Below are 144,179 nucleotides of genomic sequence, written 5' to 3'. Positions count from 1 at the left end.
TGAACTATTGAGAAAAGTCTTTTTTTTTTCTAATAGAGTTTCTGAGAGTACAGATGTGGAACACCTCATAATCTTACCATGAGTGTAGAAAGCCTGATTGAAAATGGAACCAACACAAAAAGAAGCAGAGGCAACAGACAAGCAGAAGAAGGCAATTCTCATAATAGAATTCCAATTGTAGAATTCACCCATTTCCAAACTTTTTTATGGTCTTTGATTTGATTCATTTTATATTATTGCCTTTTACATTTATTTAAATAATATAATGAATATTTGTAAGCTTACTACTATCCCAAGTTGGTCTCTACCTACCATTACCAATAATTAAATCAATTTTTAACCTTTTCCATATCCTGCACCCTGGCTCACCCTAAAGATAGCCAATATCCTGATTTTTTAATTGTACAATTATCTTGCTTCCTAAAAACAGAATATCTTTATCACATATGTATTTTTTTAGTTTTTTCCTGGTTCTGAACTTAGCATACTATCTGCAGACTTCTAAGAGTTGTTTTTATTTTTCATCCACATTAAGTCTACTAATTTGTATATCAGTTATTGAATATAGTTGTAGATTCATTTTCACTTCAATACACACTCTATTGCATGATAATTTCAAAATTTTTTCATCCATTATCCTCTCAATTAATATTTCATTACTATGAATAGTATTTAGGAACATTTTTAAACATGTCCTCTAGAAATGTAATTGATATGTTGCAGGATGTGGCAATATTCAACTTTACAAGATAATGTAATATATTTCCACAAGGAGTCCAGGAATTGCAGTCTAAACCAAAAAAGGAGAGGACTGGAATATTTACAAACAGATCAAAAAACTATACATGATGAGTGAAGGATTAAGTACATGAATGTTCTGTACTGTTACTGTGTTAATTAAGAATACGAATAAATTTGTAATACACAAAACAGCCTGGGATTATATTTTTTAACATAAATTTTAAAATGTCAATTCTCAGCCTCTTTGCCTGTGTCACACTAGGAATAAAATTTTTGTACGCTAAAATAGACTCACGTCCTGTGAAAGGAAGAGAGTTTCTTTGAGGCAGGAAGACGTACCTTTGTTTATCAATTATCATTAAGATATGTGATCTAGAAAGTTAGATATGAGGTTTATGATTATGCTTATATTAATGAGAAGCATATTTATAAAAAGATTTCCATCTACTCCTACATACCTACATTAATTGAAGATAAGTTGCAGGGGTCAAGAGTGGCATGGCAATGAAGGTGTTAAGAGTATTGCATGACATTATAAAATTCTTTGTTCCATAGAATATAGCCTGGGCTCAAAAATCGAGCCAAGTAGAATAAGATCTTCTGTTTGGAAAATGATAATGCCATGTTATCATGTTTGTTCCCTTATTGATTTGTTAAAGAGTTCCAAAAATAGATGAACTTTCAGAACCTTGTGTTCCAAGTGGACCCAGTTCCTTCTAATGGCATATTTTGCCTGCAGATAATTTAGCCTATAGGGAATCTCTTAAAAGCAAAGAATTTAAGAAGATGGCCTAATTAAAGATAGATTTATCTTCATCTGATTTCATAATTTAAAAACCCAATATGAAGAGATGGGGGAAGATGAATGCGTGAGGCACAAAAGATTTTTAGGGCAGTGAAACTCTGCATGATACTGTAAGGATGGATACCTGACATTATACATTTGTCCAAAAACATAGAACGTACACTAAGAGAGAACCCTAAAGCAAACTAGGGAGCTTGGGTGCATATGGTGTGTCAATGTAAGTTCATCAGTTGTAACAAGTGTATCACACTGGTGGGGGATGTTGATAATAGGGGAGGTTATGCAAGTGTTGGGGCAGGGGGTATATGGGAAATCTCTGTATCTTCCTCTCAATTTTGCTGTGAACCTAAAACTGCTCTGAAAAATAAAAAGTGATTAATAAAAAAATCCAATATGATTTATTAGCTAATGTATAGACTTTTATAGACATATCCCAAGTGTTTCTCCAAAGTGTAATTTTTGGAGGTCATAAGCTATATTGAGGCAATGACAATGAAGTAGTCTTCAGATTAGCCTTACTTATAGAGATTCCTTGGAATCACAGTACTTGCCTTTGGCTCATGAAGGAGGGAAGGACAAAGTGTATTCCTTGAGGTACATGCCAATTGTGGTAAATATCTCCTGCCACCGTGGACTCTTGGTCTCCAAGACTGATGCAATGCTTTAATTACTCAGAATGCTTGGTGTCAAAATCACTTCCACACTAATAGGCACTGTTGTTTATCAACTCCCCAGTGATAACTTCTTCTAGCAACAGTTTCTTTTCAAGAGGCTTCAGAACTGAATCCTACTACTGAGCTACTGAAAATGGCTCTTACTAGCAGGTCCCAATGTCCACAACATAATAAAAGATCCTCTGAAGATATTACAACAGCCACCTTGAAAGGTGTCTCTGTCTCCAGTGCCCTGCCCATTAAAGAAGTGTGACAGGCCTCTTTCCTTTATCTCCAATCCACAAGTTCATGACAACTCTCTGCCTTTACACAGAACCTCTTCCTGAGATCATTCTTCTCCCTATTCTCATCATTCAGAACATGGGCACAGCATCAATTTCACATTCAAGACTTGTGTGTCTCTTAGAACTAAATTTCCATTGTTTATATACATGGTACCTAAGTGTACCTTTTTTACTGTGTACACCGTTTCTCAAATTTGAGTATCTTGCAGAATACTTGTAAATAAGGATGCTCTGAAGGTCAGCTTCAGCCTTGGTATTCAGCCCAAATCATTCATCAGTTAGACTTCAGAATTTGAAAGACTGAAGAGCTAACAGCCTACATAAGTGTCATTTCTGACATCTCTGCCCTTTAGAGATATGACTGATGGGTTACCACCAGGCAGGATGGTACTATTACAAACTAGTCATGATATGCATATTCATTTTCAATAAGTGAATATTTACTCTCAAATATTGGTGAACATTCTATATATGGCTTGGAGACAATATCTCCTTATTTGTTTTATTTTTCATTTTTATTTTCTTTTGGACATTAAACATTAAGCAGAGTGACATTCTTACAATATTAATAATTATAATATTAAGCACTTTTCCAAAATGTGAACATAGACATGATAACCACAGCTGCAACTGACAGTAAATCACATCTCAACCAGCAAATAGGATCACAAAGAAAAATAAAATTGCACAAATTTTTTCTTCCTTTATTATTCTTAATCTAACATCTCACTGATAAAGAATGGAATCCTATTTTTTTCTTCTTGCTTCAAATTAATAAAATTATCTGATAAGGCTTGAACACTTCTGAAATATTTAAATTGTGATATTTAATTCTGCAGTATTTAAATTGATAACTATATAAAATTTATTTTTTGAAAATATTTTTACTTTGACTATTGGAAAGAGACTTGGAAATTCCTCCATTGAGGTGTTGAAGAAATTTTCCAGGATAGGACAGAAAAAAGAGGAAGAGGAGAAATAAAAGTTAAGAAACAGGACACTGAGTCAAGTTAAAAATGCAGAGTCTTTGGAGGGAAGGAAAATAAACTCTTCTTGAAATCCATGGGAATGGTGCATGCTGTAGGTACCTCTTCTTGTACCCACAAAGATTTCCAAAATGCTCTCTTGAGTATGCACCTCAGAAGGGCATACTACAACAGAAATTAACCTATGGCTCCCAGATACTGGAATAAGACTGAGAACTATCAATTGCCAAGATTTCTCTCCTTACTGTGTGGCATCAGAGAAGGATGCTAGCACACCTGAGTATGTAGTGAGGTCTCTGTGATATCAGTGGTCTTTAGTAAAATTAACTCATCATGGTGATATCTGGTATCATCTCTGTGGGGCACATCGTGTGGGGACCTAAGCTGGTGAGAACATTGCATCAGAACTCCCCACATTAGTCCGAAGAATACATAATGAAATGTGCTCTCAGATTGGAGTGCACTTTGGTGGAATTTATACTCATCATTTGTTTGCTTTTGGTCATCTTTGGTATTGGTGTTAACAAATTCTAACCTCAGGGCACATAGGTTCTTGGAATGGAAAAAAAATACATTCAAACTTCAAATGACCATTTCTGCTCCCATCCACGTTGTCAAAACCAACTGGCTGCCTGGGTGTAAGCTTGGCCAATGACCTGAGCTAACATTTTTTCTAAGATCTTTTTATTTTTACTCTTTGTATTATTTATTATGTCTGATTTTTTGTTGTAAATATGCTGTTGTACATTTTGGGAATTTTACTCTTGCTGAGATTTTGAGATGGCACACTGGACACTCTATTTCTTTTTTTTAATTTATCATTATCTAGTGTGAAGAATTTCCAGAGTGCTTTTTCTTGAAAGATCCCTGACCTAAATGAATTAAATATTAAGGAATAAAATAAAGTTCTTAAAAGTAATTTTTGCTACTGTTATAAATGCTGAAAATCAAACTTTGTTATGAAGATTAAAATTTTGAGATATTCTAGCTATTATTAATCTCCTTGATTTAATTTTTTAAAAAATATTTGGAAATATTTCTTAGCTAGAACAGGCTACAGCATTCTTCCCAAAATTGTATGTAGCCAACATATTCTTTTAATATTTACATTAACTGTCAATCTGTTTTCCTATTTAATTATTTGAAATCTCTTAATTGTCTTTGAGCTATTTAATGCTACAACTGTTATGACCATTGCTAATATTGGAGCATTGTACTCTTTCAAAAATAAATATATACACCTCTACTTGATTATAGAATGTCAACATGTAAAACATACATAGAGGTTCAGATTCTCAGAACTTCCCAACTGAAATCTTTCTCTGCCTCCTGAACCCAATAAACTTATTGGAGCCCCATCCCAGAGCAGCAGCTGCCATACAGGCCTGCTTCCCCAATCACAACCCTGCACCATCCTAGATGGGGCAAAAGTCCTAGGGTTTTGATAACCCTTGGACATAAAAGGAATCACCGAACAGTTAAATTTTCAAACATAAACATTTTGGATCATAGGAGCCTATGATCTTCTGAGAACATGATGCTGGACTTTCTCAATCATTCATGTCTTTCCTCAAATACTCATATGACCAGAAGAGAGTCCCAAATTATAAAGCACATGTCCTCATCCTTGCTATAATTTCAAGAAAATCACCACTTTTACTTTCTTTTTTCCCTCTCATTTATCCTCAGTCCTTAATTTTTCCATCTGCTGAATTTTGTTATAAAACCCTCTCTCAATTCCAACTGTGCTTGCATCATTATTAGAAAAGACAAAGTTGTGAAACAATTTTTTCATAACTTCGCGAACTACATTGACAGATATTTTCGATTTCAATTTTTGTCTATATATATTTACCATATTATAATGAATATTTTTCCAGATAGCTCTATGGTTCCCCACCAACTTTTTGAATGATTTATTTTTTCCAGTAACTTGAGACCCCACCTTAACTTTATTCCAAAATGTCATACACATTATGTTCTACTTCAAGTTTTGTGTTCATTTTCACTATGTTTATTCTATGGCTAATACCACAATTTTGTAAGTATTGTAGCTGAGTGTCATATTTTAATATCAGGGAACACTTTTCTCCCATATTTTTGTTCAAATTTGCCTTCCCATGTTTTTTATATTTATTTTTCAATGTGAAAAAATTTTTCTAATTAAAAAGTGTCCTATTAGTAATTTTACTTGGGAATTCTTTAATGTATAGCTCAACTTGTGGAGAGTTGAGATTTTTAAAATGTTGAGCATCTTTAACATATCAAGTAGGATTAGTGACATTAGAGGAAGCAAGGCTGTGACTCACATAGGACCTGGAATAGTTTGGGTCTCTCACCCATTGGAATAAAAAATCTCACAATTCACAGGACACCAACTAGATTATTCAGAAATGCATTACCTCAGTAGTGAAGAAAAGTTAACCATAAACTTACCATAAACTAAATATTGCTCTAGTCTCACTTAACAAAGTTCAAGAATAATTATATGAATGCAAAATATCCAGGAACAAAGGTATAATTCATAATGTTTATCATCCAAACAAAAATTACCAAGTATGGAGGGCAGGACCAAGATGGCAGAGTGAGTAGTCTTCTTTGCCTCTCCCCCATCAAATATACAAGTAATTGGACATTAATTGGTTAATAAAGGATATCCAAATAGCATCTCAAGATGCCTGAGAGACCCGTGCTGCTATACATTGGAAGGCGGACAGACTTCCCCCTGGGAGGAGGTGGAGATAGGTGAAAACTCTCTGACCGTCAACCCCCAGACAGCCTAGTACCTGCAAGAGGCTCTCCTCCAGTGTACTCCCCCATAGCATCGTCACACACCAAGGGCAGGGGTATGCATGCACTGGTGGAGAAACCGTAGAAACAGGTGACTACAGCCCTACCTAAGCCCCCTACAATTACACCTAAGGCAAGGGGAAACTCCAGGGTCCCGCACCACCAGCAGGGAAAGCATTTGCTCGCCATTAGCAGAGGCCCCACCCAGAATTCAGAACACTGGGAAGCTCCCAAAGAGCAGAATTCCTGACAAGGCAGCAGCCCACCAGCCGCTGCCAGGCCCACAGATGCCAGCTGTGCCCCAGACAGTGCAAGAGGCATCCAGAGATCCCCTGGGTGTGCTTGGGGGCTGGGTGGAGCTCCAGGGTCTGGCTCCGTGGCCCAGGGGGGAACTCCAGGGTCCAACACTGCTGGCAGGGAAAGCCTCTGCTCGCCTTTAGCAGAGAGGCTATGCCCAGCATTCAGAATGCCAGGAAGCTCACAAACAGCAGAATTCCCAGCAAGGCAGCAGCCCGCCAGTCGCTGCCAGACTCAGGACTCTGGCTGTGCCTCAGATGGTGCAAGAGGCACTCAGAGTTGCCATGGGCATGGTCAGGGGCTGGGTGGAGCTCCAACAGCCCAGCTCCACAGGCCAGGGGGAAACTCCAGTGTCCCACACTGGCAGCAGGGACAGCCTCTACTTGCCATTAGCAGAGAGGCCCCACCCATCATCAAAGCCCCCAGAGGCTCCTGAAGAGCAGGATCCCGGGCAGGGCAGCCTGCCAGCTGCCACCAGACTCACAGAATCTGGCTGTGTCCCAGATGGGGCAAGTGGCTCCCAGAGATTCCATGGGAGTGGTCTTGGGCTAGTTGGAGCTCAAGTGGCCAGGCTCCATAGCACAGGGGGGAACTCCAGGTTCCCACAGCAGCATCAGCAAAAGCCTCTGCACAGAAGTAGTGGAGAGGCCCTGACTGGCAATCACAAGGCTGCAAGGCCCTGGGGAAAAAGTAGCACAGCTAGGTGAGCTAACCCCAGACTGCAGAAGATACCTATAGCTCTGCTGGGATACATAGTGGACAGGTGAGATCTTGTGGACTCTGATAGTGACAGAGCTGTGATTATAGGTGACCTTGCTGACAGCTGCTGGGAAAGCCCATAACACTCCTGCAGACCCCAAGGAGGGACTGTGTGTAGGTGGTCTGCAACAGTAGGCACCAGCAGAATGAGGCCCCCTTGTGATTGCCCCCACAACTGAGGAGGGACCCCACAGGACCACTGTGACTATGAGGAGGGGCCCAGGTCCAGTCAGTAACAGCTGACAGGGTTCCTGGTCAGTGCAGTCTAAACAGATGCTCCCCACCCACACCAGTTGAAACAAGTGGAAACAGTAACTAAACTCTATCTCTATGCAGAGGCACAAATCCACACCATCGAGAAGTGTGAAAAAATATATTAAATCTCCTGAACAAAAGGAAAATGACAAGTACCCAGAAAACAATCCCAAAGACAATGAAATCTATAACCTAAATGATGATGAATTCAAAACTGCCATTATTTAAAAACTCAATGAGTTAAAAGAGAATTCAGATAGTCAACTCAATGAGTTCAGGAGCTATGTCACAAAAGAGCTTGATACTATAAAGAAGCTATTAGAAATACTGGAGATGAAGAACACAATGGAGGAGATTAAGAAAAATCTGGACGCTCTGAACAGTAGGGTTAATAATATATAGGACAGAATTAGCAATTTGGAGGATAGGAATATAGAAATGCTGCAGACAGAGGAGGAGAGAGAACTAAGACTAGAAAGAAATGAAGAAACTCTCCAAGAATTATCTGACTCAATTAGGAGATGCAACATAAGGATTATAGGTATACCAGAGGTAGAAGAGAAGGGGAAGGGGGCAGAAGGCCTGATTAAATGAGCAATGGCTGAGAACTTTCCAATCTTGGGAAGATATATGGAACTTCATATGACAGAAGCCAATAGATCTCCAAAATTTATCAATGTAAGAAGACCAACCTCAAGGCATATAGTAGTGAAGCTAGCAAAAGTCAACGACAAAGAGAAAATACTAAGGGCAGCCAGGCAGAAGAAAATAACCTACAAAGGAAGACCCATAAGGCCCTCAGCAGATTTCTCAGGAGATACCTTACAGGTTAGAAGAGAATGGAATGAAATATTCCAAACTCTGAAGACAAAAATCCGCAGCCAAGAATACTCTACCCAGTGAAAATATCCTTCAAATACAATGGAGAAATAAAATCTTTCCCAGATAGACGAAAGTTAAGGGAGTTCATTGCCACAAGACCTCCTCTTCAAGAAATGCTCAGGAAGAACCTCATACCTGAAAAATCAAAAAAAGGAAAGGGGTTGCAAAATCCAGAGCAAAGGAGATAAGTAGAAGGACAATAACGGAAAGTAGAATTTCTCCATCAGAACAGGTTAGCAAAAGTTAAATAAAACATTAAAGATAAAAGGAAGGGAAACACCAAGAAAAAATATAACCTTGTCATTTTACCCACAAACTCACAACACAAGAAGGAAGAGAAAAAAAATCTGACAATAAAAGCTTAGAAGGGGAAGAGAGAAGGGATGAAATGTTTTAATTTAAGGAAATAAGAGGCTATCAGAAAAAGTACTATCTCGTCTATGAGAAGTGTTATATAAACCACCTGGTAACCACTAAACAAATAACAAGAATGAAGACACAAATTACAAATAAGAAGAAAGCCAATACAGAAATTTGCCTACCTGAATTAGATATCCAAAAATCATGTGACGAGAAACAAAAGAAATGCAAAAGAACCGGAAAACAAGAGATAAATTCTCAGTGGTAGGCCCCCATGTTTCAGTAATCGCTCTAAATATAAATGTATTGAACTCTCCAATCAAAAGACACAGAGTGGCAGGATGGATCAAAGAATAAGGTCCAACAATATGCTGCCTCCAGGAAACACACCTCAGCCCCAAAGAAAAACACAGACTCAGAGTGAAGGAATAGAAGACAATACTCTAAGCTAATAAGGAACAGAAGAAAGCAGGTGTTGCCATACTTATATCAGACAAAGTAGACTTCAAACCAAAACATATAAGGAAAGACAAAGAGGGTCAGCATATAATGATAAAAGGGACACTCCACCAAGATGACATAACACATAAATATATATGTACCCAACACAGGAGCACCAAAATTTGTAAAGCAACTATTAACAAAACTAAAAGGACACAACAACAACAATACAATAATACTAGGGGACCTTGGCACCCCATTAACACCAAAGGATATTTCATCCAGACAGAAAATCAACAAGGAAATTATAGAATTAAATTTAAAATTAGACCAGATGGACTTAACAGATATATATAGAACACTTCATCCAAAAACAGCAGTTTACACAGTCTTCTCAAGTGCACATGGAACATTCTCAAGGTTAGACCATATCTTGGGAAACAAAGCAAGCATCAATAAATTCAAGAGGGTTGAAATAATATCAAGCATCTTTTAGGATGATAATGCTATGAAACTAGAAATCAACTACAAGAAGAAAACTGGGAAAGGGGCATAAATGTGGAGACTAAACAACATGCTGCTGAACAAAAAATGGATTATTGAAGAAATAAAAGAAGAAATCAAATATTATCTGGAGACAAATGAAAATGAACATATGACATACCAACTTATTTGGGACACAGCAAAAGCAGTCCTAAGAGGGAAATTCATTGCAATACAGGCTCACCTCAATAAGCAAGAAAAATCTTACATAAACAACCTCAAACAATAAGTAACAGAATAAGAAAAAGAAGAACAAATAAATCCTAAAGTCAGTTGAGGGAGGGAAATAATAAAACTTAGAGCAGAAATAAACGATATTGAAACATAAAAGACAGTAGAAAGGATCAATGAAACAAAGAGTTCTTTTTTCTAAAAAATTAAAAAAATCGATAAACCCTTAGCCAGACTCATTAAGAAAAAAAGAGAGAAGTCTCAAATAAATAAAATTGGAAATGAGAGAGTAGAAACCACAACAGATACTGAAGAAATACAAAGGATCATAAGAGAATACTATGAAAAAGTATATGCCAGCAAACTGGAGAACCTGGAAGAAATGGATAAATTCCTAGGCTCTTGAAACCTCCCCAAACTTAATCAGGAAGAAATAGAGAATCTGAATAGACCAATCACAAGTGAAGAAATATAAACAGTAATCAAAAACCTCCCCAAAAGTAAGAGTACAGGACCAGACGGCTTCTCTGGAGAATTCTACCAAACATTCAAAGGAGGTTTAATACCTATCCTTCTCAAACTTTTCCAGAAAATAGAGGAAGATGGAGCACTCCCTAAGACATTCTATGAAGCCAATATCACCCTGATCCCCAAACCTGACAAGGACAACACAAAGAAGGAAAACTACAGGCCAATATCACCAATGAACATAGATGCAAAAATCCTCAACAAAATTTTGGCAAACCTAATACAGCAATGTATCAAAAAGATTATACACCATGATCAAGTGGGATTTATACCAGGGACACAGGGATGGTTCAACAACCGCAAGTCAATCAACATGATTCACTACATTAACCAAATGAGAAACAAAAACCATATGATCATCTCAATAGATGCAGAGAGAGTATTTGACAAGATCCAAAATCCATTTGTGATAATAACCCTCAATAAAATAGGTATAGAAGGAAAGTACCTCAACATAATAAAGGCCGTATATGAGAAACCCACAGCCAACATCATACTCAACGGAAAAAAACTGAAACACATCCCTCTGAGAACAGGAACAAGACAAGGCTGCCCACTTTCACCACTCCTATTCAACATAATACTGGAGGTGTTGGCCAGAGCAATTAGGCAGGAAAAAGGAATGTAAGGAATCCAAGTAGGCAAGGAAGAATTAGAATTCTCTTTCTTTGCAGAAGACAAGATCTTATATATAGAAAACACCAAAGAATCCATAGGAAAACTGTTAGAAACAATCAACAGCTACAGCAAATTTGCAGGGTATAAAATCAACATACATAAATCAGTAGCATATCTATATGCTAACAATGAAGTAACAGAAAAAGAACTCAAGAAGGCAATCCCATTCACAATTGCAACAAGAAGAATAAAATACCTTGGGATAAATTTAACCAAGGAAGTGAAAGATCTATACAATGAAAACTAGAAGACTTTCTTAAAAGAAATCGATGAGGACATAAACAGATGGAAAAACATTCCATGCACATGGACTGGAAGAATAAACATAGTTAAAATGTCCATATTACCTAAAGCAATCTACAGATTCAATGCTATCCAAATCAGAATCCCAATGACATTCTTTACAGAAATTGAACAAACAATCCTAAAATTCATATGGGGAAACAAAAGACCCCGAATTGTTAAAGCAATCCTGAGAAAGAAGAACAAAGCTAGAGGCATCACAATCCCTGACTTCAAAGCATACTACAAAGCTACAGTAATCAAAACAGCATGGTACTGGTACAAAAACAGATGCACAGATCAATGGAACAGAACTGAAAGCCCAGAAATAAAACCACACATCTATGGACAGCTAATGTTTGACAAAGGAGCTGAGGGCCTGCAATGGAGAAAAGAAAGTCTCTTCCACAAATGGTGCTGGGAAAACTGGACAGCCACATGGAAAAGAATGAAAATCTACCATTCTTTTTCACCATTCACAAAAATAAACTCAAAATGGATCAAAGACCTAAGGATTAGGCCTGAAACAATAAGTCTTCTAGGGGAGAATATAGACAGTACACTCTTTGACATCAGTTTCAAAAGAATCTTTTTGGACACCATAACCCCTCAGATGAGGGAAACAATAGAAAGAAAAAACAAATTGGACTTTATCAGACTAAAGAGCTTCTTCAAGGAAAGGAAAACAGGATTGAAACAAAAATACAGCCCACTAATTGGGAAAAAATATTTACAGGTTATTTATCCAACAAAGGGTTAATCTCTGTAATATATAAAGAACTCACACAGTTCAACAAAAAAAAAAATCAAACAACACGATAAAAAAATGGGCAAGAGACATGAACAGTCATTTCTCCAAAGAAGAAATAGGGATGGCCAATAGACACATGAAAAGTTGCTCATCATCACTAATCACCAGCGAAATGCAAATCATAACTAGACTAAGATATCACCTTACGTCTGTTAGAATGGCAAAAATATCCAACACCAAGCGTGACAAATGTTGGAGAGGCTGTGGAGAAAAAGGAACCCTCATACACTGTTGGTGGGAATGCAAACTGGTGCAGCCACTATGGAAAACAGTATGGAGATTTCTCAAAAAGTTAAAAATAGAGGGGCTGGCCCCGTGGGCGAGTGGTTAAGTTCACGCGCTCCGCTGCAAGCGGCCCAGTGTTTCGTTGGTTCGAATCCTGGGCGTGGACATGGCACTGCTCATCAAGCCACGCTGAGGCAGCGTCCCACATGCCACAACTAGAAGGACCCACAACAAAGAATATACAACTATGTACTGGGGGGCTTTGGGGAGAAAAAGGAAAGAATAAAATCTTTTAAAAAAAATTTAAAAAAAAAGTTAAAAATAGAAATACCTTGTGACCCAGCCATCCCACTACTGGGTATCCTAAGAACCTGAAATCAGCAATTCCAAAAGTCCCATGCACCCCTGTGTTCATCACAGCATTATTCACAATAGCCAAGACATGGAACCAAACTAAGTGTCCAGCAACTGATGATTGGATAAAGAAGACATGGTGTATATATATACAATGGAATACTACTCAGCCATAAAAAGGACAAAGTCTTCCCATTCACCACAACATGGATGGAACTTGAGGGTATTATGTTGAGTTAAATAAACCAGATAGAGAAAGACAATCCCTGTATGACTCCACTCATAGGTGGAAGTTAACATATGGACAAAGAGAACTGATCAGTTGCTACCAGGGGAAAGGGGGTTTGGGGGGAGGGCAGAAAGGGTGAAGTGGTGTACCTATAACATTAATAATAATGTACAACTGTAATTTCACAAGGTTGTTAACTACCATACTCTTAATAAAAAAAAATTAACAAGTATGCAAAGATAAAGAGATACATAATCTACAATATGTGGGAAAAAACAACCAATGTAAACAAACCAAAAAATTACAGTTACTATAAAATTAGTAAGTTGGCATACGAAAACAATTACTATAACTATATTAAGTATTTTCAAGAAAGTAGAGGCAAGATTGGTAAGTAGAGACATAGGAAATATAAAGAAGATTCAGTTGAAATTCTAGTGATGAAAATACAATAACTGAAATGCAAAAGGTTTCAGTTATGGCAGATTAACTGAAAATTGATGGCAGATTTACAGAAAACTGGATACTGCGGAAGATTGGACACTGCAGCAGAAAAGGTTAGTAACTCTAAGAAACAGCAATAGAAACTATCTAAAATGAAAAACAAATAACAAAGGGACTGAAAAACAAATACAAAGAGTACCAGTGGGCTATGGGAAAACTTTAGACAGCCTAACATGAGTAACTGGAATCCTCGAAGAATAGATTAACAGAAGACATGGGAAAAAATATTTACAAAACTAATGGCCAAATTTTTTTTCCAAATTTAATGAAAACTATAAATCCATGGATCCAATAATCCAACAAACCACAAGCACGAAAAATCAGTGAAGAAAAACACAGTAAAAATACATCATAATAAATCTGTAAAAAGCAGTGATAAAGAGAAAACTTTAAATGCAGCCAACGAGAAAAGACGCTTTACGTACAGAGAAATAATGATAAAAATTCTGACCAGAAACAATGTAAACCAGAAGACACTGGAGCAACATCTTTAAAGTACTCAAAGATTCCCCATCTAGAATTCAATGCATCAAAAACATCTTTCAAAAACAAAGATGAAGTTAATACTTTCAGATGTACAATGTCAAGGATTTCACCAACACTAGACTTCACAATAACGAAGCTCATCAGTGAGAGACAAAGAATGCCAAACGGAACTTTGGGTCCACTGAAAGGAAGGAAGGCCATCAGGAGTGGTAAATGTATTTGCAAGTATAAATAATATGATTTGTATGTCAGCAAAAATCAATGTTAGCTCATTCTTGCTTATTGTAAAATGAGAGTTTTGTCAAAAGAGAATTTCCATCTTAATGCTTTCTCTTCTGTGTACCAAATAGTCAAAACCCAAATTTAAATATCCACTTGATATAGCTACAACCTCCCTCTTAAATCCCCTGAAAGTTGTGCATGCTGCCTCTATAAAACAGCCAGAAATAGGCTAAAAGCTGAATGTACTGTAATTTTTAAAACCTTTTGGACTATAAGAAATATCAAAATGTATCAAAACATGTCCTCCTCTTAGGGAAAGACCCAGCAGATTTTAAGGACTAGATCTATAATGTAATAATTCTGCTTTGTCAGATGTCTGTCAACTTAGGTAACTGTCCTGCCCTCTAAGACTGGAAATGGTCAGCAGAGGCAAAGTGAGCCAGCCCTGGGGTCCTAGGATTGTAACATGCTCTATGCAGAAAATGAAACTCTGTAAGAAAGTGACTTTAACAATCCATCCCATGAAAACTGATTTGAACCACATTTACAATTATAGGCACAATAAAGTGGAAGAATCCTGTTAATTATAGGAAATGTTGGCACAAATCTTTGGGATAAAATCAGGAATAAATGGTACTCTGGTGATGGCTCCTGAGGCACCACTAGCAGCTTTCACAGCTGGCTGGCTGGTTGCCAGATTTAAGATGTTTTGAGATTTGTTTGCAGAAGGTGCCAAATACACATTTTACAGAAGTTTTAGCTGAAGCACAGCACTGTTCAGACCTTTCAGAGAGAACTAAAAGTACAAAGACTCAATCGGGAGGGAAAAGGAAAAGCTTATTAGTGAGGAGAGCTAACAATGCATGTTTTTAAAAATGGAAAATTTGTCACACCTGTGGACAAATAAGCTAAGCCAATGCTATGATAAATGCTCAGATGAAGACAAATTCCCAGGGTGATTTCCTAAGCAGGCAGAGGAACAAGCCAAACAACCTGGTCTTTACTCAGATTAGGCAGCCTGCTTAACGGTCGTTTCTGTAGCTCTACAACACTTTGATTAATTTGGCCCTTGTGCGATCTTCTGAGGTGGCACTAACATCGTCACTCCTTCAATTTAATCTGGTACTAGAGGATTTTGTAGATTCTCCTGTCTTCAGAAAATGCTAATGGATTGTGTGAATTTTTAACTAGGTTGTACCTCATCGTCTGCATTGTATTTTGCGACCACACTAGCTGGTTTCATGTTAAATTCATGACCTGGATCTCAGGTGAGCCCTTGGTGCTGCTAGACCAACACTCTTGTCGTGCACAGTCCATGTATTCTCTCACTGTCCTAAAGTGACTAAAGGGCTATTAGGATTTTAAGGATAAAGGAGTGTACAGCCTAAAGTGCTATCTCTTCTGCTCTCTCTCTTTAAAATCCACATAACTTTTTCTCTTTCCTCAGTCTCCACAATGACTTTACTTTCTACTTTACAGAGAAATCTTGAAACAATCAGAAAAAATTTCACTACCATAAAAATGAATATAAACGTAATCTATAAAGCTGTATGTCATCTTGACCCACCACACTGTCTCTGACCTCATCTCTTCCTACTCTCTAAGTTTCCACTTCACTGGCCAGCTTACTGTTCCTCAAACCCACCAGACACACTTGTTCGAGCAGATATTCACATGGTTGACCCCCTCACCTTCTTCAAATATTTATGCAAATGTATGCCCTTCATGAAGACTACCCTGACCATCTATTTAAAAGTACAGACTGCCCCTGGCCCTGATGATCCTTATTAATGTCCTCTGTGTTTTATTTTTCCACAGTACATGTAAACTTCTAATGAAATATGCAATCTACTCTGTGTTAGTTTATTATTTTCTCTCTCCCTCACTAGAGTCTAAGCTCAGGAGGTCAAGAATCTTTCTGTATTCTGTTCACTGATTTATCTCAAACCCCTAAAATATGCTTGGCATATAACACTTATTCAATAATTATTTGTGGAAAGAATAAGTGAACTTATAACGTGTAGAACCAAAGTATGAAAAACCTTGGTAGACCCAGATTTTTGTTAATATATTGTGACAATAAATTAAACTAAAATTAAACAATCTGGACTAGACTTTGAGTCACCAAAACACTTGCAGAACTTTTTGAAATTTTTTCAAAATAACATATTGTGTATAAATTACTATAAACCATATGAATATTATTACGTATTTTAAAATATTGCTCTCTTAGTATATTCAGAAAATTGACCATTAGATAAAATGCTCACTTTATTACCACATCTTTAGCAAAATGGCTTATAATTCAGTGCTAGGAACTAAGGAGAGAAAGTAGTCCGGTTTCCAAGGAATTTATATTCTGTTCCTTTTTTACCTTTATCACCTTAATAAAGCCTTTGAACATCTCCTTCTATGAAATATTTGATTCTTTCTTGTGAGCAGCTATAGTTCATAATTTAAACTTAATACAGGTTGGCTCCTTTGACCTCTATTCCACCTATCTTCACTTTGGAAGGTGCTGGAATGCTAAAAGCCATGTTTCCCACACTCTCTACATCTTGCACTTTGGATGTACATTAGGATCCTCCATTAGTTGCATTCCTGAGGTACTTGGAAGGTGATACTGCAGAAGCAATCTTCTTCCAGCTCTTGGCAACAAATGAACAAATAAGACTAAGAGAAGATTAGCAACTTCCTTATACTCAAGAGTTCCACAGCTGTAAGTAGCAGATAAAGTACTACAATTTGCATCTCTAAACTCCAATTCAGTGTTCTGTGTACTAGAATATGGCTTTATTTGGTGTGTAAGTTCCTGTAGATCATTTTTGTTAATCTGACTTCAATTACACTTTGTCATTTAAAAACAATTTGACTAACAAGTTGGAAAATGGCATTTCATCTACTGTAACTTTTAGCAATAAAGTTCCCCCATGAAAATGCAAAATGATATAGTTGACAGAGAAACATGGGTCTCTGAATGTGATATTTTATGTCAAGTTCTAACAATAACTTCCTTGTCCTAAAATCTCTGTGTGTCTCTCAACTACCCTTGAGTCTGTTGAATGTGTTAATGCTGGAGCATGACATTCCCACCGCTGGCTGACTGCAGCATTAGCAATTACACTTTCTTCAAGAAGTTCTAATTCCTGAAGAATATTGCAAGCACTGCTTCAACTGTTAAAAGTGAGAAAAGTTTCACTCGTTGCTGAAAATTTGAAGTAGCAGAAATTAGAATAAGAATAAACCATTTGTGGCTTCTTTCTTCACCATCTGATAGTCATGTCCTGAGTGGGAGCCTGCAATACAACAAAGGAGAAGTCAAGGGTCAGTACTGGAGAAGTATTGAAGAGATGCCATTTAGTCCAGGGCACAAGCAAGTATTTAAATAATATAAAGATTGTGAATGAGAATCTGATTGAAAGACACCAGGACCTCATTGGGGGAGGTGCTACAATAATTATTTATGAGACACAAAAATTAAAAATTGACAACAGGAAATAACAGGACTACGGGAGGTAATATAGTCAGCTTGACTGTCTCAGGGTAGAGAATCTGGATAGGTTCAGAATTCTTCTAGGAAACAAGTCTTGCTTTCCACAATATTGCAGAACTGCTGGAGGATACCAATTGTCATCAAGTAACTTCTTGATCTTTAAAAAGAATTTATTCCAAAGGGAGAAAAAGCAAATTAGTGCATGTCAAGAAGCATATGGCTCTGCTGAATGGTGACAGGATTGGCCATTCTGTAAGGGACGTACAGATCAGAGTGCAGGAACAAATGACTAAATGGCTAATACTGTGATCTAGATTTCTGCTTGTGCGGCTGCTTGTTTGGCTTGATGATGTTCTTGCCAATGGAAAAAACTTATTATTCAGGCAAGTGGGTGGAAATTCACTGCATTAGGGATTAATACCTCCATCAGTGGAGATTCAGCCTCAGGGAATGCAACTAGAATGGTGCGAGTCCTTGCCATCACAATTGCTTAAACAGACACTCTGACTTCTTAAGGTCTATCTTATAGGTCCAGCACACAAAGGAGAGACTTATATTCATAATATATGTTCTATGAAGCTGAACAAATTTTTTTTCAACTTTCACCCAAGAATATAGTTAACTCGGATTCAAAAAGGGACCTAAGGGATTTGGTAATCACTGTACTTGGACACCTTTTAACAACCATCCTTAACTGGAGAGAAGATAAATCACTTTGTAAACTGGAAAGTTTATTTCTTCACTAGGATAATCTTCAATACTTAAGACATCTCTTTTAAATCTCTCTTTGAAGGCAATAAAAGTCCTTGTTCTACAAATTTGAACAAGACATAATAATTGATGACTTATCTCTCATTTGTATTCAAGGTGTCTTGCCTCCACAGTTAGAAAAAACAAGCTGGAATAATTCCACTTGGTTCTTGGACTCTCTGAAGTTACTTTGTGTGAATGAGTCTTGAGTTTGGTAAGATCTTAAGTCTGTCTTGAGATGATCTTAGAAATGTTATCTATACAATATTCAATTTTTGACCAATTGTGAAATTTAAGCTCTAAGAATGATCTTTATGCTTTGGTTAAATACTTGATATGTAGATTTTAGTTATTGCATAGAATTACAGCATAGAAATTCTTTCCAAAATATGTCAATTATTAATTTAATTAATTATATTGAATTAGCATATAGACATCTATTGCTCTTAAAAATGTCAATAATTCATACTCCATACCTATTTTCTTTATTTGTGAGCAATATATATTCTCTGGATAAGGAAACTTGAGTTATGAATTTGAGGGTATAGTTGAGTTTTAACCTGAGTTAGGACAAGTTATTTTGCTTTATCTATTTGTGTGCCCTTTTGAGAAATATTTAAAATTAAATGAATGCATCTCTATCTTAGAAAATTGGTAAATAAAATAAAATGCGTAGGTTTCCAAAATGTGCTCATAGCCAGCAAGAAGAGAATGGATAACGTATCTGGAAATAGTTACTAGGAGATTCTCTGATGCTTTTTTTCCCAATTTCACTTCTCTCTCTCCATCTCTCTGGCTGTGAGTATGTTTCTGTGTACCCCACTTTATTTCCATTTCATTCCTCTCTTTCTCTCTCCTCTTTCCTAGACTCCACAGCTCTTTCTCTCTTTCCTTTCCTATTATTGACATCTGATCTCTGCTTAAGGAAAAAAAGAACCTGAGATATTATTTTTCTTAAAATTTTAATAGTCAATAATAATTTAGATTGATAGTTTAGTTTAAGGAGTTGAATTTTTATATTTTTGTATATGTCAAAACATAAGTATTAAATGTACTTGCAAGTAGATCTAGCCATAGGAAACCATACTAACACTGAAAATGATGGTAACAGTGGCACTGGTTTAGTGTGTTGACTATAAAATAAATGTGGGAACACCCTGAGAAAACAAAAAAAGTTATTGTAGAACTTAATTTTTTAAATTGTTACATTATTGTCACTTCCTGCAAAATTCCACTGGATTTTGTAGCACTCCCACTAACTAGTCCTTAGTTTTATGAAATGAGAAAGGAACTGGGAACATATTTGTATGAAGGTGTTCTTCTGAAGTGCTTCAGTGATAAGTCGAGTTGTCTAGATGAATACTCACAGAGTAATAAGCATCTTGAAAGAACTTACCAATACCTATTCCAATTTAAAATGCTCATACTCTTTGATTACGTGATTCTTTTGTAAAAATTTCTTACAGAAATATATATGCATCTTTATACACACAAACACAAAGATTTTCACTGCAGCATTGCTGAAATATCAGAAAATTGAACTAAGATAGATCTCCTTAGCTGAAGACTACAGCTAGTAAATGGCATCATTGTGCCTGGTTGACAGAGAAATAGCAACTAGACTCTGATAATGGATCTGCTCTCAACCTTGGAGGATGAGCTGGCACCATGCCCTACAACACATTACAGTTTCCTCCTGGTTGATGAAATGTCTTGAAATGTATTGATGCCCACTGTGTCCTTACTAATTTGTTAGGAACTTTGAGAAATGTGAAAGAAGGAGCAATCCTTGAGCATTTCCCTATGGAAATAGGAGAACCATGAAATAATGATATACAGAAAAGGTGTTTTATGGTTAAGTAGAGTGAATATTCATCTTGGTGAAAGTGGAGGTGAGCATTGGGTGTAGGAGGAAGGACACCATGAAGGAGGCTGGCAGTGGACTCACTGATAGAGGAGGTGGGCAAGGGCAGTAGGCAAACCTAGAATGTATAGAAATCATGACATGATCAATAAAAAAGAAGTGTGCATATTCCTTTCACAGCTTTCTCATGTGCATTACCTCTTTTGGCCATCACAGCAGGTCTGTGAGGCAGCAGGTAAAAGCAATGTGGCTGTAAAGCACAGTAGTTAATAGCGTGAACTTTGGAGTTAGCTATGGACCTGCCAAGAAACTGTGAGGAAGTAACACATCTTCTCTAAGTGTTAGGTGCTGCTTTAGAAAATCCACACAATCATACTACTTACATCATATGACTGTTCAACATGATTAAATGAGGAAAAAGCCCTCTGTACATTCCACTCAGACAGTCAGAAATATCTATGTAGTATCTGTGGTTTCTCTTTTACTAATTGTGCTGCTGCAGAAATTGATGCTTCAGGAGGCTGAAATTATAAAGCCAGAAAGTGTCCTGGCTGTGACTTAGAGGTAGGTTTGCTGTGTCAGAATCCAGTTACATTCCAGGAAAACAGAAAGGCAGATGTGGAAAGAAATGGCATGAGTCTGGCAGCATTGGGTAGGATCACAGTGGAGTAACTAAAGTCAGGAGAACAGAGAAATGAATTTAAATAAGCAAGGATGTTCTGTGACAGGAGTTACATGTTAGGAAAATTCAATTCTGTACTGTATCAATAGGGAATCCCTCTAAGTTCCAAGCCATACAGACAGATGGGGCATTAGAGTCATGGCTTTCAATTCTTTTTTAACATGAAATGAATCACCTATTTAAGGAAATCTTATCCATAGGCATATACAATTAATTTAATTAAGAGCTGAGTGTGTGTGAATAGAACAGAGTTCTTTCTGTTGTACTCATCTAGTGAACCATCTTTATACTGCAAATGAGGAAACTGAGGCTCAGAGACGCCAGCAATATATCCAAATAACAGACTAAGTTAGCGACACAACCTAGAATAAAATCCACTTCTCATTTCCTGACTCCTGAGCCAGTGCTCCTGATAATCCACAAGAGCTCCTACAAGAAAGACCTCAGTTCTTGGGCTAGGAGGAAGAGGATGAGGTTCAGTAATGTGAATACAATGGCACTTCCATAGTCTCCAGGGAATGTTCTGCATGTGTGTAGGGAGTAAGGGTGGAGGTGGGTTGTTGAAAAGCAAGAGTGACCTCTCAGCATCCACAGAGTTTAATAGTCCAAATATCAATTAGATATTATGCTACTTGCAAAATTTCTAAGGTGTGACAGCCAGCCTCTGCTTCAAAATCCCCAGTAATATAAGTGAGGTTTGCATTGTAGCTTTTCTTCTAGGTTGAAATAGTAACTGTCCTGAAATACCACATTGTAGCTTTTCTTCTAGATTGAAATAGTAACTCTCCTGAAATACTACATAATCCGTTCTTCTCTTCTGCAGTGGTGGAATGAAGTGTATGAGCAAAATGCGAGCTCCACAGCACACTAGTTATATAATCTTATACAAGGGATTTAACTCTTCAAGACCTCAGTTTACCTTCTTTACAATGGGAGCAGTAATGATAATGACTTCATGCAGTATCTTGAGGTTTAAATGCCATCATACTTGGCACAGTGCCCAGCAACACAGTGAATCTAAATGCTAATTGTTTAAGGATTATTATTGTGTTCTGAGATCCTTTGCTTCATTTGAGAAACAGAGGAAACTGAAAGAAATGACTTGGGCTGATTCAGATTTGAGTTTGTTGTATTGAGGATCTGTGTCTTTGCCAGAGCATCACACTTTGTAATCTTCATCATTGAACAATGTTTTAGTCAGTGACTATAGAATTAATACTTTTAGATGCATTTTGATCATTTAATATTTAGAAGTAAAGCATAAAATTACAAAAGAATTGCCATATTGTTTGAAAAAGAGTACAGGAGGAAAAACCCACTTCAGACTGTTTGGAGGATGCAACAGGATAACGATTGTAATGAGACTTAGCTCAGTGATTGGTGAGTGACAAACTCACATCGTAATTACCTGAGAAGCAATGTTGATGCTTGAGGGCACTGACTGGAGTCAGAAAATATAGTCCACATTCTGTCTTCACCACTCACTGGCTGTGCAGCTTTGGTTAAGTTTTCTAAACTCTGAGAGCCAGTTCCTTCATCTGTAAAACGAGTGAATCATGTGGTATTCTGTGCTTGTAGTAAGGAAGGTGCTCAAAAAGTTGGCTATTAATAATAACACTTATAAAGGGAGGAGGAGGAAAAACATTTCATATGGAAGAGCCATTGAAAAAGCAGGAGAAAAGGCTTGGAGGAAACCTTGCATTAATGGAGTATGTATTTCCTAACATTATTTTTTATGATGTATTTATTTTCATTGTGGTAACATTGGTTTTTAAAATTATACAAATTTCAGGTGTACATGGTTATATATTTCGTTTTCTGTATAGATTGCATGATGTTCACCACCCAAAGACTAATTATAATCCATCACCACACACTTGTGCCCAGTCACCCCTTTTGGCCTCCCCCTTCTCCATTCCCCTCAAGTAAACAATCCAATCTATGTTTCTATGTTTGTTTGTCATTGATTTTACCTTCTACTTATGAATGAGATGATATGGTATTTGACTTTCCCCCTTTGACTAATTTCACTTAGCATAGTATCCTCAAGGTCCATCCATGTTCTCACAAAAGATCAGGTTTCACCATTTCTTATGGCTGAGTAGTATTCCATTATGTATATATACCACATCTTCTTTATCCATTCAGCCCTTTTTGGGCATCTAGGTTGCTTCCAAGTCTTGGCTACTGTGAATAATGCTGCAATGAAAATAGGAGTGCGTGTATCTTTATACCTTCATGTTTTCATGTTCTTTGGATAAATACTCAGTAGTGGAATAACTGGATCATATGGTAGTTCTATTCTTAATTTTATGAGGATTCTCCATATTGTTTTCCATAGTTGCTACACCAGTTTGCACTCTGACCAGTAGTATAAGAGAGTTCCCTGCTCTCCACATCCCCTCCAACACTTGTTTCCGGTCTTGGTAATTATAGCCATTCTGACAGACCTGAGGTGATATGTCATTGTAATTTTGATTTGCATTTCCCTGATATTTAATGCTGTTGAACATCTTTTCATGAGCCTATTGGTCATCTGTATATCTTCTTTGGAGAACTGTCTATTCAGATCTTTTCCCATTTTTAATTTGGTTGTTAGATTTTTCTTGTTGAGATGTATGAGTTGGTTGTATATTTTGGATATTAACCCCTTATCAGATATATGGTTTGCAAATATCTTCTCCCAATAGTTAGGTTGTCATTTCATTTTGTTGATGGTTTCCTTTGCAGTGCAGAAGATTTTTAGTTTGATGTAATCCCATTTGTTTATTTTTTCTATTGTTTCCATTGCCTGGTCAGACAAAGTTCTTGAAAACATTCTGTTAAGACTTATTTTGAAGAGCATACTGCCTATATTTTCTGCTAGGACTTTAATGGTTTTGATACTGGCCCTGATATCAGTTCCCCTACAATAAACCCAGCACATATGGGGTTAAAACCAAAATCACTCATCCCCTTTCCCTGCTTACTCCTCAGCTTCCTGGCACCAGAATCCACCATATGTCATGGAGGCAGACAACCAAGGACATCCATCTGTGGATTCCCTAATTTCACCAACGTCCTTCCTGTAAGCAGCCTCACAAGGCTAAATGCAGGCTGGTAGGAAAGCTCTGACCAGTAAGACGCAGGCTCCATCTCCCTACAAGCAGCTGCATTCTTTATAACCTATAAAACTGCCTGACTCCCACCTTCCAGGGAGATGAGATGAATTTGAGGGCTCCCTCTCATCTCTTGGCTGATGTCACTCAAAATAACCACCCTTTCCTTTCCGTAAGCCTGGTGTTCCAGTTTTTATTTGTCCCCTCTTGTGTGGCAGGTAGAAAATCAATGTTTGTGGCCAGTAACAATCTGGTGAGCCAGCCAGGAGGCTCTTGCCCATGGCTCTGTGGCCCAGGGATGACTGGGATTTCCTTGGAAGCAGTCCAGCAGCTGCCTAGGTCATATGCCTTAGGGACTGTCCCCAGTACGTTCCGTCTGACCTGGCAGCATTGGCCCTAGGCACACTTTCTTATGGCAGGGAAACAGGTTCTAGATTTGTTTAATTGTTTTTGCTTATGGTCATTTGATGGAGTCAATCTGCAATAGGGTAAGTCACCTTAGGCATGCCCTTGAACTTCTTTCCCCTCCATCTGGGGTACTTTCTGTGCACAGAGGGACCTTCTGGGTGAGCATATTGAGTTGGAACAGTCGTAAGATTTTCTACCCTTATGTCTTGGAACTGGTTCATTGGTGTCTGGTATTTCTGTATCTGCATCTGTGTGTCTGTCCATTTTCTGAGTGGAGAACACTTCCCATGCCTGACATAGTAACATATAAGTCCACCCTTCTAGCAATGCTAATTAAACCTGTTAAAGGAGATGTCACTTTAAAATGACCAAATTGGGGCAATTTCAGTTTACTCAAACTGGTGTAATTACATATGCAATTGGCAAAAGCAAGCTACAAAGTTAAATAACCAACAGGAAGCCTAGTCTTTTAGTCTTTTGAGGCTTCTAAAAAAAATCAGGAATACTCTAGTGCCTCTTTAAAAGAAAATAATTAAAGAATTAAACATGCCAGCAGCCAAAGCCAAATCTGCTGCTCCTCTCTTCTCTCTTGCTTAGCTTCCCCACTTTAACTCCCCTGAAATTTCTGATGTAAAATTAAGCAAGTGAAAATAAGTAAATTTTTGAGATAATTTAGAATTGTAATGGCCATTCTGGGTAATCTCTGCTTTAGATGAGTCCACTTTAAGGGTCAACCATAAAAAAGAAGATTCAAAACCTCTCATATGGAATTCAGTCTTTGATTAATATGCAACAACATCTAAAAGACAAAGTTATTTAACACAATATAAAATGATCTTTGGTAGAAGGAAGCCTGTTTAAGTGTGCTTTTTTGATTAAAATTAATATGTTTTCAGAGTTATCAACATTGGATGTCATGCAGACATGTTATCTCTGTTACAAAACTTGTCATCAAAAGTAATAACTTAGAATAATAGCTGATTTTGTTTGATGTTTCTTGAAGTATTTTAAGACAATCTAAAAATAATTATTAAAGACAGGTAAAATAAATAGATTTTTAAAAAGTTTTTGGAGAAATTTTTCAACAGTAATTATGTATGGATGTACTTAAAACATTATGATGTAGGTACTTAACACAAAATAAGATGATGGCTAGGTGCTCTAATATCACACGTGTTTTTTGAGAGAGAAATCAAAACATAATTGCTGGAAGCAAATAATTTAGATAAAGAAACAAGTGTAAGAGTTTCTGGGTGCAATAATTATGTTTTATGGAATATTTTCTTGAAAAAATACCTTCCAAAATATTTTTAGCAACTTAAAACTTTAGAGTTTTGCTAAATTAAATTAAAATGATGAAATTTGTTGAGTATCTGTGTAATTTTCCAAACAAGATAAAATATTAAGTATTAATTACTAAACATGGATTTATCTGCCTTTGGTTTCTTATCTCAGAGAAACCAAATGTTGCTTAAGTTTATTGATAAATGTGTTTTTCACATGCTGAGAAATCTTCTATGAGAAAGCACATATTTCTAGATAACCTGTATACAAGGAAAGTGAAATGTATGTTTTCAGTAAAGAAGGTATAAAAAGTAGAGGTATTTTTGTTTGTTTTGTTCAAAAACATAAATGCATCCTAAAGTACTAGGAAAAATAAGAATAAGACATGGGACAAATTCTGAATGGAAAAAGTAAGTGACAAAAGGTTTATGTAAGTAAAGCCCTGAGAAAAGAGTTTTATACATGGTCAAGTTGGCTAAAATTAAAGTAAATCTAGTTAAATAAATTATTTAAATGTCAAGAGCAAATGGGTACAAAATTAAAATTTAGTCTTCTCTGTCTTACAAGAATTTTTTTAACTTTTTGTCTGCTCTTGATAAAAAGGCTGTGAAAGGGTTTTTTGGCTGTTTCAGCTCTGCCTTTGTTCCTATTGCTACTTTGATTGGATGTATAAGTGAAGATTATTTCATAGGAACCTATGATATTATCTGGGTAAATGTTATTAATATAAATGTTTTAAAAATTGTATAACATTCCTAAAAATCTAATCTGTTCTGATTGTCTGCTATAGTTCTGGTTCTTATCTCAAACTGTTGAGTGTCACAGAAATAACCAAGTTTCTTTCTCAGCTGCCATTTTTAGCTCTTTTGTTGTTTATAGACAGTTGTTTAACTCAGATGTTTTTGCAAATATATTTCATCTCTAGAGAGATTCATGGAAAGGACTCTGACACTGCTTTAGAATACAGGTTTCTGATAAACTTTCAGATTGTGTTACTGAGCTGTGTAGGAAATTACAGAACTGTAACTGAAAAACTGACAGCCTCATGAAACTGCTGATAGAAGATCAAGAGTTGGTTACATAAAACTAAATGAACTGATAGGGATGATTATAATTTTTATGACTCTTTGTTTAAAATATTGCTGATTTTTGTGTTTTTTTTTCAGATTAAAAACTACCTTTTTCTCTTAAGGAACTGTGACTGATGGCAATTTGTAAACAAAATTGAAACTTTTATTTTTCTCCTTACTTTATCCCTCCAGAATTGGGGAACTCTTAATAAGCATAGTTTTCATGACAATATAGTTGTATGCATAAGATCAGTAAGAATCTGTTTTCCTTATAACAGGACATAATTGTAAACATTGGTTACAGTACCAAGGCTTTGACTGGAACGTCATATTTGAGGAAAATATAAAGATTCAGACATGACCAGATAGTTTTTGAGGAATGAAGATTGAATTTATAAAATAAAGCCGTTTGGAAATATTGGCCTGGTACCTTGCTTACAGGGTTCCAAGCACACATACTGGACAAGTAAAGAAGGTCACTTATAGGGCAGGTGCAAAGAAGTTCAATATTTTGGGGACCTCAGAGAAGAGGAATTCCCCCAAATCTGTTGCTATTGCAGGAAGAGTCTTATGACATGTCCTTGGTCTGGCTTTCCTGGTCTTAATAGGCTTTTAAATGTCAATCTGAGATTTCTTATAAAAGTTATAGCAAAGCAGATTTAAGAGAGCTTATATGATAGATTGCTATCTTGCTGTACTTATGTGAGTAAATGGGCCACGTTTATTGAAACTTGACTTATTTTGTAAATAAGTTGATCTTAATTTGGCTATCTGTGGTAAAAAAAAGGGGGGGTGATTCTAGAGAGAAAAATTATGTTTCAATAAAAACTATAATACAGATTTGTGGATGTTGGATTTTGGTTCTTTCAATTGTCTTGGAGGGTTTTTTCCTGCTACTAAACTTAACTAAATCTTGAATTGTTCCAGTATCCTGAAATATCTGAAATCACAAATTTCCAAACTAATATTTTCCACAATTTTCATTTGGAATCATTGAGAACTGAAACTGCCTTTTTTTCTGAAGCCTTGCAAACTGAAGCTAGATATCTTGATATAGAATTAAGAAAGGTTTATGTCTGCTACTGTGTAACCCTCTCATAAAGATACCTTAGTGCCCAATGACACCACCAGAGACATTCCAAATGCAAAAGATGTTTTGATCCTGAATTCCAGAAAGCTTCTTGATTACCTGTTCCCTGGGCTCAGGAACTGGTTTATAATTTGCTCCAACCATTAACCTTGTTTTTTCTTTTTCTTTCTCTAAAAATTATTTTTGTTAACTACCTGGTTACTTACTTAAATGATGTAGGCCTAACATTGGGAGCCCACTAAATCCATCAATGAGATGGAACAATGTATATCCCTTAGGAGCAGATATCCCAGAGGTACCAGGTCCAGACTAATTTTCAGGACTCTTTTCTTGAATTCCCAAAGGGATTAGGTCTATATTTCAGGGACTGTCAAAATTTGAGCTATCTATACTGCTTATCCTTCTGATTGGATATTTATGTACTTTTAGATGTTTTTCCAAACTGTTGAACAAGGTACAAAAATTTAATAATATGAAATGTCAACCTGAACCTGGGAAGAACAACAAAAAATTTCCAAATGAGTGTTAAACAGTTTCACTTCTCTAACCCAGATCTATGCCCTGATTCAGCAAGAAGTAGATATAGATCAGTTGTTGCCCCAAATCACTCAAGATTGAGGAATGAACATAAAATAGGGGAGAATTGATTCCAGCCTTGATATCAGTTCTCTTACCTTAAGCCCAGCATTTATGGAGTTAAAAGCAAAAGCATTCATTGCCTTTCCCTGCTTACTCCTTGGCTTCCTGGCACCAGAATCTACCATAAACCACAGGGGCAGACAAGGAAGGGCATCCAACTGTAGATTCCCTTGTGTCACCATCCTCCACCCTGCAGGCAGCCTCATAAGACCAAATGCAGGCTGGTGGGAAAATGCCAACTAGCAAGGCCACAGGCTCCACCTACCTAAAAGCAGCCACATTCCTTGAAACATTTAAAATCTTTTGTCTTCCATCATTTGGGGAGATGACACAAATTTGAGACCTCACTCTCATCTCCCATCTGATGTCATCTGAAATAAAACCCCTTTCCTTTCCATAAGCCCAGCATTCCAGTTTTTATTTCTTCACTCTCGGGTGGTGCAAAAAGAACCTGTATTTGTGGCTGATAACAGTTTCAGGTCTTACATTCAAGTCTTTAATCCATTTTGAGTTAATCTTTGTGCATGATGTAAGACAATGTTCTACTTTTGTTCTTTTGCATGCAGCTGTCCAGTTTTCCCAACCTCATTTATTGAAGAGACTCTCCTTTCTCCATTGTATGCTCTTGGCCCTCTTCTCAAAAACTAGTTGTCCATAGATGTGTAGGTTTATGTCTGGGCTTTCAATTATGTTCCCTTGATCTATGTCTGTTTTTATGTCAGTACCATGCTGTTTTGGTTACAATAGATTTGGAACATATTTAGAAGTCAGGGAGAGTGATACCTACAGCTTTCTTTTTCTTCCTCAGGATTCCTTGGTCATTTGGGGTCTTTTGTTGTTCCATGTAAGTTTTAGGATTCTTTGTTCTATTTCTGTGAAAAATATATTTGGTATTTTGAGAGGGATGGCACTGAATTTTTATATTGCTTTAGGAAGTATGGACATTTTAACTATGTTACTTCTTCCAGTCCAAGAGCACAGAGTATCTTTCAATTTCTTTGTGTCTTATTAATTTCTTTCAAGAATGTTTTGTAGTTTTGGTGTACACATCTTTCACCTTTTTGGTTAAGTTTATTCCTAGGTATTTTATCCTTTTTGTTGCAATTGAAAGTAGGATTATATTCTTAAATTCTCTTTCTACTACTTTGTTGTAAGTGTATAGAAATGAAATGCAACTGATTTTTCTATGTTGACTTTTATCCTGCAAGTTGATCATATTCATTTATTATTTCTAAAAGTTTTTTGGGGATTCTTTAGGATTTACTAGATGTAAAATATTATCTGCAAATAGTGACAGTGTCGCTTCTTCCTTTCCAATTTGGATCCCTGTCAGTTCTTTTCCTTGCCTGACTGCTCTAGCTAAGACTTCCAATACTATCTTAAATGGTGAAAGTTGGCATCCTTGTGTGGTTCCTGTTCTTAGAGGGATAGCTTTAAGTTTTCCTCCATTGAGGATGATACTACCTGTGGAGTTGTCATATATGTCCTTAATTATGTTGAGATTCTTTACTTCTATACCCATTTCATTCAGAGTTTTCATCATAAATAGATGCTGTTTCGTGTCAAATGCTTTCTCTGCAACTGTTGATATGATCACATGATTTTCACTCATCATTTGGTTGGTGTGGTTTATCACATCGTTTGATTTGTGGATGTTAAAGCATCCCTGCATCCCTGGAATAAATCTCATTTGATATGGGTGTATGATCTTTTTAATGTGTTGTTGCATTAGATTTGCTAGTATTTTCTTGAGGATTTTTTCATCAATGTTGATCAATGATTTTGGCTGGTAATTTTCTTGGTTTGTGCCTTCCTTGTCTGGATTTGGTATCAAGATAATGTTAGCTTTGTAGAGTGACTCAGGAAGCTTTCCCTCTTCTTCAATTTTTTTGGAAGAGCTTGAGAAAAATAGGTATTAAATTTTCTTTGAATCTTTCATAGAATTCACCAGGGAAGCCATCTGGTCCTGGATTTTTATATTTTTGGAGTTATTTCATTACTATCGGATTTTCTTACTGGTGATTGGTCTATTCAAATTCTCTATTTCTTCTTGAGTCAGTTTTTGGAAGGTTATATGATTGTAAGAATTTATCCATTCTTTCCAAATTATCCAAATTGTTGACATATACTTTTTCATATTATTCTCTTATAATCTTTTGTATTTCTGAAACGTCCATTGTAATTTCTCCTATTTCATTTCTGATTTTATTTATTTTAGACTTCTCTCTTTTTTTCTTGGTGAGGCTAGCTAAAGCTTTGTCATTTTTTTTTTTTTATCATTTCAAAAACCCAGCTCTTGGTTTCATTGATTTTCCCTATTGTTTCTATTTTAGTCTCTATTTCATTTATTTCTGCTCTGATTTTTATTATTTCCTTCCTTCTACTGATTTTGCGCTTCCTGTGTTCTTCATTTTCCACTTGTTTTAGGTGCACTGTTAGATTGTTTATGTGAAATTTATCTTATTTGTTGGAGTAGGACTGTTTTGCTATAATCGCCCCCCTTAGAACTGCTGTTACTGTATCCCCAAAATTTTGGCATGATTTATTATCATTTTCATTTGTCTCCAGGTATTTTTGATTCCCCCTTTAATTTCTTCATTGACCCAGTCATTGTTGAGCAGCATTTTGTTTAATCTCAACATATTTGTGGTTTTTCCTATTTTCTTCCTGTTGATTTCTAGTTTTGTACCTTTGTTGTCAGAAAAGATGGTTGGTATTATTTCAGTCTTTTCAAATTTATTGAGACTTGTTTTGTGGTCTAAAATCTGATCAGTCCTGGAGGTTTTGTGGTTTTGGTTGGAATGTTCTGTATATATCCACTAAGTACATTTGATCTAATGTATCATTTAAGACCAATGTTACCTTATTGATCCTCTGTTTGGATAATTTATCCATTGGTGTAAGTGGAGTGTTAAAGTCCCCTAATCTTATTGTGTTAATATGTCTCCTTTTATATCTGTTACTAATTTCTTTACATATTTAGGTGCTTCTATGTTGAGTGCATAGATATTTACAAGGATTATATCTTCTTGTTGGGTTGCTCTCTTTATTATTATGTAGTGCCCTTCTTTGTCTCTTGTTAGAGTTTTTGTTTTAAAGTCTATTTTGTCTGATATAACTATTGTTACCCCAGTTTTCTTTTCATCACCATTTGTATGGAGCATCTTTTCCCATTACTTCACTTTTGGTTTATGAGTGTCTTTGGGTATGAAGTATGTCTCTTGTATGCAGCATAAACATGGGTCTTGTTTTTTTATCCAATGGGTCACACTATGCCTTTTGATTGAAGCATTTAATCCATTGACATTTAAAGTAGCTATTCATAAATGTACATATTGCTATTTTGTTACTTTTTTTCTCTATGTTTAAGTAGCTCCTTTCTGTTCCTTTCTCCTTCTCTTGCTCTCTTCACTTGTGGTTTGATGGCTACCTTTGCTATTATGTTTGCATTCCTTCTCTTAATTTTTGTGTATTAATTTTAGGTTTCTGGTTTGTGATTACCATGAGGTTCATATATAACTACCTCCCTATATAGCATTGTATATTAAGTTGGTGATTTCTTTAGTTTGACCTGTTCCTGAAAGCTGTACTCTTTTGCTCCTCTACTCCCACATTTTATGTTTTTGTTATCATATCTAACCTCTTTTGTGTGTGTGTGTGTATCCATTACCCTCTTATCATGGAAATAGGTAATTTTAGTATTTTTGTCTTTTGACCTTTATATATCTTCATAGGTGCTATATCTGCTACCTTTACTGTATTTTTGCCTTTACCATGATCTTATTGCCTTTTTTTGGATAATTTTCTTATTCCTATTTGTGATCTTCTCTTTCCCACTCAAGGAAGTCCCCTTACCATGTCTTGTAAGACTAGTTTCTTGGATAAACACTTCTTTGATTTTTGTTTGTCTGGGAAACTCCTTATCTCTCCTTCCATTCTGAATGACGACATTGCTAGGTATATTCTTTTCTGTAGGCTCTTTTCCTTTTATCACTTTAAATATCTTGTCCCACTCCTTTCTAACCTGTAAGGTTTCTGATGAGAAGTCATCTGATAGCCTTATGAGATTTCCTTTGAATGTAAATTGTTGCCTTTCTCTTACCACTTTTAGGACTCTGTCTCTCTTTACTTCTTGACATTTTAATTATAACTTGTCTTGGTGTGAGCATTTTTGTGTTTATCTTGTTTGGTGATTTCTGTGCTTCCTGTACTTGGATGTCTCTTTCCTTCCGTGGGTTAGGAAAATTTCCAGGTATTATTTCTTCAAATAGATTCTCTGCCCATTTGTCTGTCTTTTCTCCTTCTGAGACACCAACAATACAAATGTTAGTGTGCTTGATATTGTCCCAGAGTTCCCTTAGACTACCCTCATTCTTTTAAAATGTTTCTTCTATTGTCTGTTCAGCTTGGGTGATTTCCTCTAGTCTTTCATCCAGCTCGCTGATCTGTTCTTCTGTATCATCTACTCTTCTATTGAGTCCCTCTAGTGAACTTTTCACTTCCAATATTGTATTCCTCATTTCTGATTGGTTCTTTTTACATTTTCAAATTCTTTGTTGAAGTTCTTACTAAGATCATCCATTCTTCTCCCAACATCAGTGAGCATCCTTATGACTTTTTGTTTGAACTCTTTGTCAGGTAGTTTGTTTATTTCTGTTTCCTTTAGGTCTTTATCTGGAGGTTTGTACTGTTCCCTTACTCGGAATGTATTCCTTTCCCTCCTCATTTTGTCTGCTTCTTTTTGCTTGTATCTATGTATTAGGTAGTTCAGGCATGTCTCCTGATCTTGGAGAGGTAGCCTTATATAAGCAATGCCTTATGAGACCTGGCAATGTGCTTCCCTATCATCACAATTCCAAATGTTCCAGGAGTGACCTCTGTGTTTGATATGTTTCTCCTTATGTTGTGGCAGAGTTCCTCTTCCTGTAGTTGCCCAAGGAGGCTAGTCTGTCCCCCTGGCCTGCTACTTGAAATGCTCATCTGCATCTGGATGCTATGGACACTTCAGTCACTTTAATAGGGATGGGAGCCCCAGCACATTTGGCTGTAAAGTATAATAGCACAGTCCTGTCACAGTTTTTCTGTTGAGTAGGCCCACAGTGTGGCTGCATGCTAGGTCATGGGCCTCCAATTGCTGTAGGCCTCCAGCCTGTAAGGCTGTTGTTAGCTCTCCCAGGATTGCAGTTGAGTAGGGCTGGACCCAGGCATGGAAGCATCCAATATTTTCCAGCTTTGGAATGTAGGGCCAATCGCCTATGTGGCTGTTTGAGAAACATAAGTCTGCTGTAGCTGACAAGCCCCACTGCCCACAGTGCCACACACTCTCAACACAGTCCTGGTCCATGCACAAAACCTGACACTCTGAAACTGACCCTGTCACCCCACAGTGGAGGCCCCACACACTCATTCAATGCCCCATATTCTCCACTTGCTCCTTTTCACATGCCTTGTCCCACAGAGATGGGCCCAATTGTCTGACTGAAGCGGACGCAGGCACACCATCTATGAAGTCATACAAGTTGCCTGAGGGCTTGCTGTTGGTTGGGGCCAGTTCTTAGGGAGGTTCCTTGCCCTGACCTGTTTAAATTGTCACTGTAGTGGGTGGGGCAGACCCCAGGCTAACAGGCAAGGGAAAGAACTCCAATGGTTTCTGCCAGTGTCTGTGTCCACACACCTGTATTAGCTCATAATAATGGGTGCTGCCAATATTTCAGTCCCTGGAGAGCTCTCATCTCTCACCGAAATTAACCCAGAATCTATCACACGAGTCTCCTTTCACCAAAAGACTGTTCACCTTTATTTCGGGTGATTTTAAGTTGCTTTCGGAAAGGTGTGAGTTTGTGCATGGGCCTTTTAAGAGCCCACTTTTCTCCACTATGTCTGATAGCTTTTCTGATGTTATTCCACATTGTTGTTAGTAGCCAGAAAGTCAGATATTATGAGATTCTTCTCAGTTGTGTTGAGTCCAAAGGAGACCTATAGTGGTAACACCCAACTGCTCAGATTCCCCAATCCTTCAGAGAAGGCTGCATAACTTAGAATTTCTCCTGGCTGGCTGTGAAGCTCTGAAGCTCGTGAAGTGGCTTTTTTTCTCTCCAGAAAGGAATTTCATGCTCTTCCATCACTTACTTTAAGGGCAAGTCAGAACTGCCCCTTGTTGCAGGGGTTCTTTGTATCTAATTTTCAGTTCTTCCTCAAGGGTAGTTGTTCCAAGAGTAGTTGTAGATTGCCTATGTCTGTGGAAGGAGGTGATTGCAGAGTCTCTTATACTGCCATCTTGACACCACTTAACCTCTTTATTTAGCATGTTCTTAAAAGCCAAATGTTTGAATGGTGAATTAATGAATAAAAACAAACAATAAATCTTCCTGAACTCCAGGAACTACATGAAGCCAAATAATCAGTAATTTTAAATCTTATATTGCTTTTTTTAGATTTTCCAACTTTCAGCTGGAGGTGATGTCAGCACGTGTTAAATGGGAAATCAAAACAACATGATAAAACTCATTATTTTGGGTCTTTCAGAGAACCCGGAGCTGCATAAAATACTCTCTGGTGTGTTTCTAATCATATATGTGTCCACAGTTTTCAGAAACCTACTCGTTATGATCGCTATGATCACAAGTCAGAGTTCGAGATCACCTATGTATTTTTTTCCTTATTTCTTTGTCGATTTTGGATGCCACCTATCTTCTGTCATCACTCCCAAGATTATTGTGGATTCCTTCTCTGAGAGCACTACCACATGTCCCTTAAGGATCATTGCTTTGGTGGTGTGGGGCTCATTTTACTTATTGTGATGGCCTGTGACCACTATGTAGCCATCTGTAGGCCCCTGCACTACTTGACCATCATTAGCCCTCAGATGTGCTGCCTGCTACTGGTGAGGGTGCTAGCTGGGAGGATTTATCTATGCAGTAATATAGCTTCTGTTCATAAATCAAACAACTTTCTGTGGCCCCAATGTCACTGATCACTTTAAATGTGATTTGTTTCCACTGATGAAACTGGCCTGCATGGACAATGACTTCCTGGGTCACTTAGTCATCCTCAACAGTAGGGTGATATGTGTGACCATCTTCCATGCCCTCATCACCTCCTATGTGATCATACCCTGCTCACTGAAGTCTTGTGGCTCAAAAGGGTAGCATAAAGCTCTCTCCACCTGTGGCTCCCACTGCACGGTGGTCATCTTGTTCTTTGTGCCACACATTTTCTTGTACATGAGGCCTGTGGCCACTTACCTCATAGAAAAAGCAGTGACTGTGTCTGATTCCATCATCAACCCCATGTTAAATCCATGATCTACAGCCTGAGGAAGGCAGAGGTAAAAAATTCCATGAGGAACCTGTGGTTGAAACAAAGGACTTTGGTTGGCAAGTGACTGTCATGCTGAGAATATCATGTTTTCCATAAGGGCAAGTCATTCTTTCATAAATGTGTGAGATATAATCATCATATAAAATTGTATTAGTTTCAGGTATAAAACATAATGATTTGATATTTGTATATATCGTGAAATGATCACCACAATAATCTGGTTAACATCCGTCACCATATATAGTTATAAAAAATAATTTTAAAAATACCTCAATTTAAAAATAACATAAAATAAATAAAATTTTTAAAAAATTAAAAAAGAAATATGTGAGAAATAAAACTCTCCATTCTCTACTGGTCGCCAGAGAAAACTCTTAAAAAAGTAAATCTGATTTATGATTTAGGGTATTTAAAATTTAGAGATTGTGATACTCTAAGGCTTTATATCTTTCCTTGGCTTCCCCTTGCCTTTACAAAATCATTGTCTTGCCCTAAAATTCCCTAATTGATCTTTCTAACACCTCTAATTCTCCAATCACATCTTGAGGCTCTTACCTCTTCCCTCACTATGCATTAGCCATGCTGGGCTTTTTCACTTGCCCTTATAGCTATGCAAGACTTTTCTCACCTCAGTGCTTTGGCATCTCTCTCTCTGAAAACAAGCACTGATCCTGTTCAGCTGGCTGTTTCTCTCTAACTTCTGGTCTTATAGTGGGAGATTGTCATTTCCTCAGAGAGTTACCATCATGACGCTATTCAATGATTCTTCCACTCCTGTCATTATTCTCCATGTCAGTGTATTAATTTTATTAGCAACAATGATAAAAAGTATAATTAATTTGTATAATTATCATATGATTTTTGTTACTTTCCATCTCTCTCTAGACTTTACATTTGTGTGGGAAGGATTTTTGTTTTGTTTATGCTTGGCACTTATTAAGATTTCAAAAAGTATTTGTTGAGTGACTATAGAAGATAAGAGTCTTGTTTTCCAAATACCCAAATTCAGATGGTTAGGGAGGAAAAAGATACCATAAGTACTAACTAAAAATAAACAAAACAAAAGTCAGAGAGTGATCATTACAACAGAGTTAATGGAAAGAGAAGACTATGATTATTTCATGGAGGTTCCATCATATTGGGTGGTCAGAGAAGGATTCTATGAGCAGGTAAAATTTCAGCTAATTTTGAATTCTGTTGAGATGTCCTTAGGAAAAGTGATGACATATATTAATCAATATGTTTAATAATGATAAGTACCAATTATTGACAAGAATGATCATAAGGAAACAGCCATATGAGGATTAGAGGGATGAAGATTCTAGAGAAAGAAAACGAATGCAGGAAGTACCATGGTATTTTTAAGGAACCGTAAAAGATCAGGGTGAATGGAACACAGTGGTCCAGGTACAGAGAGGTAAGAAGCAGATTCAGAAATGTACACAGTAGTTAGATCCCATAGTGCTGATGTAGCTAGTGCTCCTAAATCCCCAAAGAGAACGAAGTTTGTTTTTATATCTTAAAAATGAGCCAAAGTCACAATTGTTTTAGAATACAGAGGGACTCTCACTTCTGTGCTATAGAGGACTTGGGCAACATGGTGTGGAATGCTTTTCTAACTAGCTTCTATAAGTCCTTTAATTTTAAATTGTAGAAGAAGCTTCACAATACCCTTTTTAAATATTCTACAGTAAAATACTCCTTTCAACTCTATATTTGTTTAGTTTTTGCACGTTATCAACATGTAAGAAAAAATCCATAAAACTGTGATTACTCATGTCTTTGGAAAAACTTTTGGATGATTTTTAAAAAAAATTTTTATTTAAAGTCTGGCCCTGAGCTAACATCTGTTACCAATCTTTTCTTTTTTCCTTCTTCTCCCCAAAGTCCCCCTGTAAAAAGCCGTGTATATTGTAGTTGTAGGTACTTCTGGTCCTGCTATGTGGGGAGCTGCTTCAGCAAGGCTTGCAGTGCCAGGTCTGTGCCAAGTATCTGAACTGGCAAAATCCTGGGCCACATAAGTGGAGGGCCCAAAATGAACCACTCAGACATGGACCCGGCCCCGGATGATCTTTATATCATGTAGAGCAAATACTGGGAAGGACCTTGAAGTGAGGTTCTTTATTTTGTATTTGTGTGATATATGAGGTTTAATAATTTCATGAATGTCAATCAAAGAAAGAGTGTAATTCTAGCTTTAGTTTTATGTTTTGTATCAAATTGATGAGATTCTTTTGCGAGAATATCATCCTGTAATTTAGAGTCACTTGTCAGTTTCTTTGCATCTTTGTTTTTATAAATGACTAAAATTAGTTCTCATAAAATAGGGTGCCTTTATTTCTCATTAAATGCATTTTGTCAAGAAATGCCTGGCAATTTGTTATATACTGTTTTCTGAAACAACTTTTGGTTCACTGATTTATGTTACTAGGACTTTCTATTAATAAAATTATATTGTTTTTAAAAAAGGATATTTCCTAAGACACTAAAATGGGATTTGATAAAATGTAGTTTCAACTATGATTAAAATGCAGCAAACTAAAAGTAAAATGAAATTATTTAATTTTTTAACTTGGTCAAAGGATATGTTCCAGAAACCTACTTGTAAATTAGCTGAATTAAATTAACTGACTTGGAAATTTATGGATTAATTTCCATTAAATTCAGCAATAATACAAAGCCACTTTTTACACTGCTATTATTATATATTTCACTGATGGTCGTAATGCAGATTTCTCAATCTCATGTAACTACTGTGGCAAGAAAGACAAAACAAATGATAAAAGCCAAATTGTGCAAAACATTTAAGAGATTTTCAACCTCTGGAAAAGAAGCAAACCTGCCCCCACAAAGCTGTGCCATGACATAGCTCTAGACTCTTCTTGCCTTGTTGGGAGTGTCTCCAAATTTAACTCAGATTTCAAGAGAAATCAGCATCCATATTTTATATGAAATTTAATGATTTTAATATGTTGATATCTAATTATGTTTTTAAAACACTATGTTAAGTACAAGTTTTGGATCAAACAAACTTACAAGTTTCCAGCTCAGTTTGGTCCAGGGGTTGTCTCTTTGGAAATTCTTTGTCAACCAATGAAATAATGGTAAAAAGAAATAATAATCAAAACTGAAAATGACATAACAATGCAGTATTGGCTGACATGTTCATATACTTAGTAAAACCAAGATAATCAATTGATGAATTTTAATGTTTATTTAAAAAAATTAGTCAAAAATTGGCATAATAACACTTTCAAATACAATTACAATAAATAATTATGAAATAAAATATCTGCTCCATAGTAACAAAATTGCTATAAAGAACATAAGAAAAATGTGTACAGTCTTTATAAGGAATACTAAACATCTTCTCAAAAGGCACACAACTTAATAAAGACTTATAGAATTCATCATGGAAAGATACCATATTTTAAAGTCGTTAACTTTCCTAATTAATAAACAAATTGAGTGAAATCACAGTAAAAATTTCAAGAAGATTTTTTTCATGGAAACTGAGAAAATGATTCTAAACTCCACATAGTTGATTATGTATATGTGAATAATCCAAGCCTCTTTTTTCATTTGTGGAGGACGAGGAAGAAGAAGCAAGAACAAGTACATCATAAAGCCACAGTAATTTTAAAACAGGATATACCCACAGAATACGCAAATATGTTAATACAACAGAGTATTGAGCCTAGAAATTCAGCCACGTCTATTTGGCAATTTAGTATATGATGAATCTGGAAGTTTTATCGATATGCAAATGAAATTTATTAGGATAAATGACTATCAATTTGAAAAAAATCTTGGAACCTATGTCACAAAGTTGATAGAAAAACACTTTGTGACAGAATTTTATGCATATGGGATACATGAAAAACAAAGAGAGAAAGGATGCAGAATAAGCTAAAAATATCTCTAAAGTCCAATTACAATGAGAGTGGGGACACAGGAGATGGTGATGCAAGTAGAAGTGACGTTTAAAGTTGATTATGTACTCACTTGTAATGTTTTCAATTTTTAAGTAAGGAAAGTGCATTAATTTTCATTTCTGTAATTAATCAACATTTATAAATAATATAAAATAGACGATATGTATGTATTTGAAGAAAACATAGTGCTTAACATTTCCAGACATAATGGAGTAACTGGATTTTCCTATTGCTGTAAGTAACTAAAATCTTGACAAAATATGTGAAACAATGTTTTTCAATATTGGCCAACAGGCAATATAGTACTGGGATCCCTTAGGGAAAGGAAACAAATCCAGTGGGCTCTGGGGTAAAGCCAGGCTTCTGCTAGATATCATTCTGGACCAAGGAGCAGGAAAGGAGACTCCAAGCAAGGCAGCCACAGTTCTCACTGAGGAAGATGAAGATCAGAGTTCAGGGTGACTTAAAAGGCTGTCATCTGTGAAGGAGAGCACTGGAGCAGAAGGAGCTATGCAGAGAAAAAAAATCCAGCAGTCTTCAAAGAGCCCTGTGCAATCTTAGCCAGTAGTTCAATACTAAGAATACTAAGATGTGGTGTGGGGAGTGCAACTCCACAAGAAAGACTACAGAAATCAAAGAACTGGTTTTTTGACAAGAGCAATGGTTTCAGGGAGGGAAACTGTATCCAAATAGAATGCAATCTCGGTATGTACTTTTGTTGGAATTACTGGGTAAAACGTCCTTTCTTTCCTGAGGGAGTTATTAAGTAGGCGTTTTTATTTTTTATTTTTTTATCGTTTTAAAGAATTAAAGAGTTATTTATAATGCGACAGTGATAATATATAACAAGTTTTTACAAATCGATAAAAAGAACACTCCAATAGATAAATGGGCAAAGGACACAAAATCAATTGAGAAATATACAAATAGTCAACAAACATTTTAAAAATCATTTTTAAACATTTAAAAATCAACCTCAATAATAATTAATGAATACAAATTAAGACAAGGAAATGCCGTTTTAATACTGCATGTCAGGCTAGAGGACCAGGGTACACTTAGGACGCAAGACACTAGTATTATTCCTTAGCTAGGCTGTACTTATATGAACACCATCATTCTAGTTTCTGCGATTGGTGTGGGATGCAGAAAGGAGGAGGGAGAGAGATCTCTGCAGTATCCCACAGAATCTATTATTGGCTTCATCTGCTAGGGTCCTACACAGCCTCTTAGTCAGCCAGCTTTTGAAGTGACTGGTGCCAAAATTACTTCAACAATAACCCCATTGTCTGTTGACACCCTAGTGATGATTTTCTTTAGGATCCTAGAGGTTCTCCTGTATAAGAAGCCTCTCACCTCAATACAAAGATAGAAGAACTGAAAATGGCTCCCCTCACTGCAGAAATCACAAAATTATTTTAGAAGGCTTTCTTAGATGTTTTATGAAGTTACTTTGTAATTTTTATTTCCTGAACCAAAGATTAATTTTCACACTTCCTTTCCGTCCTCTTCCTTTCCCTTTTTGTCACCACTCCTTCCTAAAGTCAGTCTCTGCCCAATTCCCTTCGAAATTTTCTCTGTTTACAGATTGATTTTAATGGTACAAACTTTTCTCCATAAAATTTCTCTCTTATGTGAGTGCAGGAAAATGTTTCTCAAGTTGGAATAATGTACCATCCCTTTCTAAATGAAAATAGATTCTGTTGAAGTCCAGTGTTAATACAAATTATTTAGGAATTAACATTTCTTATGTAACAAGTTGTTAAAACTGAAATTTTGACCAGGCACAATAGATGTGAGATGACAAATTGTGTCTGAATCACCTATGCCTAACTCTAAACCAAATGAAATGATAAAGGTAAGTCTCCCACAATTAGATAAATGATATAAACCTGGTCAGAGTATAAAGTGGGAGAGTGTTTTGTGAGAACAGTTTTGTGGAAATTACTGTATAGATATGCCTGCCCCTCACCCCAAACTTAATGTGTCTGTGTGTGTGTGTGCATGTGTGTGCGTGTGTGTGTGTGTCCAAAATGGAGGGGGACTTCAGTGCATTATTCTGAGAACTTGGAATGAGACCATCTATATTTGTTGGCTCAAGGGACTGAGATCAGAAGGTCTAGGCAAGAAGAGAGACTAATTGACTTACTGGTGGAGTCAGGCAAGGGTACCTGGTCAAGATCAGCCCACATTAACAGTGTTTCTACATTAATAACATTTCTGAGGGGCAGAGATTCATAGGTGCTTATCCATGGACAGCCACAGAGGAGCCATAAGATGATTTTCTAGGGGCCATTCCAATAAGGTCAGTCGGAAGGGTACACAATTTTTAAGGTAACCACTGGCTTTCTGAGATCTAAGTAAGCAGTTACCACTGAGCACAAGGCATAGACATTTCCTCCTACATCAAAGATGCTAGAATTAGGGGGCCTACAAAGACCCTCTAAAGGAAGTGAAATAAAAACCCTGCAAAGCTGAGAGACAGTAAGCCAGCTTCTTAAGACATCAGGTCAACTAAGACCTTTCTGTTCCCTGACAGCTTCTCTGATCTCCTCTAATTGAGCTCTTATCTAAAATCTAAGGGAATGTGGGCTCTGTACTATCTAAAAATGAAAAGAAAATTCATGAAACTTTCTGAGTTTTCATTCAGGACAAAACAGATTTTTCTCCCACTGTATTAAATTTGAAGGAGCAACAAGAGATAAGAATTAAAGTTTTATTTTGATTATGTTTTGGGAACTTAAGAGCCAATTATACTTCATTTTATAATCTTCATGGGAGTAGATTCAAATGCTTTAAGAATAGAACTGTAAGGTATAAAATTAGGAGTGTTTATTTGGAGGGAGTGTGAAACAAAACTACCACTTGTGAATAGGGTACTGAGAGCTCTGGAAAATGTCTTCTTTGGGATTTAAACATTTATTCTGCCACCACTTGATTATATTTGAACTATTGGGAGTCTTCGATGTGACATAATAACATTTTGTATTCAGTTAATGGAAATGCTTCACATATTTATGAAGTTTGTTGTGTTCTTTTCTCAGTAGCCTAAAAGACTTAAAGTAATGCTTCTTGCTGCCAGTTTGATGGGAATTATAAGCTTAGATACTGAAACAGCATTACAGTACTTGATTGTGATATTTTGAACTGGTGGTAGTAGCAGTGGGTGTGCATTACTCATACAGATTAAATTATCTTCAAAATGGAAATCTACATTTTAAAGTATTAAGATATAAAACTAAAAGACCAAACTTGAGAAGCACTAGAGCTGACTTTTCTCCCAAGATAACTGAATTTTGAGCTTTGAGATACTATTGGGAACAACAAAAAATATATATACTTCTTTCCTAAAACCCAAATAAACATAACAGCCAATGAAGCTAAGCCATACTATTTCAATGATATAGGAATATCATTGAAACTTCATTTTTTTCTGCAAATCTTCATATACCCAAAAGTGAATCTCAAAATATAATGAAGATAAAGCTCCTTTCATCCCAACTGAGTAAAATTACCACTTTTCTTCCATCTTTTCTCTCTCTTCATCATGCATTGTTATGTATTCTCCTTTCTTCCCTTTATCCCCTCTGCTGTGTACATCTGCTGCCAAAATCTCTTACAGCCTCTTCCCTCTCCTTTGTTAAGAGCACTGTGAAAGATCCCAACTGTTTGGTGATATTGCTGATCACAAACAAACATGAGACTCTTTCCTTCCTCACTATTCAGAGAATTTTGGACAGGTTTTCCAGTGAAAGTCTGGGTTTTCACTAATATTTCCAGCTTTTATTGGAATTTGAGTGTCCATCAGTCTAGATACCCCCACTGAGGCAGGCTCGGGCACACATTTACAGAGCAGCATTTTCTCAGAGCACCTTCTCTCATGTTCAGGTTGTGAAGACAGCAATCTTGATTCTGTAAGTGTCCAGAGCCATATGGGTTATCTCTTATGACCACATTCATAAGAACTAGAATAAAATCTAAGAAAATAATTGATGTGGGTGCACACACTCTCACATTCTGTCATTTGTTATTGCATTTCTTTCTGAAGAAAAATATGTACAGCAAGATATATTACCATGTGAATATGGCCAAATGTTGATAGAATTCAAGTAAGGATCATCATAGGTTGTTCAAAATGATTATGGACTTTAAGTAATCATACTCTAATGCAATCACCTCAGAATAAGGATAATGTATATTATACATATATATTTATAATATATATTTATATACACTCAGATTTCAGATTTATTAATTATTTGACTCCCAACAAGAATATTTTATCTTTTCTGCCCATGAAACAAAATTAAGGTGTTAAGAAAGTGTACATTAGAATCCCTATCTATCAACTGAAGCCGTACAGTGCTACATCATAACTTTTTCATGGCATTTTTCACTTCTGCGGTCCTCAGTGAATGGATCCGAGGGTTGAGCAAGGGTGTCCCAATTGTATAAAACACAGCCACCATTTTGTCTATTGGATATGTGGTTGGTGGTCATATGTATCTGAACATACATGGACCAAAAATATGAGAACAGCAAAAACAAAATGGGAGGTGCATGTGGAAAGGGCTTTCACTTTCCCTCAGCACTATGATTTCTCAGAAAGTATAAGATGACAACATAAGAGATAAGCAGAATTGTGAAACTTGTCATGCATATGGCCCCGCTTTTAGAAACTAGTAAACTTATCACATAAGTGTCCATGCAGGCAAGTTTCAAAAAGGGCTGCAAGCCACAGAAATAGTGGTCCATCACATTAGGGTCACAGAAGGGCAATCGCAAAGCCAGTAAAATCTGTGCTGAACAGTGGATGCAAGATCCTGCCCAGGCCAGATCACCAACACACCATAGACTCACCAGCTGGTGATGGTTGCATCTGACAAGGGCTTACAAATTGCCATGAGACCTAAGGCCATGAGGCTGAGCACAAAGATTCCCATGTAACCAAAGACATGGGCTCCAAAGAACTGAGCCATGCACTCCTTGTAGGAAATGTTCTTCTGAGAAAGGGCATCCACAATCAATCTGGGAGCTGTGGTTGTAGAGAAGGAGATGTCACAAAAGGACAGAGAGATAGGATGAAGTATGTGAGACTCCCAAGGGCCCTGCATGTTCTAATAGTCACTACAATGGGAAAGTTCCCCAACAGAGCCACACGCACAAACACACTCATATCTCACGTATTATGCATCTTACCTCTGTGCTTTGAAATTTGAACAACACTATTGCAATATAATTAAACGCTACTATTGTTGGATAATCTCACCTGAAGAAAATATTCTCAGTTCAGTTGATTGATTTTTGTGTCCATTATCCCTTGGATGAAATATGCTTTGATTTGACAATGCTTTACCTATGCCTCTTGTGTTTAAGATGCCAGCTTCACTGATGGTCATGATATAACAAATATCTGGATAATATTTGGAGTTTGTCATAATTTGAGAAACTACTTTTTATGTCTTTACTGTACTCTTGAGCTTATCCCATTAGAAGATTGAGCCTCTCACCTATGAATTGGACCTGGTATAAAATTTCCATGTCTATAATGTAAGTAGTGTCTTTTCTCATATATATCCCTCTTTACCCTAAATTCTCCTAGATACTTCTTCTAAAACATCCCATAATTCCAATGTATACTTTTATCAATTTTCTATTTCACATCCTTGTTCATAGCATATATAGTTTATGTGACTGAAATCATCATGTGATATCATTTTGTGTTCTGATTTTGACTTACAATTCTTGTAATAGTTCTCCTGTTATAATTTCAATAGTTTAATTATCAATTTAATGGTCTAATAATGTATAAATTTTTATAAAAATGTATTTAATTAGCCATTTGACCATTGAGATATACTCTTCCATCTTCATTCTCATAAATAATAATTCTACATATAACTTTGGGATTATTTCTAAAGTGCAATATTGCTGCACCAAATGCTAGAGATTACCACTGTAAGTGATAGGTATTAAAAGGTTTTTCAATATTTGTACCCTTTTATTAACTATATTTTTATTATAGAATGCATCATGATCATCATACAATATTCAAAGTAAACAGAAGGTTGTGACAAGTAAAATTAAAATATCTGTCCCAAATCTTTGAATCTATAATTCTACTCTCTAGAAATAAGTACTTTATGTTTCTTTTTTAAAGATGTTATTGTTCCTTTTTCTCCCAAAACGCCCCAGTACATAGTTGTATATATTTACTTGTGGGTCCTTCTAGTTGTGGTATGTGGGACGCCACCTCAGTGTGCCTTGATGAGTGGTGCCATGTCTGCACCTAGGATCCGAACTGCCGAACTGGTGAAAACTTGGGCTGCTGAAGCGGAGCACATGGACATAACCACTTGGTCATGGGGCTGGCCCCCTACTTTTAGTTTCTTGTGTGTCCTTCCAGAAATGTTCTATAAGTATGTTTGCATATGTATCTCTATATCTATTTTTTGGCTAGTATATCAAGGTTGATGATTTTGTAGAAAAGCCTGATGAACATTCAAACCAACAAACAAAGATTATCTTAAGACATTATCTTATCTCATTTAGTTAATAGGAAAAATTGTGTTTTTATTATATGCATATGTTTTTATTACCAAGCAAGTTTCACAGTTTTACTACATTTTTAATTAAAATATTTTCCTTCTGAGAATCTTTTACCTTTTATCAGCTCATATTTTGGAATGTTTGTATTTTATCCAAGATGGATTTTAATCTATCAAGATAATTACATCTCTTGGTTAAGAATAAAGTTGTCAGGGCTAGCCTGGTGTCATAGTGGTTTAATTTTTGTGCCGTGCTTCAGAGGCCTGGGCCTACATCCTGCTCATTAAACCATGCTGTGGTGGCGTCCCATATACAAAATAGATTGGCACAGATGTTAGCTCAGGACCAATCTTCCTCAAGCAAAAGGAGGAAGATTGGCAGCAGATGTTATCCCAGGGCCAATCTTCCTCACAAAAAGAAGAATACAGTTGTGGGAGTCAGATGGCCTGAGTTCAAATCCCAGTATCAGTAGTTACTAGCTGCAATGTCTTGGGAAAATCACTTTAGACATAATCACGGTTACTACTCAGATAAAATTAGAAAAGATTTGGCTCATAATAATTAAGAACTATACAAGCTTCAGCCTTTGTTATTTCCACAAACTTTTTTCAATTTTACATATACCAAGTTATGAATTTCCCCATTTTAATTTAGTCTGAAAATATTTTAAAGTCATGGTATTTATTTCTCTCTCCTCCATAATTCCATAATTATCTTTCATTTTAAATATTGAATCAAAGTTATCTGGAGTTATTGTGAGGAATGAGGAAAACACTTCCTGTTCTTAACAATTTAATATGAGTTTTAAGATGAATGCAGATAAGATCATTAATTATATGTCACCATGTGATTGGTAGTAGACCAGTAGAAACTGTCTGCAGAGAGGAATAAAAATTCCTAAAGGACAGGAAGTGGTGAAAAATTCAGAATTATATTAACAGATGAAATATAAAGGTAACTGAAGAGGCTGGTTCTAAACCAGGTTCTTTGAGATGCAAATATTCACAAGCAGAGCTGAGAGGTGGGTTGGCACAGAGATTAGTGCATAAAATTGGAAGCCACACTGAATAGATTCACACACACCCAACTGCCCATCAGGCTGTGATATTCAACAAGTCCTTTGACATCTTTGTGCATCATTTTCTTCACTTGTAAACATAAAAAATAAAATAATGTACCTTTTAGAGTTGCTTTGAAGGTTATAGAATTCATTACATACAAAGCATCTAGAAGATGCAGATGTGCAGCACCTGCACTTGGAGTGGTTACTTTCACTACGATTATTGGTATTGGCTTTTCAAGAAGTACTTTTTATTTTTGAAAAATATTAATTTAAATTGTTCATTTATCTGTAATAAGGTGGCAGAGCTGTTTTAACACCTTAGATTCCTTTGCCGAGTGGCTGAAATTTTACCAGCACTGTGGATCATAGTAGTTTTCTCCTGGTGATCAGAAGCTAGGAATGACAATTCCAAATATCTTTAATAATACTTAAAAGTAAATAAAAAGTGCATAATAGCTTCAAAATATGGAGCTCATGACGAGAGGAAAGTAGAAATAAAATAGGTCCATGGCTGTGAAAAAGTGTGGTACCCAGATATATTAAAATCAGAGGAGTGAGGACATTTTGGATGTGAGAAATAAAATCAAAGATTTAATAGAGAAGATGGGGCAAATGCTTTGTCATGCTAATAAAGAGAAGATCAATATGAAACTTCTAGTTTAGACAGACTAAAAAGTCACAATAGACAAGCTTGTAAAAGTACATTGTCCTCGTGGTTTAAGACCATGATAACTAGGTTATGAAGTTTTAATATAATGTTATTGGTGAAATATAAAATTTGGAGGCATAAAAACCATGAGAATAACTTTTATTAATATTTCTTCAGTACCTTATAACAAAAATCACTCAAAGCAGTTTAACTAAATGTAGTCTTTTTTTACTTAATTTATTTTAATTGAACTTTGAGGATGTCTGTAATGAAGAGACTACCTGCCACCTTCAAAGTGTCAGAATTCCACTAAAGACAACTGTCTTTATATTCTCTGCACTTAGAAACACAGTGGAAAGCATACAAGTGGATTCACTGTGGCCCCAATCAAATGAAGACTGGGCTTGCAGGCATCCCAAATATGACTCAGTGATGACTTCAGAGTTGTTATTTCCTTTATTAGAGAAGATTATAGGTGTTCCCTCTCAATTAGACTCTGTGAAAAATAGCAAAATTAAGTAACTCTCCTCAGCATTAACAGGATCCTTTGTTATTGTAGTTGTTTTTAAAACATTTTTTGGGGGGAGTTTTAGAATTGTAGCAAAATTAAGAGACAGGTACAGAGATTTCCCATATATTCCTACCCTTACACATGCATAACCACTCCCATTATCAACATTACCCCCACCCCAATGTGCTGAATTTGTTATAATTGATGAACCTATATTGACACATCAGAATCAGCCAAAGTCCTCAGTTTACCTGAGGGTTCACTCTTGGTGATGTAGATTCTATTGGTTTGGATAAATATGTAATGACACATATCTATCATTATAATATCACACAGAGTATTTTCACTGTCCTAAGAACGGGATCATTTTTATATAACCAAAATATACAATGTAAAAATTTATTTTACACAGTATTTAATGCTCATTAAATTGTAAATAGAACGTCTCACAAAATTTAGTGGAAGAAAAATAAGACTTTGGAGTGACATCAGCATAATGGCAGAGTGAGTTATTTCCTTTGTCTCTCCCGTCTAAGTTACAGCTAAAGGGACATCCATTAACCAGCAGAGGATTCCCTACACAGCACAACAGGACACCTGAGAGATCTATGAATCTATACATCTGAAGGAGTGGACTGGGCAAGCTGTGGAACTACGGGAGTGGCATCCTCCCTCTCCCCAGTGGCAGCAGTCCAGGCCATGGATCCACACAGTGTGGCCAGCATGACTGTTAGTGGAGGCAGGGACAGCCTGGACCATATGAATGCTTGAAGAGTGAAGGTAGCTAGGCCTGCAGGGGCACCCATCATGCAGCAGTGGCCCCACCTGTGCAAAGCTCCACATCAAGTGGTGGCAGCTCAGCTCACATGAATGTGCCCTGCCGGGGTGGAAGCCCTGCTCATGCAAGTACAGCTCACTTGCTGAGCATGGTGGCCCAGCCCACATGAACACAGAGTGATGACCAGCAAAACTATGAGCAGTTGTGTGGGAACAGAAAAAACAACTCCTGCCCCTCCCAACAGTGGCAGGAGGAATTTGTGACCAGAAGCAACAGGAACCACAGAAGAACCAGTGACCCAGCACACAGTAGTGGCACCTCTGATACCAGCTCCACCAGCAGCAGGACTGTATACAAGTCCCCAGGCTCAAAACCCCCCACTAGTGACAGTGACACCCCTGAAGCTGACATTACTGGTATCAGTGCAACCAGCACCCCAAGACAACCCAAGAACAGTAGTGCAGGTGGTACACGTTACAACAGCATCTGAGCTCATGGAGAGCCAGTGGAGGAACATGAGACCCAGGAGACCAGAACCAAAGTAACAAAAACTGTACCCATGTAAGAAAAGGTGATTACTACCAAAATGCACCAGCAGAGGATCAATTCATCAAACACTATGAAGAATTACAGTAACACTGGGGAACAGAAGGAAAATGAAAACTCTCCATAAACCAAACCTGATGTCACAGAGGACTAAAATCTAACTGACAGACAATTCAAAATAGCTGTCATAAAGAAACTCAACGAGTTATAAAAAAAAACATAGAAAGACAGTTCAATGAGCTCAAGAATAAAATTAATGACCAGAAGGAATATTTCACCAGACATTGAAGCTCCATAATACAATCCAAACAGAAATTCTGTATATGAAGAATACAACAAATGAGATAAAAAATAATGTAAAAGGAATAAAACATATAGTAGATCTTATGGAGCAGAGAATTAGTGATCCCAAAGAGAGAAACCTAGAAATGCTTCAGGTGGAGGAGGAGAGAGAGCTAAGATTGTTTTTTAAGATTTTATTTTTTTCCTTTTTCTCCCCAAAGCCCCCCGGAAAATAGTTGCATATTCTTCGTTGTGGGTCCTTCTAATTGTGGTATGTGGGACGCCGCCTTAGTGTGGCTTGATGAGCAGTGTCATGTCCACGCCCAGGATTTGAACCAATGAAACACTGGGGCGCTTGCAGCATAGTGCACGAACTTAACCATTCGGACATGGGGTCAGCCCCATCGAGAGCTAAGATTTTTTAAAAGATGAAGAAATTCTTTGAGAAATCTCCAACTCTATTTGGAAAAGCAATATAAGGATTATAGGTATTCCAGAGTGAGAAGATGGGGGTAGAGGCACAGAGAGCTTGTTCAAAGAAATAATAGCTGAGAAGTTCCCAAACCTAGGGAAACAACTGGACGTACAACAGCATAAAGGTAATAAAACTCCAATTTACCTCAATGCAAAAAGATCTCCAAGCCATATAATATTAAAACCATCAGATGTCAATGACAAATAAAAAATATTAAAGGCAGCAAGAGACAAGAAGCTAATCTACAAAGGAATCACCATCATACTTTCAGACTTTCTCAACCAAAACATTACAGGCTAGGAAATCATGGAATGAAATATTCAAAATATTGAAAGATAAAACATATCAGGCAAGAATACTCTATCCAGCGAAATCATCCTTCAGATATGATCGAGAAATAAAAGCTTTACTAGATAAACAAAAGCTCAGGGAGTTCATTACCCCTAGACTGGCCTTATAAGACATGATGAAGAAAGCCCTTCTACCTGAGACAAAAAGGCAAAGGTTTACAAAACTTTGAGCAAGGAGATAAATAGAAAAAATCAGAAAATGGAAGCTCTCTATCAGAACAGGCTAGTGAACATTGAATCATAGCAAAATATAAAGGTAATGAAAGCACCAAAAATAAGTACAGATGCTTTAATTTAGTTACAAACTCACAACACAACAAAGAATAACTTGTGACAACAAAATCACAGAAAGGGAAGAGGAGAGGGATGTAACCCACTTAGGCTGAAGGAGATAAGAGGCTATCAGTAAAAAGTACTATATCATCTATGAGATGATTTATACAAATTATCTCATGTGGTTACCTCATGGTAACCATAAAACAAAATATCAGAGCAGAGTCACAAATCATAAATAAAGAGAAAATTGAGAAAACCATCACAGAAAACCACTAAACTGAAATGCACTTAGAAATACAAGGGAAAAGATTGAATGTAATTACAGAAAAAACAGAAAACAAGAGAAAAAATGCCAGTATAAGCCTTCATATATCACTAATCAATGTAAATATAAATGAATCGAATTCACCAATCAAAATACATGAATGGCTGGATGGCTTAGAAATAATATTCAACAATATGCTGCGTCCAGGAAACATATCTCCACTCTAAAGACAAATATAGGCTCAGAGTGAAGGGATGAAAGACAATACTCAAAGAAATAAGCAAGCAAAAAAGCAGATGTAGCCATACTTATATCAGACAGAGCAGTCTTTGAGATAAAAAAGTTAATGAGAGGTAAGAATGGGCATTATATAATGATAAAAGGGAGATTCACCTAAAATGACATAATGCTTATGAATATATGTGCAAGGAACACAAAATTACATAAAGCAACTATTAACTAGTAAAGAAATAAAGGGAGAAATTGGCAGCAAAACAATAATAGTAGTGGACTTCAACATCTCACTTACATCAATGGATAAATCTTTGAGACGGAATATCAACAAGGAAACAGTGACCTTAAGTGAAACAGTGGACCAGATGGACTTAATAGATATATACACAATATTCTATCTCAGAACAGCAGAACAAACATTCTTCTCAAGTGCACATAGAACATTCTCAAAGATAGATCATATGTTTGGAAACAAGGCAAGCTCCAGTAAATTTAAGAAGACTGAAATCATTTCAAGCATGTTTTCTGACTGACCACATGCTTTGAAACTGGAAATAAACTACAAGAAAAAAGCTGAGAAATTCACAAACATGTAGAGATCAAGCAACATGCTACTGAACAACAATTGGATCAATGAAGAAATCAAAGGAGCAATGAAAATCTACCTGGAAACATACCAAGTATTATGGGATGTAGCAATAGTAGTACTAAGAGGGAAACGTATAGCAATAAAGACCTACTTCAACAAAAAGGAAAAATCCCAAATAAGTAATCTTAAACTACACTTAAGAGAACTACGAAAAGGACAAAGCCCAAAGTTAGTAGAAAGAGGAAAATAGTAAAAATCAGAGGAGATATAAAAGAAATAAAGACTAAAAAAACAGCAAGAATGATCAATGAAACTAAGAGCTGGTTCTTAGAGAAGATAGACAAATTGACCAACTGTTAGCCAGACTCACTAAGAAAAAAAGAGAGACGACTCAAATAAATAAAATTAGAAATGAAAGAGGAGAAATTACACTGCATACCAGAGAAATGTATAGGATTATAGGAGAATACTATGAGAAGCTATATACCAACAAATTAGGCAACTTGGGAGAAATGGATAAATTCTTAGAATCATATAACCTCCCAAAACTGAATAAACAAAAAGTAGAGAATCTGAATGAATGAATCACAAGAAATTGAAACAGTAATAAAAAAACCTCCCAAAAAACAGAAGTCCAGGACCAGATGGCTTTTCTGGTGAATTCTAATAAGATTCAAAGAAGATTTAATACCTATCCTTCTTGGAATATTCTGAAATGTTGAAGAAGACGAGCTGCTTTGTAACTCATACCACGAAGCCAACATTACCCTGATACCAAAACCAGACAAGGACAACAGAAAGAAGAAAAATTGGCAGGACAATATCACTGTTGAACATAGATTCCAAAATTCTCCACAAAATATTAGAAAACTGAATACAACAATACATTAAAAGGATCATACACCATGATCAAGGAGGGAATATTCCAGGGGTGCAGGGATGGGTCTACATTCACAAACCAATCAATGTGATGGACCGCATTAACAAAACATGTAACAAAAATCACATGACTATCTTAATAGATGCAGAGAAAGCACTTGACAAGATCCAACGTGAATTTTTGACAAAACTCTAAAGAAAATGGGTATAGAAGGAAATTATCTCAACATAAAATAAAGCCCATATATGACAAACCCACAGCCAACATCATAGTTAACTGTGAAAAACCGAAAGCCATTCCTCTGAGCACAGGAAAAAGACAAGGGTGTCCTCTCTTGCCACTCTTATTCAAAATAGCACTGGAAGTTTGGCCAGAGCTCTTAGGCAAGAAATGAAATAAAAGGGATCCAAAGTGGAAAGGAAGAAGTAAAATTATCACTGTTGCAGGTGACATGATTCTATACATAGAAAATTCTGTTAAAGCCACCAGAAAACTATGAGAAATCATCAAGTACAGCAAAGTTCCAGGGTACAAAATCAACATACAAAAATCAGTTGTATTTCTATACACAAATAAAGAACTAGCAGGAAGAGACGTCAAGAATGCAATGCCATTTGTAATCACACACACACACACAGACAAATAGAGTACCTAGGAATAAATTTAACCAAGGAGGTGAAATACCTACACACTGAAAACTATAAGACATTACTGAAAAAAGTCAAAGAAGATGTAAAGAAATGGAATGATATTCTACACTCACAGATTAGAAGAATAAACATAGTTAAAATATTCTTATTAACTAAAACAATCTACAGATTCAATGCACTCCCAATCAGATTTACAATGACATTCTTCATGGACATACAACAAAGAATCATAAAATCTGTATGGAATGACAAAATACCATGAATAACAAAAGGTATACTTAGAAAAACGAACAATGCTGGAGTTATCACAATCCCTGACTTCAAAATATACCTCAAAGCTATAGTAATCCAAACAGCATGGTACTCAGAAAAACAGACATGCAGATCAAAGGAATAGAATTGAAAGCCCAGAAGTGAAACCACACATCAGTGGACAGCTAACTACACAACAGGACAGCCACATACAAAAGAATGAAAATAGACCATTATCTTAAACCACACACAAAAATTAACTCTAAATTGATTAAAGACTTTAATGTAAGACCTGAAACCATAAAACTCCTAGAATAAAATATAGGCAGTATGCTCTTTGACGTTGATCTTAGCAGCATCTTTACAAATACCATGTCTACTCAGGCAAGGTAAACAAAGGCAGACAAAAGGGTCGACATCACACTAAAATGCTTCTTCAAGGCAAATGAAACCATGAAGAGAACAAAAAGACAACCCACCAAATGGGAGAAAATATTTGCAAATCATATATCTGACAAGTATAAATAATTCATACAACTCAACAGCAGAAAAACAGACAATCCAATTAAAACCTGGGCAGAGGATATCAATAGACACTTTTCCAGATATTTAGATATACAGATACACAGATGGCCAACCTTCACATGAGAAGATGTTCAACGTCATTAATTACTAGGGAAATGCAAATCAAAACTACAATGAGATATCACCTTACACCCATCAAAATGGCTATAATTAACAAGACAAAAATAACAAATGTTGGAGAGGATGTAGATAAAAGGGAAGCCTCATACACTGCTGGTGGGAATGCAAACTGGTACAGCCACTATGGAAAACAATTTGGAGATTCCTCATAAAATTAGAAATATCGTATGATGTAGCTATATCACTGCTGGACATTTGTCCAAAGAACATGAAATGAACAATTCAAAGAGGTTATGCACCCCTTTGTTCATTGCAGCATTATTCACAATAGCCAAGATGTGGAAGCAAAGCAAATGTCCACCAACTCATGAATGGATAAAGAAGACATTGCATATCTATACCATGAAATAGTACTCAGCCATAAAAAAGAAAAAAATTGTGTTGTTTGCGACAACATGGATGGAACTTGTGGGTATTATGCTAAGTAAAATAAGCCAGACAGAAAAAGACAAATCACATATGATTTCACTCATATGTGGAAGATAAATACATGGATAAGGAGAACAAATTAGTGGTTACCAGAGGCAAAGAGGATTGAGAAGTGGGCATAAGAGGTAAATGGACACATACGTATGGTGACAGATAAAAACTAGACTATTGGCGTGAAAACGAAGCAAGCTGAACAGAAACCGATAAGTAATAAAATGCACCTGAAATTTACACAATATTTTAAGCCAATATGTCCTCAATCAAGTAATTTTTAAATTAATAAGAAGGATTTGAATGAGATACTTATGTGAGTTTTCATTGTAAGAATTACTATTTCATACATACTGCAACATCAGGCTGATACTTCATAAACATCAGTATTACAAATGCTCAATCCTAGAATTCTTAATGTGGATTCCCACAGGCCTATTCTATGTTTCTAAAGAGAAAGGAAAGACAAAATTTCAGATATTCCCTCTTCTTCTCACTCTTTCTGTGGTTTCTCTCTCGTTTTACTTCCTTGCTAGCCCTTGAAAAGGAAAAGTAGTCATTTTAAAAATATGATGAATCATAAATATAATAAAATGCTTATGACGGTTTTCAAATGCAACTTCTGAAATACTCACGTTGGCTTCCAAAGTCTTCTAACTCTGTGCCATAATTTTGTTTTTCACGTTTTCTTCCCAGTGCTTCTGCTTGTGCATGTTCCAACCAAGCCTTACACTATTGTCCCTCATAAATGCACCAGACCATCTCATACTCTGAATTTCCCATATTTTTTAGTCGCTAAATGACCTTACTCTGGTATCCATTTCTACCTGTGTATAGAGTATCCAGTTCAAATGCTGTCTCCTCAGCAAAGCTTTTCATGTTTTCCCAGCCAAATAACTTTCTTGCTAATGGCCTTCCACAGTTAAAGGGTGTGTGTGTGTGCACACACATGCGTGTATACTGAATCACACAATCCCTAATTATAGACTTCTCTCATTTTGCTTTTCTAGCTTTTGTTCATTTGATTTTGTTCGTTTGATATCTCATAAGGCAAGTTCTTGTTCTATTTTGTGCACTTCAGTCGAAGCTGGGAGGCAAAGTTTAACAGAAAGTAGTCATGGAGGAACCAGAAGCAGAACCCAAGCCTTCATGCTCCATGGTGATCTCTCTCTAACGCTCGAGCCGACAGTGTCATGCAAAGTATTAGTCTCCAACGATCTGGGCAAAGCCAGCATAATGCCAAGAAACCATAAATAGATAAAATAGGAGACACTGACATGTTCAGTATATGTTCTGACTATCAAATGGATGCAAACTTCAGGATGGGTCAAATGAAGAGATCAGGATTTTACATGTATTTTTGAAAAATAATAATGAGGAGGAGAAGATAGAAAGTTAGGGAATCATGGTAAGTTTCATAGCCAAAGGGAAAAATTTGATTTTGAGGAAAAGCCAGATAGAAAGAAGAATCAAGGGATGAGAGAAGGAAAAACCCACAGTGTAAGGGTGAGCAAAGGGCCATGTAAGGGATAAAGAGTAGTTTGAGGATTTCACAAGGGAATTTTGCTTCTCTCTCCTCTGTTCCTCATATTATCACTTACTCCAACCCCAGAAATAGAACTTAATGTTTGTTGCTAGCATGGGTGACAGTAGGTCCTGGACAGCCAACGTTAGCATTGTTAACTTCAGGACCATCAGTATCATAGAAGCATTGTATCATCAGTATGCATCCGTATCCTTCTCCCACCCTTAAGCTTTGCTAATGAGAAATCTGCAGGGATAGGATCCTATATCCTTGCTCCCTTCAATGCACCACCATTTGTGATAAGAGTTGTTCCTGAAAAGGGGCTGTGTTAAGCAAAGGTCAGGAAAAGCTGTGAACTTTGAAACCTCAGAATCTTTTCATCACTGTGGGAAGTATGTTCCTGGAATTTAAGGTTTCTTAGCAGACAGACTGGATGAGAGCAACTGCCCTAAAATCCAGTCCCAAGAGAGAGGCAAGAAAAAGAAAACAGTTCAGTGGGGCTTGAAAACTTACCTTTTTTCTTGTAAAAATGAGAAGATATCCAAAAGAGAGCTCATGGTTTTTTCTCTTTCAATTCTGATTTACTTTGCAGATGAATCAGGTGCAGTGTGTTTGCAACATGTAAATTGTACTTCAAACAGATCCATTCTCCTTTCAAAGACTGATATGAAGCTCCCAGTTTGCAAACTGTCTTAAATGCACAGTACATTCTTACTAAATATTACCTATTGATTTGATGGTGTTAATTTTGCTCTTTCTGAATTTTTGACATTTCACGGCATCAGAAGTGGAATCTGAAGAAGAACCTCAAGGTCTCTGAGGCCAGTGAGGAACCAGGTCCTGGGGCCCTCAGAGCCCTGTGAGCTCACTGCTTTCTCAGTGACTTCAGAGTTTGAGAGTAAGTCTCTCTTGGATCCAAGCTCTGATATCCTTGCATTTAGAACTCCCTGACTTTTTTGTGCATCCCTGTATTTTGTTTGATAAAGTGTCTTGTTAGGTCACCTTTCTATCTGTAAGGGGAGAAACTCCTGATTCCACAGGTATTAGGCAGGAGTAGAGTTATTGGGCTCTCCATAGATTATTTTCAGGGAATCTAAAGGCTGATATGTGTTCCACCTAGTCAAAATCTCTTTTTCCTCCTCCCCTAATTACTCCTGCCTCTTATATGTATACCCACTGTGGACCAGGATCATTTGCCTCTCTAAATAAATGAGTGAACTTTTGGATAATTTGGAATTGTAGCAGCCACTTAGGGAACCTTTTATTTAGATAAGGTAGTCTAACTTAAAGGGCATCCCTGAAAAGAGGATCTCAAACTCCTTGGAGACCACAGAATGCATTCTTTGATGTGTATGCAGAAGCTTCTAAATGACTGAATGAATCCAAAAATAGCTTCTTTAAAGGAATCCTTATAGAGCACAAATAAAAAATCTTAAAAACTTGGGCCATCTGAGGTAGTGACCTTAATTAGTCTACCTGCCAGAAACAAAATTTGGACCCAGCTATTCTTTTGAGTTTCATATTATTATAACCTAGACATGGCTAAAATTCTAAAATGAAAGCTATAAGATCGCTATTTGTGTCTATCTATATGCTTGTGTATATCTATGTATTTATGCATATTATGCATATGTGATATTTTAAAACAGTTCTACTTAATTAGCTTAAAGAAAAATAAGTACTTATATAAATTAAGTATTCCTAAAACTCTCAGAAATATATAATCAAACCCAATGTTTCTCAAGTTCATATGATCAGGATAATCTTTGATAAATAAAAGATAGTTTAAGTTTGTTAGTTTAATAAAAGCAAGCATATCTTCAGAATTGTTAATATCAGATGTGATGCAAACATATTACTTTACCTATCTGGGTTTACTAGACAAATAAGCTCATGCTATCTCTATGTTACAAAATGTGTCACCAAGAAAAATATCTTAAGGTGATGGTTAGTTATTTGATGATTAATCTAAGAATACTCAATAAAAATAAACAATTTAAGTAAATATAAATAAGTTAAAAGTGTATATGAAGTTAAACTAAATAAGGGATACTCACCGAATATCTAGATAATTTGCAAATAAAATAATATACTGACATATTGATTGCTAACCATAAGTTTAAATTTATCTACTTTTGGCTTCTTAATTTTTTATAGAGAGACAAAAGATATTTGGGTCTATCAATAAATATGTATTTCACCACATTAAAGTATTGTACTATGAAAAACTTTTCTCTAAAAATAATGTTTTATAATTATATACTTATAAACTTACCTTTATACTACAGAATGCTAATATGTCACAGACAGTTCACAATTGCCTGCTTCCTAGTTTTCACTGGAAAGTAAAGATTACTAATAGTTAAAATTTATAATCAATATGTAAAAATAGAACTACTGGAAATAATAAGAAGGAAAGGAAGCAACTTCGTATAAAAAGTATGGGAAGAAAATGGTATGTATTTTTATAAGAAGAGCATACCAGGAACATAGGATGTGATTTTTTTAAGAAAAGAAAGTAACATTGTCTAAAATAAAATGAGCAGTTGTTCCAGAAAAGAAAGGAAAAAGAATAAGAGAAAACCTAAATAGATACAGAAAGTAGAGGAGGTTTGAGGAAAAGAAATTCTGTCTTATGACGTCAACACTGGCTAAAATTGAATAGATTTTTTAGGAGGGTATTTAAATGAGCTCAATAATATACTGATAGAAAATTAGAATTTAATTTTCTGTTAAAACCACAAAATTTCTTAGATTATTGGTCTGGTCTTCATAAAAGACTGTTATTATACAAAAGGTGAAACCTGAATCTGATTATAACCCAATTAAGTTATTTATTTGGTTAAATGTTGGCTTGCAGGATTCTCTGCTCTGGTAAATTTTTCAGTCCTTGACTATTTTTCTCCTTATAGTCATCATATTAATCTCTCTAGTGCGTTGTATCCTCACAAGGGTTTTAAATGCCTTTTGCAGCCACTCACACATCAATTGATGTCCATCAGGATTAGACAACTTAAAGAAGTCAATGCTCTGAGCACCCATGTCCATGATGACGATGCAACTGTTGATAACAGTCACCATGTGACCATCCCTCCTGACTACTCAACTAGCAGAATCAACAAGGATGTGATTCTTCATCCTGGCTTCCTCAAGAGTAGTAACCCAGGTAACAGTATACTATTTGGTCACACTCTCAGCTTGCTGAGACAATAGCCAAAAGAAGGAAATTGTTAAAAATAAGTGAAAAATGGATACAGCAATTGAGAATTCCCTAAGCAGACAATACATTTTAAGCCACATAAGCAAGACTAAGTCTAGCTTGTTTCATGAATGTAAGTGAAGCTTAACTTAGGTTATTTCTTGTCAGTGCTTCTGAAAATCATAAAAGAAACTTAAGTCATCTTCCTAAGAATGATATGACAGAATCACTTTTTACCTATCTCCTGCCATCTGGAAACATCTATTGTAATAACCAATCATTGTAAAGGTTAACGACTTCCCAATTTTTACTTTATAAACCATCCTATAAATTCATGCTCCTGAGCTTCATATCATGCTGAATTTGGAATTGCCCAGTTTGTGAACTTCTTATATGCACAATAAACTCTTACTATTACTATTTATTGATTTGGTGGTTTTCAATTTGCTATTTCTGATTTTGATACCACTTACTATGTACCAGGTGCTATTCTAGGCACTGGGGATTTAACAGTAAAATATCTTTAAAAAGACACAAATCCCTACCCTTATATAAATAGTATTCTAGTGTATATACAAAAGTAAATAGATAAGTAAACTGTATGACATGTCAGAGAATGGTAAGTGCTAAGGAGCAAAATGAAGCAGAGATGTAAGAACAGGAGATACAGAATGTTGGTGGGAGTTGCATTTCTATGAAGTAGTCAGAAAAATCATTATTGAGAAGACACATTTTAATAGTAAACCAAAGGAAGTGAGGGGGTAAACCATGCATATATCTGAATGAAGAATAATTAAGACACAGAAAACAACCTGTGTGAAAGTCCTTAGGCAGGAGTATGCCTGATGTCATGCAAAAAGTTGGCAGGAACAAACGTATATGTGTTACAGTGGGGTCAAGGGATTGTTAAAATTTGCAATTAGAAATAAGCTGGAAGGCCTGGCCCCATGGCTTAGTGTTTAAGTTTGGGATGCTCCACTTTGGTGGCCCAGGCTCAGTTCCTACACCACTCGTCAGCAGCCATGCTATGTTAGTGACCCACATAAAAAGTAGAGGGAGACTGGCAGAGATGTTAGCTCAGGGTGAATCTTCTTCACCAAAAAAATAAAAGAAGAAGAAAGAAAGAGCAAGAAATAGAAGCTGGAAATAATAATAAGATGGTTTGAAAATTTGTGAGTCGAAATTGAGATTTTAGAAAGTTTTGAATTATTGGTAATTACAGAGTCTAAGGTATGACTATGGGCGTGAACAACCGAGGTACATTAAAGGACAAGATTCCTGGGGAAAAAATGGCCAATTGGTAGGTTTAGAAGCCAGCATATTGGAAGGATCATCGTTGTGCGTGTTGGTGCAAAGACCCTAGAAGCAGTAGATGACTTTTATAAAAAAAAAAAGTGGCTTGTAGCATCATCTGATGGAGATTGAAAGCTAAGGATAATCATGGAGTAAAGCGGGAGTAGAAACTAGAAGTAGCAATGAGAGGTAATCACAACAAAATCTCATCTCCAGGCCTTTGACACGAGAGATGTGGGAAAAGAAACAATCTTTACTTAAGTGGAAATGCATATAGAGAGAAGAACTAGGAAAGCAAGAAAATATTCACATAAGAGATTGAACATGTAGGAGATTCTGCTTGTTGTTTACCTAACATACAGAAGATTTAATGAAAGGAGATTCAGTGTTATGTGAGTTTTGATGTAAAAAGGGAGTCTATAGTGCCATAGGAGAATTAAAATGTAAATTTTAATCATTATCATTAAAAAATCACCAGTCTTTAGTTTAAGAAGCATTCATGCAATCTCTTCAAATCCTGTGAACTCAAGACTCCTGGACTTGCTATTCGGCTTTTTGAAATAGCATAATCCACAAGAACATGAGCTCTGAAGACAGGGATTTTCTTTTTTTCACTGCTACCTAGAATAGTACTGGGCAATAATAGGAAGTCAAAAAATATTTGTCACTTCAAATTAAGTTTTCAGTAAAAAATGTTTCTGTGGATGTGCCAGGTGCTAAGTGCCCATGGTAGAGGCTGCTAGTTTTCCAACAAAACCCATTCTCCCTTCTTCTGCAGTAACAGAGGGCACCTGTGTTCATGGCGACCTGAGCACAGCTGACATTCTCCAGCCCCTTTGCATCTAGGTGCAGCTCTGTGACTATGTTTTTGTCTTGTCAATTGGATGTGAGGAGAAGGGATATGTTAATTTCTAAGCAGAAATCTAAATATTGCACTGTACTCCTCAAGTAGATTTCCCCTTTTTGACATGTGAAACTAAGCTGGTGGTGTCACAACTGTAGGTAACAGTGCTCTATGGCAATGCTTCTCAAACTATAATCTGCACATGAAACTCCTAGAGTTAAATTCAAAGCATGATTCATTAGGTGTAGGATGAACTTTAGGATTCTGCATTTCTAACAAGCTCCCAGTGATGCCAGTGATACTAATATTTGCATCATATTTTGAACATGAAGTCCTTAGGAGATGACCAATCAGCTGCTTGGGAGAAACCTGACTTCCTGAATAAAAAGGAGGAGATGCACCCCCCTGCCAACCTGGACCATCTACCTGCAATTGTTATATCAAATAGAATAAACTTCCTATAGTTTAAAGCACTGGGTTTCTCTTTTATAGAAATCTATCCTTATTCAATATATAGGAAGAAAATCTCAAAGATTACCTGCTAGAGTTGTGTTTTCTTTTCTTGTTGTTGTTCCAGCATTATTGAGATATATACTTGACATATAACATTGTGTAAGTTTAAAGTGTACAATGTGATGTTTGGATCCATGTATATATTATGAAATATACACCACAACATCAGTTAACACATCCATCACCCCACTCTGGAGCAGCTATAAGTCAGTGTCTGACTTTTAGACTTACAGGCAGCTCTGAACTCTGTTAATACCCAGAGATGGGCAGGCTGTCATGGACTGGCTCATTTTGACCAAACACAAGAGCACTTGTGATGTAAACCAGAATGTGAGCTTAAGAATTTCCTCAAGCTCACCTCTGCTCACTTCTTAGCCTTCAGTCACAATGTAGCAGTATTTGGAGCCACCATAACAGTAATCACACTCTGGCATGGAAATTCTGTGTTTACAACTGTATATAAGTTGGTCATAAGATGACCCAGAGTATACTCATATGAGTTTCAAAATTATCATTTAAATGAAAACACGAAATGAGGCATTCTTATAGAAACCAGCAAGTCTTAGTATTAGGATCTCTCTGGTTTAAACTCATCAAGTTCTAAGCACTCAATTACAACAACTACCACACATACTTAATGAATTTCTGCTATGATGAAAGCGCTCTACAACTGGCTTGGTATATAATCCTGATAAAGCAGACAAATCTCATGCCTTCTTGGAGCTTACATTCTAGTGGGGACAGACAAGTGACAATAAATACAATAAGTGAATTACGTAGTATGTTAGATGATAAATGCTATTAAGAAGGAAAAAATAGAGTAAGATAAGAGATCAGGAGCACTGATGGGAGTGCTGTATTTAATATGGCATAAGGGAAGGCTTATTGAGGAGAGACTAGAATAATCAAGTGAAGCTGTTCACCAGGCACCTTACTGGAAAAGAATTCTAAACAAAGAAAACAGCTGAGGCAAATGCCCCAAAGTGAAGCCTGCCTGCTGTGGTCAAGTTTGCAAGGAAGCCAAGGGTGGCTGGAACCAAGGGATGTGGAATTACCAGAAGAGGCCAAGGAGGCAAGAGAAGGCTAAATAATTGCAGAGATTTCTCCCTTTTGTCTGAGTGAAATGGGACCATTGCAGAGTGTTGAGCAGAGAAGTCCTGATTTGCCTCTAGTTTCAAAAGGAGTTTCAGTCTGCTGTCCTGGAAGTGGACTTAGCAGAAAAAGAGTACAAGTAGTCAGCATTCTTAGAGTTTATGGCTGTGGTCTGAGTGAGAGAGAGTGGCCGCTAAGGCCAGGATGACAGGAGAATTAATGGGAAAATATATCATATACTGCAAATAGTTTAAAGGCAAACTTTTTTTTAATAGGTTAGGTGTGAGCTCTGATATAAACTTTTGTGACTCCATGTTTTTGGCCTGGGAAATTGGAAAGATGGAATTTCTGGGGAAGGCTACAGGTAGAGTATATTTAGGGTGAAAACAGTCATTAAGTGTGAAAATGTCTATTAGATATACAGAGAAAGATGTCGAGCAAGTAGTTGAATATACAAGTCTGGCATTCAAGTGAGAAGTGTGAGATGGAGATGTAAATGTGAAAGTCATCAGCATAAAGATGGTATTTAAAGTCACAATAACCCTTGATTTTATTTTAGAGTTTTAATATAACATTTTAATGAAACTTCTCTGAGCTTTAGTGTCCTAAACACATGCATCTTCAGAGAAATCTCAGCGAATCTCAATTAACAGAAAAAGAAAAAAGCTTCCTCATAACCGATGACCTTCCACAAACACTTTTACCCAGAGTATTTGGGCAAAACTCAAGATGAAAAGATTTCTCCCCTCCATAACCTCATCTCCATTACTACTTCCCCTTTCTCCTTTTCTCTTTTTTCTTTTCTGTTTATATAATGTTAAACAATAGCAATTAATAGCAATGCTAAATTTGTGGCAAAACTGGCAAGGCAAGTAGCTTATCAATGCCTTATGTTACAATTCAGGAAAATCCTGCCTCATCATTTGCAGGACTTATACTTGAGAGAGTCTCGAGTAAAGAGTAAGAGATATAAATAAATCTTCCAAACTTTTATTATCAGATTGTGAAGGTCCATCAATGTCATTATCCCCAGGAGAGGTGCTTATACAAAATTTCTCAAAGAGGCATTATATGAGTTCATTTACCACAATTTAGGGTCCAGTCCTCAGATCTGTAGAAAAATAGTCTTGATTATATTTATTCTCAGTGATAGATCCATTAGTCACTCCCTCAGGCTCCTGTTCTCCATACTCATTGGTTAACAGAACCTGAACAGGAATGTAAATTTAATGAGATACATTAAAAAGTATAAATCAAAACACCGAAGTGCTTATCCCAGTCACTGGTCAATATCTTTCTCTCCAGGAAGGAAAATCTCCATAGGAAGCCCAGTTGACATACAAAGTTTTTTTGCTAAAGCTAGAACTCAAGTAGCCATAGCCTGAGACATTTCTCCTAACCCAGAAGTGTACCTGCCAGCCAACTGGCAAGTCTGACACACAAGTCAGTGAAACACTTCTCTGCACTAGGACTATACCTGATACCTAATGAGGGATTTTGCTTCCTTAATCTATTGTTCTCTGTATATCCAAGCTGGAAAACTCACTTCTGTGGACATCTTCTCCTTTTGGATGGATTATTATGACATTAGCTCTATTTTTTACGTCAGTTGTTGCCTTTTTTATATACATGATCTCATCCATGAGGTGTTAGAGAGATAATTCTCAAATTGTTGCCAGTCCATCAATCAAAGATTAAGGAAGTTTCCACAGACTTAAATTACAAAAATAGGTATGTATATAAAACTAAATAGTATGCACAAAAAATTAACATGATAAACAGAAAATTTGTTACAGTACATGAAGAAAAATTATGAATCAATACAATGCATATATTTGTTCTAACTAGAATTGTCCTTATTTGAATAGAAGACCATGAATTTTCTCCTCGTACGTGTTCAACAGGCAAAGGAAAGGCCAGTATTATGGCTGTTACAGAGGGAAGACAAGCATCAATTAGGGACTTAATTAGCTGATATATATATATATATGCTCCCTTGGGATCATAAGTTTCTGTGCTATTCACCGTTGAGCTGGAAAAGATAAGATCCAGATTTAGTAGAATCCGGAACTGATTCACCAACAAAATGAATGAGTCAAAATTGGGACCAATTTTTCAACTTAGATCAGAAACACGGAGAAAAGAAATACAAACTAGAATAATGTACAGAGGGAGGTAAAGCCATAGATACAACAGGATCTGGCTCATGAGCTGCAATGCAGAAAGCAGAAGTGAGGAGTGGGTTGATCCTCCCACAAATACTGCTGTTCTCAATATGCTGACACTCTGTGATATTGACTCAAAATGAAATGTGTCTGTGCTCTGTGATCATTTTTCATATTTCTCCAAACACCCCCCTGGAAGAGGATTAGATTGCCTACGTTGGAATGACAACATTTTCTCTTTTCTATTAATCCAATTTTATGTAAACTTTTACATAATAGGCAATTTGAGTCTTCTGTTTTTGCCACCTCGAGTCAGTTTTTGCACCATAACTTTCTCTTGGCATTTTTAACTTCTTCATTCCTCAGAATGTAAATGAGGGGCTTCAGCAAAGATGCCCCAATAGTGTAAAGCACAGCCACCACTTTTTCAGTGGAAATGTGGTTAGAGGGTGAGAATATGTGAATATACATGGAGTGAAGAACAAGATGACAACAATAACGTGGTAGGTGCAAGTGGAGAGGGCTTTCCTTCTTCTGTATGCACTATGGTTACTCAGAGAATATAAGATATAAATATAAGAGATAAGCAGGATCACAAAAGTCACCATGCATACAGCAACAGAATTAAACACTATGTTGATTGATGACATACCACTTTCAACAAACATTGCATATCACGGAAATACTGATCGTAACATTGGGGCCACAGAAGGGTAATTTCCAAGCTAAGAGACTCTGTGCTGAGGAATGGATACAAGACCCACCCATGCCAGGTTCACCAATGCACAACAGACACGCTGGCTCATGATAGTTGTGTATCACAGGGCTTAGAAATGGCCACATAGTAATCAAAGGACATGAAGATGAGCACCAAGATCTTCATGCACCCAAAGAAGTGAACTGCAAAGATCTGGGTCATGCACTCATTGTAGGAGATGACTTCCTTCTCAGAAACAGAATCTATAAGCAGCCTAGGAGCAGCAGTTGGTAGGAAACACATGTCAGCAAAGGATAAGTAGAAAAGGAAGAAGTACATGGGGCTTCCAAGCATCTGGCAATGTCTTGGTCATCACAATAACTAAATTGACTGACAGAATTGTGAGGTAGAGAAACAAGAAGACCACAAACATTATTTTCTCCTTTAGTACCTCCTGTGTTAACCCAAGCAGAATGAACTCATTCAGACTATTTCAGCTCCACGGTTACAGCAAACATAGACAGGACGCAGATGAGAAATTGTTCATCTGCAAAGAACATGAGGAAAATGGTGACTTGGCAATAGCAATGGACTTGGACTCTGAATTCCAACTTTACAGTTCTGATTCCATTAACACATATAACTCAGTGGTCCTCAAAGTTTTTCATGCATTATAATTGCTTGGGAAACTTTTCTTTTTAATGCTACTGTCCATGCTTTAACCATGGGTATTTATTCAAGGTTTTCCTATGTGGATCATTATTTTGGGGGGAAAATAATAAGCCTACAAGTGATTGTGCCCTCTGCCAATGTCTGAGGACTAATGGCTGTGCTGCATGATCTTGATCAAATCACTTTAACTTCTTAAAACTCTTTCTTCATATGAAAATTAAAAATTCTAATAGACATTTTATTAAGTATATGTATATGATGTATATGAGCATATAATATATATATATACACATCTCAATTACTGAAAAATAACATCCCTATATATTTTTGAAATAATTCCTTTAGAGAATCCCTCTTGAGAAAACACATTTCTTGATTTGGACACCAGTTTGCATCCACTATTCATGGCTCTTAAATATCTTGGCTGGATTATTTTTTAAGAGGAAATTATTCCTCCAATTTTAGGCTTTTAGTGGCCATAATTTTACCTTCAGTGTCAGTCATGGCACATAAAACATTTGAGTAAATCACTGAGGTTGACATTATTGAGGAAAATTACTATATATTTGACATAATATATTACTCATAGAGGATGCATGGTATCAAGTTCCACATCCCATGGATCCAAAGTGATGTGCCACTTCTTATATTTCTATAAATTGAACAATGTCTTTACTCATATATGATTCTCCTACCACTATATTTCAGAGATTTGTATTCTTCCAATTTTTATCTCTCGGAAAACATAATTCAAAAACTGTTTCAAAATTTTAACACACAGATATTTCCCATTATTCTACTGTATTCTTTGTTTATATATATACATATCTATAGAATTCTAATCGCTCTGTAATATTATACTTTTTATTTTTGATTGTTAAAAGTCTTTCTGCATGCAGTTAAAGAGTATCTGTAACACAATTGTCCATTTTAGCAACTGTAAGTTAACATATCAACATTTCATAATATAAATTTTATAATTTATTTTTATGTTACTTCTTTTCAAATGTTGACTCTAATAAAAAGCTTTTGAATAAGCCTCTTCTCTCTTATAGCCTTTGCTTATTTTTAATATTTTATTCAGATTAATTTTCCAGGAGGTTGCTGACATGAAATATGAAAATTTTCATAATTATTAATGGCCTTTTTATTTGTTTCAATATTTATTAGAGAAATTTTAATTATAAAACAAAAATATTTTCATAACAAAATATCCAAAGTTAACAGTAGATTGCAGGGTAAAAATAGTACCCTTGAAAAATGTATAATTAACCAATTCCACACTTCACAATTAACTTACTTTCTTACCCATTCTTCCAGGTTTCTAAGTGTTATATTTGTCTTGTTAAATATCCCGTCTTATGTAAAGACTGGATCATTTTCCATTATTTCTAAGATTATAGAAATATGGAACAGATTCCTAATAAAAATTTGACTTGGGGCATTATCTTATTTACTTGGTTAGTAGCATTAAAATCATGCTATATATTTCTTTGATTAATGATATGGTATAACACTTTATATATTTTATATTTTTATTTCTTGTATTTCATCTTTTCTGAATTATATATATCTTTTGTAGTTTTTTTTCTCTTTTTTCCAAGGAAGAGTCACCCTGAGCTAACATCTGTTGCCAATCTTCCTCCTTTTGCTTGAGGAGGATTGTCCTTGGGCTAACATCTGTGCCAATCTTCTATTTTTTGTATGCGGGTTGCTGCCACAGCATGCCTGATGAGTGGCATAGGTCTGCACCAGGGATCTGAAGCCACAAACCTGGGCTGGCAAAGTGGAGCGCTCCAAACCCAACTGCTATGCCATGGGGCAAGCCTCTGTAGTTAAGTTTTTGATATTTTTAAATTTTGAGCTCTTTAGTTTTTGTTTCATTTTTATATAGTCAATCTATCAAGGTTTCTCTCCTTTCCAGTTTAGTCTATTACTTCAGTTGGGGAGTTGTCATCTTTACTATGTCTCATAATATTTCTATGATTTTTTAAAAATATTAACGACAAATGATCTAGAATTTATTTTAGCATGCATTTTGAGAAACTTTTCCTCCTTCTCATGAATCACCAATCCATCAATGAATTAGTAACACAATCAAGTCATCATATATGTACTAGGAACCTACTCACATCTGCAGTCACTGTAGTGTGGCATTGAAAGATGTCCTCAACCTCTTTACATTCAAGTTGGAAGAGTAACATGCCTGTAGATAAGATAGTTACTTACATAAGAATTACACACAACTGTATGTGATAATACCAAATCAGTTTTGATTCCAAAGGTAGAAAGATCCCTAGAGAATAACCTGTTTGGTCAGTGAAGATTCAAAAATGAGAAAGAAGTGGAGTTATGGCTTCAAATGTGTTAAGCTGTATATTCCAATGAGTTTTGGGTGAGAAGAGTGAGTAAAAAACAATCATAAGAAGAGGAGAAGCAGTAAATGCTTCAGGTAAACATAAAGATGATCTCTGTAAAACTCCACTCTCATTAATTTAAAGTTGTAGGAGGTATATTTGTGGGCAGATAATGGACAAACATGAAAGTGAGGTCACATAATTCTATTTTGTTTTATTTTAAATAAATAAAGAGAAAGCATTTGGGGAAGTGAGTACAGAGAAGCAGCACTTGACAAAGTGTATGCATTAAGTCAGATCAACCCCACCTCAGAATCTGATCATTCAATTCAGTTACTATTTCCTAACACTCCTGGACAAGCCTACCTCTCTGATTTTGGGGTCATCACAGTAGTGAAGCATGCTGTTTTCCCTGCTTTATTCCTTATTTTTTTCCTTTACTTTCTGAAATGTTAGCCAGTTCACTTATATTTTGTACCACAGTTCTTCTCTTTCTTTTCTCATAAATAGATGTCTGGTTCTATCTCCTATGCTCCTATACTGCTATATGCTTTATTAAACATATACATTTAATTCAAAATGACAAGCCCATATTATATATTGTTCTTGTTCTATAATCTAATCTTTTAAACAGATTTTCATTTTTTTAATTTCATTGGATCTGTGCATTTTCTCACAAAACAAATGTGGCCATTTGACTTGTTTTTTTTTTCTGTGTACAGAGTTTGAGCTCTGATATGGAAAGTTTTACCAGGTACAGTTAGGCTACAACTAGAGTGAGATGCTTCTGGATAGTATCTCTCTCTAGCATTCACCTTCTATGTCATATAAAACATCAAATCCCAGTCATCATGTAGATTGCATCCCAGAGAAGACAAATCCTGAGCCATCAGAGAAAGATGCCAAATGATACCTTAATTCCCTGTTCTGACTCCAAATCAAGCTCTGTAAACTTCATGATGAGACAAACATCAAAGCAGAAAACTAGAAACCTAAGTGAATAATAGTGAAGAGAAGGAAAGAGCAGAGACTGAATGAAGTCAGAGTAGGAGAGAGGAAAGTCATAGTGAGCAGACAGCAGAGAGAGAGTCAGGTAAATAGATAGCCATATAGAGCGGAGAGAATTGGAGTTATTATTTTTAATAAAAATATTAGAAAAGTTAGTTTGACCCAAGCTTTCATCCAAGAATTCAGCTTCTTTCTCCCTTAACACTGCACTATTACTTGCCCCCAAACCAGAGAGGGGGTGCAGTTGTAGGTCACGAGAAAGCATTGTCAAGGAACTTGAAAGCCCAGGTGTGTATAAAGTGCAGCCCTATGTTATGCCCTGTCCCACAAATATCAGCACTGATCGAAAACTCTTCAAATGAGCAGACCCCTGAGAAAGAAACTTCTGCCACGTGGTCCTCAGGGCCATGGTGCTGTTTGGTGCAACCTTTGTGAGCAGAGATGCTTTTGAGAGGTAGTGTAGTTTTGTCCTGAGGCTGGGGAAGGATTAGGAGCTCTGGACCACGATAACACTTCATTGGGGGAAATACTCTCCAGTTCCCCAACTATTTGTTGGGTGACACACTGAGAATAGATTCCATCAGGTTAGTCTAAAGGAAGCACATAAAGAAAATATTTCAGATGGATGAAAAACTTACCTCTTTTCTTATAAGCAAAGAGATGACTTGCAATAAAGTATATTTTTCATATCTACCACTTTAATTTACTTAGACGGTGAATTATATGAAGCCTGAATGAAACATGCAACCTATACTTTATGGAGATTTACAATGCTTTCTATCCTAGAGGTTATGGGGTGTAGGAAGTTTATGGGGAAAGGGACTGCTGCACGTGGCCGTGCTTCATGGTTCCTGAGCAGATGCACTAGGTGAGACAAAACCACACTTCTACTGGAGCAGGGGAGAGCATCGTGAAAAACAGGGGAAGTTGCTTAATTTGGTTCTTGGAAAGTTTTGGAGAAAACCCTTCTTGTGCTTTGAGAGAGAAATGCCTCTGAAGAGCTAGCTTCCTGAAGTTTCTCTTTTGGAAAAACATGAGTTAAGTGTTTTCTTTATATTGCATTGGATATTTATACTAATTCCCACAAAAGTTTGCAAATGCCTAAGGCAGGCTTTTAGCCTCAGGAGCTCCAAGGAAACCATTACTCCCTACTTTGTCCCAAAGGATGTCCAATGAGATACTTAGCTCAGACAGTCCAAGGGCAAAAGTAGACTTTGGGAACAATTAGTTAAACTTCAACTCACTATGACTTGCAGATGAGGAACCTCTGTTCCCTTCTCCATGTGATTTGCTCAACCCATCTCCTCTAGAGGCATGGAAGTCCCTCAGCTCAGGTATGGCTAGATAAATGAAATATGTAAGGTAGACATGAGTCTGGGTCTCACTACTTATCTGCTATGTGAATTTAAGTGTTTCTCAACCTCTTTAAATTCATATTTTCTCTTTATAAAAGGCTACAAGTAATAATCTTTATTTATTTATTTTAACATTTTTAATGTTATGTTCTCCCATTTCTAATCCTATCTTTGCTTATGAATCAGTGTACAGTAGAGGACATTAAAGAAGGAAAAGGGAAAGTAATTCTTGAAAACTTCTTATGTTTTTCCTTTTTCTTTTTAAAGATGTATGCCCTTCCACTTACAGGGAAGACATGTGTTTATTTTAAATTGTTGCAACCTATTAAAGTTTGGGTAGATTACATTACAAAATTTCTTTGTTACCTGGAAAACCATGTTACTACCCAGCCCTCTGGTGTAAGAATTACCTGAAAGATATGACATTACAAGCTAGGTGCCTTAAATGAGGATGAAGTGAGAGGTCCAGAGTAGGCATGGAAGGAGAAAGATGGGCGATGGAAATTGAGGTGGAAGAATGCCATGAATAGATGATACCTTGCTCTGCACTTTGCTGAAGTGTCTAGTGGCAACCAACAAGCCCATGTGTCTCAGAGAAAATCATATCCCAACATCTGGCCTTTTTAGTTACAAATGGACTAGAAGAATCCTGAAGAAGGTTTTTAGGATGTTGCTTAAAGTCTTTGAGCCTCAGATTCTCCATCAATTAAATGAGAATATGAAAACCTACTCATATATATATATATATGAGCAATATATATATATATATATTGCTGAGGAAGATTTGCCCTGAGCTGACATGCGTTGCAGTCTTCCTCTATTTTATAGGTGAGGGACCATCGCAGCATGGCCACTGATAGATGAATGGTGTAGGTCTACACCTGAGAACTGAACCTCGGCCACTGAAGTGGAGTGCACTGAACTGAACCACTAGGTCATTGGAGCTGACTCTGAAGACCTACTTTAAAAAAAAGACTTTATAAATACTGAAATATATAACATATGAAAGGAAAGAATCCCTGGCTCAGAGAAAGTGCAGAGGAAATATTTGTGCTTTTGTTAACCTTCCTTAGACACAAGAAGCTGAAGACTAAAGAAATTAAATAACTCGCCTAAGGTCATGTTGCTAATTAGTAACAGAACTGAGCCTAGAATCCAAATCTCTTAAGTACAAGTCCAAATCACTTTTTATTTTAATAAGATATACAGTAATGTCATAAGATTTCTTGGCCTGGAAAACAAGAACAGCCAATGGATGAGTCCATGCATTAAACTTCCCAGTCATAAAGCCCTAAATTAACTCCCTATGTTTGAGGGAATAATTAGCCTTCCCAGTTCTGGTGAAAACACTTTGCAGAAGCTAGTTTCAAAGGAGACCATTAAACTGGCCAAAGGCAAGAAGCTGAGTCAATGATCTCTTGATGTTCCTTCCAGCTCTGAAGTGAACTGACCCTGAGGGCTCATTAAAATTCACTGTACCCTGAATGACTGGATTACCTAACTGGACTCCATGTTCTGTCAAATCAGTGCCAGGGTTTTACTGAAGGCAGTTGACTACAGTCATTCATTCATGGAAACTGTCGAAATGGGATGAGATGATAACTGAGGTTTGTATTACTTTAAGTTTCACCCACCTCTGTCTCACCTCTAGTTTTAGGATGAATTAGGACCTTAATTTAAACTCTGCTCATTTAAAGTTGCATTTTACTAAGATAAGGGTTCCAGTGAATAACTCAGAGACTCTGGCAGAAAATTAATATCATATATACTTCTTTGCATCTGAAATGGAAGATTAAGTAAAGAAAAAAATGATTATTTAGTATTTTTGTCTATAATACTCAATAAATAAGCATTTCATTAGTGTTAATGTGTTGAGGACTGAAATAGTTTTCTGTAAATAATTTATTCCAGAGGCCATTTGGCGATCTGAGACAAACCTTAATTATGGGAATGACATGAAAGATGTGTCTGAATTTGAATGATTTTTTTATTGGTTGTTATTCAAATAGAATTATTTTGACCTAGGTAGAAGACAAAGGCAAGAAAATTCAAAGAACCAAGTAAATTAAAGTAGTACCCTCTCTTGAAACCTATTGTTGACTCGAATGTCTCTGGTTTCTGATCCTCCTGTAGGGGAGGAAACTCAGCTCACTGTATATGCAGCTTTAGTACTGGTTTCACTCATAACAGCTTCCCTCAATAGTGACCTTTGATTGTACTTGTGTAAGAGATGCTCATTGCTGACTCTCTTATGGAATCTGGCTCCTCTTCCTCTCCCATAGCTGATAGGTATGGGGTGGTCACCTGACCCAAGAGAAACTCATCCATAAGCAAGCCTGGGCCAATCAGGCTTTGTCTCTCAAGAAATTCACCAAATGATACAAATTCTGTAGAGATGGTCATGGACCATGTCAAATGATGGGGTCATGTGATACAGGTACACCTACAGTTAGGTTCTGAGAATGCTCCAGTCTCTGCCCTTCTTGAGTTCTGATTGTTTTTCATCAGTCACAGACATCAGTGCCATAAATATAAACTTCTTTTCACTAGAAATAGTTTGAGTGTCTGTTCCTAATCTCTAAGATATTTTTCTCTTCCTTCCATAAGATTTTTTTAAAGCATGAGGTGGATGACAAGCAGTCTGATTTCTCTTTTCATTCTTTTTTGGTTATTGGATTCTAAGTAAGCATAAAATTCAGCTCTTTCTAATTTACATATGAGGATACGGAGTAACCAAATTAGAGTTGATAAGTGATCTATGGATGAAAACCTTATTTCTTGACTCTCATGTTAGTGCTTTTTTTATTTCATTACATTACCTCCTATCAAAAAGACCTATTCACATAAAGTTTTTGTATAAGAAAATTTGACTTTTTTACTCTTGACTAAAAAATTTTTTCAAAGTTAAATATTTTATTTTTCATTGGAAAACATTGTTATTCTGTACCACACTTTCCTCATGGCATTTTTCACTTCCTTATTCCTGAAAGTGTAAATCAAAGGATGGAGCAAGGGAGTTAGGATGGTGTGAACTATTGCCACCATTTTGTCAAAGGAGAAAGCAGTTGGAGGTCATACACAAATATGCATGGGACAAAGAACAAAACCATAACAGCTACATGAGATCCACAGGTGGAGAGAGCCTTCCTCTGCCCTTCAGTACTATGGGTTCTCAGAGAGAGAAAGATGACACCATAGGAAAGAAGCAATAAGGACAAGATTATTATGCAGATAAACCCACTGTTGGCAGCCACCAAAAGGCCAAAGATGTAAGTGTCAGTGCAGGCAAGCTCCAGTAATGGGTTCAAGTCACACATGAAATGATCGATGACATTGGGGCCACAGAAGGGCAGCTGGAAAGTAAAGAGAATTTGTATCATGGAATGCCAGAAGGCCCCTATCTAGGCTACCCCCATTAAAATGCTACAGAGCCTCCAGTTCATGACAGAAGAGTAATGCAAGGGTTTGCAGATAGCCACATAGCGGTGATAGGCCACGGCAGTGAGGACAATGACCTGCACCCCAGCAAAAAGATGCTCAGCAAAAAGCTGGGTCATGCAGCCTTCAAAGGAGATGGTTTTCCTCTCACAGAGAGAGTCCACAATCATCTCTGGGGCAATGGCAGAGGAAAAACATGCATCCAGGAAGGATAGGAAATCCAGGAAGAAGTACATAGGGGAGCCCAGGAGTGCCAGGCTGATCATGACAGTCACCACAATTAGCAAGTTGCCCCCAACAGCTGCAATGCAGCCCAATGAAAATACAACAAATACTATTTTCTGAACATTTGGATTCTTTGAAAGACCCAGGAGGACAAACTCAGTTACAAAGCTTTGGTTTTGCATGATTTCCAAGGGAAAGTTGAAAGCTACCACAAATGAAGAGAAAGTTACTTCAGACCAGTTTATGGTATCATAGTCATCCACAAGTGGAGGCATCCATCTGAAAAATTATCTTATGTGCTTCTGTCATCATTGAGAAAACAAAATTATAAAATTGTGGAAGGTGGTTTAGGAAGTTAGGCAGAATTGAGGTGGAGATAAGTTATTAAATACTTTAAAATAGCCAGAGTTTCAGTTTGGGGTAATGGAGGTATTCACATGTGGAAGAGATGAGAAATAGTTTTCATCTCAACCACCAACTCTGATCACTTAATAGTGGTTTCCTGGAGTGAATTGTTGAGGATTCTAAAGTCGTATCCAAGTTCTGAAGAAAGGAGGGCTGTCAGTTAAGTAGTGGTGCCTTTCATTGCATGGAGTCGGAGCACAATGACTGGCACACCATCCCTGATCAGGAGACTCATATCTACAAATAGAAGAAGAAATGACACCCAGTTAAAGAAGCAGTTGAAAATCATGACAACTCCCCTAATTATTTCTTTAAATGTCTGAACTGAATTGGGACTTTAAGATTGATTAATTTGTTTTTTTATAAAAGAGAAAGCTCTATGGTAAGGTGCCTAGCTCAATACTAACAGATAACAAGTACGCATGTGTTGAGTTGGTGTTTTCCTTCATTCGTCATTTAAAAATAAGAACAGAGGTTTATAAAAAAAATAACAATACCTAACGAAGAGTGTTTTCCTTATGACTAAGTTCAATACTATGAAGAAAGCAATTATTCATGGCTTAGTGCATGGGAAACAGCCCATGGTAGGTCTTATTATCCCTATTTTACTGGGAGGTAACTCATGCTTAAAGAGATAAGGCCAAACAAATAATAGATGCTGCATCTGGAATTGTAACACAGGCTGGTTTCGACACCCAAGTCCCTCCCACTGGATCAACAGGGAAAGAAGCAAAGATGCTTCTTTTATAAGAAGAACTTTAGAGCAGGATTGGCCTTTCTACAGTCTCCATCCACCTGTAGATGGTAAAGCATTGTGAGTCCTTTGTTCTGTTTAAATGCAGCCCCTTAATGAAAGTCAAAGAGCGAATGACAGATTGTCAACAATCACACAGGTAAGAAATAGAAACAATGTGTCACATATAGTCAGAGTCTTGAGGCTTTATTAATTACTTACTAATTATGTATACAATGTGGCTCAATTGATCAAGTACAACTTGCCAAAGTATATCTGTTTTGAATTTATGACTGTATTGTAAAGTAGGGATGTTCATGTGTAGCCTATCCACTTATCTCACAGGATCATGATGAGGGTCAAATTGGAAAATGCAAAAAAACGCTTTTGATAAAATGGTTTTACAAATTGTGGTAACTACACTCTCACTTAAAAAGCCAGCCACCTTACCCACAGAAAGTTTTTCCATGAGTCATCCAGATAACTACTTCAACTTTTGACTTCATTTTCCATAGCAAGACACAACTTCAGAGAACGATTCTGTCCTCACCTACATGTATATAACAAAAACTTATCAGCCAGACAGTGCTTGTCTGTGTGTGTACATGTATATATAATTATTGTTTGTTAAATAGGTGAATGAAAGCATAATGAGGCTTACTGTGAGAATTAAAAATAAGTTGATTTTTATAAATGCCACCTAGAGCTAACAAAAACAATTTTCAATGTTAATAAAACTAGCAAAAGTAAAATTGCATGTACTAACATCTATCTATTTTCTTACTTTAAAATAACCATTTCCATTATGTTTCCAGCGTAGCAGTCATTCTTAAACAGTGCCAGCACTATAAACTTCACATCCAGCTACAAGCTGTCATAAAGAAAACAAGAGCATAAAACAAACCCCATAAGGTCATGAATCAATCAACAACCATTTATTAAAAAGTAAAGAATACAATAAATGATCTAGCAGTTATTAGCTTATCCTAGGGTCAAAGCAGAAAAGACAACCAAATGAAATGAGTAGGAACATTAGCTCCAGACTCATACAGACCGAGGTTCAAATCCAAGCTCTTCTACTTAGTTATATTATGTTGAGGTGTCGAGGAAAAGTAACATAAGTTCTCAAAGACTCGGGTTCTTCTTCTGTAACTGAGTGAAATAAGAATGCGTATTGAGAGAGTTCTTGCGAGAATCAGATATGGCAATGCTCATAAAAATGTTTATGTAGTTAGAAGCACAGGAGAACATGACTATAGACAGTGAGAACAGCCCGCAGAGCCATTGACATAGAGCAGAAATGACAACGTTTTCACTACTAATTCCTGCTCCACCATGACTGATGTTGGTACTTTTTTTAATAATACTTTTATTTATTCACAAATATAAAATATTTTATGGTACTGTGCAGATACAGTGTTGTTTAAATATGCAACACTTGCAAATGTCCTTAATAATCCCTGAATAAATTATCGGAGCCCTCAGGCCCACATGTGTCTGCTTCTTCTTCAGGTAGCTTCATTGTACAAAGAAAGCCAAGTTGGGTAGCGAGGTGGAGAGGAAGACCAAAGTTCTAAATTAATCTAATAATAAAATAATTCTTAGGCGCCCCACTTTCCTTTTCTGAAGAATTTCCAACAATAGTACCATTTCAGAATTAAAATGTTTATTAGATATAAACAAATCAACCCTCTCTTTTTTCTGATAAAATAAATTTCCAAAATTAATGTTAAAACTTTGACAATGGAGAGTACAGTGTCCTCATAGTTTATGATCACAAATTTATGACTTTAGGTCATTTAAAAGGTAATTATCCTAAATGTAATGTGTTGTGCTGGATCGAACCATAAAACAGGAAAAGGGTAGTAGTGGGAAAATTAATAAAATACGAATAAAACCTCGTGTTTCATTGAGTAATATATCAATGTGCATTATATATTTTTGACAAATATAGTCATGGTGATGTAAGATGATAATATTACGGGAAGTAAAGGGAAGAGTATACAAGAATTCTCTGTACTATCTTGGTAATTTTCCTATTAGCCTTAAATTGGTCCAAAATAAAAATTTAATGAAAAATAATACAATAATTGTTCGGTTTCTGCTATCAAAAGGCTAGCAATCCCATCTTCATCACTTAACAGACATGTTTCATTGAAGAGATTGCTAAGCCTCTGAGTTCTCTCCCACAAGATAGACGCAGTAACACTTGTCCAAGCTGCCCGGCCCATAGGAGTCAATAAGACAGTTATGAATATGTTCTGTGATGTATAATTCAAAAGGAAAATTTGAAATATTGATTTCAGCATTATTTTTAAACAGTATCTACACACACAAAGTGAGCTAGAAAATTAAATCCATCATAAAAATAGAATACATATTTTTAAAATCATGTTTTTTTAATTATATCAATCATAAAATTGCAATGAAACTACTTCATGCATGTAATTCTTTTGGAAAACATTTTAGCAAATATTTCCAGAATCGTAAACATGTTTACACTCATCATACTAGTAATCCCAATCTTAAAAATTGTTCTAAAAGTGAAATAAGGTGTAAGTTTTACAATGGAAGATGATAAATGTCATTTATAATAGTGAAAATTTAGAAATATCTAAAATGTTCAATAATAGAAAGGTGTTTATGTGAATTGGACTACTACAAATTAATAGCACAGTGTTCTGTGAACAAAATACTAATTAATAATATGAGGACATAGATGGTAAAGCATTTTTACAATATGGTAAATGAGAAAAACAAGAAAAATTGTGATAACTTTATCCATTTGAACATTTTAGTATAATTTTAAAATCAAGAACAGAACATATGTAAATGGTAGAGACTTTATTTTCAATTCGTACCTTGATCTAATTACAAGATTTAACACTAAAATCTTTTAACATTTAAAACCAGCAACATTGTATTTTCCATCATCTGAACTGATCAGAAAAAGGAGATGGGGTTTGAGGAGAATTTTATTATCTATCTTGTATAATTAACTTGCATAGGAGGAACTAATATCCTAACATAACGTAGAATCTTGTACTAAAACTTTAAACTATTGTAAACCTTCCATAAGTAGTTGTATCATGGACCCAGCCTTCCCATCTCTCACTTTGATCAGTTTTAACGGCATATACTCCTATAGGAAGCAACTTATTCTGTTCACATTTCTCCTGGAAGATTCCATGGTCTTTCCTCTCTTGATATCTTACTCTTTAATATGCTGAAGCTGCAGCAAAGATTGCTCAGGACCCCTCACAGCCTGAACTATGGGCTCTGGGCGATCCTGTGGGGCTGTGACCTTGGGAATTTTGTCTCCCTAATATCCACAATGTCCACTATTTCCTTCCTATTCATTTTGGTAACAAAGTAATTCTAGTATCTATTCTTTTGAAAATAATAGAAATTTAAACTTTGAAGTATGTATAATGTTCAAACTTATATGAGGAATTAGTTGTAAGGTTATTAACTAGTGTTTTGTAGTTATATTTCAAGCAGTAAATTTTAGATGCATTTATATGTACCTATCTCCACATAACAGTCACATCTGCATATAGTTTCATAAATAAATATATTTATTGCAAATTAAAAGAATACATTAAAATCTCATTCTTTCTTTTTTTATATATAAATCAACCATTTTGGGGTTTTGGTTTTACCTTTTTTTTTTTAAGATTGGCCCTGAGCCACCTGTTGTCAATCTGTTTCTCTTCTTCTCCCCAAAACCCCCCAGTACATAGCTGTATATTGAAGTTGTAGGTCCTTCTAGTTCTGCTGTGTGGGATGCTGCCTCAGCATGGCTTGATGAGTGGTGTCAGGTCCATGCCCAGGATCTGAACCAGCAAAGCCCTGGGCCACTGAAGTGCAGCACATGAATTTAACCACGGGGCCAGGGGCCGGCCCTAAAATGCCATTCTTAATTACTCTCCTTATCAAGTTATTCAGTGTACTATATTATAGATCTAGGATTATTATTTACCTGTGCAATAAAAGAGTTTTTTTCTTTGTCTATCTAGTTAAACATGTTTATTTCCACAATCTGGAAAATATGTTCTCTTCAGTTTTCACATCTTCTTCACTCCCACCAATATTACTCGCTGATATCCCTAAATATCTTAAGTTTTATACTCTTACTATTTCTGTAATTGGGGGAAAAAATAACCTTTCTCTGTTTCCACTTGTGTCACTCCTGATAGATGCCTGACCTTCTCTTGCCTGTCCTCCTAGCTATTCAGCTCATCTTAAGAGAGAGGTAAAGCCCCAACAACCAGCACTAAACCAGGCCAGAATTTTGGCCATTCAAATATTATGAACAATTCTGATGTAGATATCGAAGACCATCTATGACATCAAATATACTCAGAGAAAATTAAGTTTATTTTAACCAACATTTAAAATTAGAGACTCGGGGCCGGCTCTGTGGCTGAGTGGTTAAGTTCATGTGCTCCGCTGCGGCTGCCCAGGGTTTGAATCCTGGTTGCGGACATGGCACTGCTCTTCAGGCCACGTTGAGGTGGCGTCCCACATCCCACAACTAGAAGGAACTGCAACTAAGATATACAACTATGTACCGGGGGGGTTGGGAAACAAAGCAGAAAAAAAAAAAAGATTGGCAACAGTTGTTAGCACAGGTGCCAATCTTTAAAAAAAAATAAAATAAAATAAAATAAAATTAGAAGACTCTGGTCTGTGACTTAAGTCACTCTTTCTTACCTTGAATGTCCTTCCCTGTGCCACTTGTTGGGGCTTTGTTGTGGGAATATTAACTGCTATACTATATATCAATAGCTCTGTAAAGGTAAACAGCACTTGAATTACCATGCTCCTACCTCGGTATTCTGTATACAGCCTCAAAAAAAATCCCACTTTTTAATGTAAAACATCAGGAAGGGTACAGCATTAGAGCATGAATGATAAGTTAGAATACATATAGAAAGAATAAATGAAATGCTATTGGACAGCAAAGACAAAAATGTGCACCCATTGCATTTCGTAGTTATTTAGATTTAACTCGGAGATGAAAAACTGAAGATAGGTCTAATTTAATTAGACTTGAAATAATAGGGACTCCTAACTCCTCCAAAAAAGTTTACATTCTAATAGTAATGTTATTCATTGAGCACATATTATGTGTCAAGTTCTGTCCTATTGACTCTACGTGTATTGATTTAAGTTTCCAAATCCTTTGAACTTGATAATATTATAATTCCCATTAAAAATGAAGATTATGAGGCCAGAAATGTTATGTACTAGCTCAGGTATACACAGTTAAGTGATCGACCCATGCGTTGTATTAAACTTGAGAGCCCACACCACAACACCCATAATTTTACGTACAATATCACAATTTAAAATCCTCTCTGCAAATGCAGAAATGTGAATTACAAATCTCACCATGTGTTGGTTCCTTGAAAATTCTGGTGACAGCAATCTTCTATTCTTAAGGGAGAAGAGTGCATTCAGTGGCTGGCCAAAGCGTGACATATGTTTCCAACTCTTATTTCTACATCTAAAGGAGAGAGGAAGAGGATCTCTGGCAGATGAGGTAGAGAACGTTGCCCACTCCTTCTCAAGTACTGTCTCCAACACAGTCTCATGGAGAAAAAAATAAAGAAGCAAGAGTTTCCTCCTTGATTTCCAACTGGAATTTAAAGAGGTTTCTCTGAGAGGTCATGAGCCTGCAGAATTGCCTCTCAGTTCCCCCTCAGGATTTGGAAATTTCCCATCAGTATGACTTTCCAAGACACAGTTATCTGTGGTTTGACTTACTCAAGCGTTTGTCCCCAACCAATTAGAGGTTTTTCTAAGTTTTTCTCCTTTTTAACTGCTCCTGGGTTTCGATTTGAAGATGCTTTCATTTTCCTTCATATTCAGGAGAACACTGTGGGTACTCAGATGGAAAGTAGTGTCTCTGGGCAGGTTTTGGGTAAATGCCTTAAATGCAAGAGCCTAGTGCTGGAATCAGGCACATCATCAATCCATAAGGACATGGAATTTTTTGGGACTAGAGCAGCAATAAGTGCTTGTTAATGAATAACAAATTTTATTTATAAGTGTACAAAGATGTACAGATTAATCTAAAATGTTCTTTTTTCCTATCAGTATCTGATCTTGATACGCCATGACTTTAAAACCAAAAGCACAATTTCTCATTATAAAGGATATTTTACTTTTTCTTCTTTTGAAAACAAGGAATGTCAGATCTCTGTGATGGAATGTGGCAATGGGATAGAAGCATGAGCGAAAACTTGAATGTAAGCTCATAAGGTCCCTTCAGAGAGGATCCATACCGAGGAATCTGTTGGTCTATACACTCTTGCATCCAACCTATTTTTATGTCTATCACCCCTCACAGAAAGAAGCAGAAGTGAAGTGACTCATCAGAAAGTAAAGGCCCAAAGCACCTTCACTTCAATTGCCTATGGTATTAAAGGATAAGTGTTATTTTCTTTTGGGGGGCAGTGGAGGATTATTTTCGGTTTTCTATTGAAATTTTAGATGGTTTCCTGACCCAGAAACACCATCTGACATGGATCACATTCCTGGAGGGGATCCTATTATTAAAGTATGACTCAACAGCAGGACTCCAGGAATGAGTCCTGGAACCCTGGTTCCTACATTAGACCACACTTACCATCTTGTACTTTATTCCATGCCCTGCTTTGCTTAATCCTTTATTATTTGCTTCCATTAGAGGAAGTGAGAGGGATAACACTAAAATAATAGTGTGAAGATGGAGTGCAACAGATAATACAACAAGCACGTTATTGGTGCAAAAGTTGGGTGAATTCAAAAAAGTTTACAAATCAGAAAAGAGAGAGAAGGACAGAGAGAGAGACAGGCACAAAGAAATGTGTGAAATGGGGGGATGAGCACGAGGGAAATAAATAGCAATTTGTACTTCTGGAATTTATCCAATAATCCATTCTTCTCCACAGATTTAAAATTTCACCTTCATCATTTATCAAATTATAAAATTTATACTATATCTCTAAAGATAGATACTTCTATTTCTAGGCCATTTTTTCCATTCTTTAGGATTCTTTATTCCTGGGCATATAACAAAATATTTACAAACCAGAGCTTTATGTTATGTTCTGACATCTAGTAGATACAATCACCTATCTCTGTTCTTCTCACTTTGTTTATATTACCAACTCTATTGAAACTCAGGCACACATCCATATAAACTTTAGAACTAGTTTATCAATTTCCATGAAAATATGCTTTGTCATTGGGGGAAGGTGTTATTAATTCATCACAAAATTGATATCTCTAAAAGCAGTTCCTCTCCCTAGGGTGTGCAGAACCACCCAAATATTTTTTACAGGATCTCTAATTATACAAATAGTTTGATGTAAAAAGAATTAATAATTATAAACAATGTGACTAAAGAGTATATTACAAAGTTCATGACTCAGTGTAAGATATAGTGCTTTATTAGTGGAGGTTTAGGATCACAGGTAGAGAGCAGGTACTTACATATTTGTTTATTGTCCAGTCAGAGCACAGAAAGGTTCTTCCCGGTGTCCAAGCATCTCTCTTCCTGTCCAGGTCTAGAATCCATCTCTTCTTGTTCAATTCAGAACGTTTCTATGTTGGAAAAATGCCTCTAATGTTCTTTGATACCATCTATTTAATATTGTTTTACATCATAACTAATGATGCTGCATCATTTATCAGACTGTCTGTGAATACTGTCTTCCAATCTCTCTCAACGTTTCCTTGATAATGAGTGCAAATACAAATCTGATGAGCAGAGTTTGCAAGAAGATGTGAACAATAGTTCATTTCCCAGTCACGTTAAATGATTGGAATTTTGTACTATAAGTTTAAAACTAGTTACCTTCCAATCATGTCTACCCATGAGCTCTTTAGGCCATAATAAAGGCATTTCAGGAATGTGATGTCCCACAGCCCTGCCTTCCACACACCACCACCAGCTGGGAGAAGAGATGAAAGACCTGAGCCCAGACAAAGAAAAGTGGTCCTGTTCATGCAAGTTAGGCCCCTCATTACACGTGGTTTAAGACTGGAGAGTACAATGCTACCACATCCAGGGGAGGCAAGAGACAGCATTAATCAGAAGGGCCAGTTGGGATTGAGGAGTAAAGGTTTTAAAAGACCTTAAAGGAGATAAGTATATTCACCTCTGAGGAACTGTCTGGCACATGGCACAGAGCCTGTGGAAGGGCTCTAGTGACTTCCTTGGGTGTTAGCAGGAGGGAAGACAGAATATAGAATGCCTGCCACCACCTCCACCATCGTCAGTGCTATACATTTTGCACTGCAGTCAGACCATGCATAAATGTGAGCTGAGAATGGCCTAAACCCCTGGCCCAAGCTAAGGGTCAGCATGGGGCCATGTATAGCCCATGTCTTGAACTTGTTCAGTGTCTCCCAAAATCATCACGTAAACACCATTCTAGGAATCAACTTAGTACAAGAGTACAAAAGAATAATGCACCAACCTGTGAAAGCCATTTGCTTGACACACTGCCCTACTAGAACTGAGGTTCTTGCCACAGGAGAAATTTGTGGAATCTAGCTGACAGGTTATAATTTCACCATGGATGGTCAGAACAGCTCTTCCTTATGCAATGGAAGATGTAGGTTCTGGACCTACTTTGACACTAGGAAAGTTACCCAAAATATTACAAATATTTAAGTTTAGGGATCTCATTATGATCCTTCTAGTTCTTTAACTCTATAATTAAAATACAAAATAATCATTAGAAACTTCTTACAGAGATCAATGTTATTACACTGTCATAGATGTTTTCTTATTCTTTGACATGAGGGAAGGTGAAGAATTGTGGCATAAATTCAGGAATTTAATTATAAATTACTGTAAGCATGCAGTAAACATTGTGTCCTACTAATATCAACATAGCAAAAGTTAAATGGAAGTTGTCAGGGATTTTGATGCCAAATTGCTCTGTCATCTAAAAGCTCATGAAGGATTTGATTTCTAATTGTTATATTAATAGAGTCACTTTGATTTCCATGTTCTTTTGGAACTTGAGTGTTTAAAAATATAGCGTTCCCTGATCAAGACCCTGCCTATCTTCCACATCTCTACTTGGACCGCGTTCCCCCAGTCCACCGTGCACTGATTACCCTGACCTTCTTCACTTGAGACTACATCCTACCTTAGTGTTTCTGCACAAGCTTTTCTCTTTTGCCTTAGATCTTCTTTCTATTGATATGCTTAAGGATCATTCTATCTCATCATTCAGAAATCACTTCTCAGAAAAGCCTCCATGTCACCTAACTAGAGTTACCTTGTCACACATGCACCCCTCTATTACAATTTTCTGAGAATCAGTTATCCTCTATGACTTTATTTTCATTTGTATATATTGTTTATCTTCTGCATTAGAATGTAAGCTACAGGACAAAGGGAAACTTATTTTCTTAGTCATCACTGTATACCCAGATCCTAGAAGAGTATCTGACACTTTGTAAAACTCAGCAAATATTTTTCAATGAGTAAATGATCCTCATACTTAATGAAAACAGCTGGTGGTAATTAATGCTGGATTTATATTGCACATATACAGTTTTCATTTAAAAGTAAAGATATTGGAGCCAGCCATGATGGCCTTGTGGTTAACATTCAGTGCTCACCACTTCAGCAGCCCAGGTTTGTTTCCCAGTTATCGAACCACACTACCCATCTGTCAGCTGCCCTGCTGTGGTGGTGGCCCACATAGAAGAACTAGGACAATTTACAACTAGGATATGCAACCATACACGGGGACTCTGGAGAGGAAAACAAAAAGAGGAATACTGGCAACAGATGTTAGGTCAGGGTGAATCTTTCCCTGTAAGTAAATAAATAAATAAAAATATTGATTTAAATAGTTTGTTTGAAATACTGTAACTAATATTTTAACTATTGCCGTAATATATATCATATTTTTAAAAACAAGAAAACCATAACAGAATGCTGAATCATGCTATGACCTTACGCTTCCCATATACCTAGTCAAGGGAGGTAGTTTAAAAAGGCGTTAGTGTCTCTCTAGTGACAGCAACAAAAGGATCGGGGAGAAAATAAATATCCTTTGGATTCAGAAACCAAAATCTATAATGTAACAGCAAGAATCATGGATCTGGGAGGAAGTAAATATCCTTTGGATTTAGAAATCCATATCCATAATGTAACAGCGAGAACCATTCTCCCACAGTTAAAAAAAATATATCTATAGAGTTGTACTTTTTTTTATAAAGAATATATAATGTCAAGATATAGACACCAGCTTCTAAAGTATCTTGACTCCAGCATGATAAATTCTTATTCTGCTTCACAAAAGGATAAAAAAGATAGTGGAGAATTTTGGTAAAATGGCAGCCTCCATGTTAAATAGCAAATTATTTATCTGAGATTGTACTTGCTTCCAAGTAGAATTTTGACAGCAGACAAACTGGGAAAATTTTACCTCCTAAATTGTTTCTATCTATTTATTCTCCCTTACCTTCTTACCCAACCTGTGAAATTGCAAATATAAAAAAGTCTCTTTTAAACTTATATTCATTCAACAATATTTATAAGCACCTACTAGGTCACTGGCAGTGTTCTACCAACAGCATGAGTGAATAAACACAATCTTTGTCCTTACAGGAATTACAATCTTGTAGGGAAAACAGACAAAATAAAAGTCAAGAAATAATTTATTAAAGTACATTTTGTGATCATTGATATTATGGATATAACTGGTTGAAGGACTATAGAATAACTGAGGGGATGATTAGAAAGAGTCAAGAGGAAGGACTTGTCTAGGAAGGTGGGAGTTCATCTGAAAATGGAAAAATTGAAGTGGAGCCAGCCAAGCAAAATCTCTGGGAAAGAGAATTCCAGCAGTGATCAGAGAAAGAATAAAAGCTTGGAAAGTCTTGAATTATTCAAAAGACAGTTTAAAGAGAGAGAGAGTGGCTAGAGCCTTGTGAGAAAAAGATGGAGTACAAAATGCACTGGAGAGGTGGGCAGCCACCTGACTGTTGTATCTTAACCTGATTTGCATGCTTAAAACGTGCCCCTGGCAGCTTTGTGCCCAATGGGTTGAATGAATGTGGAGAGTAAGACCTCATTGCCCTTGTTGGAAAGCTTTGTCCTCAGCATATAAGCTAGTGACTGCCCAGGGTCCCTAGTTTTATCCACAGTTTCTCATGAAGTTTTTCATCTCTGTGTTCCTCAAGGTATAGATCAAAGGATTTAACTCAGGCATGATGATGGAAATGGACTCAGCCGTTGTCTTTTCTACGGGCTAAGGGGCCACAGGCCTCATGTACATGACAATGCACAACACAAAGAACAAGGCAACCACTGTAAGGTGGGAGCCACAGGTGGAGAGAACTTTATGCCACCATTTAGAACTGCAAGAATCCAGAGGGCAGAGGACGACCACATAGGATGTGATGAGGACAAGGAAGATGGTCACACACATCACCCCACTGTTGAGGATGACTAAGAGGCATAGGATGTGGGTGTTTATGCAGGCCCATTTCAATAATGGAAACAAATCCCACATAAAGTGATCAATAATATTGAGGCCACAGAATTTATTTGGTACATGAAGAAAAGCTGTATCTCTCTGTGCATGGATAATCCTACCAAGGGCCCACCCAGCAGCAGGCAGCACACCCGAGAGCTAATGATGGTCATGTAGTGCAGGGGCCTACAGATGGCCACATAGTGGTCACAGGCCATCACAATGAGAAGGGTGATCCCCACACCACCAAAGAAATGCTCTGCAAAGAGCTGAGCCATGCAGCCTTTGAGGGAGATGGTAGTGCCCTCAGAAAAGCAGTCTACAATCATTTTGGGAGCAATGACAGAAGAGGAGGTGGCATCCATGAGGGACAAGGAAGTAAGGAAAAATTCATAGGTGATCTCAGACTCTGACTTGTGACCATGGTGGCCAGAATGTATAGGTTTTCCAAAACTGTGGACATGCACATGATGAGAAGCACAACAGAGTATATTCTGCAGCTCTGGATTCTTTGTAATGTGCAAAACAATGAATTCTGTCACATTATTAGGATTCTCCATTTATTGTGGGCTTATACAAGCACATTGCTCTGAGCTTGAAAATCTACAAAAGAATCATATCTTTAATTAGTAGTCACTGAGTGTATTGCACATTTTTGCACTCTTTGCCACACCTTTTTGTTTGTGTGAGTAAGATTGGCCCTGAGCTAATATCCTCTTTTTGTTTGAGTAAGATTTTTGCAGAGCTAACATCTGTGCTGATCTTCCTCTGTTATGTGGGATATCACCACAGGGTGGCTTGACCAGCAGTGCTAGGTCTGTGCCCAGGATCTGAACCTGTAAACCTCAGGCCACCAAAGTGGAGCACATGAACTTAACCACTATGCAACCAGGCCGGCCCCTATCACACCCATTTAACCTACCTTTTTCTCCAGCCATTGATACAGCAACCAGCTGCTAACAATTATGGCCTAAACAACTTGATCCTACTGATCCCCTCAAAACACCTCTTCACACCAGTATGTCTCTTGCTTTCTCTCTTGATACTTGCTGCCTTAGACACTTAGAAGACCCTGCTTCATTATTCTGATGTGTACGTACACCTGGAAAGATGAAGGAATCAACCCACCTTAAGGAAACCTTGGATCATTAGTAGATAGAAGCCAGTGGATAAATGATGACCAGCTTAACACAATCTTGGATTAACTTTCTTCCCTCCCCTGTTACACTCTCCCCATTTACTGCCTCCCGTATGTTTTCCAAAATAAAGTACCTACATGCAAGCTCTTCTCTTACCCTCTGCTTTCTGGAAACCTCAGGGTAGGAAGCCTACCTCCACTTATCACTGGGCACACCCAAGAACCAAGAACCTGGAGCATTTTGAGTAAATTCTCATTAATTTATTCCACATACTTGTTGAGCACCTGCTAGTTGAAGAGCCTGTAAGACAGGTAATGTCCCAAGGACTCTCCATTTACTAACAACTGTACTCTTTCCATGTATTCCTCTTCCTTCTTAAGCTGGATTATTATTATTGTTACATATTGCTAATATTCAGTAACTCCCTACTGTCTCAGCCAGTGGATTATCTTATGAGACATTTTCTTTATTTTAGAGATAAGATCCTGAGGCTTAAAGGAATGAACAAGCTGACACTAAGTTCTCACGACTAGTAAACATTGAAGCCAAATTCAAATCCAGCTTTTTCTGATTCAGATTCAATACCAATAACAAACTATACCACTTCTCTGTTGACAATATCTAGGGCTCACTATGAAAGAGCCACTGTGACTCGTGACAATTTTGTTTTTATAACAATCCCTTGAGATAGATTTATACTTTCTGTGGTTGTTACCCTAAACAACTCTACAATAAAATTCAAGAACAATTCCACAATAAAGAGGATGTTCCAGTTATATATACACATATATAAAATCCAATCTGAAACTAGAAGTTACAACCATTAACTAAGCTTCCAAGGTTCTATCATTTTTCATATATGCTGATTAAAGAAAATAAAACCTTAAGTCTCTGCTCCAGGAAGACCCAGATCCAACTTAGCTGACAGTCTCTGCACATGAGTCTGAATCAGAGTCAATCATTTATTCCATTTTTCCTTGTGAAGGGGTGCTCACAGATGAAATAAAGAATTCTAAAGAATAATCAAAATATCAATAAAACAACTCAGTTAATTTACACCGTGTACCATCAAAGTGCTAGGTATGTTGCATGCATGATTGCATTTATTTTTCGTATCACATGAGATATGTACTATCACAAATGCTATCTTGAGGATGAGGAAACTGAGACTTGGAGACATTAAACATCTCATCTAAAATAATTGAGGATTAGGAATCCAGGTAATCTCATTTCATAACACGAGATCTTACCCATTACACTATACCACTGAAGATGTGAACAATGGGTTCACTAGCTAAGCACAATTGTTGCTGCCACCAAATGATATGGTAAAAGAACTGTTTCGGGAGCATAGGGTACTTAAGCAGAGGCTGTCTGTCCCTTGGTGAGAATATATTAGACACTACCACTTCAAATGGGGATGTAAACTATGCATTCTCTAAGACTCACCTAAATATTCAAAGACTCATTCTTAGAATTATCCTTCTTACTAAGTGAAGTCTACAGCTTCCAGACACTCTTTGCAAATCTACCATATGGATTAACCCTCTCTCCCATCTCCAGCCCAAGAACTTCGAAAGTTCTTTAACAGCATTAATGAAGGAGAAGGAACACGTTCTTAGATATCAAAGTAACTAGGTTTTATTCCAGGTTTCCCTCTAACTGCCAGGATATGCTGTTACATTGCTCACCACTCTGGGTCTCAGTTTCCTCATCTGGAGAATGAGACAGTTGTAATAAATGAGAAAAATGCTAGGGTTTCAAATAAGCCATATCAGGGACTCTCTCCCTTTCGAACACAGCAACATGGCTCTTATCTAGATTAAATGCTTACACTTCCAAGTAAGATTTCCTTTGAACCATCTCATGACTTAAAATATTCCAAAACCAAATGCACTAGAAAGGATAATAATCTCCTTCTGTCTTAAAATCTGTGAATTCCTCACAAATTTCTTTTGACTACTACTACACTTCTCAACTTCTCAATCTGATATTCGAGACTGTCCCCCATGTAATAAACTTCATAATTTTATATCTCCTTCCCACTGCAGACAAATCTACCTCTTACTGCCAGAACACACATCTCAATCTCTTTAGTACAGTGGGAAAGGCCATAGGTTTAGAATGAGCAATTTTAGTTCTCCATCTCAATCAGGCCACTGACTGACTATATAACCTTCAAATCCTGCAAAAATAAAAGAATACAATAGAAATTAAAGTCAACATGTTTCAAGTAGTTATTATTTGAGGGTACTATGTTAAGAGCTGCAGGATTTGCTCTTATAATTCTAACAAAAGCCATATGAGAGGGGAACGAGTATCATCCTGATTTTCTGAAGCATTGGATAAGGTTTAGAAACCTTGTGCAAGTTGCTCAAAGCCTTTTGGTGTGTATGTGATCGAGTTAATAGCACTGTGGTTCATATATATAACCACCATGTTCTACAACCCCTCTAAGAATCGTATGTCCTGCCTCACAACACTTCCATGAGGATCAAGGGAAGTAACAGGCAGGAGAATGTTTGGGGAGTACTATTCAAATATCCATCATGCTTATTTTCCATTCCTATAAGCTTCTGATTTTTTGCTACCTCTGTCTATGTAGTCTGATATCAACACATCCATTACCACTTCTCCTTCATACCTCTCTTCCTCCCCAGTGCTCCCTTCACCACTGCCATCCTGAATATTTGTTCCATACACTTTAATAGGTTGCATATCAGCAATAATTCAATAATCTTATAATTTTTTAAAAATTTTATGTTGTTTTTATCTCCTTACGTGGATGCTTAAGGATAGCTAATTTATTCTTTTTCCACCAAATTTCTAATGCTGTGCTATGTACACTCTTGTCATTGAACTAAATTTAATTAAATCCATGATATTGAATTCAGCCAAAGAAAACTGCATTGAACCATGGGGACCAAGCAATGCTGGTGCCGGTCTCTGCCTCCAGAAACGAGAGAACGTTGTTGTCAGAGCCTGGCTGCTATTCCTTTGGCATTCAGGGTCAAATATCCCATTTACGATCCTTCATCTTTATCATTTCTACTCCTAGACATGCTTCAGCCAAACCCAAGAGCTGAACCACACCTTGGACTTCCAGTTCAGTATGAATCACTCCCATCAGATCCTTTTTGTAATAGTATCTTTTTCTTTCCAGTATTCCTGTGAAATACCATCACTCAAGAGATTGTTCATATAAAGAAGTGAGAAATTATATTTCTTCAATTATCTAATTATTACCTAGATAGTACATATTTCTCATGTAATAGCATATCCCTCAGTCTGAGGGATACAAGGAAATACCCTAACTATAAAGAGGGAGAAAGAATGAGCACTCATGAAACAGTGCATGTTGGTATAAGTTCTGGAGGGAAACTATTAGTATAGCATGATCTATAGATTTCAAAGATGATGAAATGAGATAGTCCTTGACATGAGAATTTAGAAAATTCTAAATTTATAAACTTGTAATTTAGACAGTGAACAAGAATGACATCAGCGTGAGCAGGACCTAAAGAAAGAAAAGAAAAACATAGTTTACAGAGTGAAATATATGGACTTTGACATCACAAAAACTGGATTTTATTATGGACCTTTCAGGGGTGTAATTAACCAGAAGTTATATTTTCTCTCTAAATCTCAGGTGCTTTTTGCAGAGCTGTTGTTTTAAACATATTAAGTTCCTAGCATTATAATTTACATTTTAATTTTTAAACTTATAAACATTAAAATGTGATAGAAATATTAACTTAAATTATAGTTTAAATGTTTAGTAAACATTATAATGCCTGGTTTGGTTGTGTGTCTCATAAAACTTATTTACCCTGACTAGCACAAGGCACAAGTTCCTTGAACATATGTGCTTAGGTGGACTGGAGTTCAATTGGGAATTGAGTAGTAAGAGCTACAAGATTAAAGAAACACACATAAAATTCCTGATTTTCTATGTACAGTTAATTGTTCCTTCTGAGTTCCTATAACATGCCAGACAAACTTTCTGTGCCTCAGTTTCATCCTCTATAAAAGAGGAAAGTAATGTTACCCATCCCAAAGGTTTGTCATAAAGATTAAAGGGTTTTACAACATAAAGGTCTTAGATGAGCATCCCCATTTCTTTCCCAGGATGAAGCGAATGATACTGACCGCAAATCATTTTAAAATAGATTATCTGCCTTTTTATTTTCAACACATGTGGGTTTGCATTTGCTTCTATTAAATCCTCAGTTGGGTGGCAGGAAATCAGCTCAAGGACTCCTCAACACTAGGTGGGATGTAAGTTTTTGCATTGACATTAAAAGAAATGTTTCCCAAAACCGTTTTCTAAAATAGTCTGCAGTTCTTACCAAATACAGAATAGTTTAAACAAAAATAATTTATTTTTATAAATTATAAAAGTTAAACATGGCCCTTGGAAAATATTCTGTATAGGCAGATAGAGTGATAGAAAGTTTAAAGTCACAGGATCACTCCCAACAACAAGCACTCACTCGACCTCCAATAACAAGTTAGTGCATGGTTTTCATATGTGCACCTGTAGGTAGGTATGCTGTGTATGCACAGTCGTGTATTTGTTTTACTCTAGATAAAAGTATATAAAAGTACAATAATATACTAGAATTTTAACTTGGTTTGTATGTGCATTGTGTCAGTTATCTATGAATTTTCCTTCATTTTAATTTCTATATGTTACTCCATTTTATGGTTACACCATAATTCCTTTAATCAGCCCATTTTTGCTTGAAATTTATATTATTTCTAATATTCTGCCTTTCGCACAATGCTGCAATGAACATCACTTACGGACTCTTTACTTACTGGTTTGAATATTTCTGTTGGAGAAATTTATGTCACCATCACATCAAAAGACATGTCTATGTTTAACTTTGATAGATTCTGTAACATTAGTCTCTCAAAATCCTGAACAGTCTCATTTCCATCGATAGTTTCATTGACAACATAAGCAATAAAGATATGATCAGTATCCAAGAAAGCTAAATTACATGCGATGTAATAACTATATGGCCTATGTATGGATTTCCATATCTCACTAATAATAATAATAAATAATTTAGTATATGCTCTCTACCAGAAACTTTATTAGTACTTTATACATGTTTTCTCATTTAATCTTTGCATCTGGCTATGTTTGCACAACTTTTATGGCTGAGAAAAAGCAGAATATTTAATTACCTGAAGGCCATACAGTTAGTAAGTGATAGAGCATGAATTTGAATCCAAGAAGCTGACTTTACACCTGATAGCTGTTTCTTGTGTCTGAATTTCTTATGGAGCAAAATAATTTCCTCAATAAAATCCTGGATAACAAGAAGTGATAGTAGTGTGTCCAGTGAGCTCCTCTGGGTCAGTGTTTTTAATGAACAATCAGTGGCCCTGTGCTCTTCAGAAGATCTGTGTCCTGGGCACACACATCATCAGTAGTGTACATCTCTAATTAAAGGCACTTAAAGGACTTTTTCTGTTTGTAGCCTTCCTAATTCACTTGCCTTTCCTTGAGAGATATGTGGATACAGAATTATCTGTAGTAGCAGTTTTATAGGGTCAAAATTACTATATCATTGTAGATAAAAAAAATCATTGTTTTCTTGGAATGCTTCTGGAGAGAGGGGGCTTAATCCCTGAGCAACCTTTCTTGATTTCACCTCCCCTTCCCTGAGCAAATCATCAGCATCACCCTCAGCACCAGCACCAAAACCATCCTTGTGGGCAGAGCCACGCACAAATAATGTTTGTGCTTTTGTCTGGGGAAACATGAAGTATCATTAACTAATCAAAACAGAGAGAAAATACTACATACTTTTTTCTCAAAAGTAATTAGTAGAAAAATAAAGGTTAAAGGAAACTAGTACAAGAGGAAAGCAGAAACATATAGATGCAATGCATATGTATAATAAACACACACACAAAAATGTTGCATGAAAAAAGGGAAATAGAAATCTCTCTGAAACTGTCCTAGACATGCCAGCGAGTCCCATTCCTCCCTGTCCTAAGGGAACATCTCTGAAACATAAACACATTGTTTTATTTGCAAATCTCATGATTTGGAGAGAGGCCAAAAGGTAGACACCTACATTTTGATAATTTATCAAAAGAAATTAAAGGAAAAGAAGCTAAAAATTGTTGTTAGCTCAAAGCTCTCCATTCTGCGAGCACAATTTGTGTATATAGATAAAATAGGTGAACTACTGACATATTTTAGGTATAATATAATTATTCACATGTAGGTGATTCAGTTATTTCAATGGTTTCAAAATAGTAGTTTAAATAAAAGAACATGTTTAATGCTCAAGTTTTTAAAGTCACCTGCAAAACTTAGTCTGATGATTTCTCCATGACCTCCAAATGCCGGTTACCTGATGGTCCCAGGAAGTAGAAGGTGGATATTGTGTAAGTGAAGTTTCTGGGATCAGCAGGGTCACCAAAAACTCTGGCCCCATCCAAGATGTACTCACACAGACTTTTATCTTCAAAAGAGCAGGAAATCATGACACGTTAGAGTTTCAACGTAGCAAATCCAAGGGTGGATGCAAGAAGACATGCACTGGAAACAAATCATCCAACCAGTCACTGGGAAGTAATTTTAATAGGACTAGAGTTTCTATTGATTTTAAAGAAAGATTTAAAACACATGCTCTAAGTATTCAAGGACTTAAATAGAAAATAACCCTTGTGGTTGGCAAAGGAATTTAAATGTCATCAAAATAAGAAAGGTTGCTAAAAAAGACAGCCACTAAGCTGTTCACAAAATCATTCACAGAACTGTTTCTGCAATTTGGCTGCACTTGGAGCTTAATTTGTAAACATTTTCCAATCCACATTTTAGAAGAAAAATAATAAGGCACTCCCCTTTGGGTAATAGACCTGAGCCAAAAGAGAACAGAGTGCCATTTTCAAATGACACAGAATTTCAGTGTGCATCATTTTGATCACTTGCATCATTCCAACTGCATCTTTTTGAGGCTGGTCTCTTTTGACTGAGGAGCTAATCACCATACCAGTGAATTCCCATCTACCCCTGCAATGATCCACTTTTACAAGCCACAGAACATCACTGGAGCCTGGACAAGGTGATGCACCACAAACACAAAACCAGATCATGGTATACACCATTCAATTATTTGCTCCACAGCTAATCTCTCTCCTTCAATAACAGAATGGCCACACAATGACCCAACTGCCCCGATAATATAAATGAAGAAAAGTCAATAGGATGTATTCTTGGCCACCTAACAAGTAGCAGGTCCAAATTTTTCTATCAAGAAATCTGAGACCCTTTCATCTTTTTTTTTTCCTGAAGATTGGCACCTGAACTAACAAGTGTTGCCAATGTTCTTTTTTCTCCCTTCTTTTGTCTCACCAAATCCCCCCAGTACATAGTTGTACATTTTTAGTTGTGGGTCCTTCTAGCTATGGCATGGGGGATACCACCTCCACACGGCCTGATGAGCAGTGCCATGTCCTTGACCAGGATCCAAACCAGTGAAACCCTGGGCCACGGAAGCGGAGCGAGCAAACTTAACCACTCAGCCACGGGGCCGGCCCCAAGCTCTTTCATCTTTTGAGACTATTATTAAAATTGTGTCACATCTAACTGAAGGACAGTTGCTGTTACTAAGTATTAAAAAATGTACTTCAGCCAGAAAAAATAAGGACAAAATTTTTTCTCATTCCTTGACAATTAGTTTCCTCAAATGACAAGTTTTCAATTCAGAAACGTTTGGGGTTATAGTCTTCATTTCTTTTTCCACCTTTAATAGTAAAAATATCAATATCCTACATATGCAATGTATTTTGGAGATTATAACTGGTTCATTAACGTATTTGACCATATACCTGGGAAGTCTCCTGAGAAGAAAACAGCCTCTCGATTTTCCCAGATATGATCCTCACAGGTCCAAGATCTGTGCTTGGATTGTCTTTACCAACGTGCTGACATCACTCCATGTTCTTATCTAACCATGGGCTAGGCAGTTCTCCTCAATCTTTTCTTGTCATTATTGCTCCCTTAAGCCTCTTTTCTAGACATTTCGTTCCTGTAATCACCCACCCTAAAATTTTAACATCATAGATATATTATTTATGTACTTAATGTATTTCTGTGATTTATATATTAAAAAGTGTGATATTTTCATCTCTCAAGAAACTGTTTTTACCTACCAGGGATAGATAGCATCCCCATTGCAAATGCATGTGTTAGATTAATTTACTCATAAAAAGAAAGGAGGGTAAACAATGAAGTTATATAAACTTGGACCTAACTAAAATTCTAGCTGTACTTCAAACAACTACACAATTCTTCTCTTCTGCATCACCCCCTTGACAAAACGTGTTTATCATTCTTATTAGTAACACAATTACATTTTTCATTTGTCACCTTATTTATTATTCACATATTCCCCACTGGAATTTAAGTTTCATACAAATGCAACACTTGTCTGTAGTATTCAACATTGTATCCCCAGTCCCCGGAACTCTCTAGTACATTGTAGTTAAGGAAGAATATTTTTTGGATAAAAGAAATCAGTGAAAATTTCCTGAACTTAAATGACTGCGGAGCCAGTTTTCAAGTAATAAATATTAACTCTATGGGAAAACAATGGGAAAAGCCCTATAGAAACAACATTTAGCTCTTTAGGGTGCTACACTCCTGCCCAAACAAAGTATCACTCTCCTGAGTGACTGAGCTGTTTATTCTTTCCCCAAACATCTCTCTCACTCATGTGTCACTGTCTTTGAAATTCACCCATTTGAATTTCATTTCTTTAGCTCATTGGATCACACTTTTCATGATGCACATAAAAGGGAATACATCTTTGGAAATGAGATCATCAGATGGCTTTTCTCTGGCATAAGAAGAATCAAGAGAGTGCAAGTAACCTAAGAAACAGAGGTCAAGGTATGGATGAAGGGAAGAAAGTGGTCCCCCAAAATGAGGGGAGAATGCCTCAAGGCCAGTCTGTACAATGTGGCCAAGGATTGGTTCTGTGTTTTTGATATTTTCACATCATGCTAGCAAGGAGTATTGCGAAGTGAGAAGAGCAGACAAGGCAGAGTCTAAAAGATTTGATATTGTTGCTTAACCTCATTAACTCTCATTTTCTTCTTGTATAAAATGGAGAAAAGTCCTTTCTAATAAAGAAAGTAAAGCCTTTCTAATAAAACTTGTTGCTACACTAAGAGTGTTAAAGCATGTAGAGAATCTATCAAAATGTGTACCTCATAGTTGGCCTTCAACAAGCATTAGCTCACTGCCCTCCCTTAATGCCTAACATTTTCATTGAATGAAAATGTCATAAAAACCAAAGTATCCGTATACAATAGATCTAAATATTATTTATCTTATTATTTTTGGATTAAATATACTCATTTCCTCATATGTTGTTTTAAGTATCAGAAAAAAATCAGATAGCAGTTGGCTTTCATGAGAGAGTCCTGATGATGAGTGCAAAGAAATATCTTAACATTCCTTAAAATTGTTCACAAACCAGCAAGATTCCACCTACTGAGAATATATAACTGCCTCACATTTCCTCATTCAGTCCTTATACCTTCTGGGTTTGCCTTGACAATTTATAGTCTGTGTCTTGTTAATCTTGTCACACCTCCACTGAGCACTCACAGTCACCCCTAAGACAAATCATTGGCCTTAGTTTTCCTCTTCAAGTCATCTCTTTTGTCTTACAGTAGAAATGACACTTTTTCCTATCCTTACACCTGGCTTCTATTCATCGCCTGACAGTCAAAATGAACCACGTCATTTAATCTAGGTTCTGTTGAAGTGTTTAATTTTCATCAGCGATTGCAAACTTGATCATTTTTAATAGATTAAGTGCTGTTTATATTATCTTCCAGGCTTAGACTTTGTGAGAAAATGTTCTATATCTTATGAACTTTAGACAGTCAGGTATAAGTTAGAACACACAATCACCCCAAAGAACAGGTATACCATGCTCTGGCATCACTGTATAGTCAAATTACATAGCTCCGTATGACTAGTGAATTTGAAAAAAGGACATTTGTGAGAGCTAACACAAGTTTGACTCTTACAGTTATAGAAGCTTTGATTTATAAAATATTATATATTAATATAAAATGACCTGATATGTCCCACATGCATAGAGCAGCATTACCACTTAAAGATATTGCTACATTTGACATAAGGTTACAACAAATTTTACACCATCTTTCTTGAAGGATAAAGTGAATCATTAAGACTGCAAAAAAGTTCCTTTCCTATATACAACAACATACCACAGACAACTGTGCTTTATGTGAAAGAAAGTAGGACTGAGATTTAGAAGACTTGGATTCAAATTTTGTAGTTGAAAGTCCTGGATGTGTGACTTGAGGCAAATAAATTAGTAAATCTCTCTTGACTTCAATTTGCTACTCTGTAAAATGTGGATAATAATAATGGGACTACCAATTTACTACATGGATAAGTCACGTAAATGAAGTGAATATGCCTGATAGATAATAAAGTGCTCATTTAATGTAAATATATGTATCACATCTACAAAGCAATAGCTTTGGATCCTGGCCATATGCCTTTTTGCTCAGATTAATTAAAAGAATGTTTATCTTTGTTCCTTCAAATGGCTTCTCAAGTCTTGGTAAGGGGAAAAAAAACTTCTTCTATATTCAAGAAAAACTGTGAGTCATAAGGATATTTAAGAAAATAAGACCAAATTAAGATTAATTTTAAAATTTCTGGCTTAATTTTTGTGCCAAGGAAAAATAGCAGAGATCCATTATAAATTACACTTCTTCCTTTTCTGTGGCCCTCTTTTGCTTTTGATAAATTCCTAGTGTCAAAAAAAATCTTCAGCGATTCTTTCACTCCCCAGCAGTCCCTGCCCCGTACATCTATCAAAGAATATCTATCCTCTTTTTTGCTTTACCAAAGGCTAAGCCAAAAGAAAAGAAGTTCTGAGATCAAGATTCTATGGAAAAGCCAACTCCATCCCAGTCACATACATGTGAACATTCAGTAAAGGAGCAGCGAGCCTGGAGGAAGCATCCTCTAGGATCATCGCACTATGTGTTTATGGTTGTTCTTCTGTTACATCGCCTGAACCTATGCACATGAGCATTGGTGCCATGGTAACGTACATTAAAGCACCTGTCAGAGGGCTTGGCCACTATTAATTACTCAATGAACATTAGTATCTGGGACTTATTTTTCTGTCAGTGATCTTTAAAATTTGTTGATGTTCTTGCACAGTTCATGACAGATGTAATCCTCCCTATTTATATACATCATCACCTTCTCGGCGTGAACAGCCTAAGTTATTCTCATCTTCAACAAAATCCTTGGGGCATTTTTTTTTTTTTTGCCTTAAAACAATACAAATTTATTCTCTTATAGTTCTCTTCAGAAATCAGAAATGAGTCTTATGGGGCTAAAACCAAGAGATTGACAGAGCTGATTATTCTGAAGCCTCTGGGAAAGAATTCCTTTCCTTACCTTTTCCACATTTTAAAGACCACCTGCATTCTTATGCTCATAGCCCAGCATCACATCACGTGTTCTCATTCTGCTGCTGTTGTGACATTGCTTTGTCCTTCTATCATCAATTCTCCCTTTGCCTCTCTCTGTTTTTTCTTTAATTTATTTTGTTGGGGGTATATTGGCTTATAACATTATGTAAGTTACAGGTGTACATTATTATATTTCATTTTCTTTATTGGCTCCATCATATTCACCAATAGTCTAGTTTTTATACATCACCATACATGTGTGCCCCTTTACCCCTTTCACCCTCCCTCATTCCCCACTCCTCTAGTAATCACTAGTCTGTTCTTGTTATGTATGTGTTTGATTACCTTCCACAAATGAGTGTAATCATATGGTACTTGTCTCCCCTTATGTCATGTTTTACCTCCGTGTTTCTCATTCTGTAAATGATAGGATTTAATACGGGAATGAGGATTGCAAAGAATACAGTCACTAACTTGACCACAGGGTAGGTGGCCACAGGACACATGCAGGTGAATATCCAAGGCACAGAAAGAGTACAGGTACAGTAAAGTCGGAGCCACAAGGTGGGAGGTATTTGTGTCATCCTTTGGAGCCATAGGACCTGAGGGAGGTCAGGATGGCTATGAAAGAGATGAGCAGCATGGAAAAAATAAGCAAGCACACTGCGCCACTGTTGGTTACCACAACCATTCCGAGCCCGTAGGAGTCCCTGTACGCAAGTTTCAGCAGTGGGAAGAGATTGCACATGAAGTGGTCAATGACTTTGGGACCACAGAAGGGCAAGTCAAGCATGAAAAGAATCTGCACAGTAGGGTGCAGGAGCCCCCTGATCTAGGCCACTACCACCAGGAGGTGGCACAGCCCCTGTTGCACGAGGTCATATGGTACAGAGGCCTGCAGATGGCCACATAGCTATCATAGACCACGACAATGAGGAGGATGATCTCTGATCCTCCAAGAAAGTGCTCTACAAAGAGCTGAATCAGGCAGCCCCTGAGGAAAATGGTTCTTCTCTGGCACAGCCGGTGGATGTTCATCTTGGGAGTGGTGACAGAGGGATAGGAGGTGTCTATAAAGGACTAGTAAGTAAGAGAGAAGTACATGGGAGCTGAAAGTGTGATGCTGAGGGAGATGGTGATGACAATGAGCAAATGGGCCAGAACGGTAAATAGAAAAATGAACAAAAAGACAATGAAGAGTATTTTCTGCAAGTCTGGATTCTGTGTGAGTCCTAAGAGAATAAATTCAGTCATATTGTTGGGAGGTGTGAGGTGATCCATTCAGGAAGTAACACCTTCCTGCCACCTACATTACCTACAAAGGGATAAAAAAAATCCCTAATAATCATGAAGGGGTTGTAGTCTGTATTTCACAGTACAAAAATAGAGTAGTCACTGTAAACATGGAGCATGTCCTTGGCACTCTTTGCCCCAGTAATTGTTTCACTTCTTCCTCATTACCTCCATGTTGCTTTCAATCTCTTCAGACACCTAGTACCTGTCACCTATAAAACCTCTATAGGGCAACATTTGACATGTGGTTTACTGAGAAAATACTATATATCTGACATCTAGATTCTCCTGGTTCCAGCTCTATGACCTATTTTTGTGTGAGGAAGTTTTGCCCTGAGCTAACATCCGTTGTGTATTCTCCTCTATTTTTTTTTCCCTTGAGGAAGATTAGCCCTGAGCTAACGCCTGTGCTGATCTTCTTCTATTATGTATGTGGGGTACCTCCAGAGCATGGCAAATGAATGGAATACCTCCGCACTTGGGATCTGAACCTGAGAACCCAGGCCTCCAAAGTAAAATGCGTGGAATTTTAACCACTTGGCCATGGGGCTAGCCCCCTCCAACTTTGTGACTTTGCTTAGTTATTTTGATGTGCTGTGCTTCCAAACCCTCCTCTGTGTCTGTGAGCTTACAAATCACAACTCTCAGATAGATTTTATAAGGTAAAAGTCATTCCCATTTCCAGGAGAATTTACATTTGAACCCACGGCTCTAACTGTGGAAAGAAAGACGTGGTCAATAACTATTTGTCAGAAGTAGACAGATCAGGGAAACAAATAAGTCATGGGTGACACACACTCCCTAGTACCTACCAAAACACTATGCTATTCACATGTGTTTTCTTGCTGTGCCTAGCACAGTGCCTGGCATAACATCTGCAATGCCTGGCGCCTATTGGGTGATGAATAAATGCTGGGTGAATTATCACACTTCCTACATCTTCATTTGTAAAAATATGCACGCTTATCCAGCTATAAACCTAGGATTTCCAGCCTTATCATCCTCCCACTCTATTTATCACTACCCTCTACTTTATGAGAAACACACTTTTGAAAGGAAGCTGCCTTCCAATTTAATAGTTTCTGACACACTTTATAGAATAAGTAGGAAAATATTAATTGCCTTAAGGAAAGAGTATGTTATTGGGTCATTTTACTTTTAAGATAACTATAGTGTTTGTTAATTAATAGTTTTTATTCTTCAAAATTCTGTTCCAAATACAATTTAACATAGTGACATTCAGGAAATTTCCAGCTTCAGTAGACAGGGGTAAAAAAAAATTCTTGGGTAGGTGTTCAATACAGAAGGATCTGTCAAGCAAAGGAAACCCGTATTTTTGAACTGTAAAAATAGGAACTTAGTGTGGAGAACAGAAAGAAAGAGTGTGCTAAATAAAGTTCTCTACATATATACACACAGACACAAACACATTTAAAATCTATTACTTACTATAAGTACCTATTACATGTCCACTCAGTCAATTTATTGGACACTTGCTATGTATATTAACCTATATATGTCCACACAAAGTCTTAAAAAGTGTTCCTGTTAAATACCTTTGGAAATCCCTCCCCCCAACATTTTATTACAAATGGCAGCAGGTCGTCCATCCATGAGATCCTCTCACTCCTTTGTGTGTCTGCCATATGCATTCTCACATCATCTTCTCCCAACCTCCATAACATCCATCATCCATCATTCCTGGTTATAGGAAATCACTTTACTAATAGAATGAGGAGGTTTGGGGACATAAATTTCCCAAAGGAAAGAAAAGAGGAAACATAAATATAAGAAATTGTACTCTGCAAAAAGGTTTCTTTTCCTTTCAAAGATAGTGGAAAAGAACATTACTATTTAATTATACAAAATAGAGATCTTATACTTATGTGAGAACAAAGTGCATAGCTTTGCTGCATTTTCTTATTCTGAGGTGAACTCTCCAACAGATCAGAAAAGAGTATAGTGACATAAATTAAAAATAAGTTATAATTAATAAAAGTGATTTAGAAATAACTATGAAGAAATACAAATTACTTTCTCCTTTTTCTTTGACTCCACAATAACCTTTCTAGGAATAAACCTTAAAGGAAAATATTTTTAAAAGAGAAAAAAATTATGTATAAATATTTTAAATACAATGATTAAAAGCTGTGGAAAATGAGAAACTACATGGAAATTCCAACATTAGAGAAATGGATAAGTAAAATATAGTGAATATATTTGAATAATATGTAGTTTTCAATAGAGATATTTTAAAAATTATGAGATATCACAGCAAAATTTTTATATTGTAATATTAAGTGGGGAAAAACTTGGATGCAAACTTGAATAGGTAATACGATTCTAACTATTTTAAATATATATCAATAAGCACAAAAGACCTCAAAATATTTTTACTCCTAAGTTGTTAGTACTGTCCTTTATTCTATCTTTCTTGATACCTGACATGCTGAAGAAGAGATTTAAACCTCAGATTGGTGGGGGTGAGGGGTAATTATATGACTTGTAAGATCCATTGAAATCTCAGATTCTATAATTAAATGACCTCCTGGAAAGAATAACCTCACTATGAACTTGTCTGACGTAGCTTCATGGCCAGGGCCCCAGGGAGCTGTTACTTCACCAAGAACAAAGTAAAGTTGTAAGATTAAAATGCCAATTAGGGGCCGGCCCCATGGCTGAGTGGTTAAGTTAGGACACTCCACTTCAGCGGCTGAGTGTTTTGTCGCTGGTTTGGATCCTGGGTGTAAACATGGCACCGCTCATCAGGCCATGCTGAGGCCACATTCCACATAGCAAAACCAGAGGCACTCACAACTAGAGTATACAACTATGTACTGGGAGGCTTTGGGGAGAAGAATAAAAAAAAAAAGAAGATTGGCAACAGATGTTAGCACAGGTGCCAATCTTTAAAAATAAATAAATAAATAAAATGCCAACTAGCTGAGCTAAAATAAGCATCTTTGTTGATTTATAAATGGCATCTCTGGATACGACCTTTCTCTTCAGCCTTAAAAGTGCTAACATATATCCTATTAGTAGGTAAATTCTGTGAAGTTTCTTAGCTATGGCTAATTAGACCTCAGGGTATTTCACCAGCATTAGCAGATCTTGCCAACAACCCAATTATTTCACATCACTTAACCAAACATCAGTTAACTTATAGCACTCATCTTTAATTTTTTAACTCCTTCCTTAAGTCTACATGAAGACAAAACACCATGAAAAGAGAAAAATAAAAGCCAACCACTTATGAACTTGTATCTTTGATAACAGACTTACTATGTAGTCTGGATATTTGGATGCATAAATTAAACATTTAGGTGGTTAATTATCTGACTCTTACATTTTTCATTATAATATTTTTAAATCAATCTAACATTGATAGCGATTGTAATTTTTTTTAAAGATTGGCACCTGCACTATCATCTGTTCCCAATCTTCTTCTCATTTTTTCCTTCTTCTTCTCCCCAGTCCCCCCAGTACATAGTTGTACATTCTAGTTGTGAGTGCCTCTGGTTTGCTATGTGACACACCACCTCAGGATGGCTTGATGAGTGGTGCCATGTCTGTGCCCAGGATCAGAACCAGCAAAACCCTGGGTTGCCAAAGCAGAGTGCGTGAACTTACCCACTCGGCTATGGGGCCATCCCCAATCATAACTTTTAAATATTGTTTTCAGATGTACATTAAGTGATTGTTGTGAAACCTATTGGTACTATGCACCACGTAAAGTTTACAGTACTTTTTCAAAGTAGTTGTTTATTTTGCCAATTCTGGAATTAGATTAACATGATAATTATGAAAATAGTACAGGTACAGTGGTGGGTAGAAACATTGCTTTAGAACCAAACATCTGTCTAGTCTAGCTCCCCAAGGCCTAGAGTAGTGTGAAAAAGGAAAAAGAAGAGTTAGGTCTAAATCAGTCTGTTGTCCATGAAGGTAGTTTTTCAAAAGAAGAGTTCCCAGAGCTATACCAGAAAACTCTGTTTGCACAATACAGATCCAAGGACAGAGTGGTTTAAAACCCTGGAGAGACAGCAACACAGATTTTCAAACTGGAGGGGTAAGCCAGAATGAAAGCAGAATAAAAAGGAGGTAAGTGAAAACTTTTCCCAAGTTGTTGGTTGGAGAAAGTGGTTGTGCTGTGTATTCCATCTAAGTGGGGTCTTCTTTTCAGGGCTGACCCTAAAGAAAAGGAAGATGGAAGTTGAGGAATTTTATTCTCTGCCCTCCTTCCAGGACATCAGGAGGAATATAAACACACCTTCACATACTCACATACAATGACACTGAGTGAAGAGATTCTAGACTGGAAACATAATCTGATGTTTTCTCCATTTCTTGAACTAATTTTTAAGTCAAAATATCACTTTCCTGAACTTGCTGTTTTTGTATTACCTGACCAGAACAAAAAAAACTGAGTTATTTACCTACTTCATAGTTAAAAAAGGAAAATTCTCTTCCTAATGTTCTAGGCTGATAAGAAGAACTAATTTATGGTAAACCCAAAACAAATCCAAAAGTATCACCTTATATACTGAGCAGAGATAGTTCACTGTCTTGATTCCCCAGGATCAGCTCACAGGTATATTGATTCAACTCTCAGTATTAGGGTGACAATTAGACAGGATGTAGAAATTAGGATTAGAAATGTATCAATATCATAAAAAGGTTTAACTTAGAATATTTTCGTTCTTAAGGCTTTGATTTTTTATGCCTTAAACGAGGAACCTGAAACTCATAGCACGTCATGCTGCCTCTTTCCAACTCATAATATTCCTTTTAGATTGTATCTTCTCTGTTAAAGCGTGTATTCAAGTATTTTGTCTATTTTAATGATTGCATTTGCTATTCTATACAGTCATGCAACACTGAATGAAGGGGATAAATTCTGAGAAATGCATCACTAGGCAATTGGTCATTGTGCAAACATCATAGAGTGTACTTACACAAACCTAGATGGTACAGCCTGCTACATACCTAGGCTACATGGTACTAATCTTATGGGACCACTGTCTAATGAATATGGGGTCCATCATTGAATGAAACATCATTATGCAGTGAATGACTGTACCTTAGTTGTAAGTATTCTTTATATATTATTGATGTAAAACTATCATCAGATATATAATTTGTACTTTTTGTTTGTAAATTTAGGTCTATGATCCATTTTGAGTTAATGATGTGTTTGGTCTGAAGTATAGGTTTTAGTTCATCCTTTTTGCATGTGAGTAGTCAATTAATTTTTACTATTTATTGCAAAGAGTATCCGTCCCCAATAAATAGCCTTGGTAGCTTTGACAAAAAGCAATCAGCCATTATGTGTTTATTATTGGATCACTGATTCTTTTACATTGATATATTTGTCTACGTTATACCAGTACCAATTAACATGTTTTGTAATTTTCAGGATTAAGTACTGTTCTTTCATTAAATTCAATTCTAAGTATTTTTATGTTATCATGAATCACATAGTTTTCTTAATTTCACATTCAGATATTATTTTGCTACTATTTAGAAATAAAATTGTTTTTCATATAATGATTTTGTATCTTGTGACTGATGAACTCAGTTATTCTAGTGGTTTTTGTGTGTGTATGTGGAATGCTTACGATTTTCTACTTATAAGATCATGAAGTCTGTGAATAAAATCAGTTTTACTTCAACTTCAGATGACTGACTGATTTATTAATCTATCATCTATCTGTCCATCTATCTATATGTCATCTATGTATCTATCTACCTTTTTAAATATCTATCTATCATCAGTACTGAGAGTGGACCTCCAGCATTATATTTTTACTTTAAGGGGAAATCACTCACTCCTTAAACATTAAGTGTGCTGCAAGAAGAATGTTTGGTAGGTTGAAGTAACTTTCTCTATTTCTACTTTGCTCAGACTATTTTTTTGTATCTTAAATCGGTGTTGGATTGTCTCAAACACTTTTTCTGCAATTATTGAGGTGGCTATATGGTTTTTGTGTTTTATTTTACAGAATTGATGTGTTACAGTAATTGCTTTTCGTTTGTTAAATCCACCTTGCATTCCTGGGATAGATCTTACTTGGTTGTGATTTATTACTCTTTAAGCGCATTATTGGATTTATTTTGCTAATATTTTTGCTGAGAATATTTGTATCTACAAATGTGAGAGATATCATATTGTGTTTTCTTTCCTCATGTTTCTTTTTTGACTTTGTTATCAGGGTAATACTGCCTTAATAAATAAATTGAAAAGAAGATCTCTTACATGAGCTAATCAACAGTTGCTATTATTTTTTATATAGATGTTTAGTAAATTTAGGTAGTGAAGCCATCTGTGTCTAGATATTGGTAGGAGTGAAAAATATTTTAATTACAAATTCAATTTATTTATTTTTATATGTCTATTCAGATTTCTATTTCTTCTTTTGTCAATTTTGGTAATTTTTCCTTTTAGGAATTTGTCCTTATCATCTAAGTTGACTAATGTGTTTGCGTATGTTGTTTATAATATTTGCTATAGTCATTTTAATTTCTACAAGGTCAATATGCTTCCTGATTATATTAATTTGTATCTTATCTGCTTTTTGTTAAATTCTAGATAAAATTTTATAAATTTTACTGATCTTTTCAAGCTCAAACTCTGATTTTCTCCATTGTTTTTCATCTTTCTATTATTGGTGCACGTGCCAGTCTTTATAATATGCTTCCTTTTCCTTTTTGTTTGTTTGTTTTTAGTTCATCATTCTTTTTCTAGCTTCTAAATGTGGAAGCTAAAGTTCTAGTTTTGAGATATTTCTTCTTTTCTAATATAAGTATTTAAGACCTAGATTTCCCTCTAAGTACTTTAGAAATATCTTTTAAAATTTTATAGATTGTGTTTTTATTTTCATTCAATTCAAAATTTTCTACAATTTCTCTTGTTTGACCTTTGGCTTATACAGAAGTGTGTTGTTTAATTTTGAGAGTCTTGTCTATATTCTGCATACAAATTCTTTATCAGATGTGTGCTTTGAAAGACATTCTTCTATTGTATGTCTAACTTTTCCATTCTTTCAACAGTGGCTTTTGAGGAGCAAATGTTTTAATTTTGATGTCATCTCACTTACCATTTTTCTTTTATTCGATTATGATTTCGGATTTAAATCTAAGAAATGTTTGTCTAATGTAAAATTACAAGGAATTTTTCTCATGTTTTCTTCTGGAAGCTTTAAAATTTGATTTTACATTTAGTTCTACTACCATTTGAGTTAATTATTTTATGTGGTATGATTTACCAACTGAAGCCCATCTTTTGCACATGGATATTTAAGGGATCTAGCATCTTTTGTTAAAAGACTGTCTTTTCTCCATTGTACACACTTTGCATCTGTGGAAAATGATCTGATCATTTAGATGTGTGTCTGTATTTGGATCCTCTGCTCTGTTCCATCGGTCTATATGTTTATACTTTGAATACCACATTGCCTTAGTTACTTTTTTTTATAGTAAGTTTAGAAATCAGGTAGTGAGGGACCGGCCCCGTGGCTGAGTGGTTAAGTTCGTGTGCTTCACTTCGGCAGCCCAGTTTGTCGCCAGTTCAGATTCTGGGTGCAGACATGGCACTGCTCATCAGGCCACATCAAGGTGATGTACCACATGCCACACCTAGAAGGACCTGCAACTAAAATATATGACTATGTACCACGGGGCTTTGGGGAGAAAAAAATAAAATAAAATAATCTTTAAAAGAATTAAGAAATCAGGTAGTGAGATTCTTTCAATGATCTTGTGAATTTCAATATTTGATTTTCTAGTTTTGACTGTATATAAATGACGAATCAGCTGGTTAATTAATAAAAAAAGTCTTATTGAGATCTTGGCTGGGATTTCATTGAATCTATTAATCAATTTAGGGAGTCTTACTATCTTAACAATATATACTCTTTCAATCAATACATTTAAGATCGCTATGAATAATGGTGAATTGACTTCTTCCTTATTTTATGCCCTCCTTATCCTTAGTAATATTTCTTGTTCTAAAGTCTACTTTGTTTTATATTAATATATTCATGAATGATATATTTTATATCTTTTTATATTTAACACAATATGTCTTTACAATTAAGAAGATTTATTTAGATAGTCCGGAGTTTTTTATGTGTCCAGTATGACAACCTCCATCTTTAAATTGGGTGTCTAGTCTATTATGGTTAATGTAATTACTTACATGGCTGAATTAAATCTACCATCTTTATACCTTATCTCTATGTGTTTAATCTATCCTGTGTCTTTCATTTTTGTCTTCTTTGGAAAGAATTTTTCTATGATTCCCCTTATTTTCCCTCCTCTATTGACTTCATATTTTTATTTCTTTAAAATAAAAATGGTTTTCTAAGAGTTTACAAAGACCCTTTTAAAATAAAGTATAGGTCTTCTATGGACTTAAAGAACAGTAAACTTACAGGTTCTCTTATCATGCTACTATTATATATTTTACTTGTACAGACTCTGTAAATGTCATTTTATGCTACTTTTTCCCTTCAGACAATCAGATGCCTTTTAGAACAATAAAAATATGAAAAAAATACATTTATTCATTGTGCAATTACCAGTGTTCATTTCCTTGTGTAGCTTGAATTTTCTGTCTGGTAGTATTTTCCTTCTCCCTGAATAACTTATTTTAATATTTCTAGTAATACATGCCTACAGGTAATAAATTCTGTCAGTTTCTGTTAGTCTCAAAAAAAGTTTTTTTGTCTGCCATTTGTGAAAGATATTTTCACGTGTATACCATTCTGGAGTGACTGATTTTTTGTTGTTTCCCCTTTAACATTTTCAACTTTCTGTCCATTTATTCTGACTTTCACATTTTCTACAATGAAATGTGCTATAATGCTTAACTTTTTCCTTTAGATCAGCTGTTCTAAAATAGAATTGGTTTTATACCGAATTGCATCCTCCCCATCCCAACAAGCACAAAGAGGACATTTGACAACACATGGAATGTCTTTAATTTTCCCAACTGCAAGGGAGTACTGCTGGCATCTATGGTGAAGAGGTCACAGACACTGCTAAGCAGCATACAATGCACAGGAATGTGCCTCACAACAAAAATCACCCAGTGCAAAATGCCAATATTTCTGAGTTTGAAAAGCCCTGTTCAATATATAATGCTTCTTGTATTCAATATTTTTTCTTTTACTTTTGTTCTTTTGTGTTTTATTGTGTGTGTATGTTTTCTTTTTGCTTTGTATTTTCTGAGCTTTCTTGATTTGTTTTGGCTATCTTTTTTAATTTTGGAATGTTCTTAGCCATTATCTCTACACATATTCCCTCTGCCCTAACCTCCTTCTCTTTTGCTTCTGAGATTCAAATTATAGTATTTTTTACTATTTTATATTGGTACCCAACTCTTTGATGCTTTCTTTGATCCTTTTTATTCTTTGCATGTAATTTTGTGTGTTTTCTATTGTTCTATCTTTAATTTCACTAGTTCTTTCCTCATCTAGGTTGAAGCAGTTTTTGTGCCCCTTAAAAATACCCTTTATTGAACCTTCCTACACTGCTGATGGGAATGCAAACTGGTGAAGCCACGATGGAAAACATTATGAAGATTTCTCAAAAAATTAAAAATAGAAATCCCATAAGACCCTGCCATCCCACTACTGGTTATCTATCCAAAGAACTTGAAATCAGCAATGCCAAAAGTCCCATGCACCCCTATGTTCATTGCAGTGTTATTTACAATAGCCTAGACATGGAAGTAACCTAAGTGCCCATCAAGTGATGATTGGATAAAGAAGATATGGTATATGTACACAATGGAAGACTACTCAGCCATGAAAAAGGATAAAATTGTCCCATTTACAACAACATGGATGGACCTTAAGGGTCTTATGTTAAGTGAAATAGGCCAGATAGAGAAAGACAATCTCTGTATCACTCCACTCATAAGTGAAGTTAAACGTGTAGACAAAGAGAACAGATAAGTGGTTACGAGGGGAAAGAGAGGTGCAGGATGGGCACAAAGGGTGACATGGTGCACCTAAAACACGACCGACAAACAATAATGTACAACTGAAATTTCACAAGATTGTACACTATCATAATCTCAATAAAAATTTTAAAAGATATCCTTTATCTCTGTTATTTTTCATTTTTTTCTAGCGCCTTTATTTGATTCAGTTTCATAGTTCCATGACGTTGCTGAAATCCCTGTCTATCCATTCGTGTTTTCTACCTTTCCACTAGAGCCCACAGGAGTCATATGTATTTTAGATTGCCTGTCTGTTACTTCTAACGTCTAGGTCATAGCTGAATCTAATTCTGTTAATATCTTTGTCTTTTTGTAGTGAGTTATTTTCTTCCACTTTTTTGTGTGCCAGATAATTTTTGCTTAAGAATGGATATGGTTTTTAGAACAATAGACACTGAAGTAAATGATAGTTATGCCTGGAAATTAACTCACTTTTTGCATAACATTAAGTGGGGGAGTTGAGCTGGCCTTCAGTGTTGATACAATGGGTACCTCAATGTACCAAAATATCCAAATTCCTCTAGTGTTACCTTATACTTAGGATGGGGCTTGGCCTACAAGATATGTTTAATATCTAATTAACTTTAAGCTGTAAGCCTTCTCTTTGCACATATACCCCAGAGAGGCTCTCTCTCCTGATATTTCCCCCTCCCATACCAATGGAATGCTATTACTGGTAACTCTACGGTTGTGTTGGTTAGTTGCACAGTGACCCAAGCTATCCAATGGGTTTCAAAAATGTTTTCAATTTGCAGAATATCTAGCTTTTTGTACTGTAATATTGAGAGCAAATCTCTTTCTGGCTTGCTACCTCCTACACTTAAGCCAAAAGCCTGGTAATATTGACTTAAGAAAAATTCAACCAAGTGAAACAGTAACATGTTTTTAAAAATTGTTCTTTAATAAATCATACTAAAGGCTTTTTCATAAATTTCTGAGAAACTAAACAAGTGAATTTCTCTAATGATTGCACAATTCCATTTCAAAACTAGAATATTAACAGATGCACCTTAAATGACAAATGAAATGGATATAATTCTATTTAGTAAATTGTTAAAGTAATCATTAGTGATAAGGGTTTAGAGGTCTTTTGACTTAATATGTGTGTGATGTTAAAAAATATGGAGTGACAGCCCTATTACTCAAAAAACCACAGCTGTGTTCCCATCCTTCTTTTCGTAAGATGATCAAATTTATGTATACTGAAATCTGTATTATTTTAGTAGTAAAAATACTCATCCATGGATAATTTTAAATTGAAATAAAAGTGAAATTCATCTCAATCAATACCATTAAGATATGCATTGACAGGGACATTTTATAGTTTACTTTTGAAAATTTTACAAAAATTTGTAACATAGTTAAGTTATTGAATAGGACCAATATAATGATCATTATAATGATAGGTGTGTGTAGACAAAAATCACTTATAACTTTATTAACAAATGAAATAAATGGTCAACATACATATATTTTGGGTGCAAAGTAATATGCTCGTGTGATTATTAAAGGATACAATTCTGGAGAGTGGGTGGATTTAAACATGATTCCTGGGACAAAAGAAATGACAGGAAATCTGATGATCTGTATATTTCAGATTAATTATTATGAACATAACATAACCACAGTATGCATTGGACATTAGATTTTTCTTCTTCACTTAAACTTATTATAAGTTATTTTTGAAGTCATTTGAAAATTCTAAGAGATTTATAAATTAAAAAATTAACTTATTTAAGAAGCACATGAGTTAAAAAAGCTTGAACAAAACTAATAAAAACCTAGCTCTATAGCAGCTATAGAAGTTATCAAAGATAATTTGAAATTTAAAGTTAGAAAATGAAAGCATATGAACTTTTATATCAGTATTGAATGAAAGGTATTAAGGCCTGCAAGGTTGAATTCTCAAATTATTGTCTTGATTGTGTCACCTATTAATTTTAAAACAGTTGTCAGAGAACTTAAACAATATATATCTCCATTTCCTCAGAATAAAATTAAGGGGATTGTGTCTCTGAATTCACAAAAATTTAGTCATCCTTTGCCAAGATAGAAAAGATTTATTCTCTGAAAATGGATTGTTTATCATTGATTCCCAACAAAATTTGTACAACTTTTCTGCTAGGTAGCTATCATTGTTCTAGTTTATTTAAATATCAAATAAATGACAATGTGTAGAAGAAGATGGTTTATTTGTGAATACAGAAAACAATGTTGGATATTTCTTCTCTAAATATCAACAATAAAAAGGTGATATTAATTTATCATTTTAAGTTTAAAATCATACAATCATATCAAATTATTTCATTGAACCAACATAAAATTGTTGCCTAGTTTTAATTTTACCCTTATAAAAACTGCTAGAATTTCTTTTCTCAATATATTACTGTCTAAATTTGGAATTTTATTCAGACAAAAAGTATAAAAGGGAAAACTGATGTTTAAGAATTTCAAGCAAGGGGCTGGCCCCGTGGCCAAGTGGTTGGGCTCACGGGCTCCGCTGCAGGCGGCCCAGTGTTTTGTTGGTTTGAATCCTGGGTGTGGACATGGCACTGCTCATCGAACCATGCTGAGGAAGCGTCCCACATGCCACAGCTAGAAGAACCCACAACAAGGATATACAACTATGTACTGGGGGGCTTTGGGGAGAAAAAGGAAAAAATAAAATCTTAAAAAAAATTTCAAGCAAAACTGATAATAGAAGAGATAAAAGAAAAGATCAAAGTGATGTAATAAAGTGTCCACGTTAGATACCTGTGTCTATGATGGCATCTTATAATAAATATTACCGTGTTACTGGGAAAATTAATCCTCCCTCATATGCACAATAATCTGGATTTGATTTTTTCTTTGTTTAGATTATAATTAAAAATTAGAGTTAATTTAAAGCAACATTCACATTCCAGGAAAGCAAACAGCTCTCAAAACTTACAACAAATCCGTTGAATTATTTTATGAAGACTGCCTAGAGAGTCCTGATGGAGAAAACTAAGATATACTCATGGTCAAGCTGCCATAATAGCAATAATAATAACAATAATAATAATAATATATTTACAGTGATTGGTAGGTGATATAAATGAAGCATATAATATGAAACATGAATATATTTTCTTTTTTTTGTTCTATTTGAAGAAGCAAGCTAATACACCTAAATCTCTTATAAATATTTTCATCCTGTACACTGGAACATTTTTAGAGATCATTTAGAACAGTAGATAAAAGTCATGCAAATTTTCATTCTTTTAAGCACCTAACAATATACACTGTATGCATAGAGCATACAATAGTAGCTCAAAATATTTGTTTAGTAATTGAGATTGTTATATGCACTTATCTCTTGAACATAGTTCATGCTCTTTACTCCTGCATAAAACTAGTATCTTTGTCCTTTGTTTCTCTTAATAACTTTCTTATCCTTCAGAGTCAGGTAAAGGAGGCATGCAATTATGAAACAATCCCTCTCACAGCCACAAATGATTTTACAATCTCTCTCCCCACCAACACTTTTATTATATTTACCAACAACTCTGGATGTGAGGTTCTTGAAAGTGAGACTACATCTTTTCCTGTTATCTATGTCACTAAATTTAAAACACAAAATTGTTTTCCTATTTAGCACCTATAACTTTTAAATTATCAAGGAAGAAATAATAACAGAACTAGCATTTATGGCACATATACTATATACCAGATATGTTGTCTATGATTTATTTTGTTCCACATATCACTTTATGAGCTAAGTCATATTACATCATTTTTTTAACTAAAGCCGGAGTCAGGACAATTGATCTTCTCTGGTTTATACCATCAGATTTGGTCTCTTTAACTTAAAATTCATTGTCTTTTCATTGTAAATGTTCTTTCTTTTTGAAAATCTAAAGTGATTTTTAAAAGTGAACTCTTGATACAAAGTTCATTACAAAATCAGAAAGATGTTCTGCAAAAACTGAAGTAAATATTTACCAGTATATGCATTTGAAATGAAGAAATTGTTTTCATTATTTTGCTGATGGTCTCCTTGACTTCTTTATTTCTCAGACTCTAAATCAGAGGATTCAACATGAGGATCACTACTTTGTGTAAAACACAGAGGCCATTTTGACTGTGTACCTGGAGTTATTGGAGTTGGGTACCTAACGGAGGAAGAAAATGGCGGCATGGAAGATGGTGATGGTGGTCAGGTGTGAAGCACAGGTGGAAAAGACTGTGCAGCATCCACCAACTGAAAGCATCTTCAGGGTCATGACAGTGAACACATAAGACATGAGAATGATGAGCAATGTACTCACCTCATTAAAGGTGGCAACAATAAAGAAATAATTGGCTGAGATAAGAATCAGAGCAAGAAAGGGAAATCAAGGAGGACAGCTCAGAGAAGTGATTGATTATACTGACACCTTGTAAAGATAACTTAGCACAACACATGAGTAGCAAAGAATATGCTACTCCCCATGCATATGCTACAAGTACTAGCACAGCACAGAGTTTCTGTGACATCGAAACTGTGTAGCACAGAGGGTTGCAAATGGCCACAAAGTGGTCATAGGCCATCACAGCAAATGGAATTAATTCAGTCATCACAAAGGTGCAAAATAAAAAGAATCACCCCATATGTTCTGAAAACAAAATGGTTCTGTCTTCTGCAAGTAGGGTCACCAGAATCTTGGGTGTAATGATGGAGGAATAGCAGAAATCCACAAATGAGAAATAGCTTAGAAAAAAGTACTTGGGGATGTGTAGTTTGGGGTTAGTTTTGATAATCACAATCATTCGAAGATTTCTTACCACACTGAGGCTGTAAATGACCAGAAACATCACAAAGAGGGGGGTTAGCAGTTCTGGGAAATATGAGAAGCCCAAGAGGGAGAATATGGCCCCAGCAGTTATATTTCTCTGTTGCAAATATTTTTCCTGATGTAGGATCTGAAAATCAGTCTTAGAAATAATACATTATGGAGAACAATTGGCACGTGAAGCATGCTTAACTTTCTTCTGTGTAGAATATAAGGTGAGACAGAATAGATGTGTTATAATCCTGATAGGTGTTAAGTATCCAAGACAGAAATACCTAATGATTCAGAAAAGAATTCCTAGTTAATTTTACTTTTTCAAAAATTATAAAACAACTCTATTCGTGTTCTGAAATATAATTCTAAGACTTAAGAATGTAATTATGAACTCAAGAATTTAAATAGTGGGGCCGCCCTGTGCCTGAGTGGTTAAGTTCGCTCTCTCCACTTTGGTGGCCCAGAGTTTTGCCAAGTCAGATCCTGGGTGCGGACCTAGCACTGCTCATCAGGGCATGCTGAGGTGGGGTCCCGCGTAGCACAACCAGAAGGACATAGAACTAGAGTATACAGCTATGTACTGGGGGGCCTTTGGGAGAAGAAGAATTAAAAAAAAGAAGTTTGGCAACAGATTTTAGCTCAGTTGCCAATCTTTAAAAAATAAAAAAGAAGTTAAATGGTAACATGTAATCAAATCCTCATGTAAGGCATTCTGATCTTATTGAATTCATGAATTTCTGCAAAGAAATGTCTAGTGAAATGAAAAAAAATGTTTTTTCATGCCTACAGTTACTAATGAAAAGCAAAGCACTTGAAATCACTTGTATAATTGGAACTAATTTCTATAAAACTATGTGCATATATTGTGATATGAAGAAATAGTCTGTTTACTTAATTATATCTGTATTTGAAATATCAGTTTAGCACTTTATCATTCCTCTTTGTGACTAACTACTTCAGATATCAATGTAAATAGTGATTTATGTTTTTTTAATAAAGAATATCTATTGAACTGCCTACCCTATACATTACACCATGTGTAGCAGCATCTCTGGCCTCTAACTCGATGACAATATCACCCAAACCCCTTTTTCCTCCATTGTGACAATCAAAAATGTCTCCAGACATTGTCAAATGTCCCTTTGGGAGAGGAGAGGGATATATGATCACCTGTAGTTAAGAACTATTGCCTTATCCTATAAATTTTCACCTTCCTTCTGTCTGAATTCAACTGAAAACTAATTTGCAAATTAAATATGATTGTTTCTTATCTCCCAAACGATGTTATTTTATGGATTAAACAATTTGTATTATTGAATCTTTGTATACAATTTGTATTATTGTATAATTGTGTCTTTAAATCTGGGAAGTATGATATTTAAAATCTTCTTTCTAATTATTTATTCCTTTTTTTCTTTTTCTCTTGTGAGCCAATATATTTTTTTACCACACTTTACAATCTTATTTAGAGTAGGTTCTGTTTATTACATTTCCCAGAAGCTTCAATTTATATCTTTCAATTCAATTGTATTTAACATTTGCCTGTTCTCCCTTGTACAACTCTTCCAAAATGTCACAGAAGATCACAGACATACACTTGAAAGCTCTCAAGGTCCTTCCATTCTCCCACTCCCTGGAAAAAGTTGTACAGACACTGGTGTGTAGGAGTTCAGCTAAGTCAGACCGTCTGTACAAAGCTCTGTAGCAAGAGGGCCCTTCCTATTCCAGAGACTTAATGTTTACAGTTGCTCAAAATTTTCCCCTAATGATTTTTCCCATGAAGAACTGACTAAACCTAAGGCATCTTCTATATACCTTACATGAAAAAAGAATATCCATATTTCTCAGAGCTACAAACAAACTTGCTGGTGGAAAAGGCAGCCCTTGTCTTGCCTCTGGAGAGCTAGTCTGGGGGAGACTCTAAGATTCATATCTACTTCCACTCCTTGTACCCCTAGGACCCTAGAGATCATTGCTTGCCTTATTTTCCAGAGGACTTAAATCAAGCAATTAAAATTATTGTTTTCTGATGTAATTCTGGTTTCTTGAAAATCTGAATAAAAGCAACAGCAGCTTTAGAAACATTTTATATAAAAGTTAACAAAGTTTAAATGTCTTCTCCTCATGCACCATGATCATTCTCACAGTCTCCTCAAATTCAAATTTCTGTATAATAAAAAGTCATAGCAGAAGTTATCTTTTTTATTTACTCAACAAATATTGCTCTCTTTTTAGTACACTGTTTTATTCTTTTTAAGTTTTTTCTAGCTTTATTGAGGTATAATTGACAAATAAATATATTTAAGGAGTACCACCTGGTGTTCTGATATACATACGCCTTGTGAAACAATCACCACAGTCAAGCTAATTAACATAGCATCACTTCAAATTACCTTTCTTTTTTTGTCTGGTGAGAACACAAGTTCTAACCTCTTAGCAAATTTCAAGTATGTGACACAGTATTATTAAATATAGTCACATTTCTGTATACTAGATCTTCAGAATACAGTCAGCTGTATAACTGAAACTTTGTACCCCTTGACCAACATCTCTCCATTTCCCCCTCCTCAGTCCCTGGCAACCACCATTCTACTTTCTCCTTCTGGGAATTTGACTGTTTTAGATTCCACAAATAAGTGAATCATGCAGTATTTGTCTTTCAAAAATATTTCTTAAGTATTTACCACGTCCCTGGGCTTTGTAAATCATTACTGCTCCTGCTTACCTAACCTCACTGAGGGATTGGAGAGATCCTGCTCATGACCCTCAGCTACTTTATTATGTTCCTTCCAAGGGTAATAGGGACAGGGCATCTGTTCGTGTATACCAATTATAGGACTACAGTTAAGAATTGGGTTTCTCGTTGTCTCAGAAGGAAGCTATGTCTGGCTAGAACCAGTGTATTAGCGTTTCTAAAGTTATTGCAAATATCCTGGATACCTGATAAAAAATATAGTGTATTCACAGCATGATAACATATTTGCTTTCAATTAAAATACCACATTTCCACAAAATTTTTGATTCTCTCCTTTCTATATAATGACAGGACCAGGAAAAGAATTTGCCACCCCAAAATATGCCTCTTTGACATAAGGGCTATTTTGAGCTGACGGTTAATAAAAAATAGCAGGTGCAGTGAAAGCTCTGAAAACCTAGTAGAAGTTACCCTTTTGTAAGGGAAATTTATAAGAGAAATCGCCACTTGTAAGGGTGCCTCCCTCTCTGTGCCAAGAAGAGAAGGATGACTCTAAATCTCTAGAAACTCTTATTAGTGGAGATAGCTTTATCTGCATAACAACTTTACCCTGGTTTACTGTTCTTTTCCTGGTAACCTCCTGTAATTGACCCTATCTCCACAACAGGGTGGTAAAGGTATTTTTCAGGGGCAAGGCAGGAAGCCAGCCAGGATCATGCACAGAAGAGGAAATTTTGATCTTCCAGTGGAAACTTATCCTGCCAGCATTTCTGCATACCAGCCAGTCCTCCCTGATCCCTAAAACCTTACTCCATACCTTGAACAGTTGAGACAGATTTGAGAGCCTGGCCTCTTGTCTTCTTACCAATTAATTTCACAATAAAGCCTTCCTTAATTCAAAGACTGATATACCACACTTTCAGATTCTGTGAGCATCAGGTGGCAAGCCCTTGCTTGGTAACATCTATCATCATTGACATTTCTTTAGGTTACATTTTTATTATTTCACACTTACTGTTCAATAGCCTCCAAATTGGTCTTTATGCCTATAGATTCACCATCTTATATCTGTCTGCCACACTGCCACTAAAATAACTGTTTTCAAATGAACTTAACTAATATTTAGACATTTGGTTGAATATGCATAAAATATCTCTGGAAGTGTATATTAGGTATTTTTCACTGGCTGAGGGAAAAGAAGTGAACCATGGGAATATATCAACTATTCCAAAAAATACATTAAGAAGAAACTAAATTAAAATAAATAAATGAAAACTATAATGGGCAAGTCAGTTGTAGGATTGTAAATATGAGTGATTCATACTCACTTATAGGTACATATCCAAGTTCCTAAAATTTCCTCCCAGGTTTTCTCTGCTACATTTATCTGTCTCACACTTTCAGTACAAATTTCAGTCTCTATAATTGTCTGCATCTATATTTATTTATGTCTATCATCTATATATCTATCCATCTATATTTATGTTGTTTTATATATCTGCACATTTATGCAATGTCTCATCAATCTGGATACCCTTAACTTACCGTGTATCTCATTCATCAACAAAACACTGCTAAGTTATGAACCCTTCCATGAAACATTTCTAACTCTTCCAGACAAAAGTTATTATTCTTTGAAAGTCACAATTTCTGTGAATCATCCTTTGTTTAGTTATTGCTTGCGTCACAGTGTGATGTAATTACCAGTTTATATATTTACATGGCTTTCTCTACAGCTGGAGTGTGGGTTCCTGGATATCGTGCACAACCTCTCTTTCACTTGTGTATCCTCCTCACATATTTCTATGTCTACCCAAGAGTAGAGGGATACACATATAGGTATTATTGAAGCAGAACCCTTAGCTTTATTTTCTTCACCTGAAATATTTGGAGTAAGTCTGATGCTCTTCACATGAGAAGTGAGAATGTACTCACTGTTCAAGTCCATGTATTTATTGCAGCTACCAAACTTGGATCTCAATTTTATCATCGAGTCTTCTGATCCTTCTTCTATACTATATTGACCTTCAGCCTTTGATGCAAGGATCAAATAGTCATGGGTTGGAAAGCCTGATTTCCTATTAAAATTAAATTTACAATCTATGATGCAATATAAATTCTATTATTTATTATTTTTCCTGACAGAATTCTAGAGAAAAGCATTGATATCCAAAACTCTTTAGATTAGGATGTGGACATCCTTTGGAGGTCTTAATCCCGCCTACTACAAGTTTTTTTCAAGGGCATCTTATTCTATGTCATTCAAGAGACCTTATATTTAAAAAAATGAATATAGAATTTCTCAAACCCTCTAGAGTGAGTGAGAAATTAACTTTCAAAATTTCATGCAAAAGAGATTCTTGATGGATAAAACCTAAATCTACCTACACCTGACTCTAACACAGAACCACAGTCTTGCTACTTAAAGTGGAGTCCACACACCAGGACCTGCAGCATCAAGAACACCTGGAAGCTTGCTAGAAAATGCAGTCCTTGAGCCCCGTGGAGACCTGATGAGTCAGAAATTGCATTTGAAGTACAAACCTTAGTGATCCGTATGCACAATGACATGAGAGAACTGCTGGATAGAGAAGGCTTTCTCACCTTCTCACTGTTCACCTTTGGGGCTGGACAAGTGTTTGTGCAGGGTGCTGTCCTGTGGATTACAAGACATGGATTTGTTCAGACATTGCCAAATATCCCCAGGGGCAAGATTACCTCTTGTTGAGAACTGTTGTCCTGTATTTGAGAACTGCAAGTATCCTGACAGAAGTTTACTCCCTTATTTGGGATCCCTTATTTTCAAAATATTATTTTATTTTCTTAGTGCAGTAACATAGACTTATAACATTATATAAATTTAGGATGTACATCATGATATTTGAATTTCTTTGTAGTTTATATCACGTTCACCACCCAAAGACTAATTACAATCCATCAGCACACACACCTGCCTGATCGCCCCTTTCACCCTCCTGCCTCCTCTCTTCCCCTCTGGTAACCACCAATCCAATCTCTGTCTCTATGTGATTGTTTGTTGTTGTTTTTAACTTCTACTTATGAGTGAGATCATATGGTATTTGACTTTCTCCCTCTGACTTATTTCACTTAGCAGAATACCTTTATGGTTCATCCATATGGTCACAAGCGGCTGGATTTCATCATTTCTTATGGCTGAGTAGTATTCCATTGTGTATATATATCATACCTTCTTTATCCATTTCTTCATTGATGGGCGCTTGGGTTGCTTCTGATCCTTGTATATTGTGAATAATGCTGAAACGAACATAAAGGTGCCTGTATCTTTACACCTTCATGTTATCATGTTCTTTGGATAAACACTCAGCAGTGGAATAGCTGGATCGTATGGTGGTTCTATTCCTAATTTTCTGAGGGATCTCCACACTATTTTCCATTGTGGCTGCACCAGTTTGTACTCGCACCAGCAGTGCACGTGGGTTGCCTGCTTTCCACATCCTCTTCAACGCTTGTTCTTTCCCATCTTGTTAATTACAGCCATTCTGATGGGAGTGAGGTGGTATCTCATCATACTTTTAATTTGCGTTTCTCTGATAGTTAATGATGTTGAACATCTTTTCATATGCCTGTTTACCATTTGTATATCTTCTTTGGAGGAATGTCTGTTGAGATCTTTTGCCCATTTTTTAACTAGCTTTTAAATTTTCGAGCTCCTGAGATGTATGTGTTCTTTGTATATTTTGGATATTAACCCCTAATCAGATATATGGTTTGACAATATCTTCTCCCAATTGTTAGATTGTCTTTTCATTTTGTTGATAATGTCCTTTGCTGTACAGAAGATTTTAGTTTAATATAGTCCTATTTATTTCTTTTTTCTATTGTTTCACTTGCCTGGTCAGACATGGTACTTGAAAATAACTGCTAAGACCAATGTCTAAGAGTGTACTTCCTGTGTTTTCTTCAAGAAACTTCATGGTTTCAGGTCTTACAATCAATTCTTTAATCCATTTTAAGTTGATTTATGTTTATGGTGTTAGATAATGGTCTACTTTAATTCTTTTGCATGTGGCTGTCCAGTTTTCCCAACACCATTTACTGAAGAGACTTTCCTTTGTCCCTTGTATGTTCTTGGATCCCTTGTTGAAAATTATCTGTCCATGGATGTGTGGGCTTATATCCAGGATCACAATTCTGTTCCATTTATGGGAGTATGTGTGTTTTTGTGACAGTACCGTGCTGTTTTGGTTACTATGGCTCTGTAACATATTTTGCAATTAGGGAGTGTGCTACTTCCAGCTTTGTTGTTTTTCCTCAGGATTCCGTTGGCTAATTGGGGTCTTTTGTTGTTCCATTCAAATTTTAGGAGTCTTTATTCTATTTCTATGAAAAATGTTGTTGGAACTTTGATAGGGATTGCATTGAATCTGTAGATTGCTTTAGGATGTAAGGACATTTTAATTATGTTAATTCTTCTAATCTAAGAGCAGGGAATATATTTCCACTTCTTTTTGTCTTCCTCAATTTCTCTCAACAACGTTTCATAGTTTTCACAGTACAGATCTTTCACGTCTTTGGTTAAGTTTATTCCTAGGTATTTTATTCTTTTTTTGCAATTGTAAATGGCATAGTATTCTTAATTTCTCTTTCTGCTACTTCATTGTTAGTGTATAGAAATACAACTGATTTTTTTATGTTGATTTTGTATCCTGCAACTTGACCATATTCAGTATTCCTAAAAGTTTTTCTGGTGGATTCTTTAGGGTTTTCTGTACATAAAATCATGTCATCTGCAAATAGTGACTGTTTCACCTCTTCCTTTACAATTTGGTTCTGTTTTATTTCTTTTTCTTGCCTGATTGCTTTGGCTAAGATTTCCAATACTATGTTAAATAAGAATGGTCAAAGTAGGCATCCTTGTCTGGTTCCTGTTCTTAGAGGGATGCCTTTCAGCTTTTCTCTATTGAGAATGACATTAGCTATTGGTTTGTTATATATGGCCTTTATTATATTGAAGCACTTTCCTTCTACATTCATTTTATTCAGAGATTTTATCATAAATGGATGCTATGTCTTGTCAAATGCTTTCTATGCATCCATTCAGATGGTCAAGTGACTTGCTTTCCTCATTTTGTTAATGTGCTGTACCATGTTGATAGATTTGCGGATGATGAACCATCCCTGTATCCCTGGGATAAATCCCACTTGATCATGGTGTATGATGTTTTTAATGTATTGTTGTATTAGATTTGCCAGTACTTTGTTGAGAATTTTGCATTGATGTCCATCACTGATATCGGCCTGTAATTTTCTTTTCTTGTGTTGTCCTTTTCTGGTTTTGGTATCAGGGTAATTTTGGCTTCATAGAAGGAGTTAAGAAGCTTGCTCTCCTCTTCAATTTTTTGAAAGAGTTTGAGAAGGATAGTTATTGTGTCTTCTTTGAATGTTTGGTAGAATTCACCAGGGAAGCCATCTGTTCCTGCACTTTTATTTTTGTGTAACTTTTTGATTAGTGTTTTGATCTTACTGGTGACTGGTCTATTCAAATTCTCTATTTCTTCTTGATTCGGTAATGAAAGGCTGTATGATTCTAAGAATTTACCTATTTGTTCACAATTATCTGATTGGTTGGTGTAGAGCTGTTCATATTATTCTCTTATGATCTTTTGTATTTCTGAGGTGTCCATTGTATTGTCTCCTCTTTCATTTCTGAATTTATTTATTTAAACTCTCTTTTTTCCTTGGTTAGTCTAGCTAAAGGTTTGTCAATTTTCTTTATCCTTTCAAAGAACTAGTTCTTGGTTTCATTGATTTTTCCTATTTTTGTCTCTATTTATTTCTGCTCTGATTTTTATTATATCCTTCCTTCTACTGATTTGGGGCTTTGTTTGTTCTTCTTTTTCCAGTTCCTTTAGGTGCACTGTTAGATTATTTACTTGAGATTTTTCTTGTTTGTTGAAGTAAGCCTGTATTGCTCTAAACTTCCCTCATAGAACCAATTTTCCTGTATCCCATAGATTTTGGCATGTTGTATTTTCATTTTCATTTGTCTACAAGTATTTTTTTATTTCTCCTTTGATTTCTTCATTTACCCAATCGTTGTTCAGTATCACTTTGTTTAATCTCTACATATTTGTGGCTTTTCCCAGTGTCTTCCTGTAGTTGACTTTAGTTTCACACTGCTGTGGTCAGAAAAGATGTTTGCTATTATTTCAATCTTAAATTTGTATAGACATGTTTAGTGGCTGAATATGTGATAGATCCTGGAGAATTTCCCATAAGCATTTGAAATGAATGTGTATTCTTCACTTTTTTTTTAGGAGCAATAACCCTGAACTACCACCAATCTTCCTCTTTTTTGCTGAGGAAGACTGTCCCTGAGCTACCATCCATGCCCATCTTCCTCTACTTTATATTTGTGATGCCTGCTACAGCACAGCTTGACCAGCAGTGCACAGGTCTGCATCTGGGATCCGAACCGGCAAATCCTGTGCCGCTGAAGCAGAATATGTGAAGTTAACCACAGCGCCACCAGGCCAACTCAAATTCTTCAGTTTTGGGATAGAATGTTCAATATACATCTACTAAGCCCATCTTACCTAATGTGTCATTTAAGGCCAATGTTTTCTTATTGATCTTCTGTTTGGATTATCCATCCATTGGTGAAATTGGAGTGTTAAAGTCTCCTACTATTCTTGTGTTACTGTCTATTTCTCCTTTTATTTCTGTTAATAATTGCTTTATATATTTAATTGCTGCTATCTTGGCTGCACACTTATTTACAGGTGTTATATCCTCTTGTATTGTTTCTTTTATCATTATATAGTTCCCTTCTTTGTCTCTTATTAAAGTTTTTGTTTTAAGTCTATTTTGTGTGCTATAAATATTGCTACCCTAATTTTCTTTTCTTTGTCATTTGCATGGAGTTTCTTTTTCCATCCCTTCACTTTCATTTTTTGGGTGTCTTTAGGTCTGAAATGTGTCTCTTATATGCAGCATTTACGTGGGTCTAATTTTTTATCCAATCAGCCATGCTATGTCTTTTGAAGGAGCATTTAGTCCATTGACATTTAAAGTAGCTATTGATAATTATGTATTTATTGCAACTTTGTTGCCTTTTTTCTGGGTGTTTTAGTAGTTCTTCTCTGTTCCTTTCTTCTTCACTTGTTCTCTTCCTTTGTGGTTTGATGCCTTTATTTAGTGTTATGTTTGGGTCCCTTTCTCTTAATTTTTTCTGTATTTATTATAGGTTTCTGGTTTGTGATTGCAATGAGATTCATATATGCTAATCTACGTATATAGCAATGTATATTAATTTGATGGTGTGTTTAGTTTGAACTTTTGCTAAAATCTCTATTCTATTAGACAATTCTCCCAGATTTTATGTTTTTGATATCATATGTAACCTCGTTTTGTATGTGTATCCATTACCTTCTTATCATGGAAATAGGTAATTTTAGTAGTTTTGACTTTTAACTTCAGATCTTCAATAGCCGGTTGCTTTGCTACTTTTACTGTATCGTTGCCTTCACCAGTGGTTTTATTGCCTTTTTATTTTTGATAATTTTCTTATTCTATTTGTGGTTTTCTCTTTCCCACTTAATATGTTCCTTTAACCTTTCACGTAAGACTGGTTTCTTGGTGAAAAACTCCTTAATTTTTGCTTGACTGGGAAACTACTTTCTCTCCTTCCATTCTTAATGATAACCTTGCTGCGTAGAGTATTCTTGGCTGTAGGTTTTTTCCCTTTCACCACTTTAAATATATCATGCCACTACTTTCTAGTCTGTAGAATTTTGGCTGAGAAGTCACTTGACAGCCTTAGGGACTTTCCTTTGTATATCACTGGTTGCATTTCTCTTGAAGCTTTTAGGATTCTCTCTTTATCTTTAATTTTGCACATTTTAATTATAATGTGTTTTGGCGTGGGTCTCTTTGGATTCATCTTGTTTGATGCTCTCAGTGCTTCCTCTACTTGGATGTCTATTTCCTTCCTTAGGTTAGCAAAGTTTTCAACAGTTATTTCTTCAAATATATTCTCTACTCCTTTCTCTCTCTCTTCTCCTTCTGGGACCCCTATAATACAATGTTAGTGTGCTTGATTTTTGTCCCAGAGGTCCCTTAGACTGTTCTTGTTCATTTTAATTCTTTTTTCTTTTATCTGTTCAGCTTGGGTGATTTCCTCTTGTCTTTCATCCAGCTTGCTGATCCATTATTCTGTATCATCTACTCAACTATGTGTCCCTCTAGGTAATTTTTCATTTCCATTATTGTGTTCTTCATTCCTGATTGGTTCTTTTTCATATTTTCCAATTCTTTGTTGAAGTTCTCACTGAATTAATCCATTCTTCCCTGAAGACCAGTAAGCATCCTTATGACTTTTGTTTGAACTCTGTCAGGTAGTTGTTTATTTCTGTTTCATTTAGTTCTTTTTCTGGGATTTTGTTCTGTTCTCTTACGTGGAACATATTCCCTTGTCTCCTCATTTTACCTCTTTGTTTGTGCTTATATCTATGTATTAGGTAGGTCAACTACATCTCCTGATCTTGGAGAGGTAGCCTTAGATAAGTGATGCCTTATGAGGCCCAGCAGTGTGATTCTCTTGTGACCAGTTCCAAATTTTCCAGTGCTGACCTCCATTGGCTACATGATTCCTTCTATTTTGGCATGTTTACTTTTGCTGCAGGGAGGCCAGGCTGTCCCCTTGGCTGGTTGGTTGTAATGCTCAGCTGCATGTGGCTACTATGGACCCTCCAGTCAGTTTATAAGGCATGAAGAGCCCCAGAACAGTTGGATGAAAGGTCTAAAGACACACTCCTTTTGTACTTTTTCTGTTAAATGAGTAGCCCCCAGTGTGGCTAGTTGCTAGGCTAAGGGGCTTTCAATTGCTGTAGGCCTCTGCCCTGAAAGTCTGTCATCAGCTCCCTCAGGATTGCAGCATAGTGGGGCCAGCCCAGGCATGGGAGCACCTGATTGTTTCAGGCTTTGGAAAGTGGAGCCAATTCTCTATGTAGCTGTTTAAGAAGCACAAGTCATCTGCAGCTGATAAGGTCTATAGTGCCACACACACCAACACAGGCCTGCCATGTGTGTATGTCCTGACCCCCTGAAGCAGACCCACTCACGCCACTGCAGAGGCCACACACACTCCCCCAATGCCCCACACACTCTGCCCACTCCTGGCACATTCACTGCCACACAGAAGAAGACCCACTTTCCTGCCTGCAGAGGATCCAGGCACCCAGCATATGCAGGCTGGCAAGTTGCCCAAGGGCTTGCTGTTGGGTGGGGTTGCTCTCTAAGGTGGGCTGCTTGACCTGGCTGAGATGGATTAAATTGGTGTTATAATAGGTGGGGCAGACCCTGGGCTGACTGGAGTTCTTACTCCAATGGCTTCTGTTATCATCTGTGTCAGCACACCTGTACTAGGTCACAACAATGGTTACCACCAATTTCTCAGTCCCTGGAGAGATCTCACCTCTCACTGAGATGCAACCAAAGCCTATCACATGAGTCTCTTTTGGCCAAAGGACTGTGCGCCATTCTTTTTGGTGACTCTAGGTTGCTTTCTGAAATGGGTAAATTTGTGCATGGGCCCTTTAAGAGCTGAATTTTTTCCACTTATGTCCAACAGGTTTTCTAGAGGGATTCCCCCATTGTAGTTAATAACCAGAAATGCCAGTTATTATGAGACTTGTCTCAGTTGTGCTGAGTCCAAAGGATGTTTATAGTGGTAACCTTCCCCCCTCAGGTCCCCCACTCCTACAGGGAAAGCTGTGTACCTTAGGGTTGCTCCTGGCCAGCTGTGAAAGAGTGTGGCTTGTAAAGGCATCTTCCACCTTAGTCTGGACTGTCTCTTGTTGCAGGGGTAATTTTTATCCAGTTTTCAGTTCTCTCTCAGGGGTAATTGTTCGAAGAACAGTTGTAACTTGGTTGTGTTTATGGATGGAGATGAGTTCAGAGTCTGCCTACACCACCATCTTGACATGAACCCCATGATCAATGTTCTTATCTTAAGGTCATCTGATTAGCAATCTTAAATCTATCTGTTACATTAACCATCCTATTCAAAGATTCTGGGGATTAAGATGCACACATATTTAGGAGGCTGTTAGTCTACCTGAAGTATATATTTTTTAAAAATATGTCACTTGATGTCACTCAAGGATCCTTATATAAAAGAATCAAACACAGACTTTATCATAGCCTCTGGAATTATCGAATACAATATACTTTCAAAATTACATATGGATGCAATATTTTATTCAGAAGATTTAAAACTATCTACGCACCTGACTGTAACACAAGACCACAGCATTGCTGCTGAAATACTGGTCCACAGACCAGGACTTGCAGCATCAACATCACCCAGGATCTTGCTAGAAATGCAGAATCCCTTTGCCCTCCAGGACCTGCTGAATGAGAATCTGCAGTTGAACTAGAATTCTGGGTTACTTATATGTATATTGGAGAAGTGCTGGTCTAGAATAGATTTTCTCACATTCTCACTTTAACATTTGGGAAAGGATAATTTATTTGTGTTGGATGCTGTTCTGTGTATTGTAGGTATGTAGCAGCATCCCTTCAGACACTGCCATAAATCCCCAGAGGCAAAACCATCTCTGTTTGAGAACCATTGGCTCAGAGTTTGAAAATCAAAAGCATTCTGCCAGAATTCCAATCAATGTTTATTCCTTATTCTGTTTATAATTTTGGACAGATCACTAAACTCCCACAAGCTCCATTCCTGTAACAGGGAATGGAATTCATAATAGTCCTTCTTCACAGAATGGAGTTTCCAAAAATTAAATTAGACAATGTTTATAAGGTGCTATGTTCAGATTATATAGCATACTATTTTATAAATACATCTCATAATTCACGAAGTTTTCATAATGTGGGGATAAAGACAGTTCTTATCTTATAAGTATGGAATTCTTCATTCATTTCACAAATATGTCATGAAACCAAGGAGTATAGTGCCCACAGCTTTAAAGCAACACAGTTCTCTCCCTAGTTGATGAGGGAAATAGTGACTTCCTGAAAATATCAGGAGTTGTGGCCCATTACGAGTCCACACTTTGAAGATCCGAGTCCCTAATCCAGACAGTTATTTCCTCAATCTAGAATCTGAGGAACTTCATCTCAGTGTTGAGATAGGATGCTTGGAGGTTAGACCTCTGAAAGGCAGAAGACTCCATGAAGAAGGAGTAACAAAATCAGGATTCACTTAATTTCTATCATGATTACTTGTGAAGAGAGAATCAGCAGGAAAAAGTTCGTTTCTGTCCAGACCAGTGCCCCACAGGGAAATCGTGTGTTCCTAGGTGTGAGTAACAATGAAAACAGTGTCAAATGAGCAGATATAGGGAGCTGTAAATATCTCCTTTGCTGTAGTCCCTCATGTATGCATCCTTGGGCTGGACAGGGCATATCTGTTTCTTTTGGAGTCCTAAATATGGCTCAGAGACTAATGTTTGACTCCTTCCTATCTTGTGGGAGGACAGAACTTCAGTCCGCAAAATTAACCGTCCAGAGAGAAATTTGGACTTCTACACAGACTTCTCCCTCTCAGAGACTTCACCCAGGGGAGTTTGAGAGCACAGAAGGTACTGAAAAGATTGAGAGAACAGAAAATGAGAATTTTTACCTGATGTCACCTAAACATTCTAGCCCAGAGACAAGAGATTTCCATGTTTGTTTGCTTGATTAAATAATTAATTTATAATGAAATTATATAATATTTAAAGAGAGAAATGACTGTTGGGCTCAGCAATACAACAACCATTGTTGATAATTAAGTGATTGGCATGGAAGTCCATTTAGGTGAGACTGAAGAAAGAATGTGAGGCATAAATTAGTTCCAGTGAAATTAGGACATATCTGAGGAGTTTTGCAGCAAAGTGTGTAAGAAAATCAAAAGGTAGGTGTGGAGGGATTTTCAGTAAAGTGAGAGTCTTTAAAAATATTTTAGGTGCTGGCCCTGTGGCCGAGTGGTTAAGTTCGCGGTCTCCGCTGCAGGCGGCCCAGTGTTTTGTTGGTTCGAATCCTGGACGCGGACATGGCACTGCTCATCAAACCACGCTGAGGCAGCGTCCCACATGCCACAACTAGAAGGACCCACAACGAAGAATATACAGCTATGTACCGGGGGGCTTTGGGGAGAAAAAGGAAAAAATAAAATCTTTAAAAAAAAATTTTAAGATGTAGTTTATTTAAATATGTTTTGTATTCATTAAAAAGATCCAGATCAGTGGAGGTCGATATTACCTTGCAACAGCAGTTTATGAGACTTACATTTCACAGAATCTTCTTTCACACTGAGTACTCACAAAAATATTATTTAACACATAAGGAAGAGTGTTAAAGAGTTTTAATTTGCAAGTATTTTATTACTACTGGGGATGCATATATATTTTGGGCTTGTCAGACTTCCATTTTATTGAAAATTGAATGTGTCAGTTCTTCACACAGTTTATATACTGGAGTCTGTGTTTATTGTTGTTTTTGATCGCATACTTTCAAACAAAAATTGGATTTTTTCCCACCAATTTTGCTGTTTGGCATTGGATTTATTTATATATGTATAGTTACATTTGGGGGGAATTATGACAATTTATAAATTTTGTGTGGTCAAATCTATCCGTCTATCATATTGTGCTGCCCTTCATTACATTTTAATTGTGGAAAGTTCTATATCTTCTCTATCTGGAGAAAGACATTCTTTTGCATACTACTAATAATCACCTCTATCATGTTCATAAGCATATTTAAATGTATCTGTTTATATGGATAGGAATTACAACTTTATATATTGCTTCTTCCACTACTTTTCAAGAATTATCTTTTATATTTTCATTTCCAGGACCTTGCCCCTTTATCTTAACTTAGAGAGACATGTCAATGTGATTAAATTATTGTATTTTGCAGCTTTTATTTTAGAAGTTACTCTTAGACTTTTATTCAGTTTTGCTTAAGACTGTTATTTGACTCCACTCGATTTAGCCAGGTCTTATTTTCCCTGCCATTGTTTTTTTTTTTTTTTTATTAATGTTATGATAGATTGCAACCTTGTGAGTTTTCAGTTGTACGTTTTTGTTAGTCATGTTGTGGGTACACCACTTCCCCCTTTGTGCCCTCCCCCCACCCCCCCTTTTCCCTGGTAACCACCGATCAGATCTCCTTATCAATATACTAACTTCCACCTGTGAGTGGAGTCATATAGAGTTCGTCTTTCTCTGACTGGCTTATTTCGCTTAACATAATACCCTCGAGGTCCATCCACATTGCTGTGAATGGGCCAATTTTGTCTTTTTTATGGCTGAGTAGTATTCCATTGTGTATATATACCACATCTTCTTTATCCAATCATCAGTTTCTGGGCATGTAGGTTGGTTCCACGTCTTGGCTATTGTAAATAATGCTGCGTTGAACATAGGGGTGCAAGGGACTCTTGAGATTTCTGATTTCAGGTTCTTAGGATAGATACCCAGTAATGGGATGGCTGGGTCATAGGGTATTTCTATTTTTAACTGTTTGAGAAATCTCCATACTGTTTTCCATAGTGGCTGTACCATTTTGCATTCCCACCAACAGTGTATGAGGGTTCCTTTTTCTCCACAACCTCTCCAACATTTGTCGCTCTTGGTTTTGGATGTTTTTGCCAATCTAACGGGTGTAAGGTGATATCTTAGTGTAGTTTTGATTTGCATTTCCCTGATGATTAGCGATGATGAACATCTTTTCATGTGTCTATTGGCCATATTCATATCTTCTTTTGAGAAATGTCTGCTCATGTCCTCTGCCCATTTTTTGATCGGGTTGTTTGTTTTTTTGTTGTTAAACAGTGTGAGTTCTTTGTATATTATGGAGATTAGCCCTTTGTCGGATAAGTGGCTTGTAAATATTTTTTCCCAATTAGTGAGCTTTTTTTTGTTTCAATCCTGTTTTCCCTTGCCTTGAAGAAGCTCTTTAGTCTGATGAAGTCCCATTTGTTTATTCTTTCTATTGTTTCCCTCAACTGAGGAGTTATAGTGTCTGAAAAGATTCTTTTGAAACTGATGTCAAAGAGTGTACTGCCTATATTCTCTTCCAGAAGACTTATTGTTTCAGGCCTAATCTTTAGGTCTTTGATCCATTTTGAATTTATTTTGGTGTGTGGTGAAAAAGAATGGTCAATTTTCAATCTTTTGCATGTGGCTGTCCAGTTTTCCCAGCACCATTTGTTGAAGAGACTTTCTTTTCTCCATTGTAGGCCCTCTGCTCCTTTGTCGAAGATTAGCTGTCCATAGATGTGTGGTTTTATCTCTGGGCTTTCAATTCTGTTCCATTGATCTGTGGACCTGTTTTTGTACCAGTACCATGCTGTTTTGATCACTGTAGCTTTGTAGTATGTTTTGAAATCGGGGATTGTGATTCCGCCGGCTTTGTTTTTCTTGCTCAGGATTGCTTTAGCAATTCGAGGTCTTTTGTTATCACATATGAATTTTAGGATTCTTTGTTCAATTTCTGTGAAGAATGTTCTTGGGATTCTGATTGGGATAGCATTGAATCTGTAGATTGCTTTAGGTAGCATGGACATTTTAACTATGTTTATTCTTCCAATCCATGTGCATGGAATGTCTTTCTATCTCTTTATGTCGTCGTCAATTTCTTTCAAGAAAGTCTTGTAGTTTTCATTGTATAGATCCTTCACTTCCTTGGTTAAGTTTATCCCAAGGTATTTTATTCTTTTCGTTGTGATTGTGAATGGGATTGAGTTCTTGAGTTCTTTTTCTGTTAGTTCATTGTTAGTGTATAGAAATGCTACTGATTTATGTACGTTAATTTTATACCCTGCTACTTTGCTGTAGTTGTTGATTATTTCTAATAGTTTTTCTATGGATTCTTTGGGGTTTTCTATATATAAGATCATGTCATCTGCAAACAGCGAGAGTTTTACTTCTTCGTTACCTATTTGAATTCCTTTTATTTCTTTTTCCTGCCGAATTGCTCTGGCCAACACCTCCAGTGCTATGTTGAATAGGAGTGGTGAAAGTGGGCACCCTTGTCTTGTTCCTGTCCTCAGAGGGATGGCTTTCAGTTTTTGTCCATTGAATATGATGTTGGCTGTGGGTCTGTCATATATGGCCTTTATTATGTTGAGGTACTTTCCTTCTATACCCATTTTATTGAGGGTTTTTATCATAAATGGATGTTAGATCTTGTCTAATGCTTTCTCTGCATCTATTGAGATGATCATGTGATTTTCGTTTTTCATTTTGTTGATGTAGTGTATCACGTTGATTGACTTGTGGATGTTGAACCATCCCTGTGTCCCTGGTATAAATCCCACTTGATCATGGTGTATAATCTTTTTGATGTATTGCTGTAATTGGTTTGCCAAAATTTTGTTGAGAATTTTTGCATCTATATTCATCAGTGATATCGGCCTGTAGTTCTCCTTCTTTGTTTTGTCCTTGTCAGGTTTGGGGATCAGAGTGATGTTGGCTTCATAGAATGTGTTAGGGAGCACTCCATATTTCTCAATTTTCTGGAACAGTTTGAGAAGAATAGGTATTAAGTCTTCTTTGAATGTTTGGTAGAATTCTCCAGAGAAGCCATCTGGTCCTGGACTCTTATTTTTGGGGAGGTTTTTGATTACCGTTTCTATTTCCTTACTTGTGATTGGCCTATTCAGATTCTCCATTTCTTCCTGATTCAGTTTGGGGAGATTGTAGGAGTCTAGGAATTTGTCCATTTCTTCTAGGTTGTTCAATTTGTTGGCATATAGTTTTTCATAGTATTCTCTTATGATCTCTTGTATTTCATTGGTATCTGTTGTGATTTCTCCTCTCTCATTCCTAATTTTATTTATTTGCGATTTCTCTCTTCTTTTCTTGGTGAGTCTGGCTAAAGGTTTGTCGATTTTGTTAATTTTTTTGAAGAAACAACTCTTTGTTTCATTGATCCTTTCTATTGTCATTTTTGTTTCAATATCGTTTATTTCTGCTCTTGGTTTTATTATTTCCCTCCTTCTACTGACTCTGGGCTTTGTTTGTTCATCTTTTTCTAGTTCTGTTAGGTGTTGTTTGAGGTTGCTTATGTGAGCTTTTTCTTGTTTAGTGAGGTGAGCCTGTATTGCAATGAATTTCCCTCTTAGAACTGCTTTTGCTGCATCCCAAATGATTTGGTATGTCGTGTTCTCGTTTTAATTTGTCTCCAGATAATATTTGATTACTTCTTTAATTTCTTCAATGATCCATTGTTTGTTCAGAAGCGTGTTGTTTAGTCTCCACATTTTTGCACCTTTCTCTGCTTTTTTTCTTGTAGTTGATTTCTAGTTTCATAGCATTATGATCAGAAAAGATGCTTGATATTATTTCAACTCTCTTGTATTTATTGATGTTTGCTTTGTTTCACAAAATATGATCAATCCTTGAGAATGTTCCATGTGCACTTGAGAAGAATGTGTAACCTGCTGTTTTTGGATGAAGTGTTCTATATATATCTATTAAGTCTATCTGCTCTAATTTTTCATTTAATTCTATTATTTCCTTGTTGATTTTCTGTCTGGATGTTCTGTCCATTGGTGGTAATGGTGTGTTGAGGTCCCCTACTATTATTGTATTGTTGTTGATGTCTTCTTTTAGTTCTATTAAGAGTTGCTTTACAAATTTTGGTGCTCCTGTGTTGGGTGCGTATACATTTATAAGTGTTATGTCTTCTTGGTGGAGAGTCCCTTTTATCATTATATACTGTCCCTCTTTGTCTTTCTTTATCTGTTTTGCTTTGAAATCTACCTTGTCTGATATTAGTATAGCGACACCTGCTTTCTTTTGTTCATTATTAGCTTGGAGTATTGTTCTCCATCCCTTCACTCTGAGTCTGTGTTTGTCTTTGGGGCTGAGGTGTGTTTCCTGGAGGCAGCATATTGTTGGGTCTTGTTCTTTGATCCATCCTCCCACTCTGTGTCTTTTGATTGGAGAGTTCAATCCATTTACACTTAGAGTGATTATTGAGATGTGGGGGCCTACCAATACCATTTTATGTCTTTTTTTCCGGTTTTCTTCAATTTCCTTTGTTTCTCATCCCATGGTTTAATCTGTTCTGATGAAGAGCTGCTACTCTCTGTTGTTGTCCTTCTACTTATCTCCTCTGCTCTTGGTTTTGTAGCCCCTTTCCTTTTTTGGATTTTTCAGGAATGAGGGTTTTCCTGAGGATTTCCTGAATAGGAGGTTTTGTGGCAATGAACTCCCTTAATTTTTGTTTATCTGGGAAAGTTTTTATTTCTCCATCATATTTGAAGGATATTTTCACTGGGTAGAGAATTCTCGGCTGTAGATTTTCGTCCTTCAGATTTTTGAATATATCATTCCAATCTCTTCTAGCCTGTAAAGTTTCTGCTGAGAAATCTGCTGATAGCCTGATGGGGGGTCCTTTGTAGGTTAGTTTCTTTTGCCTGGCTGTCCTTAGTATTTTCTCCTTGTTGTTGACTTTTGCTAGCTTCACTACTATATGCCGTGGGGTGGGTCTTCTTGCATTGATAAAGTTTGGAGATCTGTTGGCTTCTGTCACCTGAAGATCCATCTCTCTCACCAGATTTGGGAAGTTCTCAGCCATTATTTCTTTGAATAGGCTTTCTGCCCCTTTCTCCTTCTCTTCTCCCTCTGGTATACCTATAATCCTTACATTGCATCTCCTAATTGTGTCTGATAATTCTCGGAGAGTTTCTTCATTTCTTTTTAGTCTTACTTCTCCCTGCTCCTCTGCCTGCAGCATTTCTATATTGCCATCTTCCAAATTGCTAATTCTTTCCTCCATATTATCAGCCCTGCTGTTCAGTGCATCTAGATTTTTCTTAATCTCTTCTATTGTGTTCTTCATTTCCAATATTTCTGTTTGGTTCTTCTTTATCATATCAAACTCTTTTGTGACATAGCTCCTGAACTCGTTGAGTTGTCAATCAGAATTCTCTCTTAACTCATTGAGTATTTGAATGATGGCTGTTTTGAATTCATCATCATTTAGGTTATATATCTCATTTTCTTTGGGATTGTTTTCTGTGTATTTGTTATTTTCCTTCTGTTCTGGAGATTTAATGTATTTTTTCATATTGCTTGATGTTGTTGATCTGTGCCTCCGCATAGAGATAGAGTTTAGTTGCTCCTTTCACTTGTTTCTGCTGCTGTGGGGGAGTAGCTGTTTATACTGCACCATCCAGGAACCCTATCCACAGTTGCTAACTTGGCCTGGGCCCCTCCTTGTAGTCACAGTGGTCCTTTGTATTCCCTCCTCTGCTGTGGGGGCCGTCACAGGGGGGCTTCAGGCTGCTGGTGCCTACTGTTGCAGCCCACCTAGATGTGCTCCCTCCTTGGGGTCTGCAATGGTGTTATGGGCTTTTCCAGTGGCCAGGGGTAGGATCACTTATATTTGTCACTCTGTCACTGTTGGCACCCACAAAATCTCACTTGTCCACTATGGGTCGCAGGAGAGCTATTGGCATCTTCTACAGTCTGTGGTTAGTTCACCTAGCTATTCTACTTTTGTCCTGGGGTCTTCCAGCCTTGTGGCTGCTGGATGGGTGCTTTCTACTAGTGCTGTGCAGAGGCTTTCTCTGAGGCTGCTGTGAGCCTGTAGGGTTTCCCCCTAGGCTATGGAGCTGGGTCGCTGGAACTCCACCCAGCCCCAGTCCTGTTCCCCAGGAACTCGGGGAGCCCTTTGCCCTGTCTTGGGCGATAGCTGGAGATTTTGATTTCAGTGGTAGCTGGTCAGCTGCTGCCCTGCCTGATATTCTCCTCTCTGGGACCCTCCTGGTGTTGTGGATGCTGGGCATGACCCCTCTGCTAATAGCAGACAGAGAGTTTTGTCTGTTGCCTGGGCAGAACTCTGGAGCTTCCCCTCTGGGCCACAGGGCCGGCCTCTGGAGCTCCCCCTTGCCCCAGTCCTCTCCAAGATCTCCGGCAATCCCTTACCCCACGGGGCGGGCAACAGCAGCTGGGGGTCTCCTTGCCCTCTGGGGTTCTCTCCCGGACTTTCCCAGAGTTGTGAATGCTGGGCGTGGCCCCTCCACTAATGGCAGACAGAGAATTTTGTCTGCTTCCAGGGCAGAACTCTGGAGCTTCCCATCCGGGGCGTGGAGCTGGCCTCTGGAGCTTCACCCAGCCCCAGTCCTCTCCAAGATCTGCAGCAATCCCTAGGCCCATGGGGCAGGCAATGGCTGCTGGAGGTCACCTCGCCCTCTGGAATTCTCTTGGGGACTTTCTCGGAGCTGTGAATGCTGGGTGTGGCCCCTCTGCTAATGGCAAACAGAGAGTTTTGTCTGCTGCCCGGGTGGAACTCTGGAGCTTCCCCTCTGGGGCACGGAGCCGGCCTCTGAAGCTTCACCCAGCCCCAGTCTGCTCCAAGATCTCCGGCAATTCCTAGCCCCACTGTGCAGGCAGTTGCAGCCGGGGGACCTCCGTACCCTCAGTGATTCTCTCTGGGACCCTCTGGGCGCCATGAACACTAGGCGGGATCTCCCCGCCAATGGCAGGGAGAGACTCTCCCCGTGGGCTCAGGTGTGTAACTCTAGAGTTTCCCTCTGTGTTTAGGAGTAATTGTGGGGGGTTTAGGTAGGGTTCTGGTCACCTGTTTCCACTGTCGCTCCTCTGTTGTGTGCTCGCTCCTGCCCTAGATGTGTGTTGATCTTCTGGGGGCGTCCGTTGGAAGAAAGCTGCTTGCAGGTACTAGGCTGTTCAGTCGGGGCTGGAGAGTTTTCACCTATTTCCACATCCTCCCGGAGGAAAGTCCGTCCGCCTTCTGATGTATAGTCGTGTGGGTCTCTCAGACGCCCTGAGATGCTGTCTGGATATCCTTTGTTAAGCGATGTGTCCAAATAATTGTAGACTCGAAGGGGGAGAGACAAAGAGGACTACTCACGGCACCATCTTGGATCCCTGCCATTGTTTTTATTTTACAAATTCTCCATTTCTTAAAATATTTTTCTGCACAAATATTTAAGTGCACAAATTTATGAAACCACAAAAGATAAAATAAATGAAGTCCTGCAAATGTATATTTTACATCATAATGAAGGCCTAGTACGATGAAATAAATGTGGTATGATGTAGTGATCTCAGGGTTAAGTACATGAAGAGGGAGGATAAATAGCTGTGGGATGAGTAGGGTTCTATGGTATATCTAGGGAAGCCTTTGCCTACTGGACTAGGAAGAGAAACAGGACTAGTCTATTCATTGGACGTGTCATAAAACAGATCAAAACTTAAAGCCAAACAATAGCAAAGGAAAGAATGCCCCAAAAAATGAGAGAAAGGCCAGTCTTATCCACTATCACACCATATAAAAACAAGTGTGGTCAGATACACATGAGATAGGTACAGGGATAACAATTAGATCAGGGGTCATCAGAGGTGGATGCCATGGCGAAGCAAGTGGAAGAATAGGTTACAGCCCCTTGACTCTGGGGAACTTCAGCACCCACTCTGGGTGCCTATTCTCTCTGGACCCAGCTCTTCTGCTGGGCTCTTCATTCATATTGTCTTTCTCTCACTAGCAGGTACTGGTGTTCTTTTAAAACTAGTGTTGCATTTTCTGCAGTGGATAAGAAACTTTTTCCCTGTGTCCAAAATAAGACATGTCTTTTACACTATGATCCAGCATATGTGCACACACAAACACAGAAATAAACACATATGCACACATACACACACACTCAACTGAACAAAATGAATCATGAAATAATTTGCTTTGTACTCTTATATGTTTGATATACTTTGATATTTTCTTGTGTGCTTTGTTTATTCTATTTTATTTAATTCTTTAAAAACATAGTCTGACACCTAACTATGTCCAGATCTCAGAATATGGGAAACATTCCTCTCTTGTCCTCCATATCAGCATTCCTATGTTTCTGTTCTTTCTCCCATCATCAGCAATTTCTCTGAGAATACATTCTCTCATTTCGTCATGCAATATGTATTTGTTGAGCGACTACTGACAACTGAACTAAGTCTAGTTGGGGATGGAAGACTGATACATGTATGTAACGTTGCTACTTGCCTCAAGGTTCTCACAGTCTAACAGGAAAAAAAGACACGAAATTTATAAAAATTAATGAATGATGACCCTTACAGCTAAATTAAGTGCATGAAGAAGAGCTTTTTTTCTGTGGGAATATTTTTTTAAAAGTTAACTAAGGAGATGATCTACATAGTCTAAAAATGAGGTGGAGCTTTGAAGATGGAGAGGGAGTGAAAAATTCCAAATAGACCAGTGGGTGAGACTCTAAGCAGAGGAAAGTGGTGTATAAAGATAGCAAGCATTAAACCTGTGCTGTCAAGTGAAGCTGATAGTCAAGTTTGAGGCTTAGAAGATCAATGTGGCAAGGGTACAGCAGCAAGAGGGTGAAGCTGGCAGAAACATCACTGAGAGCCGAACCTCATGTTTGAAGCTACAGAATTTTGGCTACATTTTTCAGGAGTGTCACTGATGTCAGTCGACAGTTTCGTGATAAGCTTTGTAGAAATATCTTTCTAGGTCAATGTGAATATCAATTAGAGGGGTGTCATCCTGTGATACATAGGAGAGATGACAAGAAACTAAAATAAGTTTATAGAATTGCGAACAGAGAGGTGAGGAAGGATTAAAGAAGTTATAGAAGTAGAATTAAAAAAAAAATCAGCCAAATCTCATCACTAGTGATATCTGTTTACTAAGGTGCAGGAACTATGCCAAGACTTTTGTGTATATTATTATCTCCGCCAACCACCTTAAGAGAATGGATAGGGCTTTTCCCTGTGTTTGAGTGAGGATATTAGCATTTAGAAAGATTTCTTTGGCTCTCCAAGTTCAAACAGCGGTAGATCCAAGTTTCAAAAGTTGGTTTTCTGATTCCAAAAGTTTTGCATTTAATGTCAGTTAGAAAAGACTTCTACTATTTCATCTTTAAAATTCCCCACTATTGTACGTTGTATCTTTGCTGATGTAAATTGTGGGTTTACTTCCTTTGCTCATTTTTCTAATGGGATGATCAATGTGTGAGTTGTCTTGACATCATAAAAATTACTACTCTTTTCTCTTTGTGGTGAATTATTTTTTGCTGCTTCATTAGTTATTCTTGTCTTCATGGGAATATAACTGGGGTTGAAATGCTGTCAGAACCAAGGAAGCTTCCTCCACATCCCAATCTCTCAGGGGTCACATGAGCTTACTAGATCTTTTGTTCCCCTCATGTCCATTACTTTCCTCACTCTGTAGGTTTTTTAATAGAAATTATATATATATTATATATATATCTTTATATAAAAAAATATATATATCTTTAACTAGAGCACACAAAATGGTCATACTAAAATGGAGCCCCTTGTGTACATGTCCATGGCAGGATTATCAACTGGAATTTGAATCCTATTTCTACTTATTTAGGGGAAGGATAATCTGATATTCGCAGCTTATCTTGTATCATTTCTTTCCTAATTATTGTGGCTGGAGGTGTGAAGAGCCTGATCGTAAAATGGCCCCCGGAAGTCATAGTACACTGTGTGTGCATGAGTGTGTTGTGAATTATGAACATTTTTAGAGTGGGGATACCTGAGTTGATATACTCCAAAATGTAACTCCCAAAATACAAATGCCAGAATATTAATCAGCAGATGAAAATAAAGTGGAGATCTATTTCTAGGCACAAGATTCCTTGAAAACAATATTAATCAAGTGGGAGGAACAACATGTGAGTGAAAGTCTCCTTGTGTCTGTGTGTCTTGAGTTTCAGCTGTAGTGGGGAGGCCATCTCAGTCCTCAACATCCTCTGACACTATCTCTCATTGCTCTCTGTTCAGCACATTCTCCTTACATATGTCTTCCTCTTGAGCTTTGATTTTCTGAAACAAATGCCTTTCTCAGGATCTTTGCAGTTGCCGATTCACCCTCAGGGCATACTTTGCCAGATAACGTCACCTCACTCAACCTCTCCTATTGCAGTCTCTGTTCAAATGTTACCTGTTTGCCAGCTGTGCCTGAACATCCAGTTAAAAATAACACCGAAATCCACCCTTTCTGTACTTGCTCTTTTTCATAGCACCTGTCAATATCTGATGATATGCAATTTTTGTATTTTCTTGTGTTCTTTCTCCATCATAGATTGTAGAGACTTTTGTTACTCAGCACTGTATACTCTTTGCACAGGAGATGATCAGTCCTAAATTCATATTCCCCAAAGGCATGGCAGAATTTCTCATTAAAAGCATAGAGTATATGACCACTTGAGGGAAAGGCTGAGGGTAGGATAGGAATTACTAATCAAACATGGCATGGGAGGTTCCATAAAAAGGAAAAAATTCCATGCAAAAATTAAAGATACTAATTTATTGCATGCAAAATGTAAATTCTAACATTTGAACTATGTTAGTAATGCCCATTGGTGTGAAAATTAGTCATGGTATTTTTTCTTTCCTGATAGTCATCTCTAACACATGGAACCAAGAAATAATACACAAATTTCAGAATTTCTTCTTGAATTTTGAGGAACCAGAATTTCAGTCACTCATTTTATAGATTTTCCTCTCCAGGTACCTGATCACTGTGTTTGGAAATCTGCATGTTTTCCTGGCTGTCAGCCTAGACTACCACCTCCACACACCCATGTACTTCTTCCTCTCCAACCTCTCCTTTGCAGACATCTATTTCATCTCTATAACTATCCAAAAGTGGTTGGTGAACATCCAGACCCAGTGAAAAATTATAAGCTATGAAGCCTGCATTGCACAGATATATTTTTTCATTCTTTTTGCAGTTTCAGACATCTTTCTCTTGACCACAACTGCTTCATGGCTACCTGCCATCCACAGCAACACACAGTCATGATGAACATTTGGCTGCATGGACTGCTGTTCGTTCTGGTTACCTGGGTCATGAGTTCTTGAATTCCGTGTTTCACAAGAATGCTGTTGAGACTGTCCTTATGCACAGACTCGGAAATCCCCCACTTTTTCTGTGAACTCAAGCAGATGGACCAACTTGCTTGTTTTGACACCTCTTTTAAATGACAGAGTGTTTTTTTGTTTTTTTTTTTGCAGCTGTGCTTCTGGATGGCGAACCTTTTGTTCTGAAAGCACGCTTTGTTAAGAAAACTTTTCTAAAAGGGCCAATTGTCCTACAACTGAGGAAGTGCCCATGATTGCAGAGGTCAAAGCCTCCAAGTCAGAAATTGTCATTCTTTGATCAGACATTGAGAGTAGAACTTACTCCTTTTAAGTATTCTCTTAAGTTTTTTTCAACTTCTCTATTCAAATTAAGTAACTCACTTTATTAAGATTTCTGGTCTCTCTGATATATACCGTTTTTTCCCCTGTTGTTTTCCTACTT

The 144,179-nt window shown here is 36.5% G+C and overlaps 1 long non-coding RNA gene and 3 pseudogenes across 2 annotated transcripts; 1 reads left to right on the top strand and 3 right to left on the bottom strand.

The window, feature by feature from the left end:
- Positions 1 to 75,038: 75,038 nt before the first annotated feature.
- LOC138918103 (olfactory receptor 4C15-like) lies at positions 75,039 to 75,979 on the bottom strand (annotated as a pseudogene).
- A 918-nt stretch (positions 75,980 to 76,897) lies between these two features.
- LOC138918167 (uncharacterized) lies at positions 76,898 to 108,573 on the top strand. 2 transcript variants are annotated; one of them, XR_011427135.1, is made up of 4 exons: positions 76,898 to 77,095; positions 82,384 to 82,483; positions 106,374 to 106,468; positions 106,551 to 108,573. It is a non-coding gene; the product is annotated as an uncharacterized lncRNA (long non-coding RNA). The 2 variants fall into 2 exon arrangements; XR_011427134.1 differs by having other exon boundaries at positions 106,374 to 108,573.
- On the bottom strand, positions 88,095 to 88,993 carry LOC138918137 (olfactory receptor 4C6-like; annotated as a pseudogene).
- On the bottom strand, positions 101,419 to 102,358 carry LOC138917965 (olfactory receptor 4C3D-like; annotated as a pseudogene).
- Positions 108,574 to 144,179: the final 35,606 nt, after the last annotated feature.

This window comes from Equus caballus, chromosome 16 (genome assembly GCF_041296265.1).
Source record: "Equus caballus isolate H_3958 breed thoroughbred chromosome 16, TB-T2T, whole genome shotgun sequence".
In the NCBI taxonomy this organism is placed as follows: domain Eukaryota; kingdom Metazoa; phylum Chordata; class Mammalia; order Perissodactyla; family Equidae; genus Equus; species Equus caballus.
This window is presented reverse-complemented; position numbering and strand designations above follow the sequence as displayed.